Below are 137,915 nucleotides of genomic sequence, written 5' to 3' on the forward strand. Positions count from 1 at the left end.
CAACCTGAGCCAACCATCACAAACAGCAATGGCATATAGATTTTCATTTTTTTTCTATAAAGAAGTGTGTGATTTAATTATTACATACAAGATATATCTACAGAAGAAATGCCCCATATATTAGAAAGATTGACATGATGAGAGATGATTCAAGAATCATTCTTGTAATTAAGCAAGGAGTGACTAATGAGAAAGCCATTTTTTCCCCACTATTTACATGGAACAAGAAGGCACAAGGGAATACCTCAGGTCCTTAACCCAGCTAGCTATTAACTGCCAGGAAATTCAGTACCTGGAGGTCATTGCTCTTATAAACCTGTCATCACATCCCTTCCCACCTCCTCCTTTTTCTGCATCTCTTTTGTCTAGGACATTATGTATTGACTTCTGATTTTTTTTTTTTTTGGTACTGGTCTTTTCTTAAGAGTTAATAAATAGATCAGTAATGGAAGCGCAAGACTTCAAAACACTCTCACAGTTACGCAGCAGTATAACATCTTTGCAAGTACCCTTAAACTAGAAGCCTGCTTCTGATTAAGAACTTCATGGGTAATACACTATTTGCCAGAAATCCTTTATAGCATGGTAAACCAAGTCAAAAAGAGAAACATACCCCATTGTTTTGTCTTCTAAGACAAAGTACCTGTCCTACATTAGGCACAAGTGGAGTAAGTCACACTGCTGCAAGCCCAGTTTTGCACCAGTGCAGCACATCTACACTAGGTGTTCATATCAGTGTACAGCATAGCTACAGCAGTATAGTTACACTGGTCCAAGTTCCCTAAAGTAGAGAGGGTTCAGGGTCCTGATCCTGCAAGTAGCTCCGTCCAAGTGGACTCCCGTACTCTTGTGAATGTGCCTGCATAAAGCTCATTCAGACCTAAATTCACATAGTCCATTGAGAGGAAAGTCTAATGATTCATTCACCTTAAACTTGTAATCACATTGACTGGTGCATCATCCAAGCTTCACCTGTTGACACCTCCTAGATGGCTCTATGGATCTACATCAGGGATCGGCAATCTCTGGCATGTGGATCGCCAGGGTACGCACCCTGGTGGGCCGAGCCAGTTTGTTTACCTGACGCGTCCGCAGGTTCGGCCGATCGCAGACGTGGCAGGTAAACAAACTGGCCTGGCCCACCAGGGTGCTTACCCTAGGGAGCCGCATGCCAGAGGTTGCCGATCCCTGATCTACTTTGAGTAAGAATTGCAGGATCAGTGCCTAATCAGTCATCTTTTCCTATATGTATATGACAGCTATCAGTGAATATGTAACAATGTTCAGGGCCTGTGTCTACAAAAAAGCCTGCCAATGCCTTCTTTTAGATCAGGTATACATTTAAACTTCTATAGCACACTATGCATAATAAAGTAAAACCATGTAAGGTCTCGAGCACACTAACATCAGCAAGAAGTACCACGTGGTCACTTGGGTAGCAGTGCTAAGAGGTCGTATTATGCCATAGTGATGAAAATGGCTGCACCATGTCTAGCTAGTACTTGTACCTGTAGTAGCCCCACTGTAGCATTACCTATTGATAAAAACAGGTGAGATGTTTACTACTGCAGAGAAAGCATCAGTGACCAAAATAATGGCTCACTGTCCATTTTGCAAAACATGTTGTGTTGTTTTTAAACCAGGCTACACACAGTGGAACATGATTTACTAACTTGACTCCACTCCATTTTTTGTGTCACTAAAAGTTACGTCTTTAAAAATGCATGATTTTTAGGCATAAATCCCCTTTTCTGCAGATTAATGAATCAGGCAGATTTCTGGCGTTCAGAGAGTGGGAGTCAGGCGTTCTGGATTAGGCTCCCCGCTTTGCCATATAGAACAGGACTCTTCCCCTTTCCTCTCAGCCGTGGGTTTCAAATGGGGGTCCGCAGACTATGCCTGAGATTTCCAAAGGGGTCCGCACCTCCCTTTGAAAACTTTCCAGGGTTCTCTCAGGAAAAAAGGCTGGAAACTACTGCAGTAAGCCTCGCTCTCCTGAGATGTTAAACCAGCAGTACGCAACCTATGGCACGAGTGCCGAAGTCGGCCACCAGTCCGGAGGGCTCTGCATTTTAATTTAATTTTAAATGAAGCTTCTTAAACATTTTGAAAACCTTATTTACTTTACATACAACAATACTTTAGTTATATATTATAGAATTATAGAAAGAAACCTTCTAAAAACGTTAAACTGTATTACCGGCACACAAAACCTTAAATCAGAGTGAATAAATGAAGACTCGGCACACCACTTCGGAAAGGTTTCAGAGTAGCAGCCGTGTTAGTCTGTACCCGCAAAAAGAACAGGAGTACTTGTGGCACCTTAGAGACTAACACATTTATTTCAGCAGCTTTCCTGAGCTACCGCTCACTTTTTCGGATGCATGGTTGCCGACCCCTGCCTTAAACCCCACTGTGGGACACAGCTGGTTGCCAACAAAGTAAGGGGTGCGTGCACCGCACTGCACGCAGCAGCAGCTCCCACTCCTGCGTGCACCAAGCGCCGCGCTCCAACGCCAGCCCTAAAGCTCGCGTGCACCAGCCCCTCCATGCACTCGGAGGCCCCCCTGCGGCTGCCCCAACACCCCCGGCCCCCGAGCACTGGCCACACACGCACCGGGGCCCCTCCTCCAGCCCCTGCCCGGCCTCCCGCCATGTGGGCCCGGCCGCAGCCCGCCCTCGCTGCTCCATCCCCGGTGCCCGGCGCCGGACTCACCCGAGCTCAGCAGCGCGCTGGTGCCCAGGCTCCGGGCCGAGGCTGCTTGCGGCCAGCCCGTCCGGAGCGAGATGAGGGGGCCGGGGCAGCGCGGAGCCAGGCTGACCCCCAGGCTCCGCAGCGCTCGCAACGCCGCCATTGCCGCCCCGAGCCGCGGCGCGAACCGGCCCCGCAGAGTCCCGAGACGCGCTGAGCCTGACCCCGCGGGCGGAGCCGAGGGCGGGACTAAGCGACGCGATCCGCCCCCCGCCCTGGGGGTACGTGTGGGGGCGGGGCATGGGCATGGGGGGGGCAGAACTGGGGAGTGGGTGTGAGGGGGCTCGGGGGGGGCGGGGGTTGTGATGAGAGAGTGGTGTGGGTGTGGGGAGGCTGTGGGAGGAGGACAGGACTGGGGAGTGGGTGTGAGGGGGCTGGGGGGGGGCGGGGGTTGTGATGAGAGAGTGGTGTGGGTGTGGGGAGGCTGTGGGAGGAGGACAGGACTGGGGAGTGGGTGTGAGGGGGCTCTGAGGGGGGGTGGGGGCTGTGATGAGAGAGTGGTGTGGGCGTGGGGGGGCTGTGGGAGGAGGACAGAACTGGGGAGTGGGTGTGAGGGGGCTCTGAGGGGGGGTGGGGGCTGTGATGGGAGAGTGGTGTGGGCGTGGGGGGCTGTGGGAGGAGGACAGAACTGGGGAGTGGGTGTGAGGGGGCTCGGGGGGGGGCGGGGGTTGTGAGGGGAGAGTGGTGTGGGCGTGGGGGGCTGTGGGAGGAGGACAGGACTGGGGAGTGGGTGTGGGGGGGGCGGGGGTTGTGAGGGGAGAGTGGTGTGGGCGTGGGGGGCTGTGGGAGGAGGACAGGACTGGGGAGTGGGTGTGAGGGGGCTCGGGGGGGGCGGGGGTTGTGATGAGAGAGTGGTGTGGGTGTGGGGAGGCTGTGGGAGGAGGACAGGACTGGGGAGTGGGTGTGAGGGGGCTCTGAGGGGGGGTGGGGGCTGTGATGAGAGAGTGGTGTGGGCGTGGGGGGGCTGTGGGAGGAGGACAGAACTGGGGAGTGGGTGTGAGGGGGCTCTGAGGGGGGGTGGGGGCTGTGATGGGAGAGTGGTGTGGGCGTGGGGGGCTGTGGGAGGAGGACAGAACTGGGGAGTGGGTGTGAGGGGGCTCGGGGGGGGCGGGGGTTGTGAGGGGAGAGTGGTGTGGGCGTGGGGGGCTGTGGGAGGAGGACAGGACTGGGGAGTGGGTGTGGGGGGGGGGCGGGGGTTGTGAGGGGAGAGTGGTGTGGGCGTGGGGGGCTGTGGGAGGAGGACAGAACTGGGGAGTGGGTGTGAGGGGGCTCTGAGGGGGGGCGGGGGTTGTGAGGGGAGAGTGGTGTGGGCGTGGGGGGCTGTGGGAGGAGGACAGAACTGGGGAGTGGGTGTGAGAGGGCTCTGAGGGGGGGTGGGGGCTGTGAGGGGAGAGTGGTGTGGGCGTGGGGGGCTGTGGGAGGAGGACAGAACTGGGGAGTGGGTGTGAGGGGGCTCTGAGGGGGGGTGGGGGCTGTGATGAGAGAGTGGTGTGGGCGTGGGGGGCTGTGGGAGGAGGACAGAACTGGGGAGTGGGTGTGAGAGGGCTCTGAGGGGGGGTGGGGGCTGTGATGAGAGAGTGGTGTGGGCGTGGGGGGCTGTGGGAGGAGGACAGAACTGGGGAGTGGGTGTGAGGGGGCTCTGAGGGGGGGTGGAGGCTGTGATGGGAAAGCGGTGTGGGCGTGGGGGGCTGTGGGAGGAGGACAGAACTGGGGAGTGGGTGTGAGGGGACTCTGAAGGGGGGTGGGGGCTGTGATGGGAAAGCGGTGTGGGCGTGGGGGGCTGTGGGAAGAGGACAGAACTGGGGAGTGGGTGTGAGGGGGCTCTGAGGGGGGGTGGGGGCTGTGATGAGAGAGTGGTGTGGGCATGGGGAGGCTGTGGGAGGAGGACAGGACTGGGGAGTGGGTGTGAGGGGGCTCTGAGGGGGGGTGGGGGCTGTGATGAGAGAGTGGTGTGGGCGTGGGGAGGCTGTGGGAGGAGGACAGAACTGGGGAGTGGGTGTGAGAGGGCTCTGAGGGGGGGTGGGGGCTGTGAGGGGAGAGTGGTGTGGGTGTAGGGGGCTGTGGGAGGAGGACAGAACTGGGGAGTGGGTGTGAGGGGACTCTGAAGGGGGGTGGGGGCTGTGATGGGAAAGCGGTGTGGGCGTGGGGGGCTGTGGGAAGAGGACAGAACTGGGGAGTGGGTGTGAGGGGGCTCTGAGGGGGGGTGGGGGCTGTGATGAGAGAGTGGTGTGGGCGTGGGGGGCTGTGGGAGGAGGACAGAACTGGGGAGTGGGTGTGAGGGGGCTCTGAGGGGGGGTGGGGGCTGTGATGAGAGAGTGGTGTGGGCATGGGGAGGCTGTGGGAGGAGGACAGAACTGGGGAGTGGGTGTGAGGGGGCTCTGAGGGGGGGTGGGGGCTGTGATGGGAGAGTGGTGTGGGCTTGGGGGGCTGTGGGAAGAGGACAGAACTGGGGAGTGGGTGTGAGGGGGCTGGGGGGGGTGGAGGCTGTGATGGGAGAGTGGTGTGGGCATAGGGAGGCTGTGGGAGGAGGACAGAACTGGGGATGAGTGTGAGGGGGCTCTGAGGGGGGGACGCTGTGATGGGAGAGTGGTGTGGGCGTGGGGGGCTGTGGGAAGAGGACAGAACTGGGGAGTGGGTGTGAGGGGGCTCTGAAGTGGGGTGGGGGCTGTGAGGGGAGAGTGGTGTGGGCATGGGGAGGCTGTGGGAGGAGGACAGAACTGGGGAGTGAGTGTGAGGGGGCTCTGAGGGGGGGTGGGGGCTGTGATGGGAGAGTGGTGTGGGGATGGGGAGGCTGTGGGAAGAGGACAGAACTGGGGAGTGGGTGTGAGGGGGCTCTGAAGGGGGGTGGGGGCTGTGAGGGGAGAGTGGTGTGGGCATGGGGAGGCTGTGGGAGGAGGACAGAACTGGGGAGTGGGTGTGAGGGGGCTCTGAGGGGGGGTGGGGGCTGTGAGGGGAGAGTGGTGTGGGGATGGGGAGGCTGTGGGAGGAGGACAGAACTGGGGAGTGGGTGTGAGGGGGCTCTGAGGGAGGAAAGCTGTGATGGGAGAGCGATGTGGGCATGGGGGGGCTTTGGGAGGCGGACAGAACTGGGGAGTGGCCAGGTGTGAGGAGGTTCTGGGGCAGGGGCTGTGATGGGAGAAGGAGGAGGTGGGGGGAGGATAGAACTGGGGAGTGAGTTTGCCGCAAAGCCAAAACAAACCCAAAACACCAATGCTGCCGGCGGAGCGAAATATCCAGACACATTGTGTCCTGACCAAAGATCGAGACGCGGGACAACCACCCAAATATCGAGACAGTCTCGATTTTATCAGGACGTCTGGTCACCCTAGTTTGAGCTATAGCATATCTTTTAGAAAGATCTCCAGTGTTGATTTAAATGATGGAGAATCTACCATATCCGTAGAAAAATTGTTCCAATAGTTAATTACCCTCATTTATTTGTGCCTTATTTTTAGTCTGAATTTGTCTATCTTCAGCTTCCCTCCATTGGCTCTTATGTTATTTTCTGTTATCTGCTATCATAAATCTCTTCCCATATTTGTAGCCATGATCCAGTATGTGAAAAGACATATCTGAAGGCAGCTGAGCTCCTCAGCAGAGTCCACCAGATAACATGCTATCAGAGGAGATGTGCTCAGGCAGAAATTGTGCTCCATGTAGGTGCAGGGAACCGTCTGCATGGTTCTCATTGTGGAATCAGGGACTTAGAGAGCAAAATAATAACAACAAAAATTATGGGCATCACCAGTACAGTAAAGATGTGATATCCAGAGGGGCTAATCCCCTGCAGAACCTATTGGTCTCTAGTGGGGTTTTTTCTCTGTTCTAGTGATATAATATTCCGTTTTCTTCACTGTTTGAAGAAAGTGCTTGGCTAGAATCCCCCTCCGTAATGCAGGAGGACCAGATGACTGGTGTTTCCTGCCATACACCTTCCAAATCTCTCCCTCAGCAACTTGCACCAGTGGAGGCACTTGTCATAATTGTCTTTTCTTGTCTCCCCTCTCCCTCCCCCCTTTTATTTATCTGTAATCTCTTGTTTTATACTTAGATTGCAAGCTCTCTGGGCCTCTACTCTTACTTATATTTGTGTTCAGCACCTCATGCAGTTGGGCTATGATCTCTTAATGGGGCCTCTGGACACTATCACAATAGCATTCTCATTATGAGACATGATTGCCACTTACTGAGTGGAAAAACGTTCATTTAAAATTCTGTATAACCACGTTAGCATGGCACTGAATATTTTCACTTTCATTGGCTGTATGTTTCTGACTGTGAGTGTCCATTGTACTCTGTTCAGAATCTACCTATGGAAGGAAAGCTGGTGGTAACTTCTTACTACCTTAGTTTGTGTACAAAATCAGTTGGAGAATATAACTCATATTGTTATGCAATAACAGCAATAAAATAATGAAGGTAGCTAGTAATGACTTTTTCAAAGCTTAAAAGATGCAAAGATGTGTATGTCACACTAACAACACTGTGATTTTATTATTATAACAGAGAGCTAGGAAAGGGGCAAGACTGAGGAGCAATTGGATTGGCCAACTAAGATTCCAGCCCACATAACTTATTTTTATTATTTTGAAGGCATCCTTTTCAAAAGGCCTATTCAGAAACATGTCATTTGCTCATGTGAATCAGGTAACTGTGTCCCTGTGGGTTGTTCAGTATGGATTTGCTAGCAAATTTGGTGAGAATAATTCAGGAAGTTTTCTGGAAACTTGCCTCTAAAAGTTAGCTTTGCCATTTTTTAGAGTGGACTAATTTACTAGAAGCACAAGTGATGTAAACCAAAAGCTTGTCTACATTTAGAATGCTGCAGCTGATCCACTGTAGTGCTTCATTGAAGACTCTACCTATGCCGACGGGAGGGATTCTCCTGTTGGTGTAGGTAATCCACCTTCCCAAGAGGCAGTGGCTAGGTCGATGGGTGAATTCTCCTGTTGACCTAGTGCTGTCTACACCAGAAGTGAGGCTGGTTTAACTGCCTCGCTCAGGGCAGTGGATTTTTCACATCCCTGATCAACAAAGTTATACCAGCCTAATTTCCTAGTGTAAACCTGGCCTAACTGCTCTTCTCAGGAGCTGGCCTTTGTGCCTTCCTGTGCACCTGAGGTGTGTGGTTAACTCAGCACCTGCCGTACCCCATGTCACGTGCTATTCTTTACTTACCATACTTTTATAGACTTCAGGGCTTGTCTACATCAGAAAGTTGCCGCGCTGGTGAGGGAGTTACAGCGCTGCAACTTTGAAGGTGTACACATCTGCAGGGCATCACCAGCGCTGCAACTCCCTGTTTGCAGCGCTGGCCGTACTCCCGTTTTGTCTCGGGTGTAGAGGATCCAGCGCTGGTGATCCAGCGCTGGTAATCCAATGTAGACAGTTACCAGCGCTTTTCTTGACCTCCGTGGAAGGAGGAAGCCTCTGGTAATCAAGCTGATCTCCTTTCCCGGTTTGCTCTCTCGTTCCCGGAACCCCGAGCAAGCAGGTAAGGAGAACAGCTTGCTCGGCGGTTCGGGGAACGAGAGAGCAAACCGGGAAAGGAGACCAGCTTTGCCGCGGTTTGCTCTCTCGTTCCCGGAGCCACCCTGCAAACCGCAGGGAAGGAGAACCGCTTGCTCGGCGGTTCGGGGAACGAGAGAGCAAACCGGGAAAGGAGACCAGCTTCGCCGCGGTTTGCTCTCTCGTTCCCAGAACCCCGAGCAAGCAGGTCTCCTTCCCTGCGGTTTGCAGGGTGGCTCCGGGAACGCGAGAGCAAACCGCGGCGAAGCTGGTCTCCTTTCCCGGTTTGCTCTCTCGTTCCCCGAACCGCCGAGCAAGCGGTTCTCCTTCCCTGCGGTTTGCAGGGTGGCTCCGGGAACGAGAGAGCAAACCGCGGCGAAGCTGGTCTCCTTCCCCGGTTTGCTCTCGCGTTCCCGGAACCCCCCTTGAAGCCGCCCAACAGCGCTGCAGTGTGGCCACATCTAACACCACTTGCAGCGCTGGTTGCTGTAAGTGTGGCCACTCTGCAGCGCTGGCCCTATACAGCTGTACTAATACAGCTGTAACAACCAGCGCTGCAAAATTTTAGATGTAGACATGGCCTCAGATGTTACTTGTTACTCATAACATATAAGGGGGAGAGGGGGTGTTTATGTGATATGATGTGGGCAGAGCTCCCCAGGCGATAAAAAGTAACCATCCCGAATGAGTGGTGGTAGCTTTATCACTCCTGGTGATACAATGCTGTCTATACTGACACTTTTCAGTGCTAAAACTTTTGTCCCTTAGGGTGTTTTTTTTACATGCCTGAACAACTAAAGTTTTAGCACTGAAAGTGGCAGTGTAGACACAGCCTTAGTCAGTGGGGATTCAGTGATACTTGGGAAGACAATGACTCAGGCTGAAGCTATTATCCACAAGTTGTAAGGCCATTAAGTCTGATGATCCTTAAGTACCCCACTTCCCCCAAAAAACAAAAATCTGTGTTGCATGCAGTGTTGAAGGAGCCCTGTTGGTTCCAGGATATTAGAGAGACAAGTTGGGAAGTACTATCCAACAGATACTTACCCAATAAACGATATTACCTCACTCACCTTGTCTCTTGAAAGATCTCTGTTAGTCCCCAAGCTATAATGGCTCCAGGGAAAGAGACCTTAGCAGGGCCGGCGCTTCCATTGAGGCAAACTAGGCAATTGCCTAGAGCGCCAGGATTTTCGGGGGGTGGCATTTTGCCGGGGGGGGGGACAGGCGGCTCCGGTGGACCTGCCACAGTTGTGCCTGCAGAGGGTCTGCTGGTCCCGCGCGGCTCTAGTGGACCTCCCTCAGGCACGGCTGCGGCAGCTCCACCGGAGCTGCGGACCAACGGACCTTCTGCAGAAATGGCTGCGGCAGCTCCACTGGAGCCGCAGGAGCGGCGCGCAGGGTGGCGAAATGGCCGTGCGCTTAGGGCGCGAAAAACTCTAGCGCCGGTCCTGCACCTTAGTACTCCCCTGCATGACCTGGTTGTTGTGATGATGTGGCCCACGTTGAATATGCAAAGAGAGATGCTGAATTTTAAATGCACATTCCTTCTAAGACATTTATATCACAGACTGAATAAGTGGGACACTATCGCTTGGTGATTTTATGATCAAATAATTTAGATAAACTTTGCAGTGAACATTTAGCATTTATTAAATACATGACAGTAAATTTACAGAAATTATAAGACAATATACATATTTGGACACATTATTCTAGATTTGTTAGTTCATAGATAATATCCCATAACATCATACAACACACAATTTTATTATTGAACATATTCCTGTTTATGTCACAGCTCTGCAGACGACACCACTTTACACATAGGAGCCATAATATCTAAGTCCAGCCACAGTAGCTGTAGTTTAAAATGGATAGAGGGAAAGACTTTACAGAAAGCAATTGGTCATTATGGTTGTCAAGTGCTAGCAGCTTCTTTCAGTTGGTCAACATTGGTCGGCTTCTCTTCCTTTTTGCATTTAATCCCAAGGAAACTGAAAATTTTCATCAGCATTAGATCAACAATCTCTTCTTCTTCTGAAGCCTAAAAATATGACAAAAATAAAACCCCATGTTGCTGAAGCTGTGTATGGATTGGTAGTTTAAATAAATGGAGTGAAGTCTTGGCTCCATTGACATAAATGGCAAACTACCATTTGCTTCAGTTGGGCCAAGGTTACACGTAGAGAATGTAAATACTGTAGGTAAAACAGACATGGATTCAAGTGAATAAGGCAGAATATCACCATCACTTCAAAAAAAACTCAGCTTGTTGCAACATGCTGGCTGAAAACGTGGCTCCACTCAAGTCCATGGGAGTTTTGCCATTGACTTCAGTAGGGTCAGAAATTCATCAGCTAGCTATACACCCGACAGTTCCCATAGATGCATGCCTATAACTCCTAGTAAAGTGAGTGGAAGTTGCATACATGCATCTAGTGCTTACATTAACAATCTGTTCTGTTTTCCATTCCCTTGGTTTTACATACAATACAACAGATTAATCACGGCCTTCATGTATAGTATCAAAGAGAATTTCATACCACAATATCAGTATCTCAAAAGGAAGCTTTGCCATGGACTTCAGTGGATTTCAACCTAAACTGAAATTGCTGGATTTGGTGTAGGTGCATATAATAGAAATTACAGATACAACTAAGATTAATTCACAAAAAGTAGGCAGCTAGATGCTTACCTGACTTGTGTGCACAAGTTGTTTTAAGAGTGTATATATTTCTATTAATAAAATTTAGGCTGACTTAGAAAATCTGATTTTGTGAATTGAAAAGAGCAGTGTAACTTTACAAAAGCTAAAATGTGTTTAATTGGAATAGATTGTAAACTCTTAAAAGCAGGCACTGTGTCCTCATCAGTGTTTGTGCAGCACAGTAAACTATCCCAATCCAGATTAAGGCCACTGTGTGCTACTGTAATGTAAATATTAAATAATAAAACAATTTAGATGAACATACCTGATAATGTTTCTGTTCCTCACTAAAAGCAACCAGAATCACTGAAATGAACAGATTGAGCACCACAAATGTCATGAAAATGATACAGGATCCTATTAAGAAGGAGCCCAAAATTGGATTATAGTCCAAGACCTGGAGAATAAATAAAATATGGCATTATGTCTTTTATTATAGAAGAAAAAGGTTGGGAGCAGGGTCAACTTAAAACCCTAAAGAGGGCATCCAAGTTGTTGATAGAGTATACAATAGGTTTCTTCTCTCTCCAGGAGTGATTTTCATGCTATGATGTACTATACATCAGAGTTGATAGAACATGCTTTCATGCATGTGATACATCCGTATGTATTATGGGCCATGCTTTCTTTTGTTTTTTAAATGTGTGTGAATTTAGTGATTATGAAGGTGTCAGCTTGACAGACCTGGAGACCAAAGGCTTCTGCTTATCCCTAGAACAAAACAGCACAGGCAGTGCAAGCTTCACCATACATTCCTGACAGTCTGCCCCTGTAGTGAAAGGACAGGTCAGTCTCCATATGTATTCAGTCATTGGCCTCTTTGCTGAGGCTAATTATAGTGACATGGACACTTGTAAAACCAAGCCTGTACTGAGACCCACCAAACTCATTTAATCAGAACTATGAAATAGGAGTCAGTTAGCAACAATTTTTCATAAGTGGCAATCTGGGAGTGGGGATTTGAACCTAGAACCAAGAGGTGAGGCACCTTTCAAGCCCATTGTCAGTTCTCTGAACCATCCAGTCTTCTGCTAGACTAGTTTTTCAAATAGTCCACAAGAAAAGCATGAGCTTTTGCCTGTATTGACTGTATCTACAAGTTTAATTCCTTTTGAAAATGTGCTTCCCTATGTGAAATGGACTTTTTTTTTTTTCCTTTTAGGCTAAGGGACATCTGCAAACACTTACTACTGGGATTCATGCTTACAATGCTTCAATGAGATTTCTCACAGTAGCAAATATAACACATGATAGTAACTGTTTGCAGGCTTGGGCAAATATTTATTGATTGACAAATATTTCATACAAGGACAGGCTGGCATGTACAAGATAACTATGTCAAAGGTGAAGAGTCACAGCGATTAGCATCACACAGACAAGTTTTGAAGCTATAATATGATTACAAACTAACCTTCAGTACCAAATGAAGAGAAGCCCATAAAAGATGACAAAGAGGAACTAATTTAATCCACAAAAGAATTGGCTAAAAAAAGTTGTAACATGGAATAATATTTCTTAGAGGATCAGGGAGTTAAAAATGTATTAAAAATCCAGACATTACATTTGTCCCTTATTGTGCAAACGCAACTCCCCTTGGAGAGCAGAAGGTGTACGTATATAGCCGCCCCAAGAGGAAAGTTGGTCTGTGGTTCAGGTGGTGCATATAGACTACTGAAAGTAATGTCTGTTGTCTAGATGAACCATACAATAATTTTGCATTGGCTAGCAGGAAAGGTGGCTATTTAAAACCTGAGTATGTGTCTTAATGAAGGGTTCAAGAGGGTTTAAATGAAATAGAGAATAGGGTATGAAATATATTTCACCCTAGTCTCTTTCTCATTGCTTGATGAGAAAGTGCTCCCAGATATAAAGCAGGCAGTTGAGCTTTTAAAAATCAGACTCATGTCTAACACTAATCAAAAGTCTCCCTTTTTGCTGTCTGAGAGCATTAAGCACGTCTCTCTTTAAAGCATCAAATATTCAATGTTTTATTAAAAATGAAGTAGTGTTATCTGTACTATTTGGATTTGAGTTCAGCAGGACAGAACTTGAGATTGTCAGAAGCAACGTTCTTTCTTTGAGTTTCTGCTAGAAAGGGAAAACATTCCAATGTAGCTGTGTTGATTTCTCAAACTAGTTTCACAATGCCCCACTGAGTTATTTATCTGCTTTTCTGCAGTTGTGAATACATTTCAGAGCTGGCACTTTTTCTTCTCAAATAAGATCATCTGTTGTTTATAAGAAACCCCACTGCTGCTGCAATTTGTACATGAAATTAGCTACATAAAACATCCACTTAGTCATTAAAACACGAGTCCCACTCTCTTGACTCCACTAAACTGTGTGCTACTTTCACTGAGTAACTTTGTATTCTTATTGCTATTGCCCTATCCCACTCCAGCTCCTCGCTATTGTCTTGTTTTCTCCTTGTTAAGTCATGCCTCTGCTGTCTTGTCATCTCTGTGGGACAGGGATAAGCACTTACCACCACACATTTTGCTGAGGATAGAAATAATGAGTGTCAGTTATGTGGTAAACCCAGGACAAACAGCTACTGAGGGAGAATTAGTCCCAGGGGGTTAAAAGGCCTCTCCCTATCCACTGAGGAGGGAGAACCACGGGGAAATAAGGTTCAGCTGGAAAAGGGGTTACCAGGGAACTAATTAGGTTCAGCTGGCTCCAACTGCTTGAGACCTTTTTAAACCCTCCCCTGAATGGAGGGGATAAGAGAAGCTACCAGTAGACTAGGTACAGCAAGACACCAAACCCTTCTAGGAAGGAAAGTTGCAGTCCCTCCTCAGAAGGGAAGGAAAACAAGTACAAGGGATTGACTGAGGAAGGAATAGCCAGACCCTGTGCTACCTATAAGGATTTGCTTTGCCCAAGCCTATATCTCCAAAGCTAAAGAGGACTGAGCCTGCTGAGGACAAGGTACTTTGCCACAGTTATAAAATTCTGATCTGGCTTTTTGTACCCTTACTTTGCCAAATTCTGGGACTGCTCAGGTCTGATTTGAGTTCAGGTCTACCTCTATGAATTTGTATTAAACTCAATATTTAAAAGTGGTGGTTTTTTAAATCAAACTTTTAGGAGGCTAGGTTTTTCTGTTTTTACACCTGTACATTTCTAGATGTCTGCAGTGGCAGCTGTCATTTTGCAAAGCAGCACAAATGTAGCATGTTACAGACAAGACACACACTGCTCTTACCTGGAGCCTTTACTATTTTTTCATATTTCATTTTCTTTAGTTTAAAATCACTTTGAAACCATATGGCTGCTTTTATAGCTCTGATCCACTTCCCATTGCACTCAGACTCTCAGTGACTTGAATGGGAGCTGGATTGAGCCCTCAGTATAGAAAATCATAACATGATTTTGTGGGTTTAGTTTTTCATTTTATTTGTCTGCAAATAAAAGCAGCTTAGTTTCTGCCCCACAGAGCTGTCTTTTTTTGTGTGTGCTGTGTTTGTACAAAAGATAGTTATCAGCCTAGGTACTACCACAATGCAAATAAATCTCTGAAGGATAGATTTGGTACCTCCTCATAGTTGAAGATTCCCAGCTGAAGGCTGACCATTGTCTCTGCTGAATCAAAGAGGGTTTTGTAGGATTGCAGCTTCCAGCCAAATATCAAATTTGTCTGCAAAGGAAAGAAGGTAGATCTTGCATCATAATCACAAGGTTTGTTATCCATTTAGGGTCTGACATCAAAGTTACATGGAGTAGGCAAGAACCTAGGCTCTGTGAGTTACTTCTCCTTCTATGATTGGGTCATGATCCACATGCAGAGTAATGGACCTATCAAACAAGTCACCTTACTCAATTCCTGACTTTCCCTGTCAATAACAGGAGTGTTTGCAGGGGAGAGAATTAAGGAACCAGCTTTTTGGGTTTCCTTCAGTAGCAAGGAAGCAAGTGATGGATGGCCATAACTGCAATAAAAACCTGATTTTTCAGCAATGCTGAGCACCTACAGCTCCTATCAGCTTCAAGTGGTCTTGTGGGTGTGCAGCATTTATCAGTATCAGATCAATGGTGCCTTCTTGAAAGATCTCAGAATATTCTACAAACTATATACACACACACCACTTAACCTGTCACTGAAATGCAGTCACCTCTGGTGTTTAATACACAGCAGTACTATAGAGCAGCATAGGGAAGGAAGTGGAGAATGTTTAGTTATGTCTCTCCAATTAATTTGTTAATGAACAAAGATTGCAAAATCTTAAAGGGTAGGAGCCACATTTTCCTCTGTGCCTATACAGAGCAGAGTGCATTTTGGATGCTACTGTGATACATTATTTTCTATTTATAAGAGAAAATGCAAATAGTTTGTTTTGGTTTCAGGAGATTTATTTTACAATAGTACCCAACGAACACTGGGCCCTACTGTGCTGGGCATTCACATACTTAATAAAAGGGGGTCTTAGTTTAAAGAATTTATAGTGTAAGTAGATGAGAAACTGGACCTGTTATCTCCATTCTACAGATGAGGAACTGAGGCACAGAGGGATTAACTGGCGTGGCCAAGGCCACACAGGAAGTCTGTGGCAGAGCTGGAAATTGAACCCTGGTCCGAGTTCCAGTTCAGTGCTTTATCCTTCTTTGAGATTAGGGTTTAGATGTGGTTTATTGCTATTTTGGAGAAGTTCTAATTATTACCTAATTTTTTTCAGTGACAGATTGAACATATCTGTTCTATATCTAATGGTAATGTACATACAGTGTTTCAAAAAACAAATACACATAGTGCTGTAATTCATTAACCTGATTGAATAAACTAGTATATTTACATAATAATGAACTTTATTCCGGTAGAACCAGCAATGGGCAGGAACCCAAAAAAATCTTCCCTATGTTTATTTTACATGTTCCAGACCATATCATATCTGGTGCTGTCAGTCAATCACTCTCCCCTGTTTAGTTGTCCTGTAAGATCTTTGCCCCCCCCCCCCCCGGTATATTTCTGTACTTTGCTCTTTGACACACATACATCATGCACAGGAAATCTATATTTTTTATCATGTTTGTTGAACTTCATTTCAGTTTGCAAAAGAGCAGATAAGTGGATATTTTAACTTGCCACTCATATGCTGGAGATTGGATCCTCCCGCAGCATATTGCAGCCATCCAACTACTCACCCAAGATCTAGGTGGACAGCTTTTTCATCTTACATTTCAGAGCCACTTTGTTTTCACTATTCAGAAATTATTCATATTATCTGCAACTAGCAGATTGCAAACAGGAACCATAAAGATACTCACAGCAATGGAATAGGCCAGGAACATGATTAAAATAACAGTGATGAATCCAGAGATGTCACCCCAAGCCCTCCTCAAGGTGGAGGTGATCATGTTTAGTTTAGGGTTGAGCCTCAGGAGATGCCACAATTTCACAGTAGAGAGAAGCACCAGGAAAGCAATTAAGTAGCCAAGAGCTGCATCAGCTGTTGCTGTTTCATTGAAACTTACACACCTATGAGAAAAGATTAATAAACAATGCATGAAAAACTTTCAGAACATTTCTGTGTACTGTGATTAACAAGCATGCTGGTGGCACTGGTCAGTCAGGGTTTGTCTTCACTGCAAAGTTAATTCAGGTTCTTACTCAGGTGTTGCTCCTAACTCTCCTCCCCTCCCCTCACACAGGAGTCTCTTGTGCATGGTGATGGCTTTACATCTGAGTCGGCTGGCCTATCTGAGGTATAGACTAAAGCCTGAGTACTTCTAATACTCAGTCAGGCCAGGAAGTTCTTACTCAGCAAATCCTGGAGTAACAGGCACCTAAAGCAAATGCTTAGAGTTTACTGTTGGGTAGTGTAATGGGGTGCATAGACCCTTTCTGGAGATTGACAGGGAAGGAGTTTACAATCTTGCTCTGAAAGGGACCCAGGTTTCCTCCTAGGTCTGCAGGATAGCAAGGCTGGGCCAGCTGTGGAGAAATAACTAATGCTCTGCAAATTCTATATGAAGATTGTGCTGCAGGAAGTTGGGTAATAAATCTAACAGTGACAGGGGGAGGAGTTTCTAGCAATAAGGCTAGAGCAGGACTGGTTGGTGGACATTCTTGGCTGAAGTAAGCATGCTACAATAGCTTGGCTTTGAGAGAAGCCAGTTATGTTTGTGTTTTGGTGCTTATAGGGGCTGTATATTATCTTTATTACTCTGTTTTGCAACAGCATACCACAAAGGTGTCTCAAATCTGCATGGGCCTGTTGAGTTCTTCTCTGTTGTGACTGGCTTGTTAATTTCTGTCTTAGGATATTGCTGTGTCTGGCTCTGCTCTGAGCTCTTAAACAGTAGCCATGTACCTACCCAGGGTAGCTGCAGTGAGATGAGGGTAAGGCAGGTGATACTCATATAGGGTCTGCACCAGCAAGACCCATCACTTTCATATACCCCATGTTAGGGGAAGTGGTGCTAATGCCTGTTGTCCTTCAGCATTTCCCCAAGTGAGGTAGCTTTAATTCCTGTCACTGACATAAATCCAAGTCCTAAAATCCTTACATGGATTACATAATACAGCCATACAGATTCATGTCATCCACCAGTAAAATTTAGCTACTTCTGGAGAGCATATATATCAGGCAGCAGGGGTGCTGGAAAACAAGGGAGGTACTAGCTAAAGCAGAGAAAGGCAGTCATGGAACATTTACTCATCCTTGTGAAGCTGGTAGTAGCTGATATCACGTGCCCCCAGGATTGTCCTCTTCACAAATACTGATAGGGTGCTCCAGCTAATCAGTATAATGGCCAGCTCTAGCAGGTTCCACTTGCTGTGGAAATACCTCCATTTCAGAGCCCTCATGAGCTTTCCCTGTAAAAACAGGAGTTTCACTTCCAACAGCCCTTGGCAAGAATCTCAGCAATATGACTGTATAAAGTGAGCAGGGTAGATCAAATAATCACTGCCATGTCACTCTAACAAACTTTGATTCCATTCATTTTTGCTTAGGCTGCTGATCCAGCCCCAGCTCTTCCTGGAGCTACAAACAGTTCAGTCCAATATTTGGAATTGAGGGTCCCCTCTGCACAAGAAGAGACCCCTGCACATCTGCTCAACCAGTTCTTGTGCTGTTCTCTAGTTACCTCCTTCCCAGCATGCACTCCAGTCAAGAGAAATCCTCCCTTTCCTTTATTTATGAAAGGTACAGGATCTGATTCAGACCTCACGCTGGCAGGGGGGCTGGAACAATTGTATAGTGGGGGTGCAAAGAGCCATTCAACCAAACTGTAAACCCTGAATATAATGAAAACCACTTCCAGGGGGTATTTCTGCACCCCCAGCACACCTAATTCCAGCACCTGTGTCAGAAGCAACACCAATGAAGTGGCTTGAATTACACCGATGTAAAACCCTTGTCACTGAGATCAGAATCGGATCCAGTGACACATGGCAACTGAAGCTTCTGCTGGGTCTTACCTGTGCTACCATATAGTAGATGATAAATAGGAAATAAATCACTTCTGCTGCAACAACAAAGATGTGCAGACCATCTGTGTAGGGGTAGAGCCGGATGCTCTGCAGTTCTGCATGCGTGAAGAAGGCCCCTGAAAAAATAAAACTGTGTTCAGCTCTCTTCTCTTGAAAATTCCTCCCTAAGTCTGTTGCTTGTTGTGTACTGCAGTGCAAGAGCTGAAAGTGCTAGAATTTAAAGTGGGCTCTTACCTAATGCATTTGTTTCAAACATCAGGCTTACAATACAGAACAGGTTCACATTGGCATTGTAGACTGTAAATTCAACAAACACTGCTCTTGTGAAGGTGTCCAGCCAGACGTTGTTGAAGAGATATTGGAGAATTCTGCCAAAGAGTGCACAAAAGAGAGAGTGACTAATCACTTTTGACTCGTATTAGAGGTGTGTGGTGTTACACGAGTGGTAGGATTGTTTGGAAACTACATACAGAAAGTGGGGACAAGAGGCAGGGACTTTCAAAGGACACCTGATGTGTGGGTCCAAACTGAGGAATTTCTCTGTCCCTCTATGGTCTACACTGTACAATTAGTCTAGTGCTTTTACTCTCCTGTGAAGCTTCAGGTGTTGGCTAGTATTGAAGCCAAGATACTGGCTTGATCAGTTAGCTTTTGCCATGCCAAGCTGCATAGGAACTTACCCAGCCATCTCCAACAACATCTAATTTATCTGTAGGTAAATAGGTACACTTGGGTTTCCAACACTAGGGGGAGGGATAGTTCAGTGATTTGAGCATTGGTCTCCTAAACCCAGGGTTGTCAGTTCAATCTTTAAGGGGGCCGTTTAGGGATCTCAGGCAAAAATCTGCCTGGGGATTGATCCTGCTTTGAGGAGGGAGTTGGACTAGAAGACCTCCTGAGGTCCCTTCCAACCTTGATATTCTATGGTGGATACTATTTCCTGTTGGTAATACACAGGTCTCTTGTCTCCAAGCCTCAAACTTCCAAGGCCTCCATTTTCTATTGCTTCATTCCTAGAAGCAATCTCTGTTTTTATTCACAAACACAGAAGATTGTTTCCTATAATGGACAATTCACTCCACTAACTGTGGCTAGAGGGTGGATATGATTGTCTGCAATCATCTGCAGAGCATAAACACTGAGGAGGGAGATGAAAAGTTTAGGATTGACTAAGAAGATCTTATTAAGATTAATGGGATGAACCTGAGCAAGGGAAGATTTAGGCTGAAGTATTTCGTAACAATGGCATTCAGTTAAACTGTGAAATGATCTGTAAAGGGAAGAGGTAGAAAACCTATTGCTTTAGGTATTGAAAAGTAGACTAAACCAAAATCTGGAGTGTGTGGAAGAGGGAGTAATGTTGCACTGACTGGGAGGAAGTACTAGGTCTTTTCCAGTTCTAATTTTTTTGATTGTGTGATAATTGCTAGTGTAAATCTGGACTCTATGTACATGCACATAGTTCTAATCTTAGAAAATCAGGTTATAATCCTGGATTGGATTTTGGTTAATATGTGATGTAACACAAGGTGACAATAGACATAAAACATGAATCAAATCAAAACCACAACAGTAGCAAAACCCAAACACAATAAAAATGCTACCTGGTTGCATTCTTTGGATCAGTTCCTAAGTGAACCACATATCCTCCTCCCCTATAGATGGCAAGTTTGCCCCACACTGGATGCCCTCTAAGTTTGGACTGGCTCTGATATTGCCATGCAGAACTCAAGTCAGAGGAGTTATCGAAGGCTGAGATATTCCAGTGTTCCCCATAGTCTGACGTGTCTTCTGCTTGGGGAGAATACGAAGCATGACATTCTTGGACCGAGCCTTGCAGTTTGGGAGCTATCGGGCAGGTGTTCCCCTTCACTCTCACTTGACGAATTCGGGCACTGCCTACCAACTTGGAGTTGCCATCTGTAATGAAGCCTAAAAGAGGTATGTAAAAGAGTCAATGTTGATATTATGTCAGGCTCAATCAATATAGTCTCAACTCCCATTTATTCCTCACTGAAATATTTTTTTGTCTCATTTATTATTAGATTCTGTTTCTTAAATTCACGTTGGCTTTGTTTTATTTAATACTCAAGAAAACAAAGGATTAATCGTCCTGGTTTGAGTTAAGCATAATGTAACAATAAGAGCTAATTCTTACATAGAACTCTTCATCCATAGATGTCAAAGTATTTCACATGCAGTCAGTATCATTATCCCCATTATACAACTGAGGGTCAGAGAGGGGAAGCAACTTGTCTAAAGTCACCCCACAGGTAAGCACCAGGAATAGAACCTAGAGCTCAGGAGTCTTGGTCTATTGTATCAGAGTTACCCTATACACAACTCTGCCAATGCACTTCAATAGCACAGAGACACTTCTGAGCACCAAAAATGGGCTAAATTTATGTTTTGGGATTTGCCCTGATGGGGTTCTCATCTGCTCCCTAATACTTGTATTCATTGGTAGCCTAAGCCATATGCACAGATCTGGAGGGAAAGCTGGTAGTATCACTAACTCCTGCTGCTGTCTAGATGTTTGGCCTTGTTTTAAATGACAGAAGATCATGGAACAACCACCAGGCATATTTTAGTACAACACTAGACACAGATTATGTAGAGTTACACCAGAGATGAATTTGGCCTGTTGTGTTTTTAATGCACTGTCTGAGTTGTATCCATTCAGCTATGCAGATATTGATCAGCTAATAGGTAATATACTGGATGACACTAATGTGTGTAAATCATCAGTTCACCAGACTTGCACCCTAATGTCCCTCCCCAGAAGCCCAAGGCACATGGACAAGTTGGGGGCATGCGCAAAAGTCAGAGTTTTGAATGCCAAGTCAAACAATGTGAAATCCAGTCAGAACTCTGCACCTTGATATGAGCCATATAACTTGTTGACTAAGGTAGTTCTTGCCCATGTGAAGAAGTCCTGATAAGAGTAGATATCCCGAAACCCATCCGTAAAGCTGCTTTCAATGTGCTTGTTCAGGTAGTAGGAATTGGGATCTCTTTGTCCATAGGCAACCAACAGTAGCATCCATAAAAATCCCAAGTAGGCTAGAAAGAACAGCAAACATTCTTTTAGGTTAGAACTGATATTGTTTGTCTACAAAGCAACATGACAATTATTGCTATTATCACTTAGTATTAGGCTAAGAAGATGTCTGGCAAAATGTTTCTCTCTGGACTACATCAAATCAGTGCTGAATTTACATGGGTTGGCATAGACTGTTGTGTCTTTCCCCCATCACATCAGTCAGAATCTCGGTAGGGTTCAAGAAAAGAACAGGCAAATGAGTAGGACACCAGCAGTAACTCAGGCTATAAGAAGGACCTGAGGCTCAAAGATGCTTTCAGTGAAGTCAAGGCAATTTTTTTTTCTTTGCCTTTAGAGGGAGCAAGAATTAAGCCTAGGATATTAGCTATGGGTAATTCTTGCTCACAGGAAGGAGCAAACCCACCTTCTCCCCACTACAAATCTTCATCCTCTCCCTCTGCCTTTTCCACAAACTCTCACACTCCTCTGGCCTGTTCTCTTAAAATACAAGCAAGCCGTGTTTGTCCCTTCCTCAGAAAACCCCCCGTTAGCCCCACTGGCATCTCCAGCTATTACCCCATTATTGTTTTCACCCTCTGAATTCACTGTTTACAATCCATATATCCAATAGGTATGCCTGTGTAAAGCTCTCCCTTCCCCACCCAAGGAGTCCAACAGGATAATATCAGCACTGATTTGCAAACACATGAAAGAACTTTGTCACTAAAACAAGATCATTTGTGGGCAGATTGCAGACCCAGTATTTCTCTGATTAAGGCAAAGGCTTTCTGCTCCTTGATGTGATTGTTCTTCATTCTCTGTATGTCTGTGGCAGGGGGTGGCTGATAGATGTTGCTTCTGCTATCCCTTCGAGCTCCAAATAAAGGGTTTGAGTTGCCTGCGTATAAGAACAATAAAAGTCAACATGTCAGCAGCTCCTCCAAGCCCTGCTTTTTATTTCTAGGGCACCCCAACCATTTCAGGGGAACATTTCTAGTTATAAAGGGTTTCTCATCTGGGGCGGGGGAGAGGAGAGCAGCCCTGGGCTGGGGCAACAGACTAGGTCAAAGGACAATGGAAGTGAAGGGCTGAGGAAAGGATCTGTGCTGGGGGGAAAACTACCAGATCCACAAGCTGCTACTTCTGCAGGTAACGTGACCAGTCTGAAAGCTGCTGACTTTCCCTCCCCACTCCCACTGTGCCCCTTATGTAGATAGCTGTGGGGGTAACTTATAAACATAGGGCTGCAGGCTCAGGCCACAACTCAAAAGTCCAGACTTCTCTTCTCTGCTTCCCTGGCTCTCAGTCCAGCCTTGGGTAGCTCCAAAGGATGCCCCACCCCAACAGATCCAATGCCCAGCAGCATGAAGCCTTCTGGTGAGTGGGGGAGAGAGAAAAGTCAGCAAAAAACATGCAGAAGAGCAAAAAAGAGAAAAATGTATTATTTTTACCGTGACAAATAGGAACAAAGGGAGGGAGGAGACAGAACAGCCAGAAAGGAAATGGCTCTGTCTGCCAGCCCACAGAGGTAGTGGGTAGGCAGCATATCCCCAGTCTTTGTGCCCTGTGCAGTTAATACAGTGGGGCAGGGATTAGCAGCAGGACCAGAGGCTTCAAAGATAGCTGGGAAGGTTGGGGCCTTGGTCCCAGCCCCTTTCAGCACAGGCCAGCAGATTCTGCCATTGCAATCCCTGCGTGCACTCCCGCAGTGCCTCTGCGAACTGCCAGGAGAGCGGTGTCCCCCCACATCCATCTCAGGCAGCAGTGAATGATAAAGCCACATGGGACAGACTCTCAGCGGGTGTAAATTGTCATAGTCCCATCAGAGTTCACTGAGCCAAGACAATTTCCACCCACTGAGGATCTGCCCCCAAACTCTGGCCCACAGCGTATGTACATATGGTACCTACATGCACGGTATATTTATACATGTATAACTAAGCCTAGCAGCAAAAGCTGAACATCCAGAAAATGGAAAATAATGGAGACTTACCGACTAGCTAGGACAAGGAACCGAGGGTTTTAGCTCAAACAGGCTACAAATATCAAGAATCATAAATGATTTAACACCCGCCTGGGTTGTGAGAAGGGGAAAAAGAAGATTCAGATGAAGAGAGATAAAAATAGATCCCAACACAATGGGGAATGACCTGCGCACGGCTTGCAGGGCTGATCACAGGCAGCAGGATTTACACTTCAGAAAGATAGAGGGAAGCCTGGCAGATGTCCAGTCCAGTGCCAGAAATTGACATACCCTTTGTAAGAGGTTGGTGCAATTGCTACCGCAAAAGGCAATTTCCCTGGTGAAAACTGCTTACTCTACCCACTGAACCTCCGTTCCCCACTTGGTGAATAAATTAAAGCAGGCCTAGATATTGCTGGCCTCTTAAGATCAGGCTGAAAGAAAACAGCAAATCAAACACAAAGCCCCTCTCTCTGGGGAATAGCACCACTTCCTTGATTCTACCAGTTTGGCAGGTCCATGACTCCTTGCTGGGATGTCTCGCTTGTGATATATTGGGGAGGGAGTGTGATGGGGTATCTAAACCCTGCTCAGTGATGGAAGAGGTTACAGAGTTGCCTTGGGGAAGCTGGCCTTGCCCCTCAGCCCTGTCAGTCATGTCAAGGGCAGAATCGCAGCAAAGAGTCCTGTGGCACTTTATAGACTAACAGATGTATTGGAGCATGAGCTTTCGTGGGCCAACGAAGTGCGTATTCACCCACGAAAGCTCATGCTCCAATACATCTGAAAGGTGGAATAAGATCTTAAAAATGGGAAATTCCCAGCAGTAGCAGAGCAGCTCTAGGAGAGAGTCCAGGGTGGTTCAACAGCTCATGGAGGAGACTCCTGGAAACTTTTGGGGGGATCTGGCCTTGGGAAGGTCATTTACCAGCCTCCCCCTCCGCCCCGGCCCTGTGCTTACAAGGAGACAGTGACTCTGGTGTACTGGCTGGCTAAGATAGGTCCGGCAGGCCAAGTAGGCAGCTGGTGCCTATATCCTTGTCCCCTTTTGAGATTAGAGAATCTGAGAGTAGCCAAAGGGACTAGGGGAGTAAGAGCCAAGAGCCCAGTTTGTGTCACTGGGCCGTCTACTTAGGCAGATGGAGGTGCCCTAAAGACTCTTCAGAGCCTGCCCAGTAAAAGGTGCCTGTCAGAAGCCTGAGAACTGTGGTAGCGAGTTGTAGTATTAAGGCAGCACTCTGCATACTGGACAATGGACCTCCCATTGACTACAATACATTTAAATAAAGTGTATTAAGGCCACATAAGCCACCAGTTGCGTTATGGAAACTGTAGCACATCAGTTCCATCTTGGGTAGAACAGCCTCTGAGAAGTTAAATCAATAGTAAACTTGAGTTGTGTATAATGGCAAGAAGAACATGGAGGGAACTTCTCTAAGATAGAAGCTGGGTTTTATTGATATTTTTTCAGGCCAGTGTTTACAAAATCTAGTGAGAAGTGCAGCATATCACATTGTGCCGAATTTATCCATTTTCATTAAGTTGTGGAGTTGTTGTAAAGGTTTTTGCAAAACAATCCATGATATAAAACACTGGGGAGTTAGCCCAGCACTAATGTAAATTGCATTGTGTTTGGAACTGGAAAGCTATGTGCATTCCCTGTGCATTCTTTTTTCCATATGCAATTTTGTTTTTTATACTTTGGATGAGAGTTGGATCATTTAAATTGGTTTCTTCATATTTGCATCCTTCTGAAATCCTACTCCATTATTTTAGTTTCTACTTTTTCAGCTAGTCTGCTAAATATTATTCCCTTCTTCTGAATTCTATTCCTTGGATATTGAAACTGTAACACAGTTGTTGAAGTTTGCGGCATGCAGATGAGAGTGTGGAAGGCAACAGCAATCAGCCATAGCAGCAGGACCCATTCACGGTTCTTGGTCTATTACTACTAAGAATGAGAACATGGTTCATTCCCGCTTCTGACAGGGGACAGAGCAAGTGATGGTGAGAACAAGGGTCTGACATCAGACTCCTGAAATTAGACGAGTCGCAGATAATAGTATTATACCAATCCAGTTACAAGGGCAATCTCACAACAGTGCTAGGTCAAACGGGTGTATGCTGAGATATAGATGAAAGACACATGGGGATAGACAGTTCTTTTTGATCCAAGGATTTTCCTTTTCTGGTTTTGTGGCCTCCCTGTTACGTGCTATGTAGCGTTTCTTCCTAAGTAAACATGCGATCAGGTTTTATGCTCTCCTTTTCATTGTGCCTGCAGCAGATTTTCTGTACTCCTATAGATCTTTATGCTCTAAAGATGCAAAAGGGTCCTAAAGCTGCCCTAATGGGGCACCTGAGAATTCCTCAAGCATGGGGAAATCCCAAACTAACAGATCCAATGTAGCTGCCTCCCTTCACCCCCACCCACAATCTAGAGGGCATGTTGGATACATGCTCAGGGCAAGTTATGTAGCTAGATCCCCTGGGCATTCCAGGGATCCCTGGTCTGTGTTTTATTAGCTGGTGTAAATTAAAGCAGCAGGCCTAGGGATCAGCAGCAGACAAAGGTTACAGATGGTTGGTCACCTTTGTCTACCCTGACCGTATGCATGAATAAAGCACTTCAAAGTCTCAGATGAGATATTTCACATTCTTTAATTAGTTCCCATGTGTTTTACATCTGACACACAATTACCTGGTGCAGACAGAGACCCATCAACATCAGTGTTTTCCTCGTCTTCGTGCTCCACTTTCTTCAGAACCAAAGCAAAGAAAGCAGCAAATCCCAACACCTGGAAGACATTAACTATTCATTCAGAGTCTGCACATTCTGCATGAGGAGAGGTCTAGACCTTGTCTTAAATGCTCGTCTCTGATCCATGCACTGCAGATTGGGGAGGAGAATCTTGCCTTTTAATTTGCTCTATAAACACAGGCTAATTCCATGAACAAGAAATCAGAATGAGAATGGACCCCAAGATGCTGTGTGAATCTCACTAATTGTGATTGGTTTTGCCCTCTGGCCATACCTTTCCCACTAGAAACTTTCATCAGCTTGGGAGCTATCAAAATAAGACAAAATAAGGTGAAACGAAGCAAATGGGAACAAGAGTCCTGCCAAGAGAAATCAACATGCCATTATAACTCAACTGTAATGAAACTCTTAACTTACAGGAAGGATCTCTTGCTTAAGAGCTCTGTCCTGCAGTCCTTTTGAATGTAAAACTCAAGTTCACTTCAATGAGAGTGATGTGTCTGAGGGGGGCTGCAGGATCAGCCTTTCTCTAGCCAGTGTATTGTATTGATAGTGACCTTACTTTTAAGGGCTGTGTGATGAAGAGACTTTCAAAGAAGGAGATGGCCATGGAAATCAGCCACTTGATGGAGTTATCTTTGCCATAATGTAGTCCATAAAGCATGGTGAAGAATCCGGACACACCACTGGTGGCAGCTATGAGGAACCAGCCAATGAAAACAAACCACCAGGGCAAGCCTTTGAAAGAGGAACCTTTCTTGCCATCCCCAGAGAAACTTGGAGTAGGGGAGCACCTGGAGAGAGTCAACCATCATGAGAGATTCATTTTACTGGTGAGACAGAAGCAAACCACAACAGCAAACTCTGGACTTAACAGAGGTAAGAAACATCTTATGTGAAAGTCAGATTTTAGATACTATTAACTATTTTCCAATTATTTTGACAGATACAATGATACAAATAGTATCTGGGTAGTGGAGAATACAGGCATAAAAATCACAGGTATACAGATACAAACAGGTATACAGATATAAGATCAAAGCACATTTTATGGGCTTTATTTCTAAAACCTCAGAATAATAGGATTTCTAATGTAGATGCTGACAGACCCACCACTACACTGTAGCTGTTGGATGCCCCTATAGAGCCCATGAAGAGCAGCATCACTATATTGTTGAATACTTCCTACTTAAAAATCAGATTTTTCTGACCCATTTCTGTCTCTGTTGTTTAACAGGTTCCCGCACATCCATTCTTTTACAGACTCTTGAGCACTTTGGAGCTCAGAGCTTGTCCTCAGCTCTTTACTATAATGTTTTACTACATTAGAACATTTAGTTTTGGAGGCATAAATGTATAAACAAAAGAGTGATGAGTTGCCCCAGTATGCAGTATTCATTCCATTGAAATTCCCTTGCTGCTCCTCCAAGAATATTTATATAATTATCAAGGAGTCATCAGCTGGTAATGACTTTCAATCACCACCAGCTTGGGCTGGATTTGAACCAGTGACCCGGCTCTATGTATACCAATGATATGGGTGATTGTTACCTCTCACTGATAGATCCTGAAGAGCAGAGGTGTCTTTCCAGGAGGCCTTTCATGTGCTGGACCTGCCTAACAGCTTGGATGTAACTCTGAGCCTTCTGGAATTTGTGAGGTCCCAGTAATTCCAACTCCATCTCTACGTGCTGGAGTTGCATGTACAAGTAGCGGTTGTAGTCACTGTGTTTCAGCCTTTCACCCATTCCTTTCTCTGGAGTTGGGCTTCTTGTTTTTTCTCCAGGGAAATGAGGGAGAGGGGAAAAAGGGAAATAAATTAGGCTGCTCCTGGAATAAAGCATGAATAAGGGTGGCAGAATCAGGGTTTAGGATTGTAAACTCTTCGGGGCAGGGAATTACTCTGAAGGTGACATGCACATCTATGGTGACTGCTAATACTAATAATCTAGCTTTCATAACTTATACAACGAGCATAGCAGTAGCATTCTCCTCACACCTGGCAAACAACATTTTATGACAATGACCTCAGAACCTCAACAGATGAGTCCAACAAGTCAAACATCCTTGTTCATAGGCTACCATAGCAGTCTGTAACTGCATATATCTATTGAAAAAGCCAATGGCAAGCTGGGATTGCAATCAGTGGGGCAATTTACAGACTAAGGTAATATTTAACATGAGCCCAGGTGGCAGAATCAATCCCTGAGTTGGAACTGGAGGGGACAACAGCACAGGGAGAGGAAGGATGAGGGAAAGGACAACACGGTTATGGAAGCACTGAGACATGAGGATCTTGATGCTACGTGGACAGTGACTCGTTGTAAACACTGAAAGCCTGCATTGGTTTTAAAAGCAGGACAGTGGAGAGCCACCATTCACTCTACAGCAAAGGAAACATGGTGTTTTCACTGAACTGTTCTAAACTCAAAATGAAGTAAGAGTGGTCCTCATATCTAGTGATTGCGGTGGGTTCACTTACAGGCATTTCAGTGAGGCTTTTCTTAGTTTACCTTGTATATCTACAGACCCTAGTGTGATGATAATAGAATCATCCTTCTTTTTACTCTCATCATAAAACTCTTGCCCAGCTCTGTTCTGCTGGCAGATGATGTCCTCAACCAAAGCCAACAGTGTGTTGATGTCAGTAGATCTTCCAAGGTCTGTTTCTGAGGATGGTAGCGGAGTCTTCAGGGTCTTAAACAGTGAATTGGCAATTCTCCTAATATCCTGGAAGATGCAGCAACAGCATGGCAGTCACCTAGTGGCTCTGGTTACTTACTCTGATGTAGTTTGAAACCAAGATAAGCTTCACTGGTGCACCACATCTACAATGGGGTTTGCACTGATTCTGAAGCTACGGCGCTGTCCCAGCGTGAATAAGGTCTTCAACTCTCACAGGGTTAGACAGTCTCATGGGACAATCCTGATCTGACAGGTTTAAGTCCAACAATATAAGCTTTCAGGATGTGAAAATACACACAATTCACCTGGGCTGGGAAGTCTATTCTATTCTATATAGATTCTAATACCATGTTCATCATGATAGGACTAGAGCGCCTTCCAGTTGTGCATTAAGCAACATGACTACATGTATGTCTTGTTTTGTTAGTTGTATCATGGGGACAAATGTTATCCATTTCCTTGATGTTAGACTGTCACCACACAATACAGTGATATTAGTCCCTCAGTACATACCTATAAGGCTCAATATCTGCTTAGGGAGGTACATGAAATCAGTGAGAGTCCCCTACATGGAGAATTTGACCCGGACAATGATAATACTAGCTAAGTACCCCTCATTCTTTAACTCCATCCCCCAGAATCAAGAGGGCCTATAACAGAGAGACACCCCTCGGTGAATGTTTAAGGAATTATGAAGCACATCTGGACAAAATAGTACTTTCTTGCCACACAGAATAAACAGTGAGTTCATACTGATGCATACACCCACCAGGAGGGAGCAGTGCAATGTATTTTGTACACCCTTGGGACAGATCAGTACTCTCAAGTATTTCCCTGTAAGAGGTCGTGCGCAGAGGGACTTGCCTTTATCACAGCCTCAGGGGTGAGTGTGACACTCTGGATTGCCTGAGGGGGAGCGGGCAGGTTTGGAGACACTCGGCCACTCTTTCCTGGTTTCTTCTCCTGCTCCTTAGTCACCCGGGGTCGGATGTTCCTGAAGATCTGCACGATGAGCAGGTTGATGGGGAACATGAGGAGGGAGCTCTCGAAACCGATCATCACCTCCTGCCACGTGAACTCGATCTTACCTGCCATCAGGCAGAGAGGAAGGGTAAAAATAGTCCCAGAGCAAAGTGAAAATGTCAGACTTAGAGCCCCTCACCTGTGGAAAAACTTTGTTGCTGAGTGATCCCCACTGAAACTGCTTCCTGGCTCCTTGTTTCCCCTTCCCCCTGCTTAGTCCGAGCAGTCACTCACACTTACCTAAGTCCATTTTCTGCTCAGCTGGGTCCTTCGGCACCCCCCAGAACATGATGCTGGTCAGCATGGTGCAGAGCAGCAGGGAGAAGCAGCATGATACTCTTTGGGCTCGCGTGAAGGTGCTTCGTGGGGAGCGGTTGAAAATTGAATACCAGATGTGCCCGTCCTGGAAACCCTTGGAAGTCTTCATGAAAAACAGGTTACTGGGAAGAAGGAGGGGGAAGCAAGGAAGTGCTTGAAGTCTTTAAACCACAAGTTGAGGACTACAATAGCTCTGACATAGGTCAGGGGGTTGTTACAGGAGTGGGTGGGTGAGATTCTGTGGCCTGCGCTCTGCAGGAGGCCAGACTAGAAGATCGTAATGGTCCCTTCTGACCTTAAAGTCTATGAGTCTTAGAGGGGGAAATAGAGCTCAGTTTGGGGCCCCGTGCTGACTGACATCTCTAAGTGCTCCCACAATACAGATGTTAAATAATAATGAGATGATACTCAACAGGATTCTCATTGTTTGGGTTGTGTGAGATGGTCTTGTTAGCACTGGATATAGCTGGGTCCCCCAAAATGCATCCATGAGACCAATGCCTTTTGCAGAGGCCTAAAATGTAGTTCTTCTTCGAGTGATTGCTCATATCCATTCCAGTTAGGTGTGCGCGCACCGCGTGCATGTTCATCGGAAGATTTTTACCCTAGCAACCCCGGTGGGTCAGCTAGGTCACCCCCTGGAGTGGCGCTGCCATGGCGGCAGATATATACCCCTGCCGACCCGACCGCTCCTCAGTTCCTTCTTACCACCTGTGTTGGTCGTTGGAACAGCGGCGCGCGGCTCAGCTGTCCTCCACTCCCCTAGCTACTCCTTGTTCTTCACTATCTTGTTGTATATAGTTGGTTTTATCTATAGTTATAGTTAGTTTAATAGTTCTTAGATAGATTGTGTATATAGTTCAGCGGGATTTGGGCATTAGCCCTTCCCCACATCCGGTGCCGGGGCCCATGCCCGGTTCACCAGGGTTTAAACCATGCTCGGCCTGTCATATGCCGATGCCCACAAGCGATCCCCACGACGCGTGTCTAAAGTGCCTTGGGGAATCACACATTACGGATAAGTGCCGTATTTGTAAGGCATTTAAACTGAGGACAAAGAAAGAAAGAGACTTTCGCTTAAAGAATCTCCTCATGGAGGCAGCTTTGAACCCTCTGTCCTCAGCACCGAGCGCTGAGCAATCTGTTAGCAGCGCTCCTCCGGCACTGGACCATCCCGGCACCGCCAAGACACTGCGGCACCGGCCATCTCCGGCGCAGGGACCTGCTCGGCACCGATCTCTCTCCCCGAATCAGAAGAGGTCGAAGCCCTCCACTACCTCTGTGTCCTTGACACCACAGTTGCAGCCTCGTTCGGACTGCCCGGCACCTACACCTGCCGTCGCACCGACTGCTGCGGTACTGTCAACTCCGGTCCCACGAAGGCCGTTGATCCGGTCCCTGAGAGCTCCCGCCGAGGCCTGTGGTTGAGCTTACGGTCCCCTCTACACCGGAGACATTCTCTGCAGCCAGGGACCTTATAGCCATGATGGAGTCTGTCCTGCCTCAACCCCCGGCACCGCCAGTGTGGGTACTACACTCCAGAGGCAAACTGGCTATATTGAGACCTTCTTCCATCGGCACTGCAGACCGGCATCGATCACAATCCAGATTCCGGCGCCGTTCACGATGTCATATATGGTCACGGTCCTAACGCCACTTGCAGTCCCAGCACCGCTCACCTATCCGGTGCCGGTCATACTTGCGGCACAGATCGACGTCTCGGCCTCCGACCCGGTACTCTCGGTACTGATCCAGCTCCCGGCACTGCTCCCGGCACCACGAATCTCGCAGCCATTCCTGTTGCTGACATTCGAGATCCAGGTCGACCTCCCGGCACCGTGCCAGTCTCAGGTCCCGGTCTCGCTCTCGGCACTGGTATGACTCCAGGTGCCAATCCCCGGTGCCGAGGAGATCACCGACGGTGAGACAGAGGGACACTTATCACGGTCTCTCAGCTCCTCTCTGGCCGTCCCGGCACCCGTCCGTGTCTTCCCAGGTGGACAGTGTGTATGCCCAGGACAGAGACGCTGATGTGCCTGCCACATTATTCCACAAGCCCCAGGCTCAGGATCACGGACCTCAACAGTGGGCATTCTGGACACCTTGGGCATACCATCAGGCCCAAGGTGCGCATCCAGACCCATCACGCTCAGCCACATCAGAGCACCGGGTGCCAAAGACCACCATTAGCCGCCCTCCTCCTTCTGTTTCGGAGGAAGTGTCAACCCAGCCACAGGACTCCCACATCCCGAGGGAGACAGAGGCTGTCCACCCAGAGGAGCCCTTGACTGACCCACTTGTCCCAGGTCTCTCCTCATCCTCCTCCCCTGATGAGGCGGTAGCCGGAACGTCATCGGTAGGCCCCCCACTGATCGACCCAAGGGCCCACCAGGACCTCCTCAGGCGTGTTGCACAGAATATGAACTTGCAAGTCGAAGAGGTTCCGGAGGTGGAGGACCCAGTGGTGGACATCTTAACATCAGATGCCCCCACGAGAGTGGCCCTCCCCTTTATACGGACAATCCAGGCCAATGCCAACACAATCTGGCAGTCTCCGGCCTCTGTTCCACCTACTGCCCGGGGAGTGGAATGTAAATATATGGGGCCCTCCAAGAGCTACGAATATTTATATGTCCATCCCCCTCCTTGCTCCCTTGTTGTCCAGTCAGTCAACGAGAGGGAACGCCATGGCCAGCAGGCCCCAGCCTCGAAATCAAAAGACGCAAGCGCATAGACTTGCTGGGCCGCAAAGTCTATTCCGCAGGGGTGCTCCAACTCCACGTGGCTAATCAGCAAGCCCTCTTTAGCCGCTATAATTACAATACCTGAGCAGCGGCGGACAAATTCAAGGAGTTGCTCCCACAGGACTCCCGTCAGGAATTTGTGGCCATCCTGGATGAAGGAAAAATGGTGCTTGAACTTCCTTCCAGGCTTCCCTGGACGCGGCGGACTCTGCAGCCAGGACCCTAGCCTCCGGGGTGACTATGAGGCGTATATCTTGGCTGCAAGTCTCAGGCCTTCCCCCGGAGCTCCAACATACTATCCAGGACCTCCCCTTTGAAGGGCAAGGCCTATTTTCAGATAAGACTGACCCTAGGCTGCAAAGCCTAAAAGACAACAGGGTCATCATGCGCTCGCTGGGCGTGCATACGCCAGTGACTCAGCGCAGGCCGTTCCACCCCCAGCCATACTGCCCTTACCCTCAGCCTAGACGAAGACAGGACTTTGCTAGAAGGTGGGGTAGAACCGGTCCCCAGAGGCAGTCAGGCAATCAAGGGGGCCAGAACCAAGGTCTCTCCAAACCTTCCACAGGGCCGAAACCCTCCTTTTGAAGGTGCGCCCAAAGGCATCATACCAGTATCGTCAAACGATCCATCCCCTCCTTTCTCCAACCGCCTCTCCCTTTTCCTCCCTGCATAGTCCCAGCTAACGTCAGATCTCTGGGTCTTACGCACACTGAAATTACCACCTCCAATTTATTTCACCCCCCCTTCCACTCCGCTTCCTCGTCCCTCTTCAGAGACCCCTCTCAGGAGCAACTCCTCCTCCAGGAGGTGCAAACGCTCCTCGCCAAAGGAGCCAGAGGAGGTACCGGAACACAAATGGGGCAAGGGGTTTTACTCCCCCTACTTCCTAATCCCCAAGGCAAATGGGGTCTCAGACCTATCTTGGACCTGCGGGAACTCAACAGATGCATGGTAAAGTTGAAGTTCCGTATGGTATCCCTGGGAGCCATCATCCCATCCCTGGATCCTGGAGACTGGTCTGCTGCCCTCGACGTGAAAGATGCTTATTTTCACATAGCCATCTACCCACCTCACAGGAGGTTCCTCCGGTTTGTAGTCAACTGCCAACATTTTCAGTTCGCTGTCCTACCGTTCGGCCTCTCTACAGCCCCAAGAGTATTTACAAAATGCATGGCTGTAGTCGCCGCCCACCTCCGCCGTCGTCGGGTACATGTTTTTCCATATCTAGAGGACTGGCTCATCCGAGGAGTCTTCAAGGCACAAGTGACGCATCACGTCGGCATTGTCAAGGACCTTTTTCCTACATCTAGGCCTAATGATCAATGCAGAAAAATCCACTCTGACTCCCACTCAGAGGATAGACTTCATTGGCGCCACTCTGGACTCCAGCCTCGCCAGGGCGTGCTTACCGCTGCCCCGGCTCCAGGCAATGGTGGCCATCATCCAAAGTCTGCAAGCTGCTCCGTTGACTTCAGTTCACACTTGCCTCGGTCTCCTGCGTCACATGGCGGCCTGCACGTTTGTGACGAAATACGCCAGACTGCGCCTCCACCCCCTCCAGTCGTGGTTCAACTCAGTGTACCGACCAGGCAGGGATGCCATAGGCATGATCGTCACCATTCCCCCGAGCATCCTAGGCTCCTTCGAATGGTGGCTGACCCCATCCCTGGTGTGTGCAGGGCTGCCGTTCCATCCGCCCCAGCCTTCTGCGTCCCTGACGATGGACGCATCATCTCTCGGCTGGGGTGCTCACCTTGGGCATCTATGCACTCAAGGCCTTTGGTCATCTCAGGAACTGGCGTTGCACATCAATGTCCGGGAGCTGAGAGAAGTCTGCCTTGCTTGCTAGGCATTCAAACAGCACTTGCAGGGCCATTGTATGTCGATATTCACCGACAACACGACAGCCATGTACTGTATAAACAAACAGGGCGGGACAAGGTCCTCGACCCTTTGCCAGGAGGCCTTACGACTCTGGGACTTTTGTATAGCCTTCTCTATAGACCTCATAGAGTCCTTTCTCCCGGGGGTTTGGAACACTCTGGCGGATCACCTCAGCAGATCCTTCCTTTCCCACGAGTGGTCACTTTGCCCGGACGTTACTCTTTTGGTCTTCCAGAAGTGGGGATTTCCCTGTGTAGACCTCTTCGCGTCCCGTGAGAACAGGAAATGTCAGATATTCTGTGAGAAGCCTTGAAAGGAACAGGGTTCGATAGCGGATGCTTTCCTCATACCGTGGACGATGCACCTGCTATACACCTTTCCACCATTCCTGCTCGTCCACAAGGTCCTGCTGAAAGTACGCAGAGACAGAGCCCGCTTGATCATGATCGCTCCAGCGTGGCCCAGGCAGCACTGGTACACTATGTTGCTAGACCTGTCAATAGCCGACCTTATCCCACTACCTCTGCACCTGGACCTGATAACTCAGGACCACAGCAAACTGCATCACCTAGACCTGCAGTCCCTCCATCTCACGGCATGGCTCTTGAGTGGCTGACCCAGTCTGAGTTGTATTGCTCTGCCCCAGTGCAACAAGTTCTCCTGGGAAGCAGAAAACCTTCTACTAAGGCAACGTATCTGGCCAAGTGGAAGTGTTTCACATGCTGGTGTGCAGAGCACGTTTTTCCTGCCGAGGACCCCATCACTACCATCTTGGACTACCTCTGGTCCCTTAAACAACAGGGCCTAGCGATATCATCTTTGAGGGTGCACTTGGCGGCCATCTCTACCTTCCACCCAGGGGAGAATGGCCGCTCAGTGTTTTCTCATCCTATGGTATCCTGATTCCTCAAGGGCGTGGAGTGCCTTTACCCCCAGGTACGCCGCCCCGCCCCAACCTAGGACCTCAACCTGATTCTTACCAGACTTATGTCAGCCCCATTCGAGCCATTAGTGACTTGCTCCCTTCTCTACCTCTCCTGGAAAACCGCTTTCCTTGTAGCCATCACATCGGCGAGACAGGTTTCTGAACTCCGGGCTCTTGTGGCGGACCCTCCATATACTGTCTTCCACACACAAGGACAAGGTGCAGTTGCGTCCACACCCGGCCTTTCTCCCCAAAGTGGTATCAGCGTTCCATGTTAACCAGGAGATCTTCCTTCCGATCTTCTTCCCGAAGCCGCATTCATCGCGCAGGGAACAACAGCTGCACTCCCTAGACATCCGTAGAGCACTCGCTTTTTATATCAAGCGGACAAAGCCCTTCCGCAGAACCCCTCAACTCTTCATCGTGGTGGCAGAGTGCATGAAGGGCCTTCCCGTTTCCTCACAAAGGATTTCATCCTGGGTGACATCGTGCATCCGCACCTGTTATGACTTGGGTCACGTTCCATTGAGCCACCTCACTGCGCACTCTACCAGGGCTCAAGCCTCATCTGCTGTTTTCCTGGCTCACGTGCCCATCCACGAGATATGTCGCGCAGCTACCTGGTCCTCGGTGCATACCTTCGCTTCTCGCTATGCCCTGGTTCAGCAGTCCAGAGATGATGCAGCCTTTGGCTCCACAGTATTACTTTCTGTGACATCTCACTCCGACCTCACCACCTAGGTAAGGCTTGGGAATCGCCTAACTGGAATGGATATGAGCAATCACTCGAAGAAGAAAAGACGGTTACTCACCTTTGTAACTGTTGTTCTTCGAAATGCGTTGCTCATATCCATTCCAAACCCGCCCTCCTTCCCCACTGTCGGAGTAGCCAGCAAGAAGGAACTGAGGAGCGGTCGGATAGGCAGGGGTATATATCCGCCGCCATGGTGGCGCCACTCCAGGGGGAAACCCAGCCAACCCACCAGGGTTGCTAGGGTAAAAATCTTCCGACGAACGTGCACGCGGCGCGCGCACAACTAACTGGAATGGATATGAGCAACACATCTCGAACAACAGTTACAAAGATGAGTAACCGTCTTTTCCTGTCCCTGTAATTGTAGGGTGAGGACCAAACACATCAAATGCAATTTCTATTAATCTGTCAGGAAAAACACATAGTAAAGCGGATTTGGTGCTGGGGTTTGTATTGGGTACTTTGAATTGTCTTTCTCCCCTCTCCTCAGAGCAGTAATACCAAAGTTTAACGGTCGGATGCAGCTTAGCAGTCCTCTGGCTCTGGTCTAAAGTCAGTTGAAGTCAAGGCTGAGACCCTCATTGAAGTTAATGAGGGTTAGGCCCTTTTTGCATCCCTTCTTTTTTCAAATGGATTGCTGAGAATAACCAACAGGAACGCAAGGCTGAAGTTACCTGAACTGCTTCATGTCCTGCTCAGTAGCAACTGGGAACACTTTGTCTAGGACACACTCTCCAACATCAATGGCCAGCCAAGAGTTACAGAGGAAATACCATTTCTGATCCTGAGCCAGGTCATGGACCAGCACACGATTCACATACCTGTGCCATAAAAATAAAGAACTAACTCATATGCGGAAGATGCTATGGAAGTCAGGTCACTGTAAGTGCAACTCGTGGAGAGTATGGGTGTCAGGCTAAGGGTCAGAGTCTACTTGTGACTTAGCTTCTTCATCTGCAAAATGGAGATAACACATTCCAACTTCCTAGGGTGGGATATGGATAACTACATGAATGTTTTACAAGTGCAACAGAAGGGAAAAGTGGTATCAGAAAGGATATTCTTCTGTCTCCTCAGAGCCTCTTCCCTTGCTTACCAGGATGGGCTGTCTCCTGAATTATCATGCCACAATCGGATACTTTGCAGTTCCCCAAGAGGAAACAGGGTACAGAGCAGGAAAATATCCACTCCTCCACGCTCAAAGACTAGTGTTTCAGGATCAGTCAGGTGGTGCGGTTCACTCTCTCCTTCGAGGCCATAAAGGGTGAGAGTCACCTGAAAGACGTACTGGATGAGTGAATTGATAATTGACAGCTTGGCACTATTTGTTGCATTCATGACTTGGAGACGGGTACTTTGTATTGGATCCCAATACTGAACTCCTTACTGAGCCTCTGGTCTGGCAAATTCCCACTGAAGCCAAGCTGCCCTGCACAGGGATTTAGTGAAAACTGAGTCAAGAGCTCAGGCATTGGCCAACAGTTGGCAGGATGTCACAACAGGCTTGACAAATCCTATGAACTGAGTGTAATGGAAGCTGCTGCAGCTGCTGACTAACATAAAAGCAACTGCTGTTACGTTGTTGTGCATGTAGGGAGAGCTTCACTCATTCGGCCTGTTTTGCAGCAGAGTGAATGAGGCTGCAGATGTAATCATGCCCAGTGAATCCTCTGGACTTTCCCATTCCTCCTCACACTGTGGGTAGCAGAGCCAGGCACAGCATACTGCTGCTGTTACCTCTGCCACTCAGATCCAGAGGTCCCCTTCCCAGACACCTCATTACTTGCTCTTTCCCTTGGAGGAGCCAAAGCTCTCTTTGGTAGCCTGCTGCCTCGCTTAGATGTTAGGCTTACATATGACAAGGTCAGTTTCCTGATGTGACAAATATTTCTGAAGCTGGAGCTCTATATGCTGATGGTCTATTAAACATTCAGAAGATACCAACACATCTGTAATTCCATCAGTACCTTGGAGGTTGTGGCTGCCCCTCGACGGTGCCCTGTAAAAACTGTCACAAGATAACGATACTGAGCAAAGGGGTCATTATCCTCCAACACTGTGATCTTCACCTGGAAAGAGAGAGACAATACCACTGGAAGAATCCTATGGATGGTAAAATAGTAACAGTGCCAGGAGCATGGCTTTCTCTGGGATCCTGGATGGGAAAAGTGGCATGGTGCCATCTTGTGGACACTGCATTTATCTAGCAGGAAGTGTGGAGGCAAGGGGAAGTAGGTAGGGCTGGTAGAAAATTTTATGTCAAAATTGTTTTTTGATTAAAAACTAGGTTTATGACAATTTTTTTTTGCAAAAAAAAGTCTACTTTTCATGGAAAATGCTTATTTTTGTTGTTGAAAAGATGAATGTTTGAAAGCTGAGATATATTGGCCAACCCCCCATTTTTTCAGTATTTAAATTTCTGCAGTAAGCCAAAATTTTCCATGAAATATTAAGACAAAAACTGTTTTTGTCTCCCCTTCAATTTTTTGGCTATGTCTAGAAGTAGGCTAGAGAGAGATAGAGATGCACAGCATTTGGGGACACCCTGAGTGATAAACTCAGTCTTGTGTTATATTCTTGATGTAAAAGTTTAATGAAAGCAAACCACTAAAACCTTAGACTCCCTCCTTCTTCATGTATATTGCCGGGAACACACTGAAGATGACAAAAACATTACACAAAAATTACACAATTCAATGCAAGATCTTTAATCACTCTTGGATCATCCATTCCCTTTATGGAGAATTAGTGGTATCAGCTCCAAAGGGTGCTGACCACTCACTCTGTCCTAAGTGGCTGCATTAATGTGATCACAGCAGAGCAGGCCAGACAGATGGGAAATACTTCCTATCACACTATCTATTAGCACAATGCTTACTTTGGCATCATCCTGAATGTCTTTCCTTCTAGCCCAAATAGCCACCAGCACATACACAAGAAAGATACAGCCCACAGTTGTCACTACCACGGGGTTGTCCACAAATGTGCCAAAAAGCTCCGCTGTTTTGCTGACATCAATGGTGTTGGGCGTGACAAAGAAGGTGCTCCCAAAGAAGGTCAGGTGGTTGCAGAGACACTGGGTGCTGCTGGGGTTTGTTTTTGGACCTACCTGAAAGCCAAAGAACGATCATGTTCACAACTTTCTCAACCTTCGGCTTCAAAGTACAGCTTACTTATCTAGCAAGCTAAAGAAACCGGAAAGCTAGGTGTGAAGAATTGTTATATGTGAGCAGATCCTATAAAATCCAGTAGAGGACAGTGACTTTAAGACCTAAGCAGAAGTTGGTATTATAGTACTAAACATAATCCATTCAAAATGCTTCAACCACTTCTCACTTAGAAGCATGTCCTAGAGAAAACGTATCTAAGTTCCACTTTATATTGGACTAACCTGAGCTTTATGACCTTCTACCATCCCAAACTGGTCTTGTTTCATGGTGTTATCAAGAATTCATTCATTTTACCAGATGTTATTGTTACCTAGTCTGGCTTTGAAATGTATTGAGGAAAGATCCATGGCAACATTCTTCTGCTTGTCTCTACTTACATGGCACCCGTAGCTATTCCAGTTGCCCCGAAGCTCATCCCAGAACACGCACTGGGATACAAAGGAAGTGACAGCTATGGTTAGATCACTGTTGGTTGTAGAATCCATTTCCATGTCTTGTTCCATCATGAGATAGTAAGTCCCTTCTCCAAAAATGAGTTCTTCTGGGCTAAGAACCCATGTGTTTGACTTATCTTGAACAGAAATATTTTAGTTGAAGGCTATGTAAGAACGAATTTGTTTCAGCAATACACAGATATATTGTATACATTACAATAAATAAAATAAATAGAATAACAGAACAGTTATCAGAACAACTATCAGTATAGGTTTTTATTCTGATTAATTTAATAAGGTTAATTATTCAAAGCACCTGTTCTTTGCTTCTGTTTGTGCAAAGTGTTTACTAGAGATGACCTGAACCAGGACACAGATTGGAACTTTCAGACTTTGAGGAGGTTCATTGCCATTTACACATCCAAACTTCTGAGTGTGAGCTCATCTCTACAATTTGTTTGTTCTCATCTGTAAAAAATTTGGATGACAGCACTATATATGAGAATTAAGGCCCAGATCCACAAAAGTGTTTAGGATCCTAATTTCCATTTGAATCAGTGAAAGTTAGGAGCTTAAGTACCTTTGTGGATCTGGGCCTAAGAGCTCATATTGAGTGTGATCAGCTTCTATTGGAAAGTGTAAATTAAGGGTACTCATGTAGTTTGTAGATGAGCCTAAAGTGCTCAGAATCAAATGTCCCTGGTAAATGATCTTACCTCCAGTGTTTTTCTTAAGGGGCAGATGAGCTTTCATATCATAGTTAGTCTCATTTGGGTGGTAGCCATATCCCAAGTACACTATTAGTGGAATATCCTGTTCAGTTTCCAGGTGGATCACTAGAGATGTATTTTCTGAGGTGACATTGACTTGGAGAGCACTAATATTGCCCAGATTCAATAGGCTCCTGTTTTCCTGAGGTGCTGAAAATCTTGGCAGCATTATCTATATTTGAACACACAGAGATTCATTCCTAAAAATGTATGACAGTGCCTGGATCCTATTACGTAGTAACACGATGCAGCTACATGCTAAGTTCAAAGCACATTTTATGGGATTTATTTCTAAAAACCCTCTGATTTCTTCTTTCAAAACATACTATAGGGAAAGCATTCCTAAGCAAATCCATCCTGGTGGACAGCTACCATAAATAAGATTTCCTATTGTATGCCTGCTCAAATGCAATTTGCTTGATACTTATGGACTTTTCAGAAGCTTGTCTATCAACTCTACATTGGTTCATCTCAAAGCTCTATGGTGACTGGATACATGGGTTAAGGAGGAATGTGGGCAGGCTTGAAGTACATTTGCAAGTGTTCCATATGTGAGTTTTTAGGAAATGAATGGCATGCTACTCATCAAAATGATTCCAGACTGTGTTTGCCAGATGAGTAACAATATAGATACCTGCTAAATCGAAAGAGTTGAGATTATGGTCATCCTGAAACACAAACTGATATGTAGATTCATTGTTGAATGATTTAGGCATTAGTTTAATGATTTTACACATGGGCTAGGAGGCTTAGGAGATAGTAATATGGGCATGCAATATTGAGATGAGAGAATCAGAGAAATGTAGGGCTGGAAGGGGCCTTAAGAGGTCATGAAGTTCATTGCCCTACCCTGAGGTAGGATTATGATGGTTTTATTATTTAGACATCACAGTATGTTTCAGGCTGACCATAGCCAGCAGCCATCTTCCTTAGCCAGTAGGATTCTCATGTTTCTTCTTGTTCATCCACATGATAAAGGAGAAGGAAAGGCTGAATCACATGTAGAAACAAGATGCACTTTCAGGCCCCACACATAGACCTTGTGAAAGAGGTGCTTATTGTGTTCATCCTGCAAACCATATGTAGTCCTTCCTAGCATGTGCATGCACCATGCTCTCTCTTTGTGTGTTGAGAGTAAATACAACATTACCATTTCTCTACTGAGCTTGCTACTTGGAGAGGAGATGATGATGATAACACAACTGACATTTATAGAGCACCTGCAACCCAAGGATCAAATTAGACTCCAGTTCACACTGAAAGAGAGGATTGGATTTACCTCAATGTTTTCAGTAAGTTCATTAACTGGTATGACCAATCCATCAACGCTGGTAAGACTTAGGCCTCCCACGGTTCCACTGATCTCAAAACTGGTGTCACTTAAGGAAAAGGGATTCACTGCAAAGCTCACCATCTACAGCGAGACATGAATGACAAGCAGCATTTGAGTTGTACAAGATACTTTATTAAAGTCACAATTTTTATATTTCCATGTAGATTAGAGATGAAGTCAAAACCAAACCCAAGAGCCAAACAACCCTGGACTTCAGGGAAGTTCGGCTCCAGATCCAAGTTTGAAGCTGGCCTCATCTCAATAATGGACCAATCCCAGACCTTACATTTTGGGAAAGTTTGGAATGTGATCTGCATATAAATACTGCAGCTCAGACACATCTCTAATGTATCTTTAGCATGCAGCAATCACTTTCCATTCATATGTAATCTTTTTCATGGGTCATTTAGATCAGGGGCACTCAACCTTTCCAGACTATTGTACTCTTTTCAGGAGTCTGATTTGTCTTGTGTACCCTAAGTTTCACCTCACTTAAAAACTACTTGCTTACAAAATCAGACATAAAAATACAACAGTGTGACAGCACACTATTATTGAAAAATTGCTTACTTTCTCATTTTTACCATATAATTATAAAATAAGTAAATTTGAATATAAATGTTGTACTTACATTTCAGTGTATAGTATATAAAGCTGTATAAACATCATTTGCTGTATGAAATTTTAGTTTGTACTGACTTCACTAGTGCTTTTTATGTAGCCTGTTGTAAAACTAGCCAAATATCTAGATGAGTTGATGTACTCCCTAGAAGACTTCTGCGTTCCCCCAGAGATATGTGTACCCTGGTTGAGAACCGCTGATATAGATATCTGGGGCCAAATTAAGTCACACCAGGGTTAATCCAGAGTTATTCCATCAAAGTCAAATTGCTGTGCCTCTCCTGAAATTACTGGAGTTGACAGCATTCATAAGTCTATTGTCTGAGGTGCATATCAGAGTATGTTAAGAGTTATGAGTACAGATGCAGGGAAAAAAGGAGGGACAGCCAAAGCCTGTGAAGACAGTGGGAGTGTTTCCACTGATGTTAGTAAGTTTGGGATCATGAGTTAACAGAGGTGAAATAGAGAGGAGGAATTGGAAGGAGACATTTAGACTACAACAGTGTATAGGATTTTGCCAAGCCGACTGTTTTGAATCAGCCCGGGAGACCCTGAGAAAGAGGAATATAAAAATATCATAACGAGACAAAAATGTACTAGGGAATAGAGTGTGTCCTAGATCAGACAATGGAAGACACCCAACTGGCAGGAAATCTGGGGCCCTATTGTTCCCTACAGGATCTGAGTAGCTTCAACTGACTCATATGCTGCTTGGGGAAAATAATGTTTCAAGCCTGCTGGTTAAATAATGGTATAGACACTGTGATCAGCTGGCTCCTCGTGACAGTGAATGCAACCAAATGGTGAATGGGGTTAGAGTTATCAATTGAGTCCATTGCTGTGGGCAGCTGAGAGAGCAGTGAAATAGGCAAGGACTGTGATGGGAAGTGCCTTTCCAGTAAGCTCCTAGTTCCCTTCAACTACCTGCACCAAATCCCATGCAATCAGAAAAGGAAAAGGCTCCTCCGGCCTGATAAATTCCACGTGAATTTGCTGACATAATTGGAGGGCCAAGAACCAGGATACCACACGTGCCAGTGCGATCATTGTGAAAGGAGAAAAGGCTCCAAACTCATTAGAGCAAGAGAATTAATGAGTTTATCGAATATGTCAAGTCAGAGTAACAGTCACTTACCCTTATATCCACAGTCTCGTCACTGTCTCCTGAGACACTGAGAGAGGAGGCAGAGGGGAGAATAAAGCTGGCTGAGCTGGAATCAGAGATGTTAATGGATGTGCCATCCATGCTGTCTGTTTGTAACCTGTCCAGAATTGCGGTCAGACACAAGCAGAGAAAATAAGAACAGATGGAGACAAAGACAGAAGTATTAATAGCACAGTGCAGGGTTGCTAAGCATAGTTGATGTTACATCCAGAAAGGCTTCCTGGCTGAGTGAGTGTAACTGGGCTGGAGAACCATTTCTAACTCCTCTGGCAAATACTTCAGGACCTGTCTCTGCTCTCTGTAATGCTCTGCATGCCACTGGTAATGAATAAAGGACATGATTTTTAAAAAATGTGCATCTGCACTTGCGCACTTAATTTGGGCTTGCAGTTATACTCCTATTGTGAATTGGGAGGTGCAAGTGCATCTAAATGTCCATTTACATGAACAAATACTTGATTTCTATGCACTATTGTTGCATCTGCACAAATTAGATGAGCAATTGCATGTCAAGTGTGATCTGCATAGTTGAAAATCATGCTCTAAGTAAACTGATTTGGGGATGATTTTATGACCTGAGAACTCACATTTTCTTCTGCCCAAACCTGTGACAATTTTTTACTTACAGCAGCATCAGCAAACATTGAAAAAGAAAGAAAAATTAGCCTTTTACAACAAGTGTTTTCCGTGTATCTACAAATTTAAGAGGGTGATGCTTGACCTATGTAATCCCAGAGAATCGTTCTCTTGCTACAGATCATATATGAGAATGTTCAGCTAGTCTTACTGAAATTAGTCAGAGTTAAAACTGTTTTTACAAAGGATCACCAATTACAACTTCACAGCACCTATGGATTTGTTACCATCTGTATAACATTTGGGTGGGTGACTCCATTTAATGAGAAAATGATAGATATTTTCCTTGAGAATGATTGGAGATTGTAAGGCATGTAGAAGGACAGGCCATGACTGAAATGTGCTGACTATTACCTGTTTATGTACATTGCGACAGAGGGAGCGACCAATACCATTGGTTCATCATCTGGCAGTTTCCCAATCAGGAGTGTGCTTTGCAGGTTTTCAACTGTGTCCAACAGCTGGTGTGAGACCAAACTCTGGAAAGGACAAGGGAGTCTCCTGATATGCACTTGTTATTTGAAAAGAGCAGGGAACACATTCTTTGCATTAATTTCCATTTGTGATCTGTCTGAATTTATAACCATGCTTCCCTAGTTCTAATTTTCAGTGTTTCTTTTTAAGGCAGAAGACTGGGTAATAATCTTGGTAACCTCAATTAAAGTTATTATAAGCAATAAAATGACTGTAAGAAATAATTAACAAGCCTTAGTGTCTGCTGAGAAATTGGAAAAGTACTATTAGTGAATGACAGAATGAAGTATCAGGTGGTCCGATACCAAAGTGATGGAATAGTGCAAAATGATAGATAGATAGATAGATGATTCAAAGGTCAGTCTATTATGAAAGCATGAAAAGGGTATCTTGGTGTAGACCATATCCATAATTCTCATGAGAGCAATGCATACAGTGAACAAATTAAATATTATAATAGTAATTATAATCTTAAAATACACTGCTCTGTCCAAAGATCTCAAAGCACCACAAACTTTATGGCTGTGATTCAGAAGTTACTTATGCCAAAGTATGTGAATAGTCTCTTTTGGACATGACTTCAAAAGGAGTATTCTGTGCTTAATGCACATGCTTATATACCTTGTTGAATCAGGGCCCGATTGCTTACCCTTCATACCACCCTGGGCCAGGGGAGTGTTATGATCCCTAATTTACAAATGGAAAAACTGCAGCATAGAGAGTTTAAGTGAAATTGTCTGGAGATCACACAGTAGACCAGTGTCAGACCTGGGATTAGAATGTAGAACTTTTGATTGCTAAGCCTGTGCTCTAGCCATTAGCCAACTCTGGCCCCTTAAGTTGGTCATCAGATCACTTTGTCTCTCTTCTGTCAAAATTAGTATCTTCAGCATCCCATTAACATATTTGTGTTCTATACTGAATACCCTGCGCTGTCCCTGTTATAAGGTATTCATATCCTCACCTCTCGAATTAGATTAATATCACACCCTACTCACAGTGATGGAATTAAAATGCTTACAAAGGCATTTGTAATAATTCACATAGAAGTATGAAAAACCCATAACATAAATCTGAATAGAAAATCAGGCGGAAGCTTTTCAGAAGGTTCAAGTAAGGTAACTGATTTCAGTTTACTCCCCTGATGAAGTCCGTGGAGCTAAAGTCTCAGACGCACTGAGCACATGTAACTTCCTCAGAATTTGGTTCAGTAGGGAGGGACAGAATCAGACATGGAAGAATCCTATTACAATAGATGATCTAATTTATCCACTAGGGGAAATATTACTCCTTACAGTATATTCTGTAATATACTACTCTGTCCAGTCTGTTTTCAGATATCTCAAGTAAAGTTTTAAGAGGCTGCTATCTCTTCCCTTAGGAGACTATTCTATAATCTAACAAAATCTCCCCATTCTATTTACCTTGATGTTCAGCCTAACCCCTTTGCTCCCCAGTGCACTCTAAGCAACGCCACTTTCAAACATGCACAAGTCAGAAGGGCTTTTTTATCTTCCACACCAGGCAGACACACATGCACTTTATATTAGAAACTGAGCCACATGAAAACAACCTGTCCAACCTCTGATGAGGAAGCATCCTCTGTCCCATTTTGTATGGAAGCTGTGAGTACATTGCTCACTGCGTTGAACAGGTAGCCAGCTGCGTCCTTTCGCTTCTGGTAATCCTCACTGTCCTCTGTGCTTACAGTGAGTAAGAACTCACTGACATCTTTGAGAGAGTTACTGGCTTCCACCTGAACAGGCGATAAGGGGAAATAGTTATGTGTGTGTGTGTATTAAAAATAATAGGTGTTAAAATGAGCCACTGTTCTCGCTATATAACATGAATAGTCCAATGGGGCTATTTGCAGAGAAAGGTATTTTTACTGTTGTTATGTCTTTGTATTACCATCGTGCCTAAGCCCTGGTCATGGACGAGGACCCCACTGTGCTAGGTGCTGTACAAACACAGAACAAACAGGTGTTCCCTGCCCCACACAGTTTACACCCTAAGTAACTGCTCAGTGAGAGAGAGAATATCACATCCCAACCCTTCAGGCCCAATCCTAAAAGATGCTGAGCAACACCTGGAAGTGCTCAACTTCCATTGTGCCCAATGGAAGTGTAGGGTACTCAGCACCCTTCAGGATCAGGACCTGATGCTATGAGCTGGCAGAACAATCCAGGCAACTGTAACAGTTTGACATGTTTTATATGCAGTTGCCTAACTTGGGGACATTGGCACAACCTTACCCCCATTGGTAACAAGACTCCCATTGACTTCAACAGTATAAGACTGAGCCCCTGGCTAGTTTCAAGTGCTCAGATCTGAGGGTGGCAGGAGCCAGAAAGACAGATGGACTATTCCATGGTGTATTGTATGTGTGACGGGGTGTACCTGGGCTTTTGGGGCCCTCTGCTGGAGGCCCTGCAGTCCTACCACACACTGCTCCAGGAAGGAGCAACAAAGGTGTTTCCTTTAGGCTTGCCTAGACAGGCTGAATAGAAGGAGCCAATCATAGCCCATCAGGCTCAGATAAAAGGAGCTGTAGGGGCTAAGCAGGTTAGTTCCTGGCTGGAACTAGAGAAGCAAGGAAGGGTGCCCCTTCCTGGTCACAGGAGCACATGTGAGAGCCACAAGATGGGTTCTGGTGGTACTTGCATTCAGCGAGGAGGAAGAGGAGTTGAGACATTCAGGCCTGATGTCAGGGTGAAGAGAAAGGGGCTACAGGGGAAAAGGCCCAGGGAACAGCAGCAGCAAACTGAGGGAAGCCATACAGGGCTGCTCTGACTAAGACCCCTGGGCTAGCACTCATAATAATGGGCAGGCCCAGGTCCCCTCCACTGGCCCTCTAGCAAAGTGGCTTAAGAACCAAGAAGGAGACAAGGCTCTGTTGGGAAGCCCAAGTGCAAGGCAGGATTTAAAGGGGCCCTGAGAAAGGGCTGAAGACACTGGTGAGGGCAGACAGTGTGCTGAATTCTTTGCTACCATTAGGGGTCCATTCGCTGTTGGACTGGAGGGTTGAGCCACTAAAGACCCCCCTAGTGAGGTGAACAACCTACGGGGGTGCCCAGAGCGGGGGAGAAATAGGATTGCAGCATCCCACCCAGCTGACAGGAGACATCCATGAGAGATGAGTGTCCCTGTCACGGTACCCAAGCAATGCTACTATATTGTTAAATGTATTTCAATTTTTTTCTCCATGGCCTGTGCTCCATGTGAAGATAGAAGGGTGTTGTGCATTCCCTTTTATGCGTAAGTATAGACACTGATTATTTTGTGATCATGAAACCAAGGTAATAATTACACTGGCAGGAGCCAGGCCCAGAGTGGTCAAGAGGCTGTGCAAATTTTACTACACAGTGCAGCCACTGCCTATCCCTCAGATCTGCAACCCCAACAGCTTCAATCTTAACCTTCTGCTCATGAATCTGACTGAGCTACATTTTTGTCTTGACTACGGTTACTAGCCATTGCTGAAATACTCCAGCATCATTTCCTGGCTGCATTTGAAACTGTCTCAGAAATCAGGAGAAACTGTTGTTTTTTTATTGCTAGTGTGCTGGGAAAACAGCCTGCAAAAGAATTATTCTGTCCCTTCCCCATTGACTCACTTCCCTAACAGCATAGCGCAAGAAACACTGGGATGAACCATGAAACAAACAGCACCATCTACTGATTATATAACGTTCAAGTAACATTCAGGGACTCCTAGCAATTATGGTAAAGCTGAACAGCTATGCCCAGCTACTGCTGCTGTGAAACTCCTCTTGTGGAAAGCTACTTGTAACATTTAGTTCCGTGGGAGCGTGTACATGACAGTAAGGCAAATGCCAGGAAGTTACAAGCATGAAGCCAAATGGATTTTGGAATAACTCAGCTTTGCACTTATATAGCAATACCTTTAATCCTAGGATCTCAAAGTGCTTTATAGCTATGAATGAATTACCTCATCTGTGAAACAGCTAAGTATTATTATACCTATTTTATAGCTTGGTCACTGAGTTAGTGGCAGAGCCAGGAATAGAACCCAGGAGTCCTGATTCCTCGTCTCCCATTCTAGACAATACTGTCTCCTGACACAATCTCTGCTCTCTGAAACATTAAATGAAGAATGGGTTACTGCACATAGTGATGCTCTCCCAGGGCCAGGGGGTGTGGTTCTGGGGGTGGAGATGTGGATCAAAGCTCTGCTTACCTGTGCTGAGGAAGAGAGCTCTTCACTCCTGTAGGTGGCTTCTTTCAGTACCTCTGACATCTGAAGAGCAGTCTGTATCGATGTTACATTAACAGCAGACAGAGTTGTCAGCATCAGCTCTCTCAGCTTGGGATGAAAGGAGATAATTAGAGACAGGAACAAAGATGTTAATTGAGAATGTAAATGTAAATACTGTTGGATATTGACAGTCTAAGTTTGCTATAGATCTAATGGCAGAAACAAGCTCCCCAGGATGGATAATTCAAGCTAGCATTAGCTCTACTTGCAAATTGCCACTTTCCGTAGCTATTGACTGTATAATCACAGGGATATTTTGTCACTCTGAGACACAGGGGATTTACACACATCACATCCATTAACAGTAATGAAAACTACTTGTGTGAATTCCTACCCATTGGGATGAATGTATAGGCCTGAGTATATAAATACCACCTCCACTGAAAGCAGAATTGCAGACTATTGGCTCAGAAGAACAACAAATCATAGCTGATGAATTCAGCATACATTGTACTTCTCTAGCCTCTTTCCCTCCAGGAGCTCAAAGCAGTGGAAACATTTCACTGAGCCTCATACCACACCTGAATTGAGCCTCATCCCACTGTTGTGAGGTATGTAACACACACAGGCAAACAGGTCCAGTCCACAAATAGTGGCCAAGCTGGGAATAGGATGCAGGAGTCCTGACCCCCAGTTCCCTGCTCCAGCCATACTCTCACCCTTGAGAGATCCCCACTAAATTCAACATGAATGATGTTTTTAGCATGCAGTTTTACTTAGGGATTGCAGAATCAAGACAGATGTTGGGACTCTACTACCTCAGCCCAGGGGGAGAGGGTTTGGAGAATCACAGAGGGAATGCTTTTATTTCTAAGGGATCTGGGGTAGGGAAGGGAAGATATTTCACCTCTTTTGAGCATCCCCCACTGGCTGCTGGTGGGCCAGTGCCCTAGCTTTAGTAGGGACTGGCTGCCCGCAGTCAGTCTCTGGGTAAATGCAATGCCATGAGCAGCACTCAGGGAGGTGGTGCTGGGATAGCCAAGAAGGAGAATGTTGATATGGAAGGGGTGAAAAGTCAATGACTCAGAAGGGCCAGTGGTGAGAAATGAACAACTGCTTCTTTCTAGCTGAAACCTATGGCAAATGCTGGCCCAAATCCTGAGAGATACTGAGAATCTACAACTCCCATTGACTTTGGAAGGAGGTTTGTCAGCCCTTGGAGCTACTCAAGAAATCGTCTGTGGTCTTTACAGAATATGGAAAATGCATCATTGTACTGTAAAAAAATAAACCAGGTGGCTGACCTCCCTTCGAGTGTCAGTCTGCAGAGATGTATTAAAGGCCTCTCCCTGGCTCTCCTGATTAAGGACTGACGACATTGACTTATACAGCTGGAACAGGGACATGCTGTTGTTTCCTTCTTTTAAGATGGCATTTGCTTTCTCAGCTAGAGTGGCCTGCAGGGTCTGGTTCCCAGTGTTCATATCTTCACGTCGAACCTGATGATGCAATTAGACATGCCCACAGCCTTGTTACTGCTGCCTGCTGGTATTATTACCCTTTCACAACCTCCATTACTATTCTAGCGATGATCATAATAAGAGCTGATCAAGAAGCTGTTCCCCCTGTTTTCAGGGATTTTTTTTTTCCAATTAAATTTTCCAACCATCTTTAGAACCACCCAAGAAAAAGAAAACAACGTTTGCAGAAACATTTGTTTAAAAAAACATTTCTGTTTTCATCTGAAAAAATGTTTTGATCAAAAGTTTCCAACTCTTAACTTACAAAACAGTTAGTCTTTTCTAGAGATGCATCTGGTTTGGTCCACCTGACTGACTGAAGACAGATACTGATAGGTAGTGGTATCCTTCATGTTAGAAAAGAGAGAAAGGGCCCAATTCACCTTTGTAGTACTTCAGTCTTACTCCAGTATGATGCCATTGAAGTCAGAGGAGTGATGAGTAACTCCGGTGAGTAACACTGATGAAGCAGTGGTGCACATTCTTTTAATAAGTATCAAGATTTATTATTGGGCCCCCTGGAGACAGGTTCTGGTATTTATCTGGTTTTTCTAACTCCCAGACTAACTATACATAGCCTGTGCTGTTCACTGTCTCCCTAAATTCTGGCCTGAACAAATTGTGATGGAAGAAACTGCTGGCTGCTCATGGGATTCTACAAGGAAGCTTGTCTAATCCTCCTTAGTCAGAAGGATGGAGGATGGTGGCTGTGGAGCACAGGAGAGTAATGGGTATAAAATGGGGAGAGGAGGCTCTGGAAGGTGGCCAATTCCCCAGAATCACAGGTTTAGCTATTGACAATGAGAGGCCTAGAAGGGAAATGATTTTTCCGTGTACCTTGACAGTAGCATCAGTCTGAACTGTGTCACCAAAGTTATTGCTGACAGTAATTGTAACATGTAAAACAAAGTTATTTTCCTCTTCTCCAAGGGGAAGATAAACCGACAGGAGTTCAGGATGTGGGCCACAGTTCAGGAGGGAGCCTGAAAGAGGAAAGACAGTTACTCATCATACACTTCACACCCCACTGAACAGCTCAGCATCCTCCAAAGAGGCACTCAGCACTGTGCAGGATTGGGCCTGTAGTTATCACCATGGAATCCTATCTCTTTGCTTTGATTTGCAAAATTAAAATAGCTCCTCTGGAGAAAAATTGATAATGACCCTTAAATTCAGATTACTTGCCTAAGGTGATTCCACAATCCTTAAAGGGATCCTTTAAAAATCTCCTGCAGTTTTTAAAGGGAACCTATCATAGACTCATAGACTCATAGACTCTAGGACTGGAAGGGACCTCGAGAGGTCATCGAGTCCAGTCCCCTGCCCTCATGGCAGGACCAAATACTGTCTAGACCATCCCTGATAGACATTTATCTAACCTACTCTTAAATATCTCCAGAGATGGAGATTCCACAACTTCCCTAGGCAATCTATTCCAGTGTTTAACTACCCTGACAGTTAGGAACTTTTTCCTAATGTCCAACCTAAATCTCCCTTGCTGCAGTTTAAGCCCATTGCTTCTTGTTCTATCATTGGAGGCTAAGGTATAATGGAGGCTAAGGTATAATAATCATAAAGGTCATGGCCCTCTTACACATATATGCCCCGTTCATACCTGTTTTTTCTTTCCACTGTCATAGGGCCAGGTTGAGCAAGGGCTGTATCTTACTCCACCAGTTTAAAGTGAACAACCCTATGTGCAGAACAAGAGGCTACTCTGTCCGAGTTGAGGGTATCAGAATCATGCCAGTTATTATCTGGCCAGCAGCAGAAGTGGGTTACACCTGTGCTCTTGTTAGTGATGGAAGTACAAGGCTGGGTGCACACACAGGGAAGCTGCCATTCAAACAAACCAGCCCCAGAACTTACCTGATTTGAGGTAGAAGCAGTAGGTGAGCAGTCTGCTGGGTGCAGCGGGGCAGGAGTCCTTGGAGCAGGCAGTACTGCAGGAGATTGTGAAACTGGTGAGCACCGATCCCTCCTTGGGAGATACAGCACAGAATGGGACCACTGGTGAGGGCACCATGCTGACAATGTAGGTTTCATCGCCATATTCATGCCGAGTCATTGCTGGAAAGTTCAGAGGGAAAACACCAGTGATGATCATCTGACGACTTTCAGCAGCACGGAGCATCGTACGCTAATAATGATGCAGTTTGTTCAGGCTCTGGGAGTGGTAATGTTGTCTAACCAGAGCTGAGTTACCTTCATAGGCTAATCTATAGCATAGACAGTGCTATACAAACATGGTTTTATTCCCCTTGTAAAGAGAAGCTGGATTATAAAATTGAATATTCATCATAGGGCTATTTCCAGATGTGTCTAAATCAGATGATTAACATCATCTTGGATTAGGGTTGTTGAATCGGGGCTTGTCTTTTCGAACACTTAGTTTGTGACAAGCTAGAGTGTAAATCTGCCCCACACCAGCCTGCCATTAACTAAGTGTCTGTAAGGACCCTGCGGCTGGGCACTACGCTTTGAAATGGGAGTAAGCTAAAGTGCACTAGGGTACTTTTAGCACATGGCAGCAGAGTCCACATAGACCTCTGGTGCATAGTATGCTATTGTGGGGTAGATTTTCCACCCCCCCTCAAATTTGCCACAAACTAAGTGTTCATATAGACAAGCCCTCAATCATCTCAAATTACTGCTTGTGTGGGGTGTACAGGAGTGTAGTGGGATGGTTACCCGCTCCTGCCCTTTGCAGCTTAAAACAGCCCAGGAGGGGGCTGTAGCTGGAGCCAGAAGCCTGGGCTGATGGCGGGAGTGGCTGCAGCTGGGGGCCATGCCCCAAACTGAGCAATAAGGCTGCATAAGAAGGCCAGGGGAACCAGAAGCAAAGGCTTCCTCTGGCTGTAGAGGGAGAAGGGCCTGGCTGCTGGGAACTAGATAAGGTACCTAGTGTGGAGCAGGGCTGGGGAAAGGCAGCAGAGCTGGGGAGCTCCTGCCTGGAAAGCCTCAGGCTGCGGCCTAGGACTAGGCCAAGAGGTACTGGGGTTGCAGGGTGCAGCCCAGGGGTAGGCCAAGGCAGCAGGTCCAAACCCCTTTGCTGATGATGAGTGGCTGATACTGCAGTCTGCCCCAGGGCGTGGCGCTAGACAATGACTGGCAGTAGCCAATACTGAAGCAAAGTGGGGATAGAGGGCGGGGGGTTCCCAGGGAGGGGAATCCCTAAGGAAAAGGGGTTGTTGCCAGGGGGCAGAACCCCATGTAAAAGGGCACCGGATCCAGGGAGTGACACGGGGGCCAGCTGGGACAGGTGGATTACTGGCCTGCGGAGGGCGCTCCGAGCTGGAATATTGAGCTAATTCTCAAAGTGACCAGCAGGAGGTGCTGTGAGGGTGGGGCCACCCAGTTACAAGGAGACAAAAGTTTAAGTGGCCTGAGAGGCCATTTAACCTACCAGGCTGCACCTGAAGTCACCCCCTAGCTTGAAGTGATTTCCATCATATACAGGGATTACAGTTTTGTTCAATGGTTCTCAGCACCTCCACTATACAAATTGTTCCAGCATTCCTGCCTGAAAGGGGATCTTGCCCAATTGGTGGTCAAACACAGCTACGGTTAGGCTGGGTCTTCATAAGGGAAGAAGCAAAGGTCTGCCAGAAGAGGGGCCAGGGAGGATTGGTAGCTGAGAGCTTTCTCTTGAGGGCTGAGCTGGAAGCCTGACTGGAGATAGGGGCTGATCAGGGACTGCAGCCTGCCTGAAACCATGGGTGGAGGTAGAGTGTGACCACCTTCGGTAGTAAGCGTGAAATCCAGGACCTGGGGCTGGTGTTGGGATGGTTTGAAAAGAAGAAGGTGACCAGCGGAGCCCAGATGGGCTGAAGACTCCGTTGTTTTGTTACATTCTGGTGGACATTAAGTGAAGCACTCTGAGACTCTGAGAAGAGTTGGACTCTGTTACCTGGTTTGGCAGGAAGGCCAGATCACACCAATGGCTGAAATTGGCCATAGAAACCATGGGACAAACGGAGGCTAAGCTATTGCAATACCACATATAGCCCCCAGGGATGTGTTTCAGTTGCAGTTTTGCCACACCTCTACTCTGTGCTTTGTGTGTGTGGGTACCAAACTATACATCATAGTCTGGCAAAATGAAGAAAAAGGTCACTGTAAACATAATGGCACTTAGTGTATCAAATTATTTAATAGCATATATGTCCTTTAAGATGTTTCTTCTCCTACTATGTACGATGTCTCCACATTGCAAAGAGATTGTATCTCAGTGGAGTTTTCGAACTCTGGCTTTCCCCACCTGTTAATTTAATTCGAAATGCTTCTCCGTGTGCCTGCAGAAAGGAGCTGTTCAATACCAATGTAGATCTGTTGCTCTGAAGCAAAGTCAAGGAGCTCTGTCGGAAACCCTTCAGACTGCAGACTGAAGGGAGGGAGGGAGGCTGGAAAACGCAACAGGAAAATTAACAAAGCAGAAGAGGCTGTTTACTGTGATTTCCATCCAGAGAGTTCTGTGTGCTACATTGTCTATAGACCCAGTCCTGAAGCCTTTATTCAAAAAACATATCCTTTGACATCAGCAGGAGTTTTTCCTGCTATGGTACATGGCAATACAGTGTACTAATAGTGACAAAGAATGAATGATATTTGGTGAAACATTCATCCACCTGAATATACATGACAAGGTTGGAAATCTGTGTGAAAAATGCATGTGCAACTGGGTGCCTGCTTTTACACATGCAATTATCATGATTATCTCCACTGGCAGCAAATGTCTTTAAGGTACCTAGGGAGACAACCCCCACCCTTACCTCAAAGGGCTTCCTTTCAATCTGAGTGTTTATTTTTTGTGGGTGCAGCATTCCTGACCAACCCACTCATCTCACCTTTGACTGGAATGTGTTATCTAAATACCAGTTATACTGTACAGCCTGGGAGCCTTCCTGCATGGTGGCTCTCAAAACAACTTCTGCAGTGACATTCACTAGCCTGCAGTTTGTCTCACACCTAGAAGGAAGGCAAGCCAATAGTTATGCACCAACAGATGACAGTACTCCCAGCTAAAAGCCCACCCGATTTTTTCCATCTTTTGGTTGTAATCTGATTAACTCGTGAGTTACGAGGCAGGTGGTACACAGAAGTCACAAACAGCAACATTTTGAAAAACTCCCAAGTGACTTTGGAGCCAATGTCCTATTTTCAAAAGGAACAGAGGTACTGAGGATGTGTCTACACTACACTTGCTACAGTAGCACAGCTGAGGGGTTGACACTTGCTACAGTGACAGAATGGGGTTTTCTGTTGATGTACTAAATCCACCCCATTGAGAGGAGGTTGCTAGGTCAATGGAAGAATTCTTCCCTCAACCTAGCAGTGTCTACACTGAGGCTTATGTTGGCTTAAATTCACACCTCTGACCAATGTACCTCAGTCGACCTAACTTTGAGGTGTTAACCAGGCCTTAGAAGTCTAAGTTTACAATACAAATTTTTGCAAGTCTACAAAATTACATCAACCTAAGTTACAATGAAGCACAGCCCCTGCAGTAATTGAATTGGTTTTACATGTCCACACTATGTCGGCGGTGCACAGCCTAACCAGGAGCGCTTGCACCAATTCAACTGCCAGTGTGGAGCATTGTGGGATGATTTTTGAAAGGCAGCAACAGTCTATGTAAGCAACGCAGTGTCTATACTGTCACTGTGTCAACCTGAATACATCGACCTCAGTGTTATGCCACTTGCGGAGGTGGAGTTATTAAGTCAATGTAGTGGGCGAGTTACATCAATGAGAGCTGCATTTTAGTGTAGATACTAACAGTTGGGTCAACATAAGGCAGCTTACATCCACCTAAGTCTGTAGCATAGACCAGGCCTAAGTCTCATGAAACTTAGGCTCCTAAGGGCCATATTTTCAAAGGTATTGAGGTGCCTAAAAATGCAGATAGGCCTCGCTGAAAATTGGCACATTACTCTCATTGATTTCAGTGGTTGCAGGAGGAAATGTAGCAATAAGAATGGGAAATAAGTACTATGGTTCCAAGGCAGACCTGATTTTTGGGCGCAGTTCTTGTCTGGCAGTCACATACAGACATTGCTCGTCCTGCTTCTCTTCTTTTCCAGGGCTTCTGACTATCACCTGCAGGGTCACTGCTGAGTTTGGCGGGGGCAGGCAGGCAGGTGGGATCTGTGCCATGCTCTGGTCAGTGGGAATTACTTGATGCTGCACACATTCCTGCCACCCAGGCCAGCAAGCCCCTGCACAGACATTTCCTTTTTAATGTTGGCAATAATATCTGGCTCTTCTGTAGTAATTTTCAGACATAGATCCCAAAATGCTTCACAAAGGAGGCGAGCTTCTTTATCCCTATTTCACAGATGGGGAAACTGAGGCACAGAGAGGTGAAGTGACTTAACTAGAGTGGCCCACCTGTACAGTGGCAATGGAAAGAACCCAGATCTCCTGGGTCCCGGTCCAATTTTAAACCCTGAATGCTTTTCCATTGCTGCTGAAAAATAGAAGCCTCTCCCAGCTTCAGATACAGCAGGCCTGCTTCTCAGTGTAAAAAGGGGATATGATACTCTGGCAGCACCGACACCCTCTGCTGTCAGGCATTGGAACTCGGCTGGGAGCTGCCAGTTAATTACTGCTGGCTCATAAGTCTCTGAATATGGGTCAGGTGGCAGTAGATCCATGGTGGAGGGGGCTCAGCGTTGGGGATACACATCCTGAGAGATGGAGCTCGAGGAGCAGCCATCGCGAGGAAGAAGATTAGACTGGGGACCATGTAGTAGTGTTGTGAAATTAGCATGAAGGGTGATATTTTGACTGTACAATGAGCATGTAGCTTTTTTTTAAAGCCAGGTGGGGTCTATACACTCTTACAGTCAGTCTGGCACAGCACATCCAGTATGATGGGGAGTTTACCATTAGGCAGCTAGCTGATGGTAGGAAAAAGTCAAAACATGCACTGCACATACCGCATTCCCAGGTGAAGGTAGAATTATCATTGTCATCTGGCCAGTCAAGGGTAACTGTGGTGAACGGATCCACATGGCGACTAGGTTTAATGTATATTTTATTTTTCCTTTTGTCATCCTAAACAAGAAGTGAGAGTACCAATTAGAGCAGCAATGTGTGTGAACAGGTGTCTAACCTTTCATTATTTTATAATGAATAAGAAAAAGGGATTTGCGGTGTGCTATTAGCAGAGAGAGCCAGGGCTAAAAAAATCAGGGCCCAATCAGCTTAAATAATGGTTTTGAAGGGAGGTCTATAAAATCATGACTGGTGTGGAGAAAGTAAATAAGGAAGTGTTATTTACTGCTTCTCATACCACAAGAACTAGGGGTCACCAAATGAAATTAATAGGCAGCAAGTTTATAACAAACAAAAGGAAGTATTTTTTTCACATAACACACTGTCAACCTGTGGAATTCCTTGCCAGAGGATGTTGTGAAGGGCAAGACTATAACAGGGTTAAAAAAAAACTAGATAAATTCATGAAGTATAGGTCCATCAATGACTATTTGCCAGGATGGGCAGGGATGATGTCCCTAGCCTCTGTTTGCCAGAAGCTGGGAATGGGCGACGGGATGGATCACTTGATAATTACCTGTTCTGTTCATTCCCTCTGGGGCACCTGGCATTGGCCATTGTTGGAAGACAGGAAACTGGGCTAGATGGACCTTTAGTCTGACCCAGTATGGTTGTTCTGTTCTTATATTCTTAACCCCAATAAAGTCAACAGGAGTTGATGGTACTCAGCAACATGAAAAATCGAGTCCATAATTATGTGTGTTGCAAATGTTCTTCAGGCAGTACTTTAACAACCAAGAGATATTTCTTAGCTTTTCCACCTAAGGTTATACCTTTTGAACAATACTCACATTTGTCTTTCGGATGTTTGCTTTGGATTTGCCTCTGTTCTGAGACGAATCTGTTAAATATAAAGAAGATAACAGAATGTTTTACTGCCATTTGTGAGGCTGCCAGACAGCAGTGACTGAGCATTATGACTTAAATAAATCATGATTTGCCTGCAATCTGTTTGAAAGTCAGGGTTACAGGAATCAAGCTCCCAGGTTATGATAAGCAGAAATGTTGCAATGGTCAAAATAATAACAACAAGCAATATGAAGAAGAGGGTCCTGCTTCTCTTCTCACTTACAGTGGGGTAAATCAGGAATAAATTCACTGAAGTTGATGGAGTTAAACTGGTGCAAGTGAAATAAAAATCAGAATTTTATTTGTATTACCATGGTGCATAGGAGCCCTAATGCTGAACCAGGATCCCATTGTGCTAACTACAAATATTGACCAAAAAGACAGTCCCTGCCCCAAAAAGCTTGCAGCTTAAGTGGGAGTGCAAAGACAATTTGAGCAAGAGCAGTGGAAATTAAGGGCTCAGTGTTATTACAATAACCCGTTAGTTCATTGGATCAAGTGTATCACTATCTTTACACTAGTAGGAATGTAGCTGCAACTTGAGCTATCTAGCAGCATGTTATTTGTCAACAGCGGTTTACGTTATGCTGAGATTCAGGTATTTCCCAGGCCACATCTGTAGCTAATTCTTTCTAGCACAAACAGCACATGTGCAATATGTAACCTTGTGCGGAGAGACCCCAACCTGGGACTACTTCAAAGCCAGGGTAGCTCTCTTGATTAGGCAACAGTAATAAGAAGCTACTGTTTTGTTTTTTTTAAAGGATTTTTAAAATTGAATTGAGAGCTGGTAAGAGGTACATAATGGACAGTCCTTGGAAGTCCATTTTCTTATATAGGGCTTGATCCTGCTCTATTGAAGTCAGTGGCAAAACTTCCAATGGTTCTGTAGTGCAGCTGGGGCTGAATGAGACAATAACAGAACGAGCAATGCCGGCTTCCATGTATTGCATAGCCAGTCTGCCTCCTCCTCTATACAAGGGGACACCTGTACTGGGTGAGGAGCATGTTTTTCCTTCTCCATGCCTCGTCAGTCTCTTGCCTCTCTACGGAGATTAGCAGCAAGAGAGTCAATTAGTATATATGTAGGCTCTAGTTTCTTTCCCCAGAGAGTCCAAGAGGATTATCAACACTGGCTCAGGAGGGAAGCAATTATTAGAGTCCTATATGCAGACCCTGCAAACACTCAGTGCAGTGAACTGATTTATTGTAAAGGGTCACAGAATATGATTGCAAACAGCAGTGGTAGGTCAGCATTATTACCTTCTTTAAGAGAATTGTTGGCCAATACGGTGATGCTCCCAATCTCCAGACTCATGTTCGAGAAGGCATTCATAGCTAGCACCTTGACCACAAACGTACCTAGGAAGGACAGGGTGCCAAAGGTAGATCGGGCATTAGCAGCAGCAGTGCACTGGATCTACATGTTTGAGTCATAAAATCCAACTTTGTGTTCCAGGCCTTCATGAGGAAATCCTCTTCCTCCTTTGTGAATTACTAGGCAATACTGGAATAAACTATGCCTTTAAAATACGTTATTTAGGAGTTATTTGATCATTTAGCTCTTGAGATTTTACAAGAATTATGATTATTGGCCAATAAAATTCAGTCAAATTCGCTCCAGAGGAAAGAACTCTTTCTTCTGTCCCTCTTCTGAGCCTCCAACTACAGTTTTATTTACACCTATTCCAGACCCAGAAAACAGTTGAGCACCTACTATCCCATGGTATTGTTACATCCAGGAACACTGTAACCTGCCTGCCTTCAAATTGAACTTCACTGTATCACAAACTCCACCCTGTTATAGGGTTCTGTAACACCCTGACTCTGGGTGAGTCAGCAGCAGTGGGAATTGAACCCGTGACCTCTGAATCTAAAAGCATGAGCTTCACCTGCCTGAGCTAAAAGGCAAAATTTATTGTTTGCCAAGCTCTGGCAGGCTTATCAACCTCTCTGTGTGGCCCAGCCACCACTAGAAGGGGAGAGAGCACCACAGTGAGTGGGAGAGGGTTACACTTGCAGCTTTTCACAATATCTCCACCCGGGAGACAGAATAGCTGGAGTCAGGGCCAACACACAACCTTCCAGTGTGATTGCCAGCCCAAGACTACCCACATCAGAGCAACTCCATCCAGATAATGTGGCTTCTGCCTCAAGTCTCGCTCTGAGTCTGTTAGGACTGTCCCCCTGCCCTCCCAGCGAAACGTGCTTGCACAGTGTGTGCCCCTCAGTTGCCTTGCAGATATTGTGGGGCCCTCTCCAAACTCCAGGTACCAGAAATAACACTTTAACCGCACTGTCTCACATCAAGAGTTTGAAAGTTGTGCTGCCACTGTCATGGTACGAAGCCTGGTGTAAAATGTTTTGCAATGCCAGAAAGCCCAGCTCTGGTCATTACCATGCATTAATGCTCATGGGCATACACAGCTGCTAAGTGTCAGATCTTGTATTTGTTAGAAAAAAAAGAGACTGAAGGCCCAGTTCTCCACTTTGTTATACCAAGTTTGCATTGACCTGACACCAGTCAAATCACTGGAGTCACACTGGTATAGAACTGGCCCTGAGCTTTTAGGCTGCACAAAAATAATTGCTTGAATCAAAGAAGTGTCAACAGAAAATATGCAACTGCACAGCTGCCACACCGAGGGCACAGCAAGCTGCATGTCCCATCCTTCTTACAGACACACAACAAGCCTCTTGTCAAACTGAGACTTGACCGTAACTATTGATTTGCCTTTTTAAAGCATTACAAAGAAATATTAAAGGAGAGAAAAAAATACAGTATCTGCTATGTGGCCTATATAGCTCTGAAACTGTGATGCTCGTGTTTTCTATGTAGGAAACCTTTGAGTCTATCTGAACTCAATCTGTGTGCAGAGACAGCAGCTATTTTGTTCTCAGAATTGCTGCAGCCTGTTGCAAAGAAGATACAGACACTGCTCTTTCGCATGGAGATTTGACTTTTGTTCTTTCTTGCTTTCCTTAATCTAAAGTAAAAAAAAAAATTCAGACTCTTTGTGTATGGGAAAAAGTAACATGCTAGGGAGCTGTACCTTCAGTATGAACAGGAATACTGTATATTCTAGATTTTCCTTTAGGGCTGTCTTTCTGATGAGAATAAGTTTCATTAGACCCGACCACCTCAAACTTCAGCTTATCTGGTACACCATGAGCCACAGAGACATTTATCTCCAGGTCTTTTCCCATTTCCAGTGTGTGGGAGGCTAATGCAGCCTGAAGACCAGATATAGGTTCAACTAAATGAACAGCAATGGTTTCAGAAATCTCGGATGTCGTCGTGTTGCTGGTCGCCAGAATTTCCAGTTGATGTGCCCCTGGGCCAATCAGCTGCTGAGAGGTACCATCAAGCGTCAGATTGTGAGGGACAATTCCTTCCTTTGCGCTGGATTCAATCAGAGTTGTATTGTCAGCTGTTACAGTGTAGATCACTCCAGTACCTGGAAAGTAGGATTTCAGAACTTGGTCACAGATCATCCAACTCTACCTGTTCCTTGTCACATTCAGGTGCATATAACTGAGCCAGGCAACTATTGCAATAAAGTTCTGCAAACATTCATCTCAATTTTTAGATTCATTCACTTCATCTGTTTTTGTACCCCTTTTGTGTTTGCTTTTTATGAATATTCTAACAAATGAAGCAAGGAATGTCAGTGAAAACAACAAAATTCAAGCAAATAATATTGAATTCTTAATCATGAGCATGCAGACCAGAAACTTTACTCTAAGAGTTCTGATCACCAAGTCAAGGACTAGAGATACGTCATGGGACATGGTCCTACAAGATGCTGAGCACTTTGGCCCTGATTCAGCAAAGCACTTAAGTACATGCTTGACTTTAAGGCTTTGAATATCCCTATTGACTTCAATGGGACTTGTTCTTAAAGTTAAGCACATGCTTATGTGCCTTGCTGGATTGGAGCCAGAACGTTCACCTGGCTCCCTGGCAGGATCAAGCACTATGTGTCCAATCAAAACAGCATGAATATTGATAGTTTAAAATGTTCAACACAAGCTGCAGACCAAGAACCATCTATAGAAATTATTCTGTAAATAATTTTGAATAACAAATACATTTGAGAAAAATTAGTCTGTGACAAATTCATCTAATAAATGATTTGTAATGAATTATTCATCCAGCTCTAATATATAGTTATCATGCTTTGCAGTTATTTAGCAGCTTTGCCCCACACTGACAATACAGTCCATACAAGTGCTCCTGGTGAGGATGCGCACCACTGACACAAGGAGGCAAGTGTGCACACACAAGCAATTTAATAACTGTAGTGGCTGTATGCTGATGTAAGTTAGCTGAGAACCTTGAGAGCAAAGTTCTCAGAATGCTTTACAAATATGAATTAATCCTAACAATCTCCATCTGAGGTAAGTCAATATTGCTATATTTTTTATGCAGATGGGCAGTTGAGGCACAGCCAGGTTATGTGACTTGCTCAAGGTGCAGAGCTAGAAACCAAGAGATGGGTCTCCCAGTGCTCCTGCTCTAATTGTGAAACACAGTGCCAATAAGAGCAGGGTGTATTCTTTAGGCCTGTGTGCTCCTTGATTGTCAGACATACCAAGAAGAGAAAAAGGGTTGTGCTCACATCTGAAGTGCTGCAGAAGCTATAACATAGACTTCCTAGCACAGGGATGGGGCGAAGTTAGTTTGAGAAAGTTAACATTTAGTGAAAGCTTTCATTTAAAAAAATACACATTTGCTTAGTGGAGATTCTGCCTGTGCCCACTGAACATGCTACTCAATTGTGCAAACTGATTACTCTTACCTCCATTGAGTTCAACTTGGATCCATAACATCTCCCCATACAGGGTCCTGCAATGAGAACTGTTTCCTGATTCGTACTTGCTGTAGCACCCAGTAATGCTGAGCTGATCCATCTTATCCTGAACCGTCACCAGTTTTTGTGCTGTAACGTGCCATTCACTGGTTGTGCATTCCACAAAGACAGTAAACTCTCCAGGAGAAGTATACTGGTGTGTCACATTGCTGGACAAGCTTAAAATGCAAAGGGGACATCCAATAGTCATGGAAGGTTGCACTGAGAGATTTATAGCTGTATGATCTGAAAGCAATGGCCACCATTCCTGAATTATGTTTCTAAGGGAGATTATCTCCTGCAATCACACTGATTCCTATTTTGCTTGTGTATTATTCCAGGTTTAAGTTTGTCTCCCTGTCCCTAGCTCATATGTCGTAACACAGTATGTCAAGGATGATCACGCTACATTTCTTCCCTCCCAAATTTTCATCTCCATTTAACCTACTGCTAAAATCAGTGGGAGCAGAGGATACTCAGCATCGTGCAAGATCATCCCAGTGCTGGCCTATTTTCCTCTCCCTAAGCATGGTCTTATCTATGCTTGTGTCGGGGACTGCAGACCTCAAAGCCCAGTCCACAGGCACCAGTAAGTTCCAACCTGCCACCCAGTGACTTGCTAACAAGTCCTCAAAACTAGATGCTGGACTCCAGCAGAGGACTCCAGTCCTGAGATCTGATTGGTGAAACACTGCGGGTCCTGATTGGTTCCCTGCTTCTATTTAAACCATGAACAGGAAGTTGTCCGTGCAAGTGAATGCCCTCCGGACTGCTTCCCTGGTGCTACCTACTCCTATTGCCTGACTCTGATCTTCTGGTAACCGGACCTTGCTGGCCTCTTGACTGCCAGTCTGCCCTCTGGTATATCTCAGAATCTGATCTCCTGGTATCTGACCTGGCTCCCAACTCCTGCTCCAACCACTAGCTCAGACTGTCCATGTCCTGCTTATGACAGTTTGAATTTGTTGGCGAAAATGTCTTCTCATTGTTAACACTGGTGCAGCTCTACTAGCAGCATCAATGGTAGGCACACTACTAGAGAAAAGGCTCCTGCAGCCACTGGGCTTTGTAACAACATAGAGGAAATACTCCAAAGCACCTAAGGGGTTTAGGATCACAAGTCCCAATTACTTCCCTTATGGGCTTCTGAAAATCTTTCCCCATGCTGTCTAGCCCTGCTCAATGCCCACAGCAGAATAAGGAGGTGAGATAAACCATGGAATGCAAATAAATATCCCTGGGACAATTATTTATTAACTATTTATTTATTACAGTACCACCTAGGAAGCTTAATCAAAGGTCAGGGCCATATTACATTAGGCATTGTATAGACACATAATAAAGGTCTTATCTTGACTATGAAAAAGGTTAAGTTTAGATAGGACTTAGCTAACATGAGTTAGCTGAGATGGGTAAAGCACAACCTCAGCTGGACCACTTTTTCTGAGTAAGACAAGGCCATAGGAGATGATCCCTGCCCAAGAGCACGTCCAGTCTAGGTGTCAAACAGGACACAAGAGGTGACAGAAACAGACAAACCCGGTTAGTGGGGGATCGAGGGAAGGAGGTAACAAAAATAATGTTCACTTGCTGAGATACAGTCAAACTAAAAATAATACTGGGTTTTTTTATAAAGCTCTTTACCTGTGTCATTAATAACATCTTAAGCTATTAACACTGAAAGGATGTTTAACAGCCACTTTACTTGTTGCCCTTTCTGCTCTTTGATTTTTCATTTCACTCATCTTGGATTACGTAAGTAGATGGATGAGTTTTTAAGCTGATTCCCTCTCTGGATTTCCCTGCACTAGAACAATGCAGCAAAGTGTGATTTTCAAATACTGCAGAAAACTATTTGGTGGTTAAAAGAAAAAGTTCATAGTTTCCAAAGCCAGAAGGGACCACTGTGACCTTCTAGTCTGACCTCCTGTATAACCCCAGCCATTGAATTTCTCCAAAATAATTCCTAGAGGATAACTTTTAGAAAAACATCCATTATTGATTTAAAATTGTCAGCAATGAAGAATCCAAGTTTTCATGGAATTAGAATACAATAAAGATAAACAAAGCACCATGGAACCATTTTCAGTAATACCAAGTATGGAAAAATACTGTGAAAAAAACCCAAGATATTAGCTTTAAGCTCCTTGGCAGTTTCTCCTCAGAAGGGCAGCAAGTTTCTCAGTGATTTTGTGTGTACAGAATCTAGATTAAAGTCCACTAGAAGGAAACGGAATTCAATCATACTGAGCAGATGAAAGATCATGGCTGCAGCTTGATAGAATAGGCATTGCTGCTTTTAACAATTTCAAAGCAAGTTACAGCAAAATCCACCCATCTTGCCTGCATGTCTTGTCACTGCTTTGTTTACAGCATCTCATTTTAAGCTACTTGAAACACAAAATACCCCCAAACCTCTAAAACTAAAAAATCCTTAGCCTTTCTGTAAAATCATGTATAAAAGCTTCATCTTACGTTAGAGGGTAATAGGGATCAATAGTGTGTCCATCTCCAGTGCTAATGATACAGGAGAGGTTGCCAGAATAGGGAGAGAGTAGCCATTTCAGAGAAACTGTAATATTTTCAAAGATAAAGCATGTTTCAGTCACGACCAGTTGCAAACCTGTAAAACATAATGCACAGAGAACAGCGTCATCACCTGCTCATTGCAAACTTGTTTTCATGTATTGTTCGCATCTGGACTTAGTTGAAGCACAGTTGCTCTATAAATGCTGCCTTGTTAAGACAATTGAGGGAATTAAAGACATGAAGTACCAAGCTGATTTTTCCCTGGGTTTGCTTGTCATGATTCCTGTTGAAGCATTATACTCTTGAGTGTTTTGTAGATACTTGAGATTCCTAGTCATATATATTTATTCAAAGCCCTATACACAGGAGCAGCTCTAGGGATTTTGCCGCCCCAAGCATGGCAGGCAGGCTGACTCCAGCTGTTTGCCTGAGGAGGGTCTGCTGGTCCCGCGGCTTCGGGATGCCTGCGGGAGGTCCACCGAAGCCGCAAGTTGCGGAAGGCAGCCTGCCTGCCGCCCTCGCGGCGCCGGCAGAGCGCCCCCCATGGCTTGCCGCCCCAAGCACGTGCTTGGTGTGCTGGGACCTGGAGCCACCCCTGCCTATACAGCTGTTATCTGACGTGACCTTTCTTGTTAAGCATACTCTTCTTATGCAATTAATCTGTATTTAGCCATGTCCTTTGCCAGAGTGTGCTCCACTGTTCCAGCCTAGCCTTCCTTGAGAATACGGAGCTGAAGGGAAAAAACATGGGGGGTCTGCATAGCTCAGGGCAATGGTAGTAGGTTATAGATTCACCTCTGGATCACTGGTCCTACTCCAGCCCAGTTCAACACTATCTGAGGGCTGTTTGGTGGACTCATTTCAGTTCTGAGGGGACAAGTGTCTATGTCACACTAACTGATAACTTCTTAGCAGAGAAGCCAAGGATTGAATGGGCCATGGAAATTTAGGAGTGGCCCTTCTTTATCACAGCTGAACCTCTTTGTTGAGGCAGTTTTGAGGATATTTGTGCTATTTACTGCCTCAGCTACACCTATTCTCTGTGTAAGCCCTGTGGCTTGACGCCGACCAGAGATGGGAGGTAACTGAGTGAGCTCTCTGATGGCATCTGCTGGAGAGCAAGGCGAGTTTAAATGAGGCAGTACCTCATTTAAATATCAGCTCTGTTCTCTGCTGTCATCTACTGGAGAGCAAGGGGAGTCAACTGTGCAAGGCACTATCTTATTGACATATTAACTGCAAGTAGTTTGGGGACACTGGGATATATAATTTGACTAAGTTTTGTACTTGGGGCCCATATTTTTGAGATTACTCTGTTGGGAACCCGCCTGGGCAAAGCCTGGGTATGAGGTCATCCTGATGAAAGTGATGTTGGCTGAAGTGGGGTATAGGGTGACAACCCTCCAGAATTGGCCTGGAGTCTCCTGGAATCGGTATCAATCTCCTGGTGACTAGTGAAAGCAATCTGGGAGATTTTGATAGGCTATTTTAAGAAAATGACATTACGTCATATTGGGGGAAAAATAGCAGGAATAGCTTCAGTCATAGTTGGCAATCCTAGTCGGGTAAGGGGCCCTAGACAAAGCAGAGAGAAAGGGCAAAGAACGTGCATTGTTCCTGCGTGGTAGGGATTCTGAGGGGTTCATAACACCACTGGTCCCCTTACATCTAGAAGAGCCGAGCTAAGAGCAGTAATTGCATTAGGGGAGCAGAGCTCACCAGAGGCTTCCAGTTGTCTAGCTAGTGGCAAGCAGAGGTCAGAGCCCTGCAGCAGTTTTTGTCACATGAGCAGCAGGCAGAGCAAAGCAGCATTTGGATTCACCCGCATGTCACAGCTTGCAATAGAAGAGCAGCAGAGTGAGAGGAGTTGCGCTACAGCGAAAACAGAGGAATTCATAGCAACAGTCTGTCAGCCTAGTGACTCTGGTGAGATCTCCCTGTCTTAGCTGCTGAAATCAGAGAGCTGCCTATGAAACAGGGACCCTGATTGTCCTCCTGGACTCTTGGAATCACAAACCAAGAGTGAGGAAGCTGGGGAGCAAAGAACTGAAATGGGAGGCTGGGAGGTAGAACAAACTGCATCAGCCATTCATGGTCTAATTGTTTGGGACTGTGATTTATGCACCCCGAGGTAAATGGTGGTGGAAGGTATTGAACTGGAAATATTTGTCCTAGTTCAACCTGGCCTTTCTTTTTCTCTTCCCCCCTATTAAAATTCATTTGTTTAAACTTCTGTGCTTGAGAGTGAGTACAGATTTGCTTAGCAAAGGCTCCAGAGTGGTTTAGGTTTCCAGATTACTGGATGAGAGTTTGAACCAAAAATGAAGAAATTATTGAAAATCCCCTAAAATAAGGATCTGGCCCTCGTTGCTGCCAATGCCATTGGCAGAAAGGTTAAGTGTGGATACATTAAAATCTCCACTGCTAACATGCCAGCATCTTTCACAAGTATTGAGTTCACTCACACGCCTACAATTAAATTATAAAAGAAAGCAAATGTCTGTCTTTAAAGTTGGACCTGAACTTGGAACAGTACAGCTAGAACCCCTGAGATCTGGGGGAAATTTTGATTTGGACCGGAACTTCTCCACTTGGGGCTTTCTCTGTGGGATGGATCCCAACCTGAATGCTGGATCTGAACCTCCTCAGACACTGGAATTTCAGATCCATGTCTGATATTCTTGGTTCAGACCTGTCTCTAACTTCTAAAACTATTTTAAGGATCTATGTCACCAGTCACAATGTTAAAACATCATACAGTATGGGCACTATGGCTACAACTTTAATACTTACCTTCCATGCAGTGATATTGAACAGACAAGTAGCTCCCCAATGCAGGACAAGGATCTCCAAAGAAGGTCCCATCTGATGCCACCTGGCATGCCTGGAGTCCATGACACTGCCCTGGAAGGCATCACAGTCTCATGTGCACTGGCATTTGATAGATTAAAGTACCAAACTTTAAATTTCACAACAACTCACAAAAGGTGGGTATTGAAGTAAAAAAGGACATTTTCATGCCATCAATTTCTGAGCAAAATGGAAAAATGGGGAAAAGAGGGGCAGGAACAGATGATCAGACAAGCTGCATGATTTTTTGAATCAGTCATGCTTTGGATGGAGACCAGCAAAAAAACCCAACTACTTATGACTATTACAAAAGTGGAAGGAACTAGGATGTGCATTGAATTTATGGTTATGTCAATTATAAAGTAGACCCCTAATTTTAGGTGTTTAGTAGATGAAATTGACATGTTAACTAAATAGGATGGAAAGATAAACATAAGGATGAAATAATGAATTAGAGTCAATGATATTGTGCAGGTTCCATGGCAGAGAGACAAGAGAAATGTGGGAAGTAATTGACTTTAATAGGATTTGTGCAAAGGGAACAATGGATGAATAAAGTCCCAAGTGAACAGAAAACTTGATAGCCTAAAATCTGGTGGATAAATACCAGTCTCTTTCACCTGCATGTACTTTTCTTCCATGAGGTTTCACTTCAACGGTCACTGGGCTCTGCCTTAGCAATAAACAATTAAATGTGTTCCATAAATTCCTAGTCTGATTGAAAGAATGAACAAGGCAGGAACCTAAACTCTACCGATGAGAAAACTGCAATGAAATGAGAGTGAAAGCTTTTGATCATGCTGTGAAAAAATGAATAAAACTAAAAACGTAAGAAGTGCATAGCTGAATAGTAATAACACCTAGCTTCTATATAAAGCTTTTTCATCAGTACAGCATAAAGCACTTCACCATGTTTAGTGTATTTATCCTCACAACACCCTAGTGAGGCAGAAAAGTATTGTTATCATCCCCACTTTACAAATGGGAAACTGAAGCACAGAGAAGTCAAGTGACTTGCCCAAGGTCACTCAGGAAGTCTCTGGCAGAATAGGGACATGACTCCAGATCTCCCAAGTCCTAGATTAGTGGCCTAACCATTGGACAATAGGCTACGTATGAGAAGGCAGCTAGACTCAAGCTTGCGTATATGTAGTTTTTATTTGCCAGTAAAGGGCCAAATTCTGCTGTCAGTGGCACTAATGTAAAACTCAACTCTGGCCTTGCACAGGTGTTACTGAGAGCAGAATTTGACCCATGAACATCCACAGACATAAAGCAAGGTACGTTGTTTTAGGTACCACACAATGTAGTGCTTACTGTAGAACTCTGACAAATGCTGCAATGAGATATTTACCTGCTACTTCATCCTTGACACTGGTCCAGCTACAATCCTCTTCCATATCAAGCTGGAAGGGAGTCTCCAATACACAGTAGTGAGGGGTCTTCCGCCCATAGAAACTGTCAACAATCTGAATGACTTCTCCTGATCCACATTGCATGGTGGCATTGAAGTTATCACAAGCAATGCTCTGGCCAGATTCTGATGGGAATAGAAGAGCAGATGTCATCTCAAACAAGGATATACAGTGCATCCTCTTCCACAGGGACTAGGAACAGCTTCGCCCCTACCAGGAATCTGTGTGGTCTTATCCTGCCCAGGAAATGATGGTGATTCCTGAAAGTGGGTCTCAACTAAAGTTATTTTGAAGTGTTTTTTTAAAAAAAATGAAATTTTGACAAAATTTCAACATTTAAAAAAACGGGAATTCAGATGGTATTTTCATTAAACTGTCTCCATTTTTGAACAACTACAGAGCTGGTTGAAATGTTTAAGAATTGTGAATTTCTGAAAAAAAGGGGGGGATATTTTTTGGGGAAACTGCAGTTCCCTCCCCCTTTTTTGATCAGCTCTTGCTTTAGTCTCAACTGTTAGCATGCTGGCTCCACAACGCCTGTTAGAATGAGCAAAAACTGTATTTGCGGTTTGAAGGAAGTGAGGTGTGGAAGGCTCTACTGAGTGTGTGTATTAAAAAAAATTAGTTTAAATGACACTGGGATGGAAAACAAAAAGGTAAAGTTGTCTGTAATTTTTCATCAATGTTTTTAATGAATAATGCCTTTTGTTTTGAGTTCATTTATTCAATTTTTTTTAAACAAAAAAAAGTAAACCAAAAATTTTCAGTTTTCGTTGTTTTCCCCCTTTCTCTCCCTTTTTTCTTCTCACCCAGTAGAACAATAACAACAACTAAAGAAAAAGAAGAAGAAAAGGGGGAAAATGAGAAGAAAACAGAAGGGGGGCAAAGAACAAAAACCATCTTTTTTTTGTTCTGAAAAGCAAAAGAAGAACATTTTTACAGACTTAATTTCTTGAAAAAATTAAAAGGTAATTCAAAATGAAGAACATTGAAAATAAATTCATTCAAAATTTTTTCATTTAAAAGTTTTGACCAGCAATACTTAAAGGATTCAGGCTACTTGTAAGATCAGAAACAGCCCCTAGGTAATATGTGATCTGCTTTAGGCTCAGAAAGTTGCCCAGGAGAAGAGTCTACTTATTCAACAGGGGGCTTGACTGTAGCCTACTCATGGGAGCACCCCTTACTCACATGTGAAGTCCCATTGACTTCATGGGACTGTGTGGGTGAGTAAGCATAGCAGGATCATCAGGGCCGGCTCCAGGCACCAGCTGAGCAAGCTCGTGCTTGAGACAGCAGATTCTATGGGGGGGGGGGCATTCCGCCCAATCCTAGGGTGGCACGGCTGCCTTTTTTTTTTTTGGTTCACCAATCTGGCTGCCCTGTAGGGGGCGGTAGCATGGAAGGGAGCGCCCTGCTAGGAGCTGGCTGCGTGCTCTGTCTGCCCTAGCCAGTGCCAGGTCTGCAGCAAGCCCGACAGCCCGCATCCTTCCCTCCCGTCAACCGGAGCAGCACGGAGCCCACCTGGCAGGCGGTGCGGTGGTCAGGCCGCGTGGCGAGCACTCCACTGAAGCCTTGGCCGCCCCCTTTCTCTCTCCCCCCTGCTCCCTCTTCCTCCCCTCCGCTGGACCGGGGCACATCTGCAGTGCAGGGAGTCCGCCTGCACCCTGGCTCCAACTGCCCTGCAGGGTTTTTTTCCCCCCTGCTTTGCTGCTCCGGCCACACCGCAGGTTGTTTTTTTTTTGGCTTGGGGCTGCAAAAAAGCCAGAGCTGTCCCTGAGGATCATGCCCCTAAACACACATACCTTATTCTTTGAGGGGCAAGCTGATAACTGTCTAGGATTCTTCCAGTGACCTGAACTTATATAAGAAAGAAGATGCCTGAAAACCCTTGGTATCACTTACGGGAGCCACAGAAGAACATTGCTTTAGTTGCCCCAGATTTAAGTACATCATTCTCCAATGGCAACTGTGACTGTTCCTCTTGAAAGCCTTGATTAGCAGTGCCAGTGTGTGCACACTGTGGTAATTGTGTGCTATCCTTATTTAATAGCTAAATCTAAGCCTTGCTGTATCTATAGCAACATGACCAGATTACAGATTAAAGCGGTCTAAATAAGCTTGTAACATAATTTGCTGCTAAATTCTAGTTGGGGCTATTATCTACTGCTTTTTTTTGTTGTTGTTGTTCTTTTCCTTCCACAAAGAAGGTGGTCATTATAGCTGCTCCCTCAACAAGTTCTGCATGGCATTTATGCTTAAAAAAAGTTGGATTAATTGAGTAACATTATCCGTTCAAAACCTGTTTAGAAATGTGTATTTTGACTACAGTATAGTGCTATGGTTTATTATGCATCTAACAGCGAAATGGAAAGAATAAATCCCACAAGGTCTGTGGAGCTTTAACTGCAGATAGAGAAGCATGAAAAGTTCTGGGAAGAACAATAGAAGGGAGGAAAGCTTAGTTACAAGGCCATCTATCTATCTGTGCTTTTATACTGCACCTACCAGCATTGTATCTGACAGGGCCAGCTCTAGGTTTTTTGCCTCCCCATGCAAAAAAAAAAAAAAAGTGTCCAGAATTCCGCCCCTGAAATTGTGCCACCCTAAGCACGTGCTTGGCTTGCTGATGCCTAGAGTCGGCCCTGGTATCTGAGCATATAGACTAGTTTGTCAGACCTCATAGACATCCACGCTGAAGATTCCAAGCATATTAGAAATATGATTCAACCCTCACCATAGCCCTGTGAGGGGGTGGTAAATACTGCGATTCCCATTTTACACATGGGCAAACTGACGCACAATGAGGTTATGTGAGCTGCTAAAGATCACATAGGGCTCAAGTCAACACACAGTGAAGCCAATGAAAAGACTGTCATTGACCTCCTTGGACATTGGATCAGACTCATAGCATGCAGAACTGATACAAGAACCTAGTCTGCTCTCCCACTCCCCTGCACTAACTATTAGTGAAGTTTATTTGTGCCTTGGTGGATATGGACTGGAGATATTAAAGACAAGTCAGTGATTTGGATCAGTCTCTGAAATGGTTGATTGATGCCAGGAGTTTCTACACTTCATTTCCGGGTTAATGAAGAAATAAGGTAATGGAACCCATTGTTATTAATCTGTTTCAACTCTAATATTGCTCATTAAAGGCCTGATCCGAACCCCATTGCAGCAAAATCAATTTAAAATTTTAAAGAGCTTTGGATTAGGCCCTATCATAATGAACGCTGACCTCCTTCCAAAGAGAAGGGTGATAATTCTGGTTGTAAAGAAAAATTTCCTTTTTAATTTTAAATACATAAAATACTGTATTTGATAGTGGAGCAGGGCAGGAGCATTGCTAGAGTTTGTAGCAGCCTCTGCCAGAACACTGGATTCATGTATATTAGTCAATCTGCAACCAGACTCTGCTGCAAAAGAGCTGCCGTGTTAGTCAGCCCATCTTGTCCAATATCCTATCTCTGACAGTGACCCATACCAGAGCTTCAGGGGGAGTGTACTGAACAGGGCACTTCTGAAATTATCCACCCCTATCTTCACGGGTTCTGATAGTTAGAAGTTTAGGGTTGCCCTAAACATAGGGTTGAACCGCTGGCCATCTTGGCTATTTGCCATTGATGGACCTATCCTCCATGAATGTATCCAGTTCTTTTTAAAATCTGGTCATGGTTTTGGCCATCACAACATTCCATGGCAATGAATTCCACAGGTTAGTTATGTGTTGTGTGAAAAAGTACTTCCTCTTGTTTGTATTAAACCTGCTGCTTATTAATTTCCTCGGGTGACTCCACATTTTTGTAGTGTGCGAAAGGGTAAATAACACTTCTCTGCTCATTTTCTTCACACCATTCATGATTTTATAGGCCTGTATCATAATCCACCCCCCTTAGTCATCTCTTTTATTAAGTAGAACAGCCCTAATCTTTCTTAGTCTCCCCTTTATAGCTGTTCCATAACCTTGATTGTCTTTGCTGCACTTCTCTGAACTTTTTCCAGTTCCATTAAATCCTTTGGAGATGGAGCAACCAGAAATGGACACAGTATTCAAAGTGTGGCTGCACCATGGATTTATATAGTGGCATTCTGATATTTTCTGTCTTATTTTCTGTCCCATTCCTAATAGTTCCTAACATTTTGGTAACCTTTTTGGCCACTGCTGTGCCCTGAACAGAAGTATTCAGAGAACTATCCACAGGGACTCCAAGAACTCTTTCTTGGGTGCTAACAGCTAATTTAGAACCCATCATTATAGGTGTATAGTTGGGATTATTTTTTCCAATATCCTTACTTTGCATTTATCAACATTGAATTTTAATCTGCCATTTTGTTGCCCAGTCACCCAGTTTTGTGAGATCCCCCCCTAACTCCTCGCAGTCTGCTTTGGACTAAACTATCTTGAATAATATTAAGATGCCCGTGACCTTAGCTCAAGTTTATGCAAATGAGCAGCTTAAAATGCCTCACTCACATGAAACCGATGAGAAGCACAAATTCTCCTTATATGTGGGTGTATATGTTGGAGGAACTAGTATAGTCAGCACTCCATTCCATGGCTGCTTGATCCCAGCCAGGATTTACCTGGGTGGTAAGATTAGGCACCACAGGCTGCATTTGTTTGGTCTCCTGCTGGAGAGCCAGAGGGAACTACAGGTTCTAGTCCCTCTCCTTACCTTAGGGGAAACTGCAGGCTGCAGTGCCGTGCAACAGATGTGGTTTGAGAGAAGGCAAGAGGAATGTGCTCAGATAATGGTTTCCGGTTATTCCTGTGCTCCTAGGAGTTCAGAGTCTGAATTAACCAGTCACTAGTTGCATAGTGAGTGAATGCAGTGGCCTTTCATCTCTGGAACCTGCTTCTATTCTTGGCTTTGGGCACATGTGGAAATGACTTTAGTAGTCCCATCCTTGCCCCTTGTTGCAATCAAGATCCGTATCATATAACAACCACTTCCTTTGTCGCGATTAGAACCTGAACCATCGAAGTGCTGAGTACCCACAACTCCCATTGACTCTGGTGCTCAACCCCTCTCTGGATCTTTCCCTCTGCCAGCAGATTGGCAAAGGGGACAGCTGCCTGGGTTTTCTGTTTTTTTTTTAAAATAAGCTTGATATTTATTTCCTGAATGATGACTTTAACAAATCCTGGGTAATTTAAACATTGCCTGAAATACAGCATGCTCAGTTCTAGCACCATCTGCTGTGCATCTTACCAAATTCACAAATGAAGTCAAACTCCTGAGTGCAGTTTTCTGTCATGCCCCATTTATAGCCAGAGTTCTTCAGGATGTATCCACAATTGGCTAAGAGAGATGGCTGATCCTCATGCCAGTTGCTGTAGCTTATATTTGAAGTGTCCAACCAAATCAATGATCCTGTGAACAAAGTAAACCACATCGAAAATGTCTGTAACCATCAGTTGGAGTTTGCCAGCTCCTGCAACTCTCGACTGAGCCTCCAGAGTCTAGACTACAACAATCAAGGCTACTAGAGCCTGGATTTGGGACAGAATGGACTAGAAACTCCTGCTTAGGTCAGTAGGGAGGTAATAGGGTCAAACAGTTTGCTGGGCCAGTGCTGAGTCAGGGCTGCTCAGCTGCTCTGGGACAGGAGGGCCTGACTCAGACACATAAAGGCATGTTTTAGTTTCAATTTGGAGTTTGGGAGCAGCTCAGAGAGAAGAAGAACAGTTTAGAGTCAGTCTCTGATTAACACCCCTACCCCACAAAGGGAGTCTTTGAACTTCTGTAAGGTCTAGTGCATGGGGCAGGCAGTTCCAGCCCTGCAGAGACCAGCATTGAGAGGCAGAGACCCGAGTCGGCTACCGAGAGCCAGCCAAGCAGGTTGAGCAGCCATCCCTTATGTTAAGGGACCATCTCTTATTTCATTGCTTTGTCCCTTTGAGGGTGACCACCTGTCACTGATTTTGAGATTTATTGATATGTATCGTAAGTACCATTTTAAACATTAAATTGAAGCATGACAATTGCATTATGTACTTGAGGGCAGTAGAAATGTACACTTGAGAGAAAAATCTGTGATATGCGCAGCTAAGGGAAATGGCGTTTCCCTAAAACAGCCCTTAAAATAAAGCGCTGGGCCTTATTTTTCTTGTGGTTTTTCTCCATCTAACAAATGTGGTCCCCTTACACAGGACTGCAGCCTGGGGAGTCAGGAGAGGCCTTTGCTCCAACCAGAGGCAAAGATCCTGTAAGAGAATCCTTTTTTAAAGCCAGCCAACATTCACAGTGCTGCAGCAACCCCTCAGCGTACCATCTGCCTGGGAAGGTGCCAGGGAGCCAGATGGGGGTTGGGAAGAGGTGGAAGGTGAGAAATTTGGTGATGTTTTTAGTACTTGTTAATTAACCCTAACACTTTCCTTCCCCAGATCCTAATTTCCTGCTCCTGGTAAAGTTCCCCTTTGTTATACTGTTGGTTGGTGGCATTTCTTTGCTGGGGTTTGTGTTGATGTTCTTTGTTGTTTCCTGTATATTGGGTTTTATACTCCTTGCCAGCAGTGGCAACTAATTCAGTTTCCCAAGAGACAGCACCCTTTTGTGTCTCAGCCCAATGAGGAGGTCCCCTTGGGGGGAGGGACCAGGTATCACAAAAAAGAACCCAGGACCCAACACATATGAGGAGAGGGGAACAGCCACTCCAAGTAGCAAGTGCCAACGAAGAGGCTCGAGCCACACCTTGTGGGAGACGTGGGCTATTGTCAGTGAGAAGCACAGCTGTAAGGCGAGTCCTGCAGTCGTTACTCAGACAAATCTCCCACTGACGCCAACGGCAGCTGTGCCTGAGTCGCGGGGCTAGGATCAAGCCCATTGTCATGAGACAGATGGCACCAACATTATATAGCCTCTCAGATGCTTATGCTGGAGTAATGTAGGCATGTGGTTCTGACAGAGATTCAGGTTTTCCTCCTGAGCAGGTATTGAGCCCATGGAAATCCAAGCCACTGCAATAATTGTCTGAATAATTGTCCTGGGATTAGAATTATAATAATATTAACAGTGAGGTACTTCCAACATTTTAACATAGGATACCCACAAAAACGCACCCCTCAACCTGTGCCAATCCCTATGTCTCAGGGATCCATGGACACATAAGGTGGACTGGGGATTCTAGTCTATTATATCACCATTTAAATAAGAATACATTCTCATAAACATGACTGAGGGGAGAAACACCACTATTTGTCAGACAAACATATGTAACTGCATTTTGATGGAAATGCTTATCTGCAGTTCCTGAATAGGGTGATCGGATGTCCCCATTTTATAGGGACAGTACTGATATTCAGGGATTTCTCTTATATAGGTGCTTATTACCCCCTCACCCCCATCCCAATTTTTCACACTTGCTATCTGGTCACCCTATTCCTGAAAAGCCTATGGAATTTATTGTTTGTACATTACAGAGCTCGGCTTGCACCATTGGAAGAGGGAGGATGAAGACCTGGAAAGGGACTCTGGGTGTATTCATCTAAAATTGTATTTTTCAATGCCTAGCACCTTTCATAACAGAGTCTTCCAAGTCTCAGTGATGTTCATTAAGGAAATGTATCCTTTTGCATCGCGTTTAGGTACTGGATCATATATATTCATTTATAAATTCATTGAGTTTAAGGCTAGAAGGGACCATTTGATCATCTAATTTGATTGCCTGCATATCACAAGCCCTTACATTTCACTCCGTTACCTTGTTTGTGTGTATATATGTGTATATTGTGTGTATACATATCTATAAAAAAGGGCAAAATTCTGCTCTGCTATACCAATGAAAATCTGGGCTAACTTCATTCTCTAACTTTGTAGTATAGAGCAAGTCTACAATGGATTTACACTGGAGTTACGGAGAGCAGGATTTAGCCCATTATTACGACTGATGAACAACTCTGCAGTCCTTTGATAAAGCATTTGAGATGAGTTAAGCAGAAAACAAACAGGACATTGGTTTTTCCTTCTCTTAAATGCATAACATTCCTACAGCTTTTGAGACAGTAGATATTAAATATTGTTCCATCCCCAATATACAGATGGGAAAACTAAGGCAGAGAGAGATAAAATGACTTTACCCCAGGTCACACAGAAAATCAGTAACAGAGCTATGAGTAAAAACCCGGTTTCCTCGCTTACAGTTTCCTGCCCTAGCCATTAAATTAGGTCCCGCCTTGTGTTTGAGATGGTCTTGTCTACATGAGTGTGGATATGTAAGCGTGTTTAAAATGTGCCATCAACTTGAAGAGGACCTCATTAAGGTCTTCCAGATAGGGTCCATATAACAGTAGTAGTTATATGTATTGCAATAGGATCTAGTGGCCCCAGCCAAAGATCTGGGCCTGACTGGGCTACTCACCATACAAATACATCATAGAAGACAGTCTCTGCCCCAAGGAGTTTACAGTCAAAATACACAAGGCAGGCAAAGAATGGGAGGGGGACAAGAAGTGCAAAGAAGTGAAGTGACTTGTCCAAGGTCACACATCAGGTCAGTAGCAGAGCTGGGAATAAAACCCTGAGCCCCTGCCTCATGGTCCAGAGGATCCTGATGCCTCTCATAATAGAAGCAGCTCTGTAATATATTGGTATATGCCCCTAGATGTCCTCTGATGATACTAGAACAAGAGTCTCTCATCAGCAGAACCCTACAGTAGGGTTTCCTTGTATCACTACAGCGATGTAGTAGCTCTTTCAAGTTGCAACCTAACTTAAAAGAAGGCACTATTTCTCTTTTGAGATCACCTACCTTCTGTAGTTTCATTCAGAAGGGAACTTGAGGTCAATCCTATCCACCACTCCCTGTCCTCGGAGATATGGTTCTGCAAGAACTGTTGAGTTTCCTCATTTTCAATAAAAACGAGGTGCCCCCCTCCTCTCTCACACCAGCTCTGAGCGCTCGTGAAAGTGCGCTGGAGTCTCACAAACTCATAGCACGAAAGGTTGAAAGCCACCTGGTACTTTGAACAGGGTATTCCCTCCTCAAGAGCAATTTCCTCCACAGCCGAATGGAGAACGAGAGAGGTGAGAACAGTGATTAGAAGCCACATTCTTAGCTTAGCGGTTGGAGCCCTCCATAGCACTGGTGTTATGTACCACATCACCATGCTTTTTGTCCCTCTCTCTTCAAAGGCTTGGGCTGTCATCCTGTTACGCCGTCAATCTTTCTTTTTCCTCCTTGCTGTTTGTCACATAATACCAGCAATAGCATGGGGAACAGATTGCTCCTAATAAATAAAGGTTATTGCGTCTGGGGATACATGCAGTAAGTGTTGAGGCTAACTCGCTGCAATGGGCGATATATGAGAACCATTGTGTAAATGTCCCATTCCAAATCAAGCCAGTTTGCATAGTGGTCATTAGACTTTTCACCTCGTCTATGAGAGGAAAAGATAAAGCTGATATATGTTGCCATTGGGCATATGGTATGCTAAGATAACGCCTCCCCATCAAAGGATTCATTGTACTGAACATTTGTGGGTGAGTGCTTTACAACAACAAAAAGAGCTGTAATCAGTAGGAATGAATGAAGAATGAGAAAAATCAGAATTTAGGAAGACAGGAAATTATAGAGATGGGAAAGAACCAAGCTGCTCATCTAGATTCTTCTAATTGTCTTGAGTTTCTCTTATTATTCTTTCAGATTTTGGATGCTAGTGTAAGATATATATAATTATCATATGATAGTCACTCTGCTCTTGTTTTAACATACACACAGCCTGGGGACTCTCAGCTGTTCCAATTAAGTTTCACTTTGAGATTTTTGATGCATTAAATTCAAAACAAGTAAACAACCCAGGCGAATTCCATATCTGGTGACAAAAAAGAAAAGGCTTGCATGATCCCCTGTGAAGCTAAACAGAGCTCCATTATTTGATCATTGCTGCCTGTAGCTTTACGAGAAAGTGGATGAGGGAGTTAATGTTAAAACAAACTTGTTTTTCAAATTTCTGATAACCAAGGCAATATTGTATGTCTTGGGGACCTTAATTTTACATTGTAAGCCGGCGGATCTGATACCCTAATATGAGGTAATGGAATGGCCTTTGAGAAGCTAGACCACAGTCTTTATGAGCTAAAATGCATACGTGCTTTTGAGCTTGCATGCGAAGGATGTCCTCCACGTTTCCCAAAGTCTGCATGCCCACTAGGATTAAAGGTCTTTTTACCCTAGAATCTCAGGGCCTGATTTTCCTGGGTGTTACATGGTGTAACTCCACCAAATTCAGTGTGGTTGCTTGATTTACACTAGTGTAAATGAAAGGAGATTCAGGCTCTTACATTCGATGATAAATCATGTCTTACAAAAATGTGACACTTTTAAGTCTTATGCTTCAAGCCTTTCTTACAAAGAAAACCGTACGCACTGCAGCCCATGAGCACAGTATGAGTGTCAATTCAAAGACTGTCCTACAACTCCCCTTCCCAGCCACTCAACTAGCTCAGCAGGGCACAGAAGAACTAAGGTATTTTAAGGTAAAATCATGCACTATAAGGTTTGTCACGAGGTGCGGAGCTGAATGTGTGCATTGTTTACTTGGTTCAATACTGTACATTTGAATTACATTTGTCTGAAAGGGCCTTAATCCTCCCATGCCCTGTTGATCTGACTAGTGTTGAGGAAGCTATACTTGGTCTAAGAAGCTGGAACAGATGCTGTTTCTGAAAGCACAGGTTTCAGAGAGGAGGCCCAGATAGAGAAGGCTGTGCTTTATCAACTGAGTCTGACTCAGTGATATGGGAATATGCAATTCCTGCAAATGATACACACTGCCATATTTGTGAGATATGGATTGATCCTTTCATATCTTTTGATCCTTTCTCTGCAGCTGAGAATCTAGTTTCACGCAGATCCTGTTAGAAATGCCAGAATTAGAGATGCCACAGGCAGAACTGATGCAGCAGATCCAGAGTCCATTGCAGTCAAGGGAAGTATTTTCTTTGGCTTCAGTGGACCTTGGATCAGGCCTGTAAGAGCACAATGGTGAGTAGAGCTGCCTAAAGAATCAAGCAGGTTCTCCAGACAATCCACAGCTGGCAGTTTCTACAGCTGTGTGATTTTTTTTTTAATCTGCTGTTGCCTTGAGTAACCCATCAAATGCCTGTACCTGAAGCAGATTAGAGAAGTTTGCTGACTTTGTGCATTTCACTGTCCCGTGAACACTCAGTTACTTTTCTGGTATTTGTGTGGGTCTTTCACATGGTACCAGGGGAGAGAAAAACATTTAAAGATAGCAAAATATCTCTGTAAAGCCACCAAAATCAGCAGGGTTTTTTTTTCAGGGACAGATGCAGTACCTGAAACTCCTTTAAATTAATTTTTGGAAACTGACCAGATTTCAAGTGGAAAGTGCCCCTTGAATTTAATGCTTTGTAAAAAACATGATTTTTAAAATTTTTCTTACCATATAAACTTATCTTCATTTTAAATATCTTCCTCCAGATAGAAATTCGTTTGGAGGCTTCATTGTACCGAGATACAATAGTTTGTTGTTTTCCTGGACTGTATGAAATGGGGATACATAGGAGTAACAAAAGTAGATCAGATAGCCATGTGCTTCTGAAAAATACAAAAGATTATGGTTGGTGTATCTGACTGCTCGATCTGCATTTGTGTATTTCAATGTGGAGACATAAAAATGCTTAATTAAACCTTTCCCTCATTGTTCCAGGTAGGTTTTGGACGTGCAGTCGATCACCGGTAGGTGTTGAAAGCACTGTACAACACTCTGGTTTCAGCAGGAAAGTATAAGCCATAATGGAACATTTCAGATATCTGGATTTTGGGTATGCCTAGAGTCATTCACTCTGTTTTTTGTTTGCCTTTTGCGAAGCACTGAGGTATTCAGACAGACTCTCTAAAAATGTGAAAGAAAGGGCAGGACATGTTAATCCTTGTTGTGTTATATATCTGTCTGTCTGAGACCAGCCAGTCCTATAGCATGTGTTCTGTCCCAATGACTTGCTAATCTAAAGCACGTTAATCCAGATGAAATGGAGTTTGCAAAGTGATTGTGTCTTGTAGCTTTAACTATAACAGTGACAAAACTTTCCCATATTTTCAAACCCTCACTCTAAGATGCAATATAATAACTACTTCATTTGTGAACTCCCTTGCTCCTATTGGAATAGGTCTGTCATCTTTCTGAGAATTGTGTCTAGGGGTCCTCCAGATCTTTACAGAGTTTTAACCTGTCCTAGAGCTTATACAAGATGGTAGCCATCAAGTGACGGCTTCTGGAGGAAATCACTGTGTTGTCTGAAACATCAGAAAAGACCTTGGTACAAACACACAGTGAAATAAGGTCTGGTTGTCAAAAGCACCCTGCAAAACATTTCCCCTTTTGGACCTTTGCAGGTGGTAGTTATTGAGTTGAAAGAAAACTGCTAGACTGTTAGGAAGTGTGATGGGGGTCTACACTACACTGGCACAAAAAAGGTTAATTGGAGGTGAACTCTCAATTAAGGTACCTGGTTGCACCTGGAGGATTGGCCAGGCCCAATTACTGATGAATCCCAGTTGGGAGAGGAGCTGGCGTTACTATAAAGAAAGGAAGTGTGGCTCACAAAGGCTGGAAGGAGTTTTACAGTCTCTCTCTGGGATAAGAGAGGGGAATGTGTCCTGGAGGTGTTCCACTGGGGGCTGAAAGAGGGATGCAAAGTCAAGCCTGAGGAGGGTGGGGGGGGTAAGTTAATACTCTTATTTTGGGATTTATTGGGGGATTTGAGAGGAGAGCCCTGTGAATCCAAGCCCCTGTGGGAAGGGTAAGCTTGAAGAAGCTGTGGGAGAGCCCTACTTGCAAGCTTGATAGGAATAAGTCTAGGAACATGGCAGCAAGGAGTGGGAGGGATTGACTCTTGACTGTCTGTCTTAGGGTCCCTGACTGGAATCCAGTTTTGAGGGTGAACCTGGGTTCTCCTGTCTGCCATTGATGAGGTGGCATAAGTCTCTAAGAAGGGAAGGGAAGGGATGGGAGGAAGCCCAGAGGAAGGGGTATATGACCCACTGGGCCTAGATCAAGGACTGTGGGCTGGATGGAGAGAATGGACACTTATCTGTTGGACTTCTTGTTATCCTGGAAGGGGTGCAACTAAATGCTGACCTGGCTGAGTTACTGGAAGAGAGACCATGGCAGGGTTGGAGTAGCTGTTAGGTGCTCAATGGAGAAAGAGCCTGCTATGCTGTCCCAGCCACGAGGGGGTGTACCAGCAGGAGGAGAAGTCTTTGACATTCTCTAGAGGTCAAGAGCTATGGGTAAGGTTGGGTGCTGAGCTTGTGATGTTTTAAAGGGACCTTTCTTTTAGAGGGTTTCTGCGCTTTCTGGAAATCAGGCCCCATTCAGGTGTCTCAGGTTTGGCTGCCAAAAATGGAGGCACCCTGAATCACTTGTTAGAACATTGTTGTGTTTGAAAATCTTGGCCTTTTCCCCTAAATGATTTTTAATAATCTGGCCCCTATTTGGCTAGTCTTAATTTCTACAACTCAGACTCTATCCTCCTGGCAATGGCTCTATATGATGTCAATAGGCCAGTTCAGGTGATGTGAGAATAGACTATATCATGTGAAGCAGCCATACCAAATTCCAGCAGATGCCATCCCTTTGACACTTGTCACAAGCCCTGGATTGTGATGTCACTGGGCAAACCAGGTAGAAGGATGAGTCCAGTTCAGCAGCAGAAAAATGCTGGACTAGTCAGCAATAATGGGGAACAATAGAAACACTTCAATCTAAGTACCTCCCCAGCTCCACCTGCAGAGAGGGTACGTACCACTGCCTGCTGCGCAACATTTTTGAGGGATACTGTGTTAAAATGTTGACAGCAAATTGCTATCCTGAAATCTCTGGGTATATCTACACTGCATCTGGGAGGGAGCCATCCAGCCTGTGTTGACAGAATCACAGGAGTGGGACTCAAACTAGTGTGCTAAAATTAACAGGGTGGATGTTGTGTTCTGAAGCCCACCCGGCCCCCTAGTCTTGAGGTCCTAAGCTACAGCTCGAGCTGCAATGTCCATGCTGCTATTTTTAGTGTGCTAGCTTGAGTCTGTCTATCTGGACTGGGAGACTCTCTCCCATCTGCAGTGTAGACATACCCGTAGGGGCTCCATGACTCTTCAGGGCCACAAAGGGGTTCTACTTAGTCATCAGACACCTGTGCCTCAACTTTCTTAATGAAGGGACACAGCATTGGCCTAGACAGGCTCCAGGAGCAGCTAGACCTCAGGAGGGTTTCCAGGGAGCTGAGAGGAGAAAGGTGGACCCCTCTAGAGCCCAGGTAGCTGTGTTTTATTACTAATGAGGCCTATCTACAGAGGGCAACCTCCTAGGCAAACAGGGGCGGCTCTAGCCATTTCGCCACCCCAAGCACGGTGGCACGCCGTGGGGGGCGCTCTGCCAGTCGCCGATCCCGTGGCTTCGGTGGACCTCCCGCAGACATGCCTGCGGACAGTCCGCTGGTCCTGCGGCTTTGGGACGCCTGTGGGAGATCCACCAGAGCTGCGGACCAGTGGACCATCCACAGGCACATCTGCGGGAGGTCCACCAGAGCCGCCTGCTGCCCTCCCGGCGACCGGCGAGCACCCCCCGCGGCATGCTGTCCCAAGCCCATGCTTGGAGTGCTAGGGCCTGGGGCCGCCCCTGTAGGCAAAGAACGCTGCTTTCCATTTCTTCAAGAGTGTGGAGAGTGTCAGTGGGTAGATCCTGGAAAACCAGTTTAGGTGCTGGATGACATTTTATTTTTCTGTGTATGTTGGTTTATCTGAGAAGCCATCCCAAAGGCACAGAGAGGGCATTTCAGGCAAATAAATGATGGTTTTCTAAGAAGGAATGATTTTCTTTGGCTTCACATAAGCCCCAACTGACCTTTGATGGGAGATTAGAACTGGGGCCTGACCACAGACTGATGTAAAACACATGGAAACAAAAAATTAATACACATGGGAGACTGTTAAGGGAATGTGGTTTAATGGTTAGCGCATTGACTGGGGATCAGCGCTTTCAAGTTCTATTCCCTACTTTGCCCTTGACTTGCTGTGTGAGATTTTGCTTAAATCAGGCCTTGGTTACCAGAAACCTTAAATAATTATAGACATACCAGAGGTGCCAACTCTCACAATTTTATTGAAAGTTTTGTGATATTTGGTGTTTTTACTTAAATCCCCAGTTCCTAGAGTTGGAGCATTATGAGACCATCACAATTTACTTTTCATTGCCCTCTCACCCCCACCCCCCCCAAAAAAAAGTTTCTAGCCCTCATGGTTTTGGAGCACAGCTTGAACATATGATACCTGAAGGCTAAACAACAAGATTCACAAAAATAACCCGTTTAGTTTTAAAATCTCATTATACTTAAGCCAATCTCATGATACTTCATGGTCTGACTCATTATTTTTGCACCCTTGAGGCTGGTTAATGCATATCAGTTTTTGGAACCTTAGCTTGACATTGGACCTGATAGTTCAGAGATACTGAGCACCCACAACTCCTATTTACTTCAGTGGGTGCTTGGCCCCTGTGGAAATTGGGTCCTAGTGTCTCAAGTTGAGCAACCGCAACCGGAGGTCGCTGTTTGGAAATATAAACCATTACTCCTCATTCAGAATAGTTGTGCTGCACTACAGCCACAGCCCAGGGTTATAGTCAAACAACTGCAGAGCTCCGTTCTATTACAAAACTTTCCTGTAAGGAAAGCGTGACTCATCCAAGCATCTACAGTTCTCTAAGGTTCATATTTTTGAACTTTGGTCTCCTAGTTGTGGTGAAAACAGTTCCAAAGTCTTTACAGGGGAGTTGATCTCTGTGCTGGCACAGAGCATGCTACATGGACCAAGGGGGGAGGCAATATGCTTCCATTAACCTGGAATGGGCTGGTTTGCCCCCAGTGTGGGTTAGAGCAGCCATGATGTTCTACTATGGGTAGGGCCCTACCAAATTCACAGTCCATTTTGATTAATTTCACAGTCATAGGATTTTAAAAATTGTAAATGTCATGATTTCAGCTATTTAAATCTGAAATTACACAGTATTGTAGGGGTCCTAAGCTGACCAGATGTCCCAATTTTATAGGGACAGTCCCAATATTTGGGGCTTTTTCTTATATAGGCACCTATTACTCCTCACCCCCTGTCCCAATTTTTCACACTTGCTATCTGGTCACCCTAAAGGGTCCTGATCCAAAAGGAGGTGTGGGGTTGCAAAGGGGTTGCAAAGTTATTGTAAGGGGGGTTGCAGTGCTGTTACCCTTATTTCTGCGCTGTTGCTGGCAGCGGTGCTGCCTTCAGAGCTGGGATCCTGGCCAGTAGTCACCTCCTGGGCTGGTTCTAGGCACCAGCAAACCAAGCAAACCAAGCACCTGAAACCTATTCATAGCCCACCATTAGCTCATTAAATCTACTTTCACTTTAATACTTGCTTCCACTCAAGGGCCGAAAAATGAGATTTCCCTGTAACTGCTGAGTCTGTAGGTGCTTATCCTGGCCCTGTGCTCAGACTATCACACTGTTACTAGCCCATATTATTACATATTTACCCAGCGCTGTCCTAAACTCTGCCATAGGGTGGGGTTACCTGAGTGCTGCGCTGGGCAGCCTCTCCCCATCCTGACTACAACATCACCATTGATTGTTTAATATTACAGCAGTGGCTTGAAATGAGATCCGAACTCCATTGTGGTAGGTGCTATACAAACAGCCCTGGCCTCACGGAGTTTAACAATCTAAAGAGCCAGGCAGAAAAGGAGTGCATTGTTACCCTCCTTTTACAGATGGAGAGCTGAGACCCAGAGAGAAGTGACCTTCCCAAGGTCACTCAGCAAGTTTGTGGCAGAGCAGGGAATTGAGCCCAGAGCTCCTCTTGGGTGGAGCTGGGTTGAAATTTTTTGAATTTCGAAATATTTCAACACAAAATGGGGCCAATTCTTTTGTAAAATATGTTCCCAATTTGTAACCAGTTCTACTCCTGAGTCCTCGTGTGGGGTTTTAACCACAAAACCAGGTTTTCTCCAGGCCAGTCTGATGTAAGGATGCTCCAGTTAACTTTGAACCCAAGTTTAAGGTGGGAATAGTGGTGCTTTGGTCTCTGAGGGGTTAACTCTAGCTCAGTTTCCCCCAACCCGTCGACATACGCTCAGGGGGAAGGGCTATAAGACTAGCTGCTTGCAAGGGAGAATGACTTTGGGAAGACAGGCTCTACACACATGGGTTGCAGAGCTGGGGTGAACCCCATGCTGGGCCGTTTTCTGTCTATTTTAAGCTTTCAAGTGGTTTTTGTTCTTGTTGTAGACGCCACCCTCTCGTTCTCAAGAATGAACCTTGAAGAAAAGGCCTTGAGACGGATTCTAGGCCCTGCTCCAGCCACTTTACTCTGCTTCAGTGGCATGAAGGGGCTGCAACAACCCTCTAGGGAATACCTTCAGTGGAGCAGGGCCAACATAGACAGCCCTATGCTGCCCTTGGGTACGGCCCTTGGGAGCTGGCTGGGAATGAGACAGGAGTATGTTGAAAGCAGGAGGGGCTGCAGAACAGCTCAGAAGGAAGCAGGTAAGTCTGCCCTCAATGAGAATAATATCTAGGGCTGCTTTAGTTTGTGCAAAGGCCATGCCGCCCAGAGAGCAGCCTGGAAGTAGCCAAGAGAGTTTGGAGCCATCTTCTCTCCACCTGCTCCTCTGTTTCTCTGTACCTCCTGAGAGGCACAGCACAGAATCTGATTGGGTTGCTGGCTGACAGGTTTTTTTTCAGTTTTCTGGACTGTTCCACACAGTGAGCTGTGCCATAGGGCAATTGAGATATTATCTTAATTAGCAAATTAACTCTTGCTTGATAACTTATCTTTACTGGGTACAAAAATTAACTTGCATTCCTGTTTTGGACACTAGAACGTGGAGAAGCTGGTATCAGAACCTTGGTGAGAAATTCACTCATTTCATATGGAAAAAAGGATTTGTAATATGACGTACTTTTTGACAAAATGTTTTAGGGCCTAGCTGCACTATAAGTCTAGTGGTGCCAGAGCTGATAGGGATCTAACATCCCTTTGTGTTTATGCCATGGATGGGACAATGTGGCTACAGCACTGTTAGGTGAGTGAATGAGCTTCAGACAAAAAATTAGCCACTGAAGTGATTAATTTATTTGTTTTGATTTAAAAAAAAAAAAAAGTCAAAAGCTGCAGGGCCCTTTTCCATAAATTAAAATGACGTATTTGGTGAAAAAGTTCAAACAGCAAATAGATTTGCTCATGGACAATTTGCAAATGGAGAGGTGCAATGCATTCGATACATCACTCATTGGGAATTATTCACCCATCTCTGCAAGTGAGTGATAAACCATCACAGACAAGTGAACAAAATAGGCCTATGTGGGGTGAGAGCCAAATGAGAGACTAGGTGGGGGGGTATTATCTTTTATCGGACCAACTTCTGTTGGTGAGAGAGACAAGCTTGTGCACTTACACAGGCTCTTCTTCACAGATAAAGAATAAAAGATATTACCGCACCCATCTTGTGGCTACCACGCTGCATAGTGCTAAATGTAACGTTCCTCTTGTAACAAGGGACGGTTAGGAGAATAGGGCATGGTTGCTTTCTGGGGAAGATTGGCCTCCCAGTCTTCCATTCAGCCCTCGGCATATTTTTAGAGAAAATTTAAAAATTGTCTAGGGTCTAGTAATACAAGTTTCTTCAATTTGCAGTCTCCTACTCCCTCCCCAGCTGAGACTGCTGCATCTCTTGCCCCTTCCTACACTTGATTGCTGCCAAGGTCACTGGGGGAGAATTGTGTGCAAAGAGTATCTCGTGATCATGCTGGTCCTATGTCCCCTGCGCTGAGCATCAGGGTTAGCCTTGAACTCAGCACGTGGAAGGGCTGTATGGGATATCTGCTGATATGTCCTGACAGCTCACTAATGGTACAATTTAGATGGTATCTTAATTAGGGACCTGGGCTGCAAATTTATCATTCTAAACTTCCCCTCCCTGGGTAAAATATTAACTAGCTTTGCTGTGTTGGACAAGAATGATTGGACACAAAGTTGTCCATAGCATGGACAGAGCTGCAAAAAGGTTGGCTTAATTCAGAACTTCCAGCCATTACAACTCCACTGACATGAGTGGAGTCACTCCTACTTCTCCCAGGTGTGAGAGCAGAACCAGACCTGTTGTTTCTTACGTTTAAACTGGTGCTTAGTTTTTCTTCTGCTTATTGAGCGACTGCGGAGCTTAGAGAAGAGCAGCTGATATAAAGCCAGGAGTCAGTTACTACAGGAGAAAAGGATTACAACAGATGGGATTCATTAATAATAATGATAATAATAATTAATAAAGCTCTTCTACAATATGTTTCATCAGTAGATGGCAACTTTCCAAAGTAGATAAATATCATTATATCCATACAGATGGGGAAACTGAGGTACAGGGCTCAAAGTCATGCAGCAGACCCATGACAAAGAACAGAGTAGAACCCAAACTCTTGTGTCCTAGTCCACTGTTTTAGCCACTTGGACACACTGGGCTAGGCAGCAGGGTGCCTGAAAACAGCTATGAATTAGTCTGCATTTAATTTTTCAGTCAGCAATGAAGGGAAAAAAACACTTTGGGGTTTTAAAATTCTACCTTACACTGTAAACCAGAAGATAATAGGAAATACAGTGGAATCCCGTTGATCTTTTCTACTGTAGATGCCTTCATACCTCCACCATTCATCACAATCTCATTTAGTCACACAGCCTAACTCCAGCCTCCGTGAGATTTAGATATATTCTCCATACTCATACAGACAGAATCATGTCTTGGTAAATTCTAGAACATGCTGGTTGAACATTAAAACACATAAATGGCCCTGGCGTTGTTGGAGGTTGCTGTTAGGATTATGTGGCTGAGTCTGATAGTGAGTAAGTGAAGGTATGAACTGTGCTTGGTTACACGCTGGAATGGAGGAGAAGGCTGTTGTGGAATCAGCAGTCATTGAACGTTAGGGTGTCTTGATGACTGAATGAGTTGAGATTGGTGTAGATATTAATGTTGGCTCAATTGGTAATAGCCTTGAGAAACCTTTACTCTCAGTAGGTCTATGCTGCAAATAACTTGAGTTAAAATAGCAGTGAAAACACAGCTACCTGGCCTTTAGATCAGGTTAGCAGCTTGAGTTCAACCCTAACTCCATGTAGGCGTTAGCTCAAACTGCTAGTATGAGTTAAAAGCGGAGGTGCTGTCTTCACTGCTGTTTTAACCCAAGTTAGCTAAAACTGCTTAGCTAATCTGAGTTAAGAACACACCTTTTATTTGCTGTGTCGACATACCCTTAACGGTTTTGTGGAGTATTTAATTAAATGATTTTAATATTGCTGATAACATCTTCTATATGTAGAATGAACAAAGATGAATGTAGGAAAAGAGAAGTCTCATTTTAAAAAAAATTCCTTATAGAACAATTATTTTGGTCAAAACATTATTGGTAAACAAGTCCAATAATAATATTTTAGCTATTGATATTATAGCTAAGGATGTTATCAGTAGATGTCAATTGTTTATAAGTATTTACACTGGGTATAGGAATTATTCACAGATGATGATAAAGCTGAATGTTCTTTTTTTTTTTCTTCTTTCAAAAGGAGATCAAGTTCACAAGGCAATAGTTAACAAAGATAAAAAAAATACAGCGTACATCTCCTGGCACAGCAAGATATCAGTCAATATCATTTCAGTAAGATGTCAGTTCTGCTATTATAGTCCATATCTGGTAAAGTAATAGACGGGAAAATGTAGTCAGGGTAGGTTAGAAACTGAATCCAACAATTTGTACCTTCACTTACAAGTATTGATGATAACTTGACTTTTACCACTGAAGGACCTTGAAATTAAAGTATCAGAGGGTAGCCGTGTTAATCTGGATCTGTAAAAGCAGCAAAGAATCCTGTGGCACCTTATAGACTAACAGACGTTTTGGAGCATGAGCTTTCGTGGGTGAATACCCACTTCCTCTCATGCATCTGAGGAAGTGGGTATTCACCCACGAAAGCTCATGCTCCAAAACGTCTGTTAGTCTATAAGGTGCCACAGGATTCTTTGCTGCTTGAAATTAAAGTGATTTTGATAAACATATGTATTTTCAAACACAAGTAAGCAATAATATCATTGCCCATCTGCTTAGCAGGATATTAATCTACTTTTTGAGTAGACAAACTACAAGTCCAAAGGTAACAGATTGCTTCATTACGTTTTTATTATCACACAGCTATAAGTAGATCTGTGTGAAACATTCACTACTGTTTTTTCATACACAAAAGCAAACATGCTTACAGTTTGAACAAGACTGGGCCTTGTTTGGCCTGGAAAATTTTGTTTCCATTGGTCAGCACTGGTGCAGTGGCATTATTTTTAGTAACAGTGTCATTGCTAGTATTGACAGGAGAAAGGCACAAAATGTCTTGAGTTCGGCCAGCGTGATAGCTTTCACTGTTAGCACCTGTGCTAGAAAAGAAGTGCAACATTGTCTAATATAGACGTATGTTGTGTGTCTGGCTCCCCTTGGTAACAGTTTGCACTGAACTGAGTATTAAACGGCTGCTAAACTCTATTTCCAGGAAAAGTGCTCAGAAATGTAAAGCATCCCTTTGGCTGGGAGGGATCTGACTCTGAGTGGCTTCCACTTGGCTCCCAAATATTGTTTCTATTTGGAGAGCTCTCCACTGCATTTCTATGGCTATAGCTTGCTCTAGTCTAGCAGTCCTCCAGGACTAGCCTTAAAGACCCCCTACACCCCTTGAGTGTAGCTCCCAGCTGTCCACAGCCACAGAGATACGGTGAGAGCAATGCCAGGCCGTGTGATGTAATACATTGCTCTTTGACTGTGCGTAGTTTGGGACTGTGCCGTAGGTGGGAGAGGAGCTCAGGGATGGGAAGAGGCAGAATGGGGATGGGGAAAGTGGAAGACACAGAGAGAGAGAGAGCAAGACAGAAAGGTGGAGGGGAATCTTGGAATGGGGGCTCTAGGTGGTGCAGGAAAGGGGCTTAAAAGGGGGACCTGGAGGAAACTTGACAGGAGCCAGTGTGGGGTGGTGAGTTGGGAAATCCAGGGAGAGAGAAAGGAGGGGAAACTTGAGGATGGATTTGACAAGGGGTGGGAGATGAGGAACTGAAGAATTTGTGAGAGGATAACTTTTGTAAACAAGGTAATGTGTATATTGATTATTCAAATTAGGACATTGTATCAAACCTGAGGTGCCGTGACCTTCTGTGCCTGGTTTCAACGTGTGGAGAGGGGAGCTGGGCCCTGCCCTGTGATCATTGGAGCCCCGAATGCCGGGTGAGTGCGGGGTGGGCTCACTCTCCAGCCCATGACCAATGACTCATTGCAAAACCTGGCTCTGCGCCTGGATCTCTCTGCTGATTTTACATTGTCACTCCTAGAAATGTAGGGTTGGAAGGGACCTCGAGAGGGGATCTAGTCCATCCTCCTGTGCTGTGGCAGGGCCAAGTAAAAGTAAGTCATCCCTGACAGGTGCTTGGCCAGCCTGTTCTTAAAAATCAAACTTTCCTCAGTGTCTTGTTCTCTCCTTTGACCTTCATGACTCTCCTCTCACCTCTCTGACAGTTTCTTCAGCATTTCTTTTAGTGGGTTCTCCTCTTTCCCGTTTTTCGTGAGATTCCCACATGGCTCTGTCCTTGGCCACCTCCTTTTCTCCCTTTACACCTCCTCTCTGGTTTATTCTCAGCCATTCTCATTGCTGCAACTGCTGCTGGCGATTTGCAAATCTTCCTATACATCACAGGCTGTCTCATCATCAGCTTAACTGCAACAGGCTCAGACTCTGTGGGGCTGATTCTCAGTTACTTCCTTCCTGGCCTTTGGGAGGTGAGGAGCAAAGGTGGTTTTAAGCCATCATTGTGCTCCCCATTTTCAGGGACTGTGCAGGGACCTCTTTGGCTCCTGATGTAATTTAGATCAGACTCAGGCCTGCTTTATGATCTGCTTCCCCTGCTCCCTTATTTACCCTGTGCAGTACAGTCTGACCATACCCTCTTCACCAGGGCAGGGAACAGTGCCAGTGGAGAGCCTTATATTGCAAGAGAGGCTCCTGCACAGGGGGGAAAAAGGGGTGTAGTGTGAGAATCAGGCCCCTTATCTTTCCTCCCAAATATTATGCATTCTCTATCACTGCTAACAAACCTATTAATAAGTCTGTGTGATGGAGCGTCATCTTTGATTCCTCCCCTCTCAAGTCCTCACTTAAAATCCTGGTGCTTCTTCACTAATGCTACAGACTCCAGCAAAGCACCTTTATTTCCATATTTAGAAGCTGTATTTTGTTATTGTATTATCCTTTATTTCTCTTGGAACCCACAGCATGTGAGATGTTCTCCAAATGGAGAAGACGGCATGATGACTGCCTTGAACTGTGCAGTGTGAAGGCAGACCTGTGGGAAGACTGCAAGTAAGGACAAAAGGAGCAATATTCACAAGCAAGCAAGAGCTGTCATAGGTAATGAAAGCTACATTTTACATAAAATTAGCATGTAAATATTTTCATTGCTTAATCAGCTATTAGGAGGTGATTTAAACATATGGGAACAAATAAGTCTCTGACTTCCAAGGTAATCTCACATGAAGTGGTATAATATTCAGTTGTACAAGGAGTCTTATCATTCATGTTATATATAGTCCCTTGGTTTGCTCTGCAATCACATGCTTTATATTGAAATAATTCTTTGACGGGAGGATTTCAAAATGAACAACACTGGAATCAGCTAAGAATCTAATCTTGAAACTAAAGCAGTGAAGTCCCTAACCCCACTTACTCACCATTACATGATCTGAGCGATGTTACAACCCTTGTTTGTGAAGACAGCCATTCCTCATTCAGAGAGGTGCCCTTTAGCTTACTTTTCAACAGTCTGTTCAAAAAATAAAGCACAGAGCTGTGCACTGATCATTTCCTGCTAATTCTTAGAATGGCACAAACTTGTATTCCAAAGAGAAGGCTGTGATCAGCTCTGGAGACTTTTTTTTTATTAGCTCCCTAAAAAACAGGATCACAGTAGCAGGTGGAGGTTTTTTACTCTTTCCTTCAGCATTGTCATATGGGCAAGGATCCCTATCTAATATCCAAAGTTTCTCAGAATCCCTGGGATCAGACAATAGCCTCTTGCTGAACTGATTTCTTGTTCAATCATGAGCAAAAAGGCAAATGAATTAGTTCTCTCTGTCTGTGAAAGGAATAGAGATAAAGAGTTAAGTGTGGAGCGGGAGGGAGAGAATTATAGTATTATATGAGCTAAGGATTAAAGAACAGCTATTGTAAATTGACAAACTATCAGCCACCAGCAGCTGACTGGAGGCACACTTTGGCCTATAAATAACAGGAAAGAGCTGTTCGCAGCCCATTCAGAGAGGGGACCACAGGAGCAGCACCAGCTGTGCAGAGGATATACAGGTTGTGTAAGTGCAGCAGACATGGATGTGATCTTTGGTAGAAATAAAGAGGAGCACCCAGAGCCCATAAAAGCAGAGGTGAAAGGTAAGGAAAATCTGTTCCAAACTGGGTGGGTATTTTTGTGTTTTCAAATGAGTTAATAATCTAGCACTTGTTTCCCCAAGACAACAATGAAAAGGGGAATAGCTGGGTCTAATGAAAGGGAGAATATATGAGAGAGGTGAATGGCTGTTTAGAAGATTGAGATCAGATCTTATTTCTCCCCCCGAATTGCAGGTCTTTTCTCACTTTATGGACATATTTGGATGTACATTTCCGGGTGTACGTTTCCTGCAAGTAAGTTTGAAAAGGAGTCACTGAAACTCGTGGTTGCCAGCAAAGTCAGGTGCATTCAAATCTCGTGCAACCCCCATTCCCCGCCTTCCCCCCACCCGCCTTTCTCTTTGTCCTTTCAGTTTCTCCCTCTTTCCATAGTCAGTCACTAGCCTCTAGTCACTGTCTTCATGTTCAGTTCAGAGGAGTGGCTGACATTGTCATTTTCACTTCCTGGAGATGGAGAGAGGGACTGTAACTCTTTGTAGAGCTGTTTCTAAAGACAAATAGAAAGGCAGACATAACTAATGCCCAGTGGCTTTATTACAAAGAGGCCAGAACAAGCCAGAGAAAAAGGAACGGTGTTGCTGAGTCAGGGTAATTTAAAGTCATGTGATTTAAGATGGTGATTTAATGAAAATCAATATTTTTAATGCATTTTGAGTGAAGTCATTTCAGTAGATACTGTTCCCATGGTTAGTATTTTTGCCTTGATTTGATTGCCACATTTTATCTCATTCTAAAGAGTTTTGTGATGCAGCAAGGTGAATGATTTTATAAAAAGTTTTGTTGTTGGAACAGCAAGTAGGCAGAAATGGCATCTTTTTAATCAACAGATCTGCCCCAGTATGAATTCAGAGTAACATTTGCTGATGTTAGAGACAAAAACAAGATTGTATTGCCATTCACTCCTATAATCGTGGCTAACACAAATAAGGGGTGAACTGGATTCTGTGAATTCTGGCTTGCAATCCTCAACCAGAATTGCTTAAAACCTCAACTGCAAAATCTTTATTGGTAGAGATGCAGTGCCTTAGAGGACCCAGTTTGACTCTCAGATTCCAGGTTTAGGTCATGGTGCAGAGACAATATACACAATCCCACAATGCCAATTTTTAAAGTCACTTTTCAGAATGGAACACACTTAAAACGGATGGTGGTCCAGTTACTTATTGATTGTGGAAATAAAGAGAATCTTTAAACATTCAATATTTTTTCAGTCAGCTACGCACACCTCCCGTTTGTGTATTTTTCAGTGGCTTGTATTATCACTCACTCTATGTACTGATCTCAGTCTCCATCTATGAGGCCTTTATTTGGCTTTCTTTGTTTCTAGGAACTTCACTGGTAACTCACTGTGCTATCCTGTCTAATAACATGCTCATTTAACATGACTTCATCACTGTAATATCTGATCACTTTCCAAACATTTATGGATTAATCTTCACATCCCTCAGGGGACATAGGAAAATATTATTTATCTCCGCTTTGCAGATGGAGGGAAAAAATCTCACTAGGGTCCAGATCCTTAGAGGTACTTTAGGCATTACTCTGCTCAGCATTGCAATGTTTGACCTCGAGGTGCCCTGCTGCTCAGTGGAATCTTCAGCTGTGAGTTAGGCTCCATCCCTCCCAGTATAATGCATGAGGAAAGTTTCGTGTATGGAAGGAATTTTCAGAAGCCGGACGGATGAGCAGGAAGCTGCCTAAACTAACCTGGAGGGATATGCTGAGGTGAGGGGCAGAGAAGAGAGGGGCTTAGGTATCTAAGTGACTGACCTCTGCTTGGGAGCCTCAGCCATGAATCCTCTCCTGGAACTAGGGCCTAAGACAGGTCACCTGCTTATGTAGCCCATGCACTAGCAGCTGAAACAGTGGCTGTCTGTCTCACTTATATTTCCCAGTGCCCTGGGCTGCCTTTTGTGCAAATGCTTTGCTGCACCTCCATGCATCAGTGGCTTCCTTCTGTTGCAGGGGGCTGGTAGGAAACAGATGTTAGATTAGAGTGACCAGATGCCCCAATTTTATAGGGACAGTCCTGATTTTTGGAGCTTTTTTCTTATATAGGCACCTATTACCCCCAGCCCCACCCCCGTCCCGATTTTTCACACTTGCTATCTGGTCACCCTATGTTAGGTGTGCTCCGAACTTGCCTACTTGACTGGCCTCTGCTGGCAAGATAGGCATTCCCGTGCCTCGTTTGAGAATCCTGCTTCAGGGCATTGGCTTGAGCTAGGGCTGCAAGCAGCTCATTACCTGTGAAGTGGCTTCAGTGCATAGACAGCTAAGCAAATGCTGACTGGTGGAAATTTAAACACCTACAGCGTTAGGCAGCAGCTGAGCAGCAGATCTGAAAAGGTAAGTGGTGCCAAAAGGGTGGACTTAGGTGCCTCAGGAGCCAGATAGGCTACATCTACACTGAGGGGTAGGGGGGGAAAGCCCACAGCAGCGAGTTGCTGACTTGGGCTTGCTCTAGGGGGCTAAAAGTAGCAGTGTAGTCATTCCCACTCAGGGATGGGTCTCAGAGCCTGGGCTTCAGCCTGAGCGGGAACGCCTACACTGATTTTTAGCCCTGTGGTGCAAGCCCCATGAATCTGAGTTAGTTGACCCAGGCTCTAAGACTTGCTGTCGTGGGTTTATTTTGCAGTGTAGCTGTGTCTATAGGTAGCTAGGTTCAGATCCTGAAATGTACTTAGGTGCCTATTTGCATCTTGAGGTACCGAAATGTCTTTAAAATGTGGCCCTGGGTAACGTGTACAAGGTCATGCAGGAAGTTTGTGGCAGTTAGAAATTGAACCAGGTCTTCTAAAGCTCTATCCAATACCTTAACCACAAAACCATCCTTGCTCCATATTATATGCCACTGAAAGAGGTTTGTCTTTGTTGTTTTACTCTTCAGATATCTTTAGAGTATTTTTAATCTGATGTGAGAACATGCTTTAATTAGGTCTCTCTTTTAACTTGAGTCTAGATATTCTTTGAATTGCAAAGTTCCCATTTCTTATGTGAAATATCCAAGGGCAGAGAATAGCTTTACCAAGGCCAAATCGTCTGTGGATGGACAAGGCCCCAAATGCTGCAGAAATACTAATTTGTTTTGCTGCATGGTAGGGAAGGCAGGTTAGCCTGATCCTCAGTGGTGTGGCAGAAATGAGGGTTGGCTGGGTCATGGCCAGTGGGCTAAGTTCATTGCACAGATTCCTGTTCCAATGCCCCATGTAGGGTTGTTGGGAGGACTACAAAGGGCCACAGTCACCTATACTGTCTTTGGAGACTGCATAACCTGAGGCGTTCTGTTATGCTAATAAGAACGTTAGATAAACATTCCTATTGTCAGATGTTTATACTGGACTACTTCAACTAAATATACTGATGAGCAAAAATGTTGTACTGTATGTAACTTGAATGGCTGGATCTCTTACCATATATCATTTCTTGAGTACTCCTCCTCCTTCTGAACACTTTTCGTCACTCTATTGCTTTATCATCTTCCCTTTCCCCATTTATCTTTTACAGAGCTCTTCACCTTTTGGATCATTCTGTGTATCTAGGTCCAAATCTTGCTCACTTTACTTCAAAAAGTAGATCTGTTGACTCCACTGGGACTACTTGTGTGAATAAGGCCAATGGAGTTTGTCCTCTGAAGTTTTTATAGCCTGTAAATATTTTAATAATCAATTCATCTGGGATGTTGTCAATACCTGTAGCCTTTCTGTTCTTGAGGGATTTCACAACTCTCTCCGCTTCATGCGGTATTGGAAAGTCATCCTCCTCTGAATCTGGGCTGTCTAAGACACTAGCATCTCCATTTGTCTGGTGGTTGTATAGATCAGAGCAGTAGTGTGTCCACCTATTGATGTCCCTTTCTTCTGTAAGTCCTTTCCCTTCTTTGTCTTGATTGATGAAATTCGGAGGACAAATAGTAATAGATGTAATCACCAAGATCTGCAGCAAGATCTGGCAGACCAGTGAGTGGCCCTCCACGTGGACACAGTCACTAATCATCCCTCTGCCAAAGAAAGGCCACTTGCAATTGTGTCAAAATTACCAGACCATAAGCTTAATTAGCCGTCCTAGCAAAGTGATGTTGAAAGTCATATTGAACAGATTGAAGCCACAAGCGGAGAACATCATCGCTGAAGAACAGGCTGAATTTCATGCTGGAAGAAGTACCACAGAACAGATTTTTCAACCTTCGTGTTCTATGTGAGAAGTCCTTACAACACCAGTAGGACATCTACCATGTCTTTGACTTCCAGAAGGCATTTGACAGAGTATGGCATGAAGCTCTCTGGGCAACCATGAAGAAGTACAATGTTGGTCATAAGCTTATTCTTACCATTAAACAACTGTATGCCAAGGCCAGCAGTGCAGTTCTCATCAATGGCACAACAGGAGGGTGGTTTCGCACCACTGTTGGAGTCTGGCATGGCTGCCTTCTTTCGCCCACACTGGTCAACATACTTGGAGCACATAATGAATGATGCCCTAAAAGATCACATGTGCACAGTCAGCACTGTGGGGTGGAAACAATATCAAATCTTCGGTTCGCTGATGACATTGACGGCCTGATAGGCAGTGAAGATGAACTTGCCAACCTTGTTAAACGATTGGATGAAACCTCTGAAAAACACAGCAGAGAAAACCAAGCTGATGACAAACGTGACGGGATTAGCTCACGTCACTGTCAGTGGACAAGAACTGGAGACAGTGAAACATTTCAAATATTTGGGGTAAATCATCACTGATGAAGGATCCAAAGCAGAAATTCTGGCAATAATTGCATAAACAGCAGCAGTAATGGCAAAGCTAAAGCCAGTTTGGAGGAATAAGAACATCTCCCTGGAATCCAAACTGAAACTGCTGCAAGCATTGGTCATCTCCATTTTTCTGTATGCGTGCAAGACATGGACCCTTATGGCAAAACTTGAATGGAAAATACAGGTAGTAGTGATGAGAGACCCAGGATTCTACGGAAGTATCTCCTACTTCGACCATATCTCTAATGAAGAGGTCCGCAACATTGTCACCCAATGTGCTGGGTCATCTGAAGACCTCCTGATGTCCATGAAGAAGCGCAAGCTGAAATGGTACAGCCATGTAACAAGATCATCTAGCCTATCCAAGATCATCTTCCAAGGGACAGTACAGGGGAAGACAGAGAAGAGATGGACTGACAACATAAGTGTAGACAGGAATGGACTTTGCAGAGACTCAAGCACTGACACACAATCATCAGGGGTGGAGACAATTGGTTGATTGCTCATCTATGATGGTGCCTCAACAACCAATGCTGTTATGGAGGTGGTGGTGTTGATATATTTTAATTAGGATACTAGCTGTTTTCGCCAAGAGAATGAAAATAATACATACAAGATCAGTGTTAGAAATAATCTTCTTCATTGTGTGCAAAGTAACACTTCTATTGTATACAGTATTGTGTACATACCGTAACAATGTCTTCCAGCTGAGCCCCACTTAATGAAGAATGAAAGCAATCCCACCATGTGGTGGTAGAGACCTACTTAATTTAACTGATACATCTTCTGTGTCTGCCTAGTCCCTTGCCCCATGCCTTGGGAAACTCTGCAGTAACGCATCTTATATACTTTTTGTAGGGGGGGACAGGGAAGGTATCTAAAGCATTCCTTCCCTCCAGATATGTATCCTTTTGGGGGGCAGTGAGGTGGAAGGTGAGAGAGAATGAATTCTTGTAGTTTTTTCCCATCAAGTTCTGTTATATGTCTAACAAGAAATAAAGCTTTTGCAATCTGAAAAAAATATATTAAACATACATTATTTATCTACTCTCAGCCCTCTAGTGGCAATACTGAAGAGAGCCACTTTCTTCGTATGGCTCCCTCTTACAGACTAAAGGGAGGTACATGAGAAAACTAGAATAATAAAAACATATACCCCCCCACCCATACTTCAGCGATGGGTTCTTACACGTGCCAACACAAAAGCAGATAACAGCCACAATATGATCACTGAGTTTTTATGCTGTCTGTCAGAGCCTAGAGTCTTCTGTAGCTCTTGTTAGAACAGTCAAATGTGCATCTATCTTCCTCCATTCTCCCCCCTGCACAGAATTTCAAACCTAATACCATATGAAGGTGTGTGTGTTTGTACTGTGCCTGGCACAATGGGATCCTGGTCCAGGACTGGACCGATTACAATATAAATAGTAGTACTGTGTATACAGTATTAGCTAAATAAATGTTCTTGGAATGTATTAAAGGCCGGCCTGATAAAATCGCCTTTTATTAAGGTTGCCTGACTTTTTCTATTATACTACCCTGTTTTCAGTTGCTTACAACTTTGCCAAACTGAAATTTTCCATGCTGGGTGTCTGCCTCAGGCTGAATGTTTTTGAAAAATGTCATCCAGAATTGTTCAGCCAGTTTTGAGAACCAGGCTGGCAGGACAAGATGACGTTCTGCGTATTTTCAAAAATGTTGGTGATTTTTTTTTAACGGTATTAGGCCTGTCCTGCTCCCTGTCCCCATGCTTTGGAGCAAGGACTTGAAATTTAACGGGGGGTTGGCCTTTGTGTCAGGGATGTGCCTTTTGCTATCCCTGTGAAAATCCACTCAAATTTGGTCAAGTTATAAGCCTCTGAAAAATCTGAGTTCACACATGCTCAGTAAAGACTTGAATTTTAGCATTCAGATTCCCTGAAGATTCCGTCCATTCTGAGCAGGTTCCAGTTCGGGCTGAGCAGGACTGTCCGTAGTTGCAGTTCTGGGCTGCCGTGAGCTGTGCTAGTCCAGATCCAAGCACCAGAACTGAAAGTAGGTTGATTGAGAGCCCAGGAGAGTCAACGCCCCCTGCTGGGCTGAGGCAGCATGGAAGAGAAAATTGCAGGATTCAAATACAGACCTGGCAGAGGAGAATAGGTGGGAAGATAGGGCATGGAGGCTGGCTGGTGGTGGGACGAGTAGAGGGGAACTGGGAGTCAAGGTGGGGCAGGAAAAGATTGGGTCTAGCTGAGCCAGGAGATTGGAACTGAGGTGGAGACAGGGATGGAGACCATGGGGGACTTGAATGGGTGGGGGAAGGAGAGAGGGACTGGGAATCGAGGGAGGGGGCTGAGAGTCAATAATGGAGGGAGAATGAAATCACATGAGGAGCCGGGAGGAGACTGGGACTGGCTGGCACAGAGATGAGAACTGAGAATGAGTGGGGCAGGAGGAAAGAGATCAGAGGGGAGGGAAAACAGATTGGACGAGGAGCTGGGGCAAAGGAGAACTGGGACTGGCTAGGCAAAGAGATTGGGACAAGGAGCTGGGGGGGGTCACACTGACATTGAACAAAGATCCCGGGAGGATGAATGGGAGTAAGTGGGGATGGAGAATGTGGGGAGGGGCATTACTGGAGGCCAAGGTAGGGAAGAGAGAGATTACTTGAGGAGCTGGGACTTGGAACATCTGGTTAAAGAGACTGGGACTAGGAGTTGGAATGGGGGAAGGCTGGGACAGAGATTCCAGTGGGGTGACACTAAGACTTGCTGGGCAAAGAAACTGGAACTGAAATGAGACGCCTGAGGACTAGTGCTGACTGGAAGTGGACAGGCAAGGAGAATGGGATAGGGATGATGATCCAGATGTGCAGAAGAGACAGGCTGGAAGGGGTGTTGCAGAAGGAGTCACATTTGGGGAGAACAGGCAGAGGTCTGTGCCTAATAGATAACACTCTCCTCCAGAGCCTGGAATGGAACTCATAACTCCTGAGTCTCGCCATTCCTCTGCTGTTAGCAAATATCTGTGAAATGCATCATGAAAGTGTTTGTATCATCCCCCTCTAGTGCTGGTCCACAGAGGATAACAATCTACTTGTATTATCGATGACTTTTGAAGTGACTGAGGTCTGAGTGGTGGCTCTAAAGGTTCCATCCTTCATGTTGACCGTGAGGGTGTCAAAATATGTCACATGATGGAATAGCTTTACTTTTGGTTTGTTTACAACCTTAATTTTGACCCCTTGTGAATATGCATTATGATGCAGTCTTTGTGAGGAAGATAGATATTTATTTGGAAACAGAGCCAAATGGCCCTCAAATACTCTACTAAATTACTTTTGCCCTTCAGGTTATTTGGCCCTTGTTGCAACTTTGAAGGGGAGGAAAACACCCACCCCTTCTTCAAATTAATAAACAAGCAAACTTAAACTTAAAGGGCAATTACTTAAACTTTTACTAAACTAAGTAAAACCTTGCAATACAAATGATCACATCAAGGTCACAGTTGGAATGAAGCACTTTGACAATGATGTGAAATGGAATCACCAACTGATTATATCAGCAGATGAACGCAGCTGGTAATCAATCATGAAATTAAGACAACAAGTCAATTCTTTCAAATAGTAAATGCTGGAGGCTTAAGGAAGTGTTGTTTCCTTCTCAGTCCTTGAAGTGCCACTGGCGGCAATTGAGCTGGCCCTAGCTAAACAGGGGAGAACATATGTCCCTCCCCTTTAGAGTCTGTAGGATGAAGGGAGCTGGCTGGTCCCTCACCTTCCCTTTCATTAATTTAAACCCTAGTTCAGGCCATGTGGATCCTCTTTTTGCTCAGTTCCAGGCTAATTTCCCCACTTTTTGATACATCAAAGATCTGCAACTCTCCATTTCCCTCTTAGTGCAGAGTGGTGCATACAGATACAAACCAGCTAACAAAATGGTTTAAGGGAGGACTCACTTACCATGTGGGAAATGATTAATGGCATGTAGTGTTACTTATGCTTTTGCTTACATGTGAACAGTGTGTGTACACACACGCCATACACGCTTTAAAGAGTTAGAGAAAAATCAGTAATATTGGCAGATGTCTCCATGCAATAACAAAATAGGGTAAGAGGGAAAAAGAGAAAGTTACTTAATAAAAGAAAAAGATTTGTTCTTCAGCTTGCGTGGCCTTCAGAGCACCAGCGCAGAACTGCAGGTCAGGGGAACAGATGGTATCTCTGGCTGGCACCTCTTGCTGACCGGTGGGCTTCCTCTATGCTGGTCAGGCTGACATAGCCAGTAGTGGTCTTGGTCACCTCTTCCTTAGATCTAGCCTACAGAAAACAAAGGCATCAGCCCTTGGCGACATTGTGGTGGACTAGGAGGAACATGCCATTCTCCACATCTACCTGGATCCTTGTGGTGGTGAATTTTAGCTTGTTTGACCTTATGACACCTCCCTGGAGCAAATCAGGGGACCACAAATCTAATAACCCAGAAACATAGTCCTCTCCCAGTCACGGATGGGCAAGCTTGGCTCTTGGTCAGTTTGGAAAGTCTCTCCTTTCACTGGACGTTCTCTTCTAATAACCAGCGTTAGACTAGACCACAAGCGTAGGCTACTCGAAAAATGTGATAAGCAGGAGATTGCTTCATGGAAGTATCCCAGTCCACTCTGCTCCTCTGGAGGGAGTAACAGTTAAGAGTGCACATGGCCCTGAATTTACTAGGGCCTTGACAGATTCTTATGGGTGACTTATGCCCGAGTGGTGACTGCCATTGCCTTTCACCCACTCATATTCCCGCTCAGCCTTTCTTAAAATACTCATAGAGGTCCCTTTTCAACTGCCCTTTGCACCAGCAAAAAATTAGGGAACCAGTTTTTCATGGCTTAATTAGGTGAAGGGTCATCTTCCTCTTTGCATCAAGGCAGAGAGACAGAGTGGCCTTAGAGCCTGTTAATAACAAATCCTACTTAAACGACAAAGAATTAAAATGTATACCTACTAAAGAAAATTAAAGCTTTTACACACCAGGCTTCACTCAAATGGACCAATATCCCTCACAAATTACATGGCCTTTTATTATTTTTCCCACAGGACCCCAGCCTCATTCTGTACTCAGGATGGACCTGTTCTGGGGCAGAGCAGGGCTGTACAGTGAAGGAGACGGTTCTCTGTAGGACCCATGCTTCACTTGTTGCAGAAGTTGGAAGGTGTGTAGCAAAGGCAGCAGGGGATTGCAGGAAGAGAAAGGATGGGCTCCTGGTTAAGGCAGCTGAATGAGTTCCTGTGTGATGCTAGACAAGTCAGTTAAACCACACTTTTCACAAGTGTCCACTAACTGTGTGTTCCTCATTTTCTGGGTATCTGTCTTGAGCATCTGATTTGCAGAAATGGTGAGCACTCTCAGCTGCAGTTGAAGTCAATGAGAGCTGTGCTTTTAACATAAAGTGCTATATAATACTAAGTACTCTGAAAAATCAGGTCATAGGTATCTTAAATTGGGCACCCAAAATTGGTGGATAGTTTTGACCTTAATTTCGGTGTCTCAGTTTCCCATCTGTAAAATAGGGACAATAATAGCTCCTCATCTCAAAGGAGTGTGGTGAAAATACGTTAATTGATGTTTATAAAGCAGTCAGATACTAGAGCAATACATTTCACAAAACAGCCTATGAGGCAATGAATAATTAGAGCTGACTAGAGGATGACCATTTAGTTTCAAGACAGCTTTCAAGGTTTCACAATTTGTTTTCATTCTGCATTGGAACAAAACCAGAACCTTTCAACCACTTTCACAAACCAGAACTGTGTTCAAACAGCCATATGTTGGGTAGAAAAGATCAGGAATGCTTCTTGGTGGAAGTGACCAGAAAAACCATCCTGGACCTCAAAAATCTTCTTATTGGAAACTTAGTCAAAATCGGTACATCCCTGCAAAATGTTTCAGCTTTGATGGAACCAGATATTTTGACAAACATTTCATCGAAAGTGTTCTGATCAGCTCTATTAATAATTCTGTCTTCAGAGCAGGGTTTAAAGAGTGTGTAGTAGGGTCTCCCATTGAACAATGAGGAAGACACAAAATATTGAAGAGCTTCTCATTAAATGAGTGCCATCTATTTTGCGCACTGACCGAGGCAGAGATCTTGTGGGAAAAAATAGAATGTGATAAAGTAATTAAAGTCAATAGCACATGCATATGACAAAGGAAAAACAGGCAAGTTTAATTCTGGCATTTCCTAACTTGTGAGTGCTTGACTTTCTTCAAAAAAGCCTTATTAAGGTTGCAAAGATTTTTTTTTTGTGACTAACGTAGTAACTTAGCTGATTTCTTGTTCCTCATGTGTCATAAATCACCAAATCCCTATAGCTTGCATTCAACCCTGGACAGCACTTATGTACAATACAATATTTATAATCTTTATTTATATTCTCAGAATTGACATTATTAGAGTTCTAAAGCACTGCCATCATGACACTTCATTACACTGTGTAATTTTATTAGTGGGATTGTTACTGGAATTCAACCAGCCTTCAATTTACATTGGCATCTTGGCCACTGAGAGGCATTTGATCTATAAATGACTCCTATAATTTATTTCTGATAAACCCTGGCTTTTGCTGGTAATAGCAAATTGGGATTAGATGGATAATTTTAAAATGAAAGTTCAGGAAGAAAATGCTCCTCCCTCATCAATCTCTTATAATTAGTAAATTATGTTCAGGTAATTTCATGTTTTCAGGTTTCAGAGTAGCAGCCGTGTTAGTCTGTATCCGCAAAAAGAACAGAAGTACTTGTGGCACCTTAGAGACTAACAAATTTATTTCAGCATGAGCTTCCGTGAAGTGGGCTGTAGCTCAGGAAAGCTCATAGACTCATAGACTCTAGGACTGAAAGGGACCTCGAGAGGTCATCGAGTCCAGTCCCCTGCCCTCATGGCAGGACCAAATACTGTCTAGACCATCCCTAATAGACATTTATCTAACCTACTCTTAAATATCTCCAGAGATGGAGATTCCACAACCTCCCTAGGCAATTTATTCCAGTGTTTAACTACCCTGACAGTTAGGAACTTTTTCCTAATGTCCAACCTAAATCTCCCTTGCTGCAGTTTAAGCCCATTGCTTCTTGTTCTGTTATTGGAGGCTAAGGTGAACAAGTTTTCTCCCTCCTCCTGATGACACCCTTTTAGATACCTGAAAACTGCTATCAGGTCCCCTCTCAGTCTTCTCTTTTCCAAACTAAACAAACCCAATTCCTTCAGCCTTCCTTTATAGGTCATGTTCTCAAGACCTTTAATCATTCTTGTTGCTCTTCTCTGGACCCTCTCCAATTTCTCCACATCTTTCTTGAAATGCGGTGCCCAGAACTGGACACAATACTCCAGTTGAGGCCTAACCAGCGCAGAGTAAAGCGGAAGAATGACTTCTCATGTCTTGTTTACAACACACCTGTTAATGCATCCCAGAATCATGTTTGCTTTTTTTGCAACAGTATCACACTGTTGACTCATATTAAGCTTGTGGTCTACTATGACCCCTAGATCTCTTTCTGCCATACTCCTTCCTAGACAGTCTCTTCCCATTCTGTATGTGTGAAACTGATTGTTCCTTCCTAGGTGGAGCACTTTGCATTTATCTTTATTGAACTTCATCCTGTTTACCTCAGACCATTTCTCCAATTTGTCCAGATCATTTTGAATTTTGACCCTGTCCTCCAAAGCAATTGCAATCCCTCCCAGTTTGGTATTGTCCGCAAACTTAATAAGCGTACTTTCTATGCCAGCATCTAAATCGTTGATGAAGATATTGAACAGAACCGGTCCCAAAACAGACCCCTGCGGAACCCCACTTGTTATACCTTTCCAGCAGGATTGAGAGCCATTAACAACTACTCTCTGAGTACGGTTATCCAGCCAGTTATGCACCCACCTTATAGTAGCCCCATCTAAATTGTACTTTCCATGCTGAAATAAATTTGTTAGTCTCTAAGGTGCCACAAGTACTCCTGTTCTTTTCATGTTTTCAGTTTTGCATTTAATTAGGGCCACATAGGCATACTTAAATGGCATGAGCAAATATGTAATTGTAAAATCCTGACTTGCATCCTCCCTGTACCTGCTTCCCTTTGGAAATTTGTCCCTTAGTGCACAAGGTCACCTTTGACTTGGAGTGGAAATGAACTGTGTCCTTTTTCTTTACAGGTGAGCTACCAAGCTGGCTGCAGGGGATTCTTCTTCGCAATGGCCCAGGCATGCATACAGTGGGGGAAACCCAATATAACCACTGGTTTGATGGCTTGGCTCTGATGCACAGTTTTACATTTAAAAATGGTAGGTGGCTGCATTAAAGCACGAGCATCCAAAACAAGTCTTGGTCTATAAACAGGAGCAAAAGGTTTTATAACTGTGAGTGGAGTTTGCTTACAATACTCATACATTGAATTGTTTCAGATGCTTAGTTAAAGGTCCTATTAGACATGTGGTCCTGCAAAACATCGGACTAACAAGGGCCAGTGTAGCTAGTGAACATCAAATGAAGGGCAGGACAGTCAATGCAGTCTTACAGACACAGCTGCCAATGGTGGTAAGAAAGAACGGGTGGTGGTCTTGCCCGTCTCAGTGCAACTTTCCTTCTCTGAGGTGGAAATGCTGTGCTTATCTCAGAAGAGGAATGTGCAAAGGTGGCTTAAAATCAGCCTTGCATGTTCCCCTGATCCTGAGGTTTCTGTGCTGGATCAGTCTTGCTAAAGGCTGCTCTAAGTTGCATCCAGCTGCCATTGGCCCCAAAGAGCCATTCAAGAACCTTAGGATTGCTGGGCAGCAGGAATGCCCAGATATGCCCTTTTCTTCCAGCTACAGCCCTTCTCTGGCTGCAGGGAACAGAGCTGCCTAGGAACTGCTCAGCGGCACAAGATAATTCCCCTTACGTTGGGGTGACTCTCCCTGGGTCAGCTGCATTGGCTTTAGGTCAGATTTATGCTGGTGGCATGAGACAAACCTGCTCTAATGCAGAGAAAAAGCTGGCTCATAGTAACTAATTTAAATATTTCCAAAAAAGTGAGTCAGTTATGTTTTCCCCAAGGATGTTAGCAGCCATTAAAGGGCCAGGTCTTTCGACCCTTCCTGAGGTTGACTTCAATGGGAGCTGAGGTGTCTGAGGCTCTCACAGGCTTGTGCTCTAGGTACTATGCATAGAGCTGTGCAACACAGAATATTTACACTGGGGTGAAATCCTGGCTCCACTGAAGCCAATGACAAATCTCTCACTGATTTCAATGGGATCAAGATTTCACTCTAGGGGAGGATTTCTGGTTGACTGGTCTATATACAATGGTTTTGAGCAGGTATTAAAGTAAAGGATTAAGAAATGCAGCTCTCAATAGAAGTTGCATTTCCATTTACAATTTCCATTCTGCAGCTCTTTGGAAGCACATAGCAGCTTCTGCCTGCACCACAGCTGAAGGTAGCCACGGTGCCTTCAGGAGGTATAGAGACTTTACTACTATGCTTCCATCCAGAGCCCCAGTAGCCTGCACACAGGGCCAGCTCCAGGCACCAGCGGAGGAAGCACGTGCCTGGGGCAGCACATGCTAAGGGGCCATATTCCATCCATTCTTGGGGCGGCACAGTCCAAGACGCTTTTTTTTTTTTTGCTTGGGGCAGCAAAAATGGTAGAACTGGCCCTTCCTGCACAATTCCAAACTGAATCCACTAATAATTTCAGGGGGGGAAGGATAGCTCAGTGGTTTGCACATTGGCCTGCTAAACCCAGAGTTGTGAGTTCAATCCTTGAGGGGGCCATTTAGGAATCTGGGGCAAGGCAGGAGGCTGGACTTAACAACCTTTCAGGCTCCCTTCCAGCTCTATGAGATAGATATATCTCCACATATTTAATAACTCCATCGCATACAGAGGTTTATTTGACATGAGCAAACAGCTTATTTACATGATGGGCTAAACACCCTTCTTAGGATTTGAACCTAGTTACAACAGCAGCCATGAGTGAAACTAGGCCATTTTGCAGTGTAGTTTGCAAATCAGGTCTCAGGTATATTTACTGCACTTATATAAACAATACTTAAATGACTGTCCAAATCCTACTTGCCACCCTTAGGCAAGGTGGAAATGATCAGAAGCAATATTTCCTCTGTCCATACCAATCTTTTTTTAATTTCAACCCTACCATACAATAGAACATACTTTAGAACATAATGGGCGCTGTTTTTCACTGTGCTTATTGGCTGCACAACATACAAGCTTTGTAGGAGAATTGGGTTCCCTGCCCCCATTTGTTTTTTATTTTCCATTGCTGTGTTGGGATGAGAGATTCCAGAAACACGTTTCCTGTCTGCCTGCCCAGTTCAGTGCCTCTTAAGAACACAGCCATAAACAGAAATGGCCAGACATTGAAACTGCCAGTTTATTGCATCACCTAAAGCAAAGGGAACTGTGTTTGTTCAAACACACAAGCCCATATGCCTGAAGTGGCTTAATCTATACAGGCATTGCTTCAGGCCTAGAAGAGTGCTGATTTTTTACAAACACTGGAGACTGAAATTTGCCAAGAAAATTGATTTCTGCCACACCTCCCCCATTATGTCTGGAGATACAAACTGTTATCCTGATGGAGGAACCATGGGCTGGTGATTAAAGCACAGAAATAAGAGTTCAGGGATCTGGGTTCTGTGTGTGACTCTCCCTCAGACTTTTTATGTGATGACTGGCAAGTCACTTCACCTCTCTGTGATAGTTCCTATAAAATGAGAATAATAATCCTTCCCTACTTCACAGGCGTGCTGTGAGGCGTAATTCATTGTTTGACAGGTGTTCTCATATGTTAACGATGAATATCATAAAAAATGCACATAAATAGCTGCCAGCAAGTGTTCCAGCTCTAGAGAGAAGGTTTTAATGAATGTAACAAAGGATTATTCTGGACTAGGGGTGGGTTAGATGACCTAACTTTCTGCTCTGTAATCATCATCAGAGAAATTACAGATTCTTCTTGGGGGCTGTTTTAGTGACAGTATCATTATGAGTTTAAAGGATCTGCCTTTAAAAGCTTAAAAGGTCAAATTTAGTAAAGTGGGACATTTAAAAAGGAAAAAATCACGTTGTTTTTCAAATTTTAGAACTCCTTCAATGTTTGTTGTAACAATTCCTTAGGAACTTGAAATTTACAATTTATTCTTCCTACTCCTTCATGTGCACGTGGAGATAAGTTAATATAGGGTTGCTTTCAAGTGCTGGCATTTTTAGTTTAAAATTTTTTTCTCAACACCCCATACACAAAATATTACCTGAACATTTTGTGAACCAAGGGACGTGGGTAAGTCTAAATTTGGGCTAACAGTGTTGACAGCCTATAAGTATAAAAAATAGGAATAAAGTACAGCACAGCCCCATTTTCCCCTGAAATTTTTCAGAGACAAAAAACACCTTCTGAAAAATGAGAGGTTGAAAACAATCCATAGTTTGCTTAACTGGAGGCCAACCAGATGAGGTTCTACTGTAATTTCTTTATCTGACCAGGTGTTCTATATTAATTTTCTAAGGAAAATAAATATCTTCTCAGTATGCATGTAATATAAAGATTTTGTTTGCCCTTTGTCAGGCGAAGTTTACTACAGAAGTAAATACCTCCGCAGTGACACATATAATTGCAATATAGAAGCAAACAGAATTGTGGTGTCAGAGTTTGGAACTATGGCTTATCCAGATCCATGCAAAAACCTATTTGCCAAGTAAGCAATGTTTTTCCAACGAGGTTCTGCTTTCTATTTCTCCAACACAACTGCTTTTCTATTCCCCCTCTGCGCATACAAAATAAGCCCCTCTGTTTGTATGTAAGTTTAAAATTGACATGCCATTGGCAATGCTAGGGATCTGATTCCCAGTTTCTGTATACATTTTTTAAAATTTAATACTCGCTTGTAGAAATCAAAGGATTCATTGGCACATTGCAAGTAACAACTACAAAGTTAAGTCCTACCTGTGTGTGCTGGAGTTATTACCTGCAGTGCTCTAATAAATCTTTTGATTTCTTTAAGCAAGTATTACAGAAAACTATCAAGCAGTTTATGCCCAAAGTCTTTATTTTAATATGTTGTAATATGATAGGGAATATTCTTGGGAATAAAAATGTATTGTCAGAAAGAGTATTAATCCACCACTTTCTTACCAAAGCCTATTGAAAAAGTTACCAATCTCTATGACCTACCAGCCAGACTTTCAAAATGTGATCTCTAGCTGTATGCAGAAGCATACGCACGCACGCACGCACACACACACACAAAATAGTGTCTACTCTCATTCAAGTCAATAGTTGTTTTGCCATTGACTCCAATAGGAGCAGGATTGACCAGATGTTAGATGAACTGTTTGTGCATGCAAAAGCAGCAGTTATGTGTGTTCACACTTCCAGATTGGGTTAAGAGTCGCTGAAAATTTGGCCCAAAACATTGTACTGTGTTGCTGTAGAAGCAGCCAGCAGAGATAGTACAAATTAAATAATAAACCCACTTCCAATGATTGTGCTGCATACAGGTCACATCCTGCTCTCCAGTAGCAGGCACAACTTTCAGTTCTATGAGTGGCTGAAGGGGAGGATAACACAAGACAAGTAACAAACAGAGCCATGATCATTTCTGTTCTATTTGAGAGCTCAAGTGACTATTAAATAGCTGATCTTCTCAAATATTAATGTATTTATATGAAATTTTTCATCCCTACAGGGCATTCTGCTACTTGTCCCACACCATTCCTGAGTTCACAGACAACTGCCTGATCAATATTATGAAAACTGGTGAGGATTATTATGCTACAAGCGAGACTAACTTCATTAGGAAAATTAATCCTCACACTCTGGAGACATTAGAGAAGGTAAAACGTGGTATCCAACATGGATGTTTTATCTGCTAATGAATATAGTATCATGCTGACCTTTACAGCCCAGGGTGTCAGGTTAAAGGCGGCCAAATTTGACATAAATAAATGTGGAAAGATCAATTTTTTTTTATCCTGTGCTTCCTGTGTCAGAATAGGCCATTTGGGAGCCCTGGAGACTGAGGTAGTTGCTGTAGATGCCAACTTATAATGTCAGTTATTTTTAACTTACAATATTTTATTCTTCATTTCTTTCAAACTACAAAATCACCAGTGTCTTAGGGTAAGTATTGGCTTTTGCAGTTTTAACTTGTGCATAATCCTACTTGGCTGTAGGCATAATGTCAGATCTTGTGCTTATGGCATCTGATTATTTTGGATTATTCGTTTTGATTAATAGTCCTAAGAGTTCGCCCTATTACGCAACAATTTATATAATGTGTAATTAATTCTCTAGGCCAGTTGTATCACAACTTCCTCAGTCATTATACTATCTGAATTTCCTTATGCAAGACATTTTTTTAATTTTCTAAAAAAGTCTAAATGCATTAAGACGTGGTTTGTAGTTAATCTTTTCCATTATGAGTAACTTCCCAGTCCTTATCCCCTGCTATAATACTGTTTATCAACTTTAAATAACTTAGAAATCTTTTTGCTCATGAAAGCTGCTGGTTTAACAGCCTTGCTATGTGAGAGATTGGCAATGGCAATTACCTTTACTTACAGAAACCTTCATCCCGTGTGCCTCATCCTGGAGGTGACCTTTAGGATCAAAAGCTCAGCATCCATGACCCATTCAAGCCCAAAATAAGGAAATCATTTAAGCACATGCTTAAGTCCTCCTGAGTTCTATGTTTTTAACTTAAAGACTTGAAAGTTAAGCAAGTTGTTTCCTGAATTGGGAGGCCTTTGTGCTGGGGTTGCCAATGGGAAGGCCACTAGTGCCAAAGGTGGTGATAGTTTTTGCGGTGTAGGCTAAGTAATTTCACATACTCTTTATCAGTCCGTATGCTGTCACTTTGTTAGGCTGACTACAATAAATATGTAGCGGTGAACCTGGCGACTTCTCATCCCCATTATGACAGCGCTGGAAATGTTCTCAATATGGGCACCTCTATAGTTGACAAGGGGAAGACAAAATATGTTATTTTTAAGATTCCTTCCTCAGTGCCAGGTAAGAGATGGCTTCTGCTAGTGTCTGAGTTCCTTGTTAGGTTGTTGTTGTTGTTTTCTTTTGAGGGTGGAGGGCTGTGCCACAAATGGTCTAGAAACCAACTGAATCACTGTTTGTTTTTTAACATCACTTCTTTGTACAAAGACATTTGACATTTCACTAAGGTGACAGGTGGTGTGTAACTGCATGTAAATTACATTAGAAAAAGAGACAGATGGGACTCCTGAACTAATGGCTCAGCCTGGTTGGGTAGTTGGTATTTGAAAACGTTCATCTTTATCACCTTTTGCTGTTCATATTTCAGTACAGAAGAATGTTGTTGTTTCAGAAGGATTGGTCCCTACTCCTAGCTTGCCATTCTCTGCGTTGTGAGATATGTTAAGGGATGATGCACAGAAAAAAAATGTATCCAGCATGAAGTATTTGGTGTTTGAATTTGTAAAATGTGTCTGTCTTTATAAATATATGTTCAGGGAAAAGGATAGTGGGTGAAAATGCTTATAAAAGTGGGGACAGACAGTGTTTGGTTAGAGCCAGGCATAATACATGAAACTGTATGTAGGTCCCATTTCTCACCAGCTTTGCCCATGCTAGCCCTCACCAAAGCAAAGGCTGTTCATTGGGTTCTTTGCATTTGCATCACAGCTCATACGGTCACTCACCTTTTCTTCTTCACGGTGATCTACTTTCTGTGCATTTCTGTTAAACATAGCAATGGGGCAGGGCCTGGCTGCTAATGTAGCTGATACCCTATGGCCAACACACCAGGATTGAACTTGGCCCTCCAGAGGGAAAAGAATGAACAGCTACAATTTAAGAGACAGGCATGGTAGGTAGGGTTGTAATAGACTCACATCATCTGTGGCACAGAGGGTGACCAGAAGCACAATCTCACCAAGAGGTTACACTAGCATGGGCCATACAGTCCCTTCTGTACAGCTGTCAGTACATATGGTACTTAACTTCTGTTCCCTCCATACTGGAACTTCAGGGGCATTGGCCTGAAAGTAACTCCCCAGGGGCTGGGAGTAACTGCAATGGCTCAGGTCCTCTGCATGGATGGCCCTGGTCTTATCTGTGTGGTTGTTGGCTAGGGGGCCAATTCCCTTGCTAATCCTGGAGAAGGGAAGGAACTTGGCCCCTAAGAGGAGAATGCAAAGGAATCTCACTGAGTGGCAAGTATTATTTACATAATTACAGTTTATCTTTCTAATTTATGTTTAGAGAAAGAAAAGAAGAAATCCTATCTCAAACACCTGGAAGTGTTGTGCTCTATCCCTTCCCAGTCTCTCCTTCACCCAAGCTACTATCACAGTTTTGGAGTTACAGAAAATTATATCATCTTCGTAGAGCAGCCATTCAAACTGGACATTCTCAAGTTGGCAACTGCCTACTTCAGAGGTGTCAACTGGGCGTCCTGCCTTTCTTTCCATAAAGAAGATAAGGTACCTTTCCTACTACGTCCCAAGCAGTGAGGGAAGCCAGGGCAATAACCATTCCCCTTCTATACTATATTTTCCCTGGCTGCAAAGTTCAGTCACTTCCCATTGGAGGAATGTGTTTTCCCCTCTCTTCCTATATATATTTTCAGTAGATAGAAGGATCTTTCCTTAAGATTCCTATCCCACCCCACCTAAAATTCCCATAAGTAAATCTCTGGTGTTGAGGCACCTGAGAAAAAGGATAGTACTGAGTACTATTAGAAATATCCCACACAAGCAGAGAGATTCTGCTCATCTGTCGTGTAAAGTAACCACGTACAATCACCTCTAGTTTAAACAACATACTATATAATAGTATACAAATTTAGGTCAATAGGTGTAGACACTTTAGGTGAGATTCTAATCCCCATTCTGGCTCCCTTACATGACGCAAGAGGGCCAGATTGGCATAATGGCACTCTAAAAACCCTGGATTCGGCAGAGGGAGAATTCTCCTAATGCAGAAACAGAAGAACACAACTGCAGGCTGTCTTCTGAAGATGCCCCTGGTATGTCAGAGTTGGAACCATGTGTGAGAGGGCATGTTGGACCTATGCATGTAGCGCTGTGGAGATTCCGGTCAGGTGAGACAGGTGACTGTAATTTAGACACCTCCCAGGGGTCCTTATTTTTTATGGGGGCCACTTCAGCTCCCAGAGCAGCCCTGCATTGGGAAGGTGTAAAGGTGGGATGAAAGTTGCTGCCTCACCCCACCTCCAGCCTGCATGCTCTGTGCTGTGTCTCTTACCCAGAATCTCGCCTCTTAATGGCACAACCTGAGTACTCCAAATACATCATTATAAACCAGGGGTCAGCAACCTTTCAGAAGCGCTGTGCCGAGTCTTCATTTATTCACTCTAATTTAAGGTTTTGCATGCCAGTAATACATTTTTAATGTTTTTAGAAGGCCTCTTTCTATGTCTATAATATATAATTAAACTATTGTTGAATGTAAAGTAAATAAGGTTTTTAAAATGTTTAAGAAGCTTCATTTAAAATTAAATTAAAATGCAGAGCCCCCACGGACTGGTGGTCAGGACCTGGACAGTGTGAGTGCCACTGAAAATCAGCTCAAGTGCCGACTTCGGCACGCATGCCATAGGTTGCCTGCCCGTGTTATAAACAAAGCAAATGTACCATCATCGAGTTGGAAACACTGGTTTGCAATGAAATAACATTTTTTTTAAATAAGTATTTGCTGCTTATTAAACATTTGCGTGTTTGACATCTTTCAGACTTGGATTCACCTCATAGACAAAAAGACCAAAAAGGATATATCCACCAAGATTTATACGGATGCCATGGTCCTTTTTCACCATGTGAATGCTTATGAGGAGGACGGCCATGTTGTTGTTGATGTAATTTCCTATTCAGACAATAGCCTATATCAAACGTTCTATTTAAAAAACCTGAATGAAGACTTGGAGGAAAACACCAAACTCACTTCCATACCAGCCTGCAAGCGATTTGTGGTTCCTCTGGGGTTTGACAAGGTAACATTTAATCTATTGTATTTGAGCAGTAATTTTGAATAATTCACTAAATGAAAAAGTGTATGAAGCATTGGTTTGCCAGGCCACTTCCGAATTCCTGATTTTTTTTTTAAATGATATCCACAAAATTTGGGGGGTATGTAATTTTGTTTGTGTGCGCAGGGTGATTTATATTTGCACAAGCACTGGGCAGTTACTTGGGACCAGCTTCTGATTCCTTTGTTCATGGAGAAAGGTCCTATTCAACTTAACTAGTCTCTTCAAAGTCAATGGAACTGTTTGTGGGGCAAGATGCTACCTCACATGAATAAATGTATCAATATGGCTCTTGATTGGCAGGTACAAGCATGGATTTTTGCACATACAATCTGATGCACATTAGTGGAAGCCTATAAAAAATCCTCCCTCACCCCACCCTCACAACTTACTCACCAACCCCTCCCTGAAAAAAAAACCCTTAGCTGATTTTCAATAGTAATTTTATAACGATAATGGGATTTTTATTTCAATGAGAGTTTTACTAAAGCTGGGGAAAGAATCAAACCTTTCTATAGTTTTGAAACAGCTTAACTGTTTTACATCATTGTTTTGTAGGGAAAACTCATTTACTGCTCAGCAACTTGCCAGGCAAGTTTCAGCCTGATTCAGTTTGGAATGGCTGATACTGTCTGCGTTGTTACGCCCTGGAAACTGGGTCTTGTTAATGCCATGAAAACAGTCCTGTAGCAATGCAGGAAGATACATTTGATGCATGGAGAAGAGGTCCATAAATTGCTAATAGCCAAGATGGTCAAGGATAAAACCCCATGCTTTGGGTGTTCCTAACCTACCGCTGTCAGAGCCTGGGAAGCACGACAGGGGATGGATAACTTGAAATTGCCCTGTTCTGTTAATTTTCTCTGAAGCATGTGGCACCCGCCACTGTCAGAAGACAGGACACTGGGCTAGATGGACTGTTGGTCTGACCCAGTATGGCCGTCCTTGCATTCTTTTGATGGTTCTGATCAAATTGTCCTGCCTTCCTACCTTGCAATCTAAGAATTCAGGATTGTTGTACAGAAAGACACTATACTGAAAAATCTCATTGAACTACTAATGTGAACACGCAGTGGCATTTTCATTAAAGTAAATATCAGTGTTAAGCTTTTTAAAAAACACCAAATGGCATCAATGTACATGGTGTCTATTTAACATTGTCTGAGGATAATACATGAGCTAGATAACACACACACGCGCACGCACACACACACTTATAATGAGAAGCCATTACATTAATTTTTTAACACATTGGGATTTTCAGAAGAGTTGAAGGGATATGAGAGTCCAAGCCCTATTGACTTAGGTGCCTCACCCTCTTAAATGACTGTGAAAATCCCAGCCTTAAGCCCTACCTCCCAAATAACATGATGAATTTACACTGCTTCTGTGATAAAGCAAAAATAGCATCTGGGCTGACACCTTTATCAAGTTTGACCTATAGCTGATTTATTAGAATCCCTTGCAAATTAAGGGCTTTTAAACGGAAATGCTCAAAGTCTAATAATGCAAGAGAAATGCCTCCGAGAAAGCAGCCTTTTGAAGTTGGATCATCTGGCTTATGCCAAATGGAACCTAATAGCAATTTACATACAGTAAAATCAACCTTGATGAAAGTCCTAAATTAGAAATATGTCCTTTGAAGTGTCTTGTTGTTTTTAGCATCTCTCTCTTGCAGGATGCAGAAGTAGGTACTAATTTAGTCAAACTTCCATCAACTACGGCAACTGCTCTGAAAGAAAAAGATGGAAGCATCTACTGTCAGCCTGAAACATTATGTGAAGGTGAGACGCGTTCATTAAAAATCATCCATTGTATTTCCTTAAATGTGGGTGCATTATAATAACAGACACTAGTATGATATCAGGGGTGCTCAAAGTGGGGTGCTGGAGGTGTGACAGCACCCCGTGGCTTGAAATGGTTTCCATCATATACAGGGATTACGGTTGGTTCAGTGGCTTTTAATACCCCCAGTACAAAAATTGTTCCAGAACTCCTACTAATATAATCTAGCCCTGATCTAGGAGTCAGGTCCTGGAGGTGAATAGTGAGGTTCCGCATGGCCACATGGGTTCACCTCAGTGACCTAACTGCTAGATCCAGGCTAAATGAATAATTAATGTAAATATCTTTTCAAGGAACAGGTAGATTACGAATGCTCAAAATATCATGACATTAAGGTTCCAGGTCAGATCTGAGATCACAGGATCTAAATATGCAAGATTATCTATATGCATACATTTATCAATATTTAATTTGGGGAAGAGATCTCCAGTTGCACCTCGCAGGTAAGCACACTATATTACTATGTATTTATGGAAAAATGAAAGGTAACTGAATAGTAAGAATATAAATACATTGGGGGATCATGAGGCTGTGGCTAAACCATGAGAGTGAAATGTCAATGGTTTATGAATTTGTATCACCTATATACTTGTTCAGCTTTCGGTTTTTTAAAAATATATCCATATATCTGTACATAAAGTCTAAGCAAATTTAACTTAGACCCTGCCAAGGCATATATATTGCAGACGTTAACTGAAGATCTTTTCTGAAGATCTTGACTATATGTGCTTCATTTTTTTTAACATGTCTTAGATGTACAGTTGTGCTATTTTCCTTCCTTGTTACCAGTATCTATGTTTCATTTTACCTGTAGGAATAGAGCTGCCTCGGATCAACTATGATTATAATGGCAAAAAATACAGATATATCTATGCAACAGAAGTTCGGTGGAGTCCAGTTCCCACAAAGGTATAATATAACACTGATTGCATATTGCATGACTGTATTCGTATAACCCAAATCAAATTAAACAGTGTGCAAATAGTGAAGGCAGTTTATTTCACTAGCTAACATACATGTTCCAAATTATGCCCTGACCTACATCCATACAACCATAGCAAAGCTGCCTGGTTGTGTGGTCAGAACTGGAACATTACTAGCCTGTGGTTCTGCTCTGTAATGTGAATGCTCCAAAAAAATTTAAAAATCCACATTTCTTAAACAAGTAAGTCACAACAATATGTTTACGTATCACAATTACAAACTCCGGCACTTAAAAGCAGAAGGATTAAAAGTTAAGGACATAAGTCCTACATTGCCCACATGACAAAAATAAACTAATTGGGCCAGATTCTCAACTGCTATAAATCAGTGTAGTTTAATTATGGAGCTATGACCACTTAACACCAGCTGAGAATACGGACTGGTGTTATTACTACATACAGAGATGCTTGTTTCATCACTCTGACGTTTTCAGGAAGCTTTAACTTGTGTTGGGGCACCAGCCCTAGACTGGAAGAGCTCCAGCCCCACACTCCTCCATGATACCAGTTTTTAAAGAGATACTTCTTAGACCACAAGTAGATTGTAAGCTGGACAATCCTATTAACTGAGGGTAGGAGAAAGTTCTATAGACAAGCTGGCTCTTGATAATTGTTGCTCATTCAGCAAAATCTATCCTAAAACCTACTGAGAGACTATAAGGCCACGTAGATAGAGTTCACTAATTGTTCCTGTTTTTAATTATCCCAGCTGATTACAAAATAAAGTTGGATCTGTAATATTAATAGGCAATGATGCAATAAAATGTTTGTCTGCATATCTGACACTAACTCAAACAAATCAGCAAGTTTGTGATTTCTAACAAAGATAATTCTCCTTTACAAATGACTTAAATAAAATCCTAGTTGTTGCTAGAGCGTTTTTTGTTTTGTTTTGTTTTTTTACATTGCCTAATCCTTTGGGCATCTGTGATATGCAGTAGGTGCGATGAAGACATCTGATATTGTTTTGCATATTGTATCTTGTAATTCATTTAAATATCTTTTAAGTTCTAAGTCAGGGATCTCTTCAGATTTTGGATTCAGAATGGGAACAGTGATTTACCTTTAGCAGTGCAGATGCATACAGAAGATAATGGAGCTGAATGTGAAATAGTAACTCTGTCAGGCCTGGTCTATACTACGCGTTTAAACTGATTTTAGCAGCATTAAACTGATTTAATGCTGTACCCGTCCACACTACGAGGCCCTTAATATCAATACAAAGGGCTCTTTAAATCGGTTTCTGTAATCCTCCCCGACTAGAGGAGTAGCGCTAAAATCGGTATTACCATATCGGATTAGGGTTAGTGTGGCCACAAATCGATGGTATTGGCCTCCAGGCAGTATCCCACAGTGCACCACTGTGACCGCTCTAGACAGCAATCTCAGCTCGGATGCACTGGCCAGGTGAACAGGGAAAGCCCCGCAGAATTTTGATTTTCATTTCCTGTTTGCCCAGTGTGGAGCTCTGATCAGCACGGATGGCGATGCAGTCCCAAATCCAAAAAGAGCTCCAGCATGGACCGTATGGGAGATACTGAATCTGATTGCTGTATGGGGAGACAAATCTGTTCTATCAAAGCTCCGTTACAGAAGACAAAATGCCAAAGTGTTTGAAAAAAAAATCTACAGGCTACACAGTGCTGCGTGACAAGTGCAACAGGAAGCCAGAGACTCAAATTGACGCTCCTGGAGGGAGGGAGGGGGTACTGAGGACTCCAGCTATCCCACAGTCCCCAGCAGTCTCCGACAAGTATTTGCATTCTTGGCTGAGCTCCCAATGCCTGTAGGTTCAAACACATTGTCCGGCGTGGTTCAGGGAATAGATCATCAATTTACTCCCCTCCCCCCCACGTGAAAGAAAAGGGAAAGAAATCATTTCTTGACTTCTTTCAGTGTCACCCTGTGTCTACTGAATGCTGCTGGTAGATGCGATGCTGCGGCAGTGAAGAGAAGTATCCGCTCCTCTCCCCTCCCCGGTGGCAGACGGTGCAGTAGGACTGGTAACCGTCCTTCTTATGAACTCGTGAGTGCTCCTGGCTGGCTTCAGGTGAGGCTGGCCGGGGGTGCCTGGGTGAAAATAGGAATGATTCCTGGTCATTCCCAGTAGATGGTACAGAACGGCTGGTAACTGTCTTCATCATAGTAACTGTGGGCTGAGCTTCAATCAGCCCCCTCCCTTCCATGTGAAAAGAAAAGATTCTGTGCTGCCTGGACTATCAGAGCACCGGGAGCTGCCTCCCCATCATTTTATGTCACTAAAAACTCAGTGTTTCTTATTCCTGCATTCTTTATTACTTCATGACACAAATGGGGGGGACACTGCCACGGTAGCCCAGGAAGGTGGGGGAGGAGGGAAGCAACGGGTGGGGTTGTTGCAGGGGCACCCCCCGTGAATGGCATGCAGCTCATCATTTCTGCGGGATCTGACACGGAGCGGCTGTGCTCTCTGGTTCTCTGATACACTGGTTCTCTAGTACATTTGCCCCATATTCTAGGCAGGACTGACTCTATTTTTAGAAACCATAAAGGAGGGATTGACTCGGGAATCATTCCCAGTTTTGCTTTTGCGCCCCCGGCCAATCTCAGCCAGGGGCACCCATGATAGCAGCAGACAGCACAGAAGGACAGATGACCATCATCTCATTGCCAAATTACACTGGCAGCAGACGGTACAGAACGACTAGTAACCATCTCTGCTATCATGTAAAAGCAAATGAATGCTGCTGTGTAGCGCTGGAGTATCGCCTCTGTCCACGGCATCCAGTACACATACGATGACTGTAAAAAAAAAAAAAAGCTGAATGGGCTCCATGGTTGACGTCTGCCATGGCAATCCAGGGGAAAAGGACGCAAAATGATTGTCTGCCGTTGTTTTCCCGGAGGAAGGAATGACTGACGACATTTACCCAGAACCACCCGCGACAATGATTTTTGCCCCATCAGCCACTGGGCTCTCAACCCAGAATTCTAAGGGGCGGGGGAGACTGCGGGAACTATGGGATAGCTGTGGAATAGCTACCCACAGTGCAACGCTACGGAAATCGATGCTAGCCTTGGACCATGGACGCACAGCGCTGAATTAATGTGCTTAGTGTGGCCGCGTGCACTCAACTTTATACAATCTGTTTTATAAAACCGGTTTATGTAAAATCGGAATAATCCCATAGTGTAGACGTACCCTCATACTGGGCATTGGGTTGCTCAGGCACTTAGCCCGTTGCTGAGATGCGGAGATATTTACTGCTATATTTACAGTACATGGGTGAAATCCTGGCCCCATTGGGTTATTACCTACTTAAACCATCACAATGAACTGTTTTTGCTTTTTGCAGCGTGGTTGTAGTTGTGTTGGTCACAGGATATTAGAGAGACAAGGTGAGTGAGATAATATCTTTCATTGGACCAACCTTGGGTGGAGAAAGAGACAAGCTTTCAAGCTGACAATGAGTTCTTCTGCTCTGTGTAAACTCAAAGGCTTGTCTCTTTCACCGACAGACATTGGTCCAATAAAAGATATTACCTCACTCGCCTTGTCTCTTTGATTTTGTTTTAATCTTTATCCTGTTTAACTACTTAAGCTTTTTAACTCTGTAAAGACTGATGTCACACAAAGAAAATGATTGAACCACAGGACTAAGGTTCAGGAGGTTCTTTTATTCCTTGCTTTGCTATAAGTGCCCTGTGCGATCACTTAACCTTTATGTGTCAGGCTCTTGTTCTGTAAAATGGGGGGATAATATTATTGACTCACTTGACACAGAGATGTCATCTGGCTTAAATAATTAACTAATGTTTGTGAACTGCTTTGAGATCCTTGGCTGACAGGTACAGTTCTAATGTTGTAAAACAGTATCAATTTCTGCTCTCAAGTCTCTAAAGTGAAATTGTCTCCTATTAAATACAAACAAGATTCTGTGGCTATACAGCCATTAAACACGACTGAGAAGCCTAAAGTTTTCAAAATATTTCATCTGTGGCATGCTGGAGTAATTAAGTCTCATTGCTTCCTGACTTGCAGTACTGATTCTGTCATTTTACCCAGCCACTCTGTTGTACGGTACACAGAATGATTTTGAAATTAAGAACTAGAATGGAGACTGAAGAGTGATTTTTGTCTTAATAATTTAGATTGCAAAAGTTGATGTTCTGACAAAGAAAAAGCTTATCTGGGAGGAGGAGCACTGCTGGCCAGCCGAACCTGTCTTTGTTCCCAGTCCTGATTTAAAAGAAGAAGATGATGGTAAGAAGACTGCTCTTGTAAGAAACGGGAGATAAAAATATATACAAGTATGTAGAGCCCTTTACTATCAAGATGACTAGCAAAGAAGAATCCGAAATTTTAACTGTTTTATTGTCATTGACTTTTAATATGAAATCTGTTTCACTGAGCAACAGTGCCATGGGGTAAGTAAAATTAGCCTCAGCCATTGTGCTTCTGCAAACAAAGATGTCTGCTACTATTTCTCCCTAGCTCTGTAGACCATGGCGATGGAGGTCCTTAACTTTTTTCACAATCTGCCCTAACCTCTTTCTCTCAATGGCATATTTTCCTCATTAATGGTAATTTTTTCTGTTAATGGTCATTCACATTAAGTGCTCTTAGATCTTTCTCAGTATTATTCCTCCATCTTCTCCTTGGTGAGCCATGAGGTCAAAGACCATAAGGTTGTCCATCCAAGATATGCTTAGCTCAGGACCCTACTCATGTAGTGTCCAATTACCAGCCACTGGAGATATTTCCTGCTAGCAGTCGCAGATTGGCTACATGCCATTGATATGACAGGACTGCCTACATCCTCTCCATAAACTTATCAAGCTCAGTCCTGAAGCCAATTAGGTTTTTTGCCCACCACTGCTCCTCTGGGGAGGCTGCTCCAGAACTTCACTCCTCTGATGGTTAGAAATCTTCACCTAATTTCAAGACTTAACTTGTTGATGGCCAGTTATATCCATTTGTTCTAGGATCCACATTGGTGCTTAACTTAAATAACTCCTCTTCCTCCGTGGTATTTATCCCTCTGATATATGTATAGAGAGCAATCATATCTCCCCTCAGCCTTCTCTTGGTTAGATTAAACAAGCCAAGCTCTTTGTGTCTCCTCTCATAAGGTAGGTTTTCCATTCCGAGGATCATTCTAGTACCAGCTGTACCATCCTAATGATTTTGTCAGTGGAAAAAACCCTGAGGCCATCTTGTGATATACTATCATATGCTTTCTTATAAAGTCTAGAAAAACTATGTATTTTGATCATATTCCTATTTTTTCTCGAGTAGTGTATGAATTGAAAATACTTGATTCACAATGAACCTGTTTTTCCAGAATCCACACTGATAATCTCTTACTATTTCCTCTATCGAAGCAATGTCTATGTAGGAGTATCCAAAATAAGATTTTGTAGGCTGTAATGAGGAGGGAGATGACATGCTAGTTCTTACATTTCATTGTGTCACCCTTCTTCAAAGTTGGGCATATGACTGCCTCCTTCCACTCCTGCAAAGGAACAATGAGCCAAATTCAGCTCACATGTATGCTCCCAAGCTAGACTTTAAAAATAAATGGATTTTTCATGTAGCCCACTGGAGCCATCTTTTAGCAGGTTGGCATCAAAGAATTCTTCAAAACTGCTAGACTGAATGTCCTAAAGCTTGAAGCCATCTAACTACAGACCAGGGCCAGCAGATCCAGTAGTATTGCAAACTCCCATGTCATCTCCTGTCAGTGCTATTCTGGAGGAACCACTTGCAGTGGTGGGTGAGGAGTGCAGTCTTTAGGACCCATTCAAGTCCCTAGCCTCACAGCTGAGATACCCAACAATGTTACCAGTTGTGATGTGGGCACACAATTAAATACTTAATTGAGACTACTGCTTTGGCATCTTTTCTTTGTGGTATACACCAGGCAGACCAGCAACAGGATGGAGGCATTCATTAGTTTTTTAGCATTCTTAGACTTTTTAATCCACAAAGCAGTTTTCATTGCTGTCCTTGGTTATCCAGACTTATCAGTTGATGTTGTTGCCTTTTCTATTTGGGAAAGCAATTCCGTTTGTCTGTCTCTCTCTTTTTTAAAATACATTCCTTATTTATACTTTAGGTCTTATTTTATCCTCCATTGTGACATCAGATCCCAGGAAAGCACCTTTCCTGCTCATCTTGGATGCTAAAACATTCACAGAGATAGCACGGGCCACAGTTGATGTAGACTTGCATCTGGACCTGCATGGAATCTTCATACCAGAGAAGGATTTGAATGCAGAGCATGAATAAAAGACTCTTCATCTTACTATGTGAACATTAAAATGTGACAACCCACCTACTGGCCCTAAAGAAAACTCCTTTTTGTCATTTGTGAACCACCTTATGTCATGGCAAAGAATAACCAAATACTACATCTATAAAGTTACTTTTCATTACAAATAATAGTGATATGCACAACAGGCAAGTAAGTATTGCAAAAAAACAACATTTAACAGAATGCAAAAAAAAGCTCAATTCTGAACACTCCTTTTTCTTACACCTTACAAGTTGTATACACTAGTGGCAGTGAGCTGTGTTTTATTCCATATGTGACCTGACTACACTGATAAAGGGGTGGTACTGTATTTACAATATGGCATACAGCATGAGTCAGGTTTGCCCAGTTTGTATAACTTTCATGGATTGTTTCAAGACAGCATATGATCAAAATTCTCTCTCTTGCCTGTCAGAAATCCTGATATTTTTAAGTATGAGCAACAGCAGTAATGATTCATAGAAATCTGTTTCTTTGGTGCTTGATTTCTAAAGCTCCACTAAGACCAAAGTGAAATGTCTAAAGTGTTGCAGCTTTTTGATCAGGAGCCTAGAAAACTTCTGCAGTATGAATCATTTGTGGCATTAAAAAAAGGGAGTGGGTGGTGTCCTTTGTGGAAGAAACAAGCTTAAATAACAATTTCAAATGGAACATATGCTTTTATTAACACATAATTACCATATTTTAATGGTATTTAAATTAATCTTTTCCTTTGCACTGTAATTGTTTTCCCTTAGGAATATCTGATATGGCATTTAACTGCATTGTCTCAAAGATAAATGGTGATTTGTCTCTTTACCTCTAATGTTGTAACCTCTCATTTTTATGCATGTATTACTAGCAGAGCTCAGATACTTATGTTTAATGAATTGCTTCCATTAATGTTACAAAACCTAATGAGTGCCCCTTCCTGGTCACCCACTGGGACTGCTCTGAGGGATCCAACCTTCTGCTGCTGGGGATTCCTGGGGTGGGTTAAGCTTCTGAAGCTTCAGCTGATTGCCTCACTGGTTCCTCCCTTGGCCCTTCTGGCACTGGTTCCTCCCTTGGCCCTTCTGGCACATTTCTTGGGCATTGACTCTCAAGCAATGGGCCTCCTTCTTGGAAATGAGGCAGCACAGCTTACCTGCCCCAGGTTCTCAAAACCAGCACTGACCCTCAAGCTATCCCAGTTACTTAAACGCACCCACCTCCCAGAACTCCACTCAAAAGGGGTGAAACTTCAGGTGACGGTTTAACTCTCTCAGGGGGATGCAGCAATTATGATCACACACCTTGCACAGTCTAACACCTTCATGCTCTTTTTTACTTAATCATACAAAAGCACAGAAAAGTACAGATCATACAAAACAAATGCATGTCCCTGCTTCAGTTTCCACACTACCCCAGGCCATTCTTTGGGTGGAGTCTGAATCCCTTGGGTTGTCCAGAGTCCCTGGGACCATCTGAACTCAGGAAAGCAGGCAAGGACTCCTGGCCCTATGCAGTTTCTATATGCTATGTGACCTCTCCCTCCTGGTGCCCCTTACCCAGCTCTTTGACCTTGCTCTCTCTTGCTTTATGTTTCTTCTTCCCATGTGACCCCTGTTCCTCTCTGTTTCTTTATTTTAAACCTCTCCTCATCACCTGGCCTCCTTTGTTCTACATCTGGTAAATTTCCACTGCTCCTACCTTACCCCCTCCTTTCAAGAGAGATAATTTAGATCCTATCTGCAGTGCAAGTATAACTGTGCACTTAAAAAATTGTTAGAGCCCAGAGGTGCTAAAGCACTGCAGACCAACATGGAAGCATATGACTCTTTTTGTACTGTAACTGGGCACTTAAGCTGCAGATTTCTCTAATGTTGGGGGAGGATTTTTTATTTGTCTTTGTTCTTTGCTCAATAGCTTTTTTTGAATTGCAGATTTATCTTTTTCATATTTATTTTTAAACTTACACATTATGCTAAAAGTGGAAGGAAAACTATCTACCTATTTGTAATTAGCAATGTACGTTCTAAGTACAAAGAACATATAACGTGTTTAACGAAGATGCACAGAGTCACAGGGCTAGATTCACAAAGAAATTGAGGCATGGTGAGGTGTCTAGAAAATAACTGGGCTCCACAAGGCCTGAGGTCGGTGCCAAGGCTCCCTATACAATGAATGGAGAGAGACAGGTGCCTCAGCATGGGATTCACAGAAGCCAGCCAATGGTAGGTGTGAAATTGAGGGTATGCGCTAAGCCTTGCCCCTATCTTGGCAACAGATACCTAAATCCAGGCTGCAGGGAGGTGCTTCCCTCTGCTTGGGAGTCTCTGCTTCAAACCCTCGCTTGGCATAAGGCACCTATGGTATTTTAGCGAGGAGGCAGAGACAGGCCACCCTCATAACTTTTAGCCCAGGAGTTAGGATATTCACCTGCGATGTGGGAGAGATGCAGTTCAAGTCCCCCTTCCACCTGAGGGTGATTTGAACAGAGCTCTGCCACCTCTTAGGTGAGTGCTCTAATCACTGGGCTGTAGGATATTCTGAGGAGGGTGTTCCCTCAGTCTCACGTGTTGAAGCTATTCCACTGTAGAGAAATAATTTTAAAAAGTCAATAGAGTAGGGAGATTGGATCCTGGGTCTCCCACGTGACTGTGCTAACTACCAGGAGAGAGAGTTGTTCTCATACTCATTGTGTGCTCTCTTCCTCTGGCCCAATCCTTCCTTCTTGCTCTAAGCTACAGCGGAGCATCTGCACCAGGACTGAGGGAGCCCCACAGCCCAGCGTTAGGGCACTTACCCTGGCAGATCCCTTGTCAAAGCCCTTCTCCCCATCACGTGGAGGGGGACTTGAACTGGGGGTCTCTCACATCCCAGCTGAGTACCCTAAATATTGGGCTAAAAATGATGAGGTAGCTCCTCATTTTGTGCAAGCTTCTCTATAAGGGCCTGCTTCAGTAAGTGAGCTATGAGCACACTTACAGGATCAGGCCTGTAGGCAATGTAGGCAGAGGAATACCTACTTTTCCCTAGTTTGTGCACCACTTTGGGGCATAGGCATTCAGACACGTGGCATGGAGCTGCAGTGCAGATGTGCAGAGGCCCACAACAGCAAAATGACTTGAAGCCAGACTCTGAATTAATCATGCAATTTTTGGCATCCAACTATTTGCATTCACTCGAATAGATTTCCACCCTAATGATGCGCATGCACAAATGGGAGTCTTTGAGGTTTTCAAGACACACATACACCACTCCACTCCCAGTGCCCTAGAACTTTACCCACTAAGGAACAGATTGATTGCCATTTTATAAGTAACACAATAACACCACCAGTTTGGAAAACTACATTTAAAATAAGAGTAATTACTTCCATTCTTTGGAGAGTGCCATTTTAAAAGAAAGCCAACCTACTATCCTTTATCTGCAAACAGTCATGTAAAATAAGTCTCATCTTTAAAACTTGTTGGGCTTCAAATCATAAAACAGGTGTTTAACCACCACTGCAGGCTTCCCTTTAGTAACGATGTGGGGTTTGGACTCCATCTGTAGTAGAAAACTCATTGTTCATGTTAATTACCATAGACTTGGTAGTCAATATACAGCAAATGTAATCCTTAACCAAGTCAACTTCTTTAACCTAGTCAACTTTGGGACTTTCTGACACTGGTAGACATAAAATGTGGTACAGGAAAATCTTTTCCAAGAATAATTCAGATTGTTCTACTAATTTCTAATTAGTATTTGGGATTTATGTTGAAGGTAGAAAAATGGTGAAAAGTCATTGTAAGACTTATTTTCTTTATTCATCGCTTTATTATTCCTGAGCTGCTCCATACATAGTTGGGCTATGTAATGCTGGGTGTGTTAACATGATTTTTGCTGTCTGCTTAAAATGAGAAACAGTACAAATGAAGAAAATTTTCAGATTCAGCTAAAAGCCACTTACCAACCTCAAAGTAGCAAAGAATCCTGTGGTACCTTATAGACTGACAGACGTTTTGGAGCATGAGCTTTCGTGGGTGAATACCCACTTCTTCAGATGCATGTAGTGGAAATTTCCAGGGGCAGGTATATATATGCAGGCAAGCTAGAGATAATGAGCTAGTTCAATCAGGGAGGATGAGGCCCTGTTCTAGCAGCTGAGGTGTGAAAACCAAGGGAGGAGAAACTGGTTTTGTAATTGGCAAGCCATTCACAGTCTTTGTTTAATCCTGAGCTGATGGTGTCAAATTTGCAGATGAACTGAAGCTCAGCAGTTTCTCTTTGAAGTCTGGTCCTGAAGTTTTTTGCAGCAGGATGGCCACCTTAAGGTCTGCTATAGTGTGGCCAGGGAGGTTGAAGTGTTCTCCTACAGGTTTTTGTATATTGCCATTCCTAATATCTGATTTGTGTCCGTTTATCCTTTTCCGTAGTGACTGTCCAGTTTGGCCGATGTACATAGCAGAGGGGCATTGCTGGCATATGATGGCGTATATTACATTGGTGGACATGCAGGTGAATGAACCGGTGATGGTGTGGCTTGTCTGGCTATGTCCTGTGATGGTGTCGCTGGTGTAGATATGTGGGCAGAGTTGGCATCGAGGTTTGTTGCATGGACTGGTTCCCGAGTTAGAGTTACTATGGTGCAATGTGCAGTTACTGGTGAGAATATGATTCAGGTTAGCAGCTTGTCTGTGGGCGAGGACTGGCCTGTCATTTCGACCCACAGACTGCTATGCCTATCTTCATGCCTCCAGCTTCCATCCCAGGCACACCACACGATCCATTGTCTACAGCCAAGCACTGAGGTACAACCGCATCTGCTCTAACCCCTCAGACAGAGACCAACACCTACAAAATCTCCACCAAGCATTCTCAAAACTACAATACCCGCATGAGGAAATAAGGAAACAGATCAACAGAGCCAGACGTGTACCCAGAAGCCTCCTACTGCAAGACAAACCCAAGAAAGAAACCAACAGGACTCCACTGGCCATCACATACAGTCCCCAGCTAAAACCTCTCCAACGCATCATCAGGGATCTACAACCCATCCTGGACAATGATCCCATACTTTCACAGGCCTTGGGTGGCAGGCCAGTCCTCGCTCACAGGCAACCTGCCAACCTGAAACATATTCTCACCAGTAACTGCACACCGCCCCATAGTAACTCTAGCTCAGGAACCAATCCATGCAACAAACCTCGATGCCAACTCTGCCCACATATCTACACCAACGACACCATCACAGGACCTAACCAGATCAGCCACACCATCACCGGTTCATTCACCTTCACCTCCACCAATGTAATATATGCCAGCAATGCCCCTCTGCTATGTACATCGGCCAAACTGGACAGTCTCTACGGAAAAGGATAAATGGACACAAATCAGATATTAGGAATGGCAATATACAAAAACCTGTAGGAGAACACTTCAACCTCCCTGGCCACACTATAGCAGACCTTAAGGTGGCCATCCTGCAGGCAAAAAACTTCAGGACCAGACTTCAAAGAGAAACTGCTGAGCTTCAGTTCATCTGCAAATTTGACACCATCAGCTCAGGATTAAACAAAGACTGTGAATGGCTTGCCAATTACAAAACCAGTTTCTCCTCCCTTGGTTTTCACACCTCAGCTGCTAGAATAGGGCCTCATCCTCCCTGATTGAACTAGCTCATTATCTCTAGCTTGCCTGCATATATATACCTGCCCCTGGAAATTTCCACTACATGCATCTGAAGAAGTGGGTATTCACCCACGAAAGCTCATGCTCCAAAACGTCTGTTAGTCTATAAGGTGCCACAGGATTCTTTGCTGCTTTTACAGATCCGGATTAACACGGCTACCCCTCTGATACTCAACCTCAAAGTGTACTCCAGCCCCCATTGACTTGAAAGCAAGATGGTTTGGGCCATAACTCTTTAAATTCCCAACCTACCCATCCACATTGATCCCTGATCAAGAATAAAATCACCCCAAAAGTTGCTCCAGCAGAATTGTGGAAGAAGTTTCTTCTTTTAAGATGTAATTTGTGGCTGATTATGACAGCACTGTCACTTGTAGGCTGAAAATATCAAGGGGTGTTTGATTTTGCAGACTGGGACAGGGCTCAATGATTACTCTGGTGTGGCAAGTTGGCATAAATCTATGCCTGTGCAAAGGATATGTGGTAATCAGATGTATATCACAATGACTTGGACCCCTGCCATTCTTCACCTTGAACAAAACTGAAGAGCTTGATTTCCCCTCTTGCACCAATATAGATCAAGAGACTACCAGTATAAGTCAGAGGACAATCTGGCCTAGTGCCCTCAAACTGTAGCAATATAGATTAACTGGCCCCACCTGAATTTAGAAAACAAGAAATTATTGTGCAGCAGAATCAGGCCATAAGGTATATAATTACTCCAAAGATGTGACCATTGGCCCTCTAACTGGTACCAGTACTCATATGATCTTTATCAACTAACCCAAAGGTTTCATTAAAGGATAAATAGCAAAGCAGGACCATTATTTTGTCCTACTAAAACTGTGTATTATTTGTTACATCTTCCCTTATTGACCTACATATACTATATGAGGAAGCCAAGTTAGGGTTTAATAATTTGAAGGAAAACCAGACACACAACCATGTTTTCCCTACATAATAACCCACGCAGGTGGCAGTAGAAACATAACAACTTATTTATTTTTAAATAAACCAGGCCACTTAATGACAGCTTTCAAACTAATTTATTCAAAACACTACTCCCTTGGTTGTGCAAGCCCCAAAGTATGAGTAATAATGTCCCTTTCATTCATATATATATACTGCAAGGTGCAGAGTGCTTGCAACTACCACTCACCTCAACAGTTGAGGGGCCTTGGCACCTCCTTGGGTCTCCCCAGCCCAACCCCACTCAGTACCTTGCACCAAACTGGAAGATTTAGTCTGATGATATTTAAAACTATATATTTATCCATGTTTTATATCACACGGCCATGTACTGGAAAGTATTTCACTGCTGGGGTTCTAAGTAACATAGTCCCCACTATTTTTGTGCTTTCTTTCTTTTATGTTGTACAAGGACATTAAGCACATATTCAATTTCTGTCAACAGTCTTTTCTTTAGATGTGCACAACAAACCTGCAGCATGATATTCTTGTTCTGTGACACCCATTCAGCAAAGCACATCAACAAGTGTTTAACTGTAAGTTTTGGCTTCAGCGAGCATATTCACTTATTTTAAAGCTAAGTGCTTGCTTCAGTGCCTTGCTGTTTCAGGGTCTATGGTGCATATCTCCCAGTGCCATCACTAGATCTGGGCCTTCATGAAGAAAATATCATAGTCTAGACATACTGTGCGACTCAGAGAGGAGAAAGTTGCCTTTGCAAAACCACTGATTATTTCATCTTCACATGTTAAAATTTTATTTAAGACTATTACATTTTGATTCTTCCGGTAGAACTATTGAACAAGATGCCATAAAGCTGTTTAAGCCATACACTTAACATATTTTAAAAGACAGTATGAATTTTTGTTTTCCTGATTTCAAGTACATTTTTGTTTTAAAAATAATTTCTGATATCTCTGCTTTAAAAGCGAGTAACAAAAATATGCATCTGAGCTGGTATATAAGGAGATCAGACACACTGTAACTTTGATAGAGTATCATCACAGTTTTTAAGGCATTTTTATTCAGTGCCCAATTGTAATTTTGATGTCATTTAAACACTGAATGCTATTAAAGAAAGGAGAATCAGCTGAAATCAGGCCATCAGGCCAGCCTCTAGTTCCTTTCTGGGAATGTTACTTTAGCTGCCAGCTGCGGCTCTGAAAAGAATGAATGAATCTCGCTTTATTTATTTCTTATTTTCTTAATTTTTTTCTTGTTAATGCTTAAAGCCTTTAGTTTCTCCTAATGTGAAAAGATGTCTTTCCAACAAAAGCATCAGATTTTACAGGAAAAAGTATAAATATTGTAAAAAGCAGAATAAAAAAGATTGAAGATGTGAACGGGAATTCGGGTGACTGATTTCCAGAACCCTCCAAAAAGAAAAACTGACCCATCAGTCTTATTTTATTTTTGACTCAGCTTATTGCCTCTCCATTTTAAAAGCAATACTGCCTCCAGGGATTCCTCCTACCCAATAGCTCTGGTAGATAAGAATTGAAGGTCCAATCTTACATGTTGCCATAAATTCTCATTGACATCAAACCCATTCAGTCCTTGGGCTTCTCCTGAGACTATCAATGAGGAGGAAGAGGTGGAATTATATTTTAACTTTTGAGCTGAGAACACAAGTCCATCAAAGCTGGACTAAACCCACCATTTCATTTCCCAAATAAAAATAGAGCTAGACTAAAACCACCAATATATTTCACATTGGGCATTGGGTAACATGAAATACATTGATGGTTTAAGACTTTGCCCTCAGCACAAAAACTACCATAACCCTCCATCCCTTCCCCATTTTTGGCAAGAATTGAATGGTATGAGCAAAGAGAGAGAACAATCAGATCCTGGTCAAAGTTGAGGCACATTGGCAGGAAAATTTAGTGAAGCTTGCCCAGCAGTGCCTGTGCTGTAGCTGTTTTGAAGCAGAATTCTTCAATCTCTAACACAGTCATGCTGCCACCTTTCTCCTGTGTCCTTCAACTATGGTCAAACCGTCACCTTTTTTCAATGCCAAATTCACTTTAAAGGAACACAGGCCAAAATTATTTTTATTTTACAAAACTATTTCCTCACCTGTGTTGCAAACAACACTTTGATTAGACCTGGAAGAATATTTAAATCTAAATTTTCTTCACTCTGCTTTCCCCCTTTTTCAGCTTCAGCAAGATAAGTGAGTGTTTCTTCTTTGGGTCTCCTGCACTAGACAGGATATGGCATTATTTGGTTGGAGATGCTGTGTGGGGAACTTTGACCATTTTAACTTTGTTTTTACAACTTTTACAATCCTAAAGACCAACAGAAATGTTTGTATAACTGGAAAACAAACACAACCTTTCCCCCTACAACTCCCCAAATTGAACACTGGGCTGAAAAGTGACCTGATAATGACATGACCCTTTAAAGCAGTGTGTGTGATCTATAGAATCTGCCTTCATGGTGTTGCACCCCAGAGCCATATACAGAAGTGGTGTGCTTCTAGCTAACTAAAGCATCCCCCAGGACATGTATACCTTCAATAATAGAATGTAGGATTTGGAAGGGGCTGAGTGCACGTCTTTCAAACCCTACATGCTATCATTGAAGGTATACATGTCCTGGGGGATGCTTTAGCTAGAGGTGTGATAGTGCCCTGGGACAAGCTAAACCAGTGTAAGGCCTTGACTGTAAGTATGGTTAAAGTGGTATAACTGCCCTTCATGTGAAGGTAGTTATACCAATATGAAAGTGCTTATAACTGGTATAATGTATTCCCATAAGAGAAGGGGAATAAGGTATACCGCTATAAATGGACTTGAAAGGATTAGATTTTTATCAGTAAATGTCAGTAAACATTGTGTTCACCAGTCACAGATCCACAGGATCTGTGCTATGCTCCCACTTTTAAATAGTCTGTTGGAGGAACCATTCAGTGTTCAGACACCCAGGGGTCATACTCTTCCTAAGGGTAGGTCAGATGGCCTCAAAGCTGCCAAGATTGAGCATTTGGGCTCCAGCACTCCTGTTTTATGCTGTGAGATCTGTCCAGACTGTCCAACTGAAACAGACTTCTGGACAGAGACTTCTACGCTCTTCAGTGACCAATGCACCTCAGCGAGTATCTGCAGTGATACCAGGCAGCCTTTTCAAAACAGAATAGAATTTGTTAGTCAATTGGAGCACCACAGCTTTTCAGCCCACTTCATTCTGCAGTGCCACAGTGGGTTCATGTGCTCCACCTGCTTGACGGAGTTTCCCCTTGTTAAGTGTGAACTGTTCAGTCCTTGGGACTCCATTGTCTTTCCTGATCCTCAGTTGATATGGGTCAGTTTCAGCCAGTCCTCTAATGACTCATTCATATTACTCCAGATGGTTCTCTCTGTGACACACTCTCTCCCCTCAGGTCTCCAGCTCTGCCCAAGAGCAGCTGTTTAACCCTTTGGCAATGAATGGATAGCAATCTCTAGTCAAGTTACTATTGGCAGGCATATTATTCATTAAAATATTATTAAAAATTCCCTCTGTGTCACATCTCTTCCCCCTTTGAGAGCAAACTGAATGGGGTCACTTTAGTCAGTGACCTAGGGAATTTTGAACTCACAATCATTATTCATGGAGGTTACAGCATAGTTACTGTCCACTTGGTAGCTATCCTACTGGGCACTTTCAAGATTCTTACATAGAGCAGTTTCCATAGCACAGTACAGAGCAGTTTCACATTCCCCTTAAGACTTGTCTGATAGATAACACTAGCAGGGTGCACATGGGGAGTTTTATGCACTCCTCTTCTCTTTTGCCATCCCAAAACCTTTAGCTTTGAAACTGGAATGGGATCCTGCCATCACCTCCTCCCTGTCGCCTTCCAGGGTGTGAGGAGGGCAGTAATCCCACATTCCTCCATGTGTCAGCCATCTTGGCTGCAGCCTAGGGTGTCCTTACCTTTATGCTGGTAGGAAATGGCCAGCCCTGGAGCATTTGGGGGGGATCCAGGTAGGTTTATTCACCTGGAAAGCTCATCTTAACCCAGCCATATTTCGGGAGCTCTGGAGAGGCAGGGTAACACTGTGCTCCCCAGCACTGACAGACCCCGCCTCTGGAGTTGGGTCTTCACCTCAGAACTGTGCATATGAGAGGAACACATTTCCCCTTTTGGGATCAACCTGTTGCCCCCTCCCCACTCCAGGTAGGCAGTGATTTGGGGATCTCTTGGTTAAGAGAACCCACCATGTCTATGGCCACCACATGACAAGATGCTTCTTTTACTAGCAGCAGTATTCTGGCTGCTTCACTTATCTCTGGGGCTTCTCTCGTGCTATGACAGGGCAAACATGTTTGACAGTCCTCCTTCTCTGCATGCGTCTTTGTACTCAGCTCTGCCTCTGCTTCCCTGTAAGGATAGGCAGTGAGCTTGTGCCTTTGGTCATAGCATTGGTCTCCAGGGAGGTCACTCCTTAGCTAGTGTGACTGATACCTCCTGTGTGGAGATGGGTGGGGGCTCTTCCTCCTACCCCACTCAGTTTCAGGTATGTGCTTACAGACAGGAAGGTGACCTGAGCTTAACAGCCTTTCCTGTGTGTTACTGCAAAGGGAGAAAACCCCTTCTGCTCCCTGCCAGCCACTCTATTTGCATTTTGGCTAACAGCAGCAGCCCTCTGGCTTCCCGTCAACGCCTGGTTCAAGCCCTTGGCTGTTACAAGAAGAGTCACTGTGTTTTGCCTTAAAGTGATACAGTCATTCCTAAGGAGGATGTCAAAGGCAAGATCATGAAGAACCCTGCTACCAATCACTTCTGTGTCTGTACAGGGATGCAAGCCATAGGCAGGGCACATGGTTTCACATTTGGAACCTTAACCCAAGTTGTACATCCCTTTCTGTGTTTTATGGAGTTTTACCACACAGGGGTTGACAAGAGTTCTCTACCCCACAATCTCTCCAACGCATGAATATCTCCCCCTTAACTATCACCTATCCTCCAAGGCACTTACAATCCCTCCCAGCTTGGTATCACCAGCAAACTTTGTAAGTATACTCTCTAAGCCATTATCTGAGTCACTGATGAAGATATTGAACAGAACCAGACCCAGAACTGATCCCTGTGGGGTATCACACATTTGGTGTTTTGCAGACCCAGACACTTTTTCCTATAAGCCTCAGGTGTCAATCCAAGCTTAATCAGTAGAGCCTTTTTCAACTGTTCATAGTCCCCAGAATCACCAACTCCATCCATCTGGCTATATGCCTCTATCACCTTGGGACCAAGAGGTTGACAACAGTGGTGCTGGTCTACAGGATCAAACTGCAAGCCTCCTCAAAGGCAGTGTGATAATCATCTATATCCCTCCCATACCTTACATTGGGACTACAGTTTGGTATGTAGGCTTCCCCTGGTCTCTCCCATCAGTGCAATGTCACACCTTTGGTTAAACAAATACAACTTTTCATTTAGACAAAGCCCACATGGACAGGGCAGGTT

At 44.2% G+C, this 137,915-nt stretch overlaps 3 protein-coding genes across 3 annotated transcripts in view; 1 reads left to right on the plus strand and 2 right to left on the minus strand.

Moving 5' to 3' along the window:
- The window catches only part of GCSH (glycine cleavage system protein H), an 11,790-nt gene extending 8,900 nt beyond the window's left edge, over window positions 1–2,890 (minus strand). The window contains exon 1 of the mRNA XM_030582167.1: window positions 2,717–2,890. Coding sequence (XP_030438027.1) covers window positions 2,717–2,855 — 139 coding nt within the window. The 5' untranslated portion in view covers window positions 2,856–2,890. The remainder of the gene's footprint in view (window positions 1–2,716) is intronic.
- Window positions 2,891–10,010: 7,120 nt separating this feature from the next.
- Window positions 10,011–79,460, minus strand: PKD1L2 (polycystin 1 like 2). The gene is made up of 43 exons (XM_030581607.1): window positions 79,160–79,460; window positions 75,622–75,783; window positions 70,345–70,530; window positions 68,934–69,044; window positions 66,087–66,234; window positions 63,561–63,790; window positions 61,812–62,216; window positions 60,022–60,120; window positions 58,701–58,750; window positions 57,792–57,909; window positions 56,861–57,068; window positions 55,698–55,818; window positions 55,112–55,253; window positions 52,720–52,920; window positions 51,688–51,833; window positions 50,635–50,829; window positions 49,313–49,438; window positions 46,685–46,867; window positions 44,992–45,116; window positions 43,972–44,098; window positions 42,162–42,296; window positions 40,829–41,054; window positions 40,056–40,249; window positions 39,387–39,617; window positions 38,476–38,577; window positions 37,605–37,783; window positions 37,183–37,329; window positions 30,121–30,320; window positions 29,722–29,945; window positions 28,686–28,902; window positions 27,724–27,952; window positions 26,735–26,966; window positions 26,113–26,209; window positions 22,206–22,346; window positions 21,283–21,468; window positions 20,010–20,337; window positions 18,640–18,773; window positions 18,394–18,521; window positions 17,627–17,787; window positions 16,236–16,446; window positions 14,509–14,610; window positions 11,236–11,367; window positions 10,011–10,307 (listed from the first exon to the last, which is right to left on the minus strand). Exons 1-43 carry the CDS (start codon window positions 79,458–79,460, stop codon window positions 10,182–10,184), a joined length of 7,446 nt encoding a protein of 2,481 aa, XP_030437467.1. The 3' UTR covers window positions 10,011–10,181.
- Window positions 79,461–94,858: 15,398 nt separating this feature from the next.
- On the plus strand, window positions 94,859–126,652 carry BCO1 (beta-carotene oxygenase 1). Its single transcript, XM_030581686.1, has 11 exons — window positions 94,859–94,922; window positions 107,864–107,992; window positions 111,276–111,405; window positions 112,396–112,543; window positions 113,573–113,720; window positions 114,945–115,165; window positions 116,437–116,694; window positions 118,409–118,514; window positions 119,390–119,484; window positions 123,690–123,801; window positions 125,657–126,652. Exons 1-11 carry the CDS (start codon window positions 94,859–94,861, stop codon window positions 125,827–125,829), a joined length of 1,584 nt encoding a protein of 527 aa, XP_030437546.1. The 3' UTR covers window positions 125,830–126,652.
- The last annotated feature ends 11,263 nt before the right edge of the window (window positions 126,653–137,915 follow it).

The sequence above is a fragment of the Gopherus evgoodei genome, chromosome 12, assembly GCF_007399415.2.
Source record: "Gopherus evgoodei ecotype Sinaloan lineage chromosome 12, rGopEvg1_v1.p, whole genome shotgun sequence".
Taxonomy (NCBI): domain Eukaryota; kingdom Metazoa; phylum Chordata; order Testudines; family Testudinidae; genus Gopherus; species Gopherus evgoodei.

Coding starts and splice junctions, on each gene's coding strand:
- BCO1 (XM_030581686.1), top strand. CDS start 94,859: ATGGATGTGATCTTTGGTAGAAATAAAGAGGAGCACCCAGAGCCCATA. Junction 113,721..114,944: donor GATTCCTTCCTCAGTGCCAG/GTAAGAGATGGC, acceptor ATTTATGTTTAG/AGAAAGAAAAGAAGAAATCC. Junction 118,515..119,389: donor GCCTGAAACATTATGTGAAG/GTGAGACGCGTT, acceptor TTTTACCTGTAG/GAATAGAGCTGCCTCGGATC.
- PKD1L2 (XM_030581607.1), bottom strand. CDS start 79,460: ATGTGGCTTCTAATCACTGTTCTCACCTCTCTCGTTCTCCATTCGGCT. Junction 39,618..40,055: donor GGAATAGCTACGGGTGCCAT/GTAAGTAGAGAC, acceptor TTTGGCTTTCAG/GTAGGTCCAAAAACAAACCC. Junction 16,447..17,626: donor TACCAGCTTCACAAGGATGA/GTAAATGTTCCA, acceptor CTTTTCTCATAG/GTGTGTAAGTTTCAATGAAA.